General features: G+C 47.2%; 2 protein-coding genes and 2 long non-coding RNA genes across 5 annotated transcripts; 1 reads left to right on the plus strand and 3 right to left on the minus strand.

Moving 5' to 3' along the window:
• Positions 1 to 42,372: 42,372 nt before the first annotated feature.
• On the minus strand, positions 42,373 to 43,969 carry LOC109731588 (uncharacterized). Its single transcript, XM_020290764.4, has 3 exons — positions 43,575 to 43,969; positions 43,037 to 43,218; positions 42,373 to 42,820 (listed from the first exon to the last, which is right to left on the minus strand). The coding sequence occupies exons 1-3, from the start codon at positions 43,831 to 43,833 to the stop codon at positions 42,581 to 42,583; spliced, it is 681 nt and encodes a 226-aa protein (XP_020146353.1). The 5' UTR covers positions 43,834 to 43,969; the 3' UTR covers positions 42,373 to 42,580.
• Positions 43,970 to 45,532: 1,563 nt separating this feature from the next.
• LOC120963068 (uncharacterized) lies at positions 45,533 to 46,791 on the plus strand. The gene is made up of 2 exons (XR_005754809.3): positions 45,533 to 45,617; positions 46,562 to 46,791. It is a non-coding gene; the product is annotated as an uncharacterized lncRNA (long non-coding RNA).
• A 36,903-nt stretch (positions 46,792 to 83,694) lies between these two features.
• On the minus strand, positions 83,695 to 89,320 carry LOC109731590 (uncharacterized). 2 transcript variants are annotated; one of them, XR_002225149.4, is made up of 10 exons: positions 89,009 to 89,314; positions 88,768 to 88,918; positions 88,568 to 88,663; positions 88,149 to 88,479; positions 87,910 to 88,065; positions 87,050 to 87,155; positions 85,810 to 85,908; positions 85,606 to 85,652; positions 84,288 to 84,390; positions 83,695 to 83,976 (listed from the first exon to the last, which is right to left on the minus strand). It is a non-coding gene; the product is annotated as an uncharacterized lncRNA (long non-coding RNA). The 2 variants fall into 2 exon arrangements; XR_002225148.4 differs by lacking the exon at positions 83,695 to 83,976 and having other exon boundaries at positions 84,053 to 84,390; positions 89,009 to 89,320.
• Positions 89,321 to 126,411: 37,091 nt separating this feature from the next.
• LOC109731586 (heptahelical transmembrane protein 4-like) lies at positions 126,412 to 127,903 on the minus strand. Its single transcript, XM_020290761.3, has 2 exons — positions 127,534 to 127,903; positions 126,412 to 127,451 (listed from the first exon to the last, which is right to left on the minus strand). The coding sequence occupies exons 1-2, from the start codon at positions 127,833 to 127,835 to the stop codon at positions 126,581 to 126,583; spliced, it is 1,173 nt and encodes a 390-aa protein (XP_020146350.1). The 5' UTR covers positions 127,836 to 127,903; the 3' UTR covers positions 126,412 to 126,580.
• Between the last annotated feature and the right edge of the window lie 16,276 nt (positions 127,904 to 144,179).

Genomic DNA, 144,179 nt, shown 5'->3' on the forward strand with positions numbered 1-144,179 from the left:
CCGGCTGATCTAGCGAACAGCCGGCCAGCACAAGCTCTCGGCCCCTTGGGAAGGCCCCTTTGTCGTCAGCAAGGCACTCGGCAACGACTCCTACTACTTGATCGACGCGCAAAAACCAAGAGCACGCAAGAGAGATGACTCCGGCAAGGAGTCTGAGCGACCATGGAACGCAAACCTCCTGAGACGATTTTACAGTTGAAAGCAGTATGTATCATGCTTCCCTTTTGTATTAAGTACAAACCAACAGGCCCCCCGAACAGTACTCGGGGACTGCCTTTGTTTATCTATGAATGACGAGTGTCATATCCATGAATGTATCATTACATTTGATTTTTTGGTCCGGCACCGGGTTCGACTTGTCGGCCTGGGGACTGGCCGCCTTGAGCTATATTGAAAGTTTTCCCTAAAGTCAGAAAAGTAGTGCGCCGGCTCCCGAGTCCTCTCTTGTTGAAAGTCGCAGCTCAAAGAACTAACTGTCCGACTAGCAAGAGGCAAGACAGAAAGGACGCCCACACGAAAAATGGCTAAGGAACAACGAACCTATATAGCAAAGAGACGGCCTCTAAACATGCCTGCCGGCTGCCAGAACAGCCGGCTGGCCGGCTTCCTGAAAAACTTAGCTTTAGTCCAGCAGAGCTAGAGTACTTCCCCCCCCCCCAATCGGCCAGGCACTCCTCCGGCTACAGATTGCAGAGCAACTGTTCGACTGGGGAGGCGGCAACCAAGGGAGGGCGGCAAAGGAAACAGCAGAAGGACAAAAAGCAAAAGTACAAGGAAAGGCCAAATGCATAAGTTATATACACACATAAAGCCCCCAACAGGCTGGCAACAGACTTAAGTTCGAATACACCCAGTGGGTGGAATTGTGCAGACTTAACATTGTTCCAAAAGTAACTAGACAGGGAAACAAAAGACGGCAGACTAAGGCGCGCTGCGGAGGCCGAGCTGGTCGGTGAAGGCGGCCTCGCCGACTGAAGGAGTGGCCGACTAGCGGGTCCCGGCTTGACCACCACCTACGGCAGGAGACGCACTCGTGCGCGACGTAGTGCTGGAGGCGCGGTCAGGCTGAGGCTGGCCGGCCGCTCCACCAGCCGGCTCGGTGTCTTCACCCTCCTCCTCCTCCTCTTCGCCCTCGTCGCTGGAGTCGATCTCCTCCACCGAGTCTTCGCCATACTCCGGGTTCAGACCGAACCACTCCTCCGGCTGGGCGACACCATTGTCGTCCACCTCGGGGGCGAAGACGCTGGTGTCGGTCTAGTCGGTGATCGCCGAAGCCCGACGGATGATGGCCGGCCGCGCCGGCTCCAGCTCTGTGTCGGCTTGCTACCGCCAGGTAGCCAACTGATCCAGGCTCAGGCCGGGATACCAGGCCTTGACGAACTCCAGCGCCCGCCTGGCACCGGAGCGAGCCGCCGAGCCCTTCCAAGCTTCGAAGCGGCCGACTGCCACCTCCAGCCAGTCGGCAGTCCAACTGGGAGTGCGAGGAACCAATTGGCCGGGCCAGAGGGCGGGCAAGACCTGCGCCCCGGCTCGCTGAAGCCGGCGGAGCAGTCGGTGAGCCGGCTGGATGCGGGCCTGGATCGCCAGAAGCTGTTCCTCCAGCGAGCGGCCGGCAGTTGGCGAGATTTCAAAGCCAGCCTGCCTCCGCGCTTGACGACGGGCCTCGATGGTCTGGTTGGTGGCAGTAGAATAGCCAGGGAAATACTCTGCGCAAGAAAGAAGAAGAAAGGAAGAAAAGAACACCAAAATCAGAAAAGAGCCAAAGTGGCAGATGGCAAGAAAGGACGAAGAGGTAGGCGGCTTACCGTCAACCAGATCTTCGATCTGGCCATAGCCAGAGACCAGAGTCTGCCTGGCCTCAGCCCAGCCAGCCGCCTCCGTCTCGTACTCGGCCTGGAGGGCGGATTCGCGGTCCTGCACCACCTTCAGTGCCGCCTTGTGGCTTTCCTCCTGGTCGGCCAACTTCTTGGCCAGGCGGTCGCGCTCCTGCACCAAGGCGGCGAGCTCGGCATCCTTGGCACAAAGGGCAGTCTGAGACTCTCCCAGTTGTGCCCTCAGACTGGCGTTGGCTGCTGCAGAGACGGCAAGAAAAGAAGAACAATAAGAAATCATCAAGGAAGATCCGACCCGACTGCTCAGCAGTCGGCCCGAATCTCGGGGACTACACCCAGTGGGTGCGCTGATGCGCCCCCACATGAGATAAAGAACAAACCACGTACCTCGGCTCTCAGTAAGGTCGGCGGTCTTCTGAGTCAGCTCCCGAGCCTGGGAGTTGAAGGCGGCCGCTCGAAGGTTGTGGTAGTCCTGCAAGATGGACAGAAGATCAAAGTAAGAACAAAAGTAGCAAAGGCAAATCCACCAAGAAGTTCCAAGCCGCCTGCTCAGCAGCCGACTCGGAACTCGGGGACTACACCCAGTGGGTGCGCTGACGCGCCCCCACGGAAGAAATCAAGATCAAGAAGAAATCAAGATCAAGAAGAAATCAAGATCAAGAAGAAGCAAAGATGGGAATACTAACCCGGGGCCGCCCGCGTCGCGAGGAACTCGTCGGTGAACTTCCTCAGCGCCGCAGCTTGACCCTAGAGCCGGGTCCGGACGTCCTGTGCAGCCACGTTCACCACGGCCGACCCTCCGCCTGGCGTCCACCCCGAGGTAGCGCTGGCCGCCTCCGCATCCCGGGCCGACGAGCTAGAACCCACGGCCGGCTGCGGCTCCGACGCGGCCTTCTGTGGTTCCGACGCGGCCTTCCCCGCGCGCTGGTTCGACGGAATTCGGACCGCCGTCTCAGCCCTCACGGCCGGCTCGCCCCCCGCCGACTGTGCAGGCGGCGGATCAGGCCGGCCGCCTTGAGCCTCCCCAGTTGGCGGGGTCGGCACCGGCGCCCTCTCCAGGATGATGACGTCGTCGCTTCCCCCCAGCCCAGGCTGGTCGCCGCTGGCTCCCTCTGGCGAGGGCTCCATGTCCCCAGGCGCCATGACGCGCAGCGGGGTGACCATCAAAACCTCCCCTGCCGCCGCCGCGGCTGCAGCCTCCGCTTGGGCCCTGGCTACGGCATCGGAGAGTGCCTACGCCGCCTCCGCTTGGGCCCTGGCTACGGCATCGGCGAGTGCCTACGCCGCCTCCTCCTCCCGTGCCGCCTGGGCGGCGGCCGCCTTCCGTGCCTCCGCCTCTCGCTCCGCCCGCGCCTCCCGCGCGTTCCTTTCTGTCGCCTCCTGGAGGTCGGCACGAGGGTCCACGCGGCGGGTGGTGCTCCCAGAGCCCCTCGGAGACTCGATGACGGAGGTAGCAGCCGCCCGCTCCAGCGACAGCGGAGCCCTGATCATTGGAGAAGAAGACAAGAGCTCAAGAACCACCAAAGAAAAGAAAGAAAAAAGAGTATACGAAAGAAAGTAAACTTATGCCGACACGGTCTGCAGCTGCTTCACCGCCTTACGGAAGCGAGCCGCCTTCACGGCCGCCTCAACCCGCCTGGTGGCTGCCGCCCCGCCTCTGGGTTTCTTCGTCCGGCTGCCAAAAACCCTGGGCGGCGCGATGCTTTTGACCTCCGCCCCGAGCAGGCGGTGCAGCGGAGGAACCCGCGCCGCGTCCAGATGCCGGCTGGCGGCGCGGGACGACTTCGGCCTCATCGTCGTCCGGCCAGTCGTCGAAGGTGACTCCGAGCCCGGAGCCGCCTTCTTCGCCGCCGGCTTGGCCACCACCCGGCTCGACGTCGTCATCCATGCCGACCGCCGTCAGGTCGGGGTCCTCCTGATCGTGTTCGGTCCGGTCGGGGACGAATCGGCGCTCCGAGTCTGACCCGCCGGCCGGCCGAAGCAGAGGGCTCTGTCGAAAAGCAAACCGACTAAGTCAGAATCGGCTAAGAGGAACTCGGCCACAAAGTGAAGAGAGAGAGAAAGAGACAAGGAGAACATACCGTAGGCGGTGGATTGGCTCGGCTATATGGTTCCTTGCCGAACTGCCACTCTTCGGTGAGTTTGCAGTTCGCAAGGTAGTTCACCATGTAGGCGACCTCCTCGCGCGGCATCTCCTTGGTGCACATTCGGCTCGGATCGAGCTGGCCGCTCATCTGACAGATCAGATGAGGCCGGCTCTGGAGCGGAAGAACCCGACGCGTGACGAACGCGGCCAGAAGGTCGGGCCCCGTCAGGCCCTCCGACTGAACCATCACCCGCAGTCGGGCGATGGCGGCGTTTCCAGCCGGCGTCAGCGTCACAGCCCGGAAGGACCACTGGGGCAGCTTGCCCGCCGGTGGGCCGGCTACGTAAGCCGGCAGGTTGATGTAGTCGCCCCGTGGGGCGATGTTCCGCACGTAGAAGTACGACTTCTGCCACTTCTTCACCGATTGGATGAGCGTGATGACGGGGAAGGGGTTGTCGGCGACCGATCTCCGCGACGCGATGAAGGCGCCAGTCTGAGCCGGCACGCCCCGCATGCGCATGCCCAGCTTCGACTGGAAGAACTCCCCCCAGAGCTCAAGGGTGGGGAGGATGCCGAGATAGCCCTCGCACAGGGTGACGAAGGCCGACAGCAGCACCACCGCGTTTGGGGTGAGATGGTGCGGCTGGAGCTGATAGAATTCGAGCCAGGAGCGGAAGAAGGCGCTCACTGGAAGGCCGATGCCGCGCAAGAAGTGCGAGCGGAAGACCACCCGCTCGCCCTCCTGCGGCTCCGGCCTGATTTCCTTCACCGGCGCGAGGCGGACCTCCACCTTGTCCGCGCCGGGCAGCCGCCGCGTGTTACGGAGAAACTCGACGTGGTCGTCATGGACGTTGGAGCCGTCCCAATCCCCGCCATGCTGCTCCGTGGCGGGAGGCATGGCGAAAACAAGCGCGGCAGCGGAGGAATGCGCAGTTGAAGAGCGCGGCGGCGAGGCGCTGTCGCAAGAACGGGCGAGCGAAGAAGATGGTGGAAGTAGGAGGAGCGTGCGAGGGCCTGCCGCCCTCCACCTCCCCCTACTTATAGCCTCACGAGGCGAGGCCGAAGAGGCCGGACGTGGGGGGGAGACGTGGGATTAACTGCACCCATTCCCCCACGCCCCGCGATTATTACGCATAAATTCGAGCCGAAACTACCGCACGGGACGTGCGGGCGGTTTCGGGATGTAGACGATCCGTGCCTGGGCCGGGGCGCAAACGTGGCGGGCCCCCTCCCTGCGGTGACGTCCCGTCACGCGCGTGGGCTGGCAGGCTTTCCGACCCGCGGCCCGATGCACGCACTAGCGGGCTCCCGCCCTCCGACTCCGGAAGATTTCGACTCAGGTGGCGCGCCTGACCAAGGCCGGCTCCCAGCTGCCGACTTGCTAAGAAGGGAAGCTGATCGAGCTTCTCAACCCCTACTCCACCTCGAAGCCCAATCAGCTTCAGGGACTACTGTCGGAGTAAATGGCCACGGGTAGCCTAACCGACTGCCCCTAGTTCTTCTGAAAAAATTATCAGGCCTTCGGGCCTCCAAGCACTCCAAGCATTGGGCCGCCTTCCCTGGCCGGCTACCTCTGAAGCCGACTCCCGGAAGGCGACCCAGCCTCAGCAACCCCTCCCAGGACGACTACGGGGTGGCCGACTCCAAGAAGCCGGCCAAGAAGGACGCCGACTCCAAGAAGCCGGCCGAGACCACAACCACCCAAGCTACACCCACATAATGGTGACAAGACGGGGTGTGGCCATAGTGCGGCCCACTACCCCCGAAGCCCGAGGCAGGCATGGCCACAGGACGCCGTACGGGATGACCGTCTCCTATTCGGCTCGGCACTGTAGCCATGCCAGCCTCGACGTCATCCACGACCGACTCCTGTACGGCCCGCGGGCGGCGGGCCCCTTCCGCCAGAGAGAGGTGCGGAGGCGGCCCGGCCTTCCCCAGTCGGCCAAGGGTGTAGCCGGCCCCCAGAAGCCGGCTACCCCCTTCCTCGAAGCAGGAGCCCCATTAAGGAGACAAGACGAGGTAAGGCTACAGTGAGAGCCCCCGAGGCGACCCACTGTAGCCACGCTTACCTCGACAAAGCCCTCGTCATCAGAGGCGAGGCTACAGTAAGCAGCCGCCAACAAGACCCAAGGCGGTGGGGCCGGCCTGTCGACCAAGAAGCCGGCAGCCGGCGGGACCCACCAGTCGGCGGGACCCAGCAGCCGGCGGAGAAGCCGGCGAGCGTAGACACTGACGGCTGGGACCAGTGCCCAGCCGGATTACCATTGTACCCCCGGGGGGTAGGCCTATATAACCCCCCCGGAGCACCCATGCAAAGGGTTGGCTTCTAAGCATAGCACACACACCATAGATAGAGAGAAGCAAGAGCTAGCCTTGTTCTTCTTCTCCCTTGATCCCTACAGCTCTAGGAGCGATTGTAGCTACCCATTCTCGATCTAGTGATCATGCGGAGACCCCGCAGAGCAGGACTAGGGTGTTATCTCCTCGGAGAGCCCCGAACCTGGGTAGATCCGCCGGCGTGCATGTCTTCGCCTCATCCCGTTTCCAGGTACCGGCGATGTTTTATTGGCACCCACAATGATAAGCCATCCGTTGGCATATGTCGCACCAACCACCCGACAACCTCCGACTGAACACCATTTACCACTCTGTACCCTAGGTAATTAAAGTTCATCCATGGATGATATTTGTTGTGATCTCAATCATTTGGATGCATAAACATACTGAACATGTGTATATCTGAATCTTTTTGTGAATTGTCTATGAATATTGTCCTATGATCTATCAATCATTTGGATGCATAGACATGTTGAACTTGCGTATATATGAATCTTTTGAGTTGTTGATTGTGAATGTTGGCTATGAATATGAATGTGTCCTGTGAACCTGAGTTTGATACGAATGTTTACCTTTTTCTGTTGTACTTGTGTGTGAACTTGTTAGTATGCCTACTGTGGGATTTGTGACGTGTGGGTGTCAACGGCACACCTTCTTCCCAAGAAGAATTGCACCTGCTTTGTTAGGGTAGCAACGGCGCATCACCTCTTTTTAATCTTTTTGCTCTATTTTCCCCCCTCCCCCGCTCAACCCCTGCCGTAATGTTTTTGGCCTCAAAACAAACATAGTATTGCGTTGTTTTTGGGGCTTGATGACAAATCGAGTGCTATTTTCTGTAGGTTGGCCCGCCCAGCAAATGGGCTGCTGGTCCACCACGGACTGGGAGGCTAAAAATACAAGTTGTATGGTGCAGAGGCAAGTAAAAAATGACATCAAGAGCCATCCACTAAAGAAAAAAAAGTCGCTCCTGATGTGCTTCTTCAGTCGCGCCGCCGGCCCCCTCTTTAATCTAGTTCGCTCGGGGATCTAGCTGGTATAATTTTTTTCCAAACGGCGAACAAGTATCAGCTAGGCCTAGGTTTTGTTTTTTAACATGCGTAGCCCACGACATACGGAGACAGTGGTTTCAACTTTTTTTTGGAGGTCCATACCGGCGTATGGGCTTTTTCTTAAAGATCGGCAGCCCAATGTATTTTTCTTAGTAAAACACAGATCTCTGTTCTATTTATCTATATATAAGAATAATAATGTTTTCTCCAATTTATGTTTTCCCTTCTAACCACATTATATATATTTATATTATTACTATTATCCTATATTTTATAGAGGCTTATATATACATTATAAAAACATCCCACATGTTATTAACTTATAAAAGTAAATGTTTAACAGAAGTTGGGAAGGAAAATCCTGGTTGTTTTTTACTCACAGGCAAGGAAAATCCTGGTGATTGCGTACAAAAGCTTGCGAAGATTTTAAGGACCAGTGTAATAATAACGCACTCATTTTTATTTTGAGAAATAACTCGCTAATTTGTTAATTTTATATATAAAAAATGTGTTGCTCTGGTTTATTTTTGATATTAATTGCTCCTTCTAACCTAACAATATATATAGAACGAGCCCAGCTAAATCGTGTATTTCAAGAAAGTGCAAATGGGCTGGGATTTCTTAGAAAATATAAATGGGCCGCATTGACGCGAAATTATTTGTTCACCCAGCCCAGCAAATGGACAGAACATGGGTTAAACATATGCCACAATTTTGCAGGCTGACATGTGGGCCAATAGGTCGAAGCCTACGTAGGGCGTTGTCAACTTGGTCAACAAATGATTATGACATCCACAGCCATTAGATTTATATCCAACGGCCGGCATGCACCTTCAATCTCTCGTCTTCTTCCTCCAGCGTCGCCGGGACCGCCTGGTCTGGCCTTCGGCGGCTAGCGGCTCTGCTTAGCACGCATCGCTGCGAAGCGCTACCCCATCGCCGGCCAGGCAATCCCTCCACCCCTCCACACCTCCTATTATTCTCCACCGACTGCAGCCCCACGCCGCACCAGAACCAGTTATAACCCTTCTCCTCGTCTCAATCTGCGACTCCACTGCCGCGTCTTCCCATCTCTGGGTCGTTCCCGTCCGAGGCCTCGCCGTCGTCCACTGCCTCGCTGCGCTCGGTGCGGCGTGGTCAACAAAGAGGTCCATGGTCGCACGCAAGGAAAGTTCCTTCTTATTAAGCTGAAAAAATGTTTCCTCCCCTTGACAGCTGGGACCCGTCAGATTTGGTGGCTGACTTGTGGGCCTACTAAGCGGACGTGTACGCAGGGCTTTGTCAACTTAATCGACAAATGATTCTAGCAGCTGGACCGTTGGAAGTTAATCAATAGGCGTCCTCCTTCTTCAACCTCTGTTCTTGCTCCTGTCTCCCGTGGGTGGCACCGCGGTAGTGCTGCCGCGCACCCGAACCAGTCAGGTTTCCCACTCCTCTCCATCTGCGACTCCACTGTCGCGTCTTCCCCATCGCCGGGTCATTCCAGTCTAGGGCCTCGCCGTCGTCCACCTGCCTTGGTGTGCTCGGCACGGTGTGGTCAACGTGGTCAGCAACCGAGAGTCATCGGAAGATGACTGTACGTGAGAGGCTGACAGTGGGGACACACCACGCCCATGGACGCATGCATGCAACTGCATCCTTTTTACCCTGAAAAATAATGTTTTCTCTCCCTCACTGCTGGGACCCACCCGCTACATCTTCGCACGCAAGGAAGTGCGTCCATATTACAGGCAAAAAAATGATTCGCCCCTGGCTGCAGGGACCCACCAGCTACATCTTCGCACGCATGGAAGTGCCTGACAGTCGGGACCCACCTCGTCAAAGCGTACGTGGCGTTGTCATTCTGGTCGCGAACGTGTACGTACATATGATCGGTCTGTCTACAGGCTACAGCGATGAACCGTGGCCGTGCAAGGAAGGGCACGTGTCGTAGTAGAAGCGCGCACGTGTGGTAGTAGAGGTGCGCACGTAGCATGTACACGTATGTACAGCGGCCAGGGTGCAAGAAAGTAAATACGGCCACGTACGTACATACGGGCGGGGCCTCGAACACCTACTCGCGCATACGTACGGCCAAGGCTCGTGTACATGGCTGTGGCTGGGTCGGAACGGAGAAAATGTGTCGTCGTTGTGTTCATGGGGAGGCAACGGAATGTGTCATGTTCATCGGGAGGCAACAAAACGCGTGCTGTTCACCAGGAGCCAACCGGCTTGGACGGAACAGGCGATGGAAACGAGGCATGGCGTACCGCAGAATGGAGGAAACGGCCTTGTGTTCGACCGGCCACGATAGAAACGGGATCCTGTTCATCGGGAGGGGTCTGGCGTACCGCAAAACGGAGGAAACGGACTTCTGTTGGACCTCCTACGGTCGAAACGGGGTCATGTTGATCGGGAGGGGTGTGGCGTACCGCAAAACTGGACTCCATTGTTTATTGTTCATCTCCACCGTCGACCTCCTCCAGCCTCCACGGGCTCCTGTTCATCCACCGTCGACCTCCTCCAGCCTCCACCTGCGACTGTTCATCCACAGGCTCCTGTTTGTCCAGCCTCCACCGTGCGCTCCTCCACCGGCTACTGTTCAACCAGCCCTCTCCACGGGGGTCCTGTTCAACCACCCCTCCGCAGGCAACTGTTCATCCAGCCCTCCACCGGCTACTGTTCAACCAGCCCTCCATGGGGTCCTGTTCATCCACCGGCTCGATCGATCAGGGTACTATTCATCCAGCGACAACGGCCTCTACTACCACGGGGTCCTGTTCATCCAAGCCCCACAGGGAACTGGTCATCCAAACCCCCCAAAAACACTCACTGTTCATCCAGACGCAACATCGATCGGCTTCCGTTAGCAGCAGTAGCGAAGGAATCGCTCGATCGGGTTCAGTTAACAGCAAGGGATCGATCGATCACTCGGGTTCAGTAACGCGTAGCCTACAGTGCAATAGCTCGGGTTCAGTTAGAGCCCAACGCCTCCCTCGGGTTCAGTTAGAACCCAACGTCTCGCACACACGCGCATATGTACGAGAGAAACGCACATCGCTCGGCCCCCGACCAGCCACCGTAACCGGGAACTCCCCGATATTTTCCTCGCCCTTGCTTCTACCATGGTTTTTTCCGTCATGGACGGCCCAAAGAATGTCGTGCAGCTACGTCTCCGGCCCGCCCAAGACGAAAAGCCCATTTCCTGTCATGATTTTTTGTCATAGAAGTAGGAGCCCACCACATCTATGATGATACCGGGTTTTGTCACAATTATCATCATAGAAGTGTCATAAGTATGACAGAAAAAAATTCGTTCGACCCTAAATGTCACGGATGTGTCATTTTTTTGTAGTGAGAGGGGCGGTTCTAGGGGCTTCAATGTGTCCAGACAACACCAGCGGACCTCCAAGGAGTCGCCTGAGGAGTGGATCGAGCTCGAGGAGCAACAGAGTGAGGAGGAGGGGTGGTGGGGATCACCGGCGAGCTCGGGTCTGGGACGGCGGCCAGAGGCCTGTCCGGCCGGGCTGCGGCTATGCTACGGTCTTGTGGAGGTTAGGTGGTGGGTTTGGAGTGCTCGGAGCGGTGGGAGGAGCTCGAATTTATAGCCGGAGGGGGAGAGGGGTACTTGGCTCCGCCGAAGCTCTCTGGAAGTCGGCGAGCGACGACGAGTAGTGTCGGCGAGGGGTGGAGAGGCTCAGCATTCACGCGGGAGCTGTGCAGTGTGCGGACAAGCACAGGAGGCAGTGGAGGAAGAAGATAGAGGCACGTGGTGCACTTTGGCTTTGGCCGCATCGTTCCGATGCCCCCTGCGGCGTCTCCGGCGTCGGCGAGCGCCAGGGAGAGGTCAAGGGCGAAGAGACGGAGGTGGTGGCGCGGTGCGGCAGTCATCGGCGAGCTCTAGATCGATCACGCGCGATACAGAGACGAGGGCGCAGCATAGAGCACGTCGGGCGCGTTGCCAGAGTCGTGTCCACACGCGGTCACCACGCTGGCATGGTCAAGACGATGCCCACTCGTTGCCAAAACATGTCTGGGGTGTGGTTCGCGCAGTGTTAGGTCTAGGAAGGGTGATGGCACACTGCCAGGCCGACCGGATGAGACTTGAGCTTGTTGGCAAGTTTCTGGTCAGAAACTTGGTCGCCAAGTTTGGAGGGCTTCTAGAATGTGATTAGGGATGATTCTCTGGGCTTAAGGTTTAGCTTGGAGGGTAAACAAGCTCAAGAAAATTCAGCTTCATTAGAGCAAGGAAAAATACACTTGCTGTAGAAACTGCATTTTGAGGCCAGAACAGAAATGATTTTCTGTAGCAAAAATATTCCAAATAAGTATGAAATATTTTTGCACAGGGAGGTGGGCCAGGTTCAAAGAATATTTGAGAATTTTCTCAGATTTTTGGAAGCAAGAAAAATGAGGGTTGCTTTGAAGCACAAGTCTCTGAGTTGAATTTCAGACAAGAAATTGATTTTTTTCTTTTATGAAAAATATTCCTTGGGTTATTTTGGGATTTTTCAGAGAAATAAAGTTGAATGAGAGATGGATGGGTCACTTGGGTGAAAATCAAGGACATGCCCATGTGCTTAAGTCTATTTGAATTGATTCAAAAAACCCAAAAACGAGGCTGTCACACATTGACTTACTGGAAATAATACATACCGATGTATGCGATCCGATGAGTGTTCAGGCTCGCGGCGGGTATCGTTATTTTCTGACCTTCATAGATGATTTATGCAGATATGGGTATATCTACTTGATGAAACACAAGTCTGAAACATTTGAAAATTTCAAAGAATTTCAGAGTGAAAAGGAGAATCATCGTAACAAGAAAATAAAGTTTCTACGATCTGACCGCGGAGGCAAACATTTGATTTACGAGTTTGGCCTTCATTTAAAACAATGTGGAATAGTTTCACAACTCACGCCACCTGGAACACCACAACGTAATGGTGTGTCTGAATGTCGTAACCGTAGTTTACTAGATATGGTGCGATCTATGATGTCTCTTACCGATTTACCACTATCGTTTTGGGGTTATGCCTTAGAGACAACTGCATTCACGTTAAATAGGGCACCATCGAAATCCGTTGAGATGACACCGTATGGACTATGGTATGGCAAGAAACATAAGCTGTCGTTTCTTAAAGTTTGGGGTTGCGACACTTATGTCAAAAGGGTTCAGCCTGAAAAGCTCGAACCCAAATCAGAGAAGTGTGTCTTCATAGGATACCCTAAGGAAACAATTGGGTACACCTTCTACCACAGATCCGAAGGCAAGGTCTTTGTTGCCAAGAATGGAACCTTTCTAGAGAAGGAGTTTCTCTCGAAAGAAGTGAGTGGGAGGAAACTATAACTTGATGAGGTAATTGTACCTTCTCTCAATTTGGAAAGTAGCTCACCAGAGAAAACTTTCCCGTGATGTCAACACCAACTAGAGAGGAAGCTAATGATGATGATCATGAAGCTTCAGATCAAGTTACTACTAAACTTCGTAGGTCGACCAGAGAACGATCCGCACCAGAGTGGTACGGTAATCCTGTTCTGGAAGTCATGTTATTAGACCAAGGCGAACCTACGAGCTATGAAGAAGCTATGATGAGCCCAGATTCCGACATCTGGCTTGAGGCCATGAAATCTGAGATAGGATCCATGTATGAGAACAAAGTGCGGACTTTGGTGGACTTGCCCGATGATCGTAAGCCATTCAGAATAAATGGATCTTCAAGAGGAAGACAGACGCTGATGGTAGCGTTACTATCTACAAAGCTCGACTTGTTGCGGAAGGTTTTCGACAAGTTCAAGGAGTTGACTACGATGAGACATTATCGCCGTATCGATGCTTAAGTTTGTCCGAATCATGTTAGCAATTGCCGCATTTTATGAAATCTGGCAAATGGATATCAAAACTGCATTCCTTAATGGATTTATTAAAGAAGAGTTCTATATGATGCAACCAGAAGGTTTGGTCAATCCTAAAGGTGCTAACAAAATGTGCAAGCTCCAGCAATCCATGTATGGAGTGGTGCAAGCATCTCGGAGTTGGAATATGCGCTTTGATGAGTTGATCAAAGCGTATAGTTTTATACAGACTTGCAGTGAAGCTTGTATTTACAAGAAAGTGAGTGGGAGCACTACAGCCTTTCTGATAAGTATATGTGAATAACATATTGTTGATTGGAAATGATGTAGAATTTTCTGGAAAGCATAAAGGAGTGTTTGAAATTAGTTTTTCAAAGAAAGACCTCGGTGAAGCTGCTTACATATTGGGCATTAAGATCTATAGAGATAGATCAAGACGCTTGATAAGACTTTCGATGAGTACATACATTGATAAGATTTTGAAGGAGTTCAAAATGGATCAGTCAAAGAAAGAGTTCTTGCCTGAGTTGTAAGGTACAAAGTTGAGTAAGACTCAAAACCCGACCACAAGAGAAGATAGAGAGAGAATGAAAGTCATTCCCTATGCCTCGGCCATAGGTTCTATAAAGTATGCCATGATGTGTACCAGACCTATTGTGTACCTTGCCAAGAGTTTGACAAGGGGGTACAAAACAGATCTAGGAGTAGATCACTCGACAGCGGTCAAAATAATCCTTAGGTACCTAAGAGGACTAAGGAAATGTTTCTCGATTATGGAGGTGACAAAAAGTTTGCCGTAAAGGTTTATGTCGATGCAAGATTTGACACTGATCCGAATCTCAATCTGGATACATATTGAAAGTGGGAGCAATTATCTAGAGTAGCTCTGCGCAAAGCATTGTAGACATAGAAATTTGCAAAATACATATGGATCTGAATGTGGCAGAGCCGTTGACTAAACTTCTCTCACAAGAAAAACATGATCACACCTTAGTACTCTTTGGGTGTTAATCACATAGCGATGTGAACTAGATTATTGACTCTAGTAAACACATTGGGTGTTGGTCACATGGTGATGTGAACTAGATTATTGACTCTAGTGCAAGAGGGAGACTGAAGGACATATGCCCAAGAGGCAATAATAAAGTTTTTATTTTATATTTCCCTATATCATGACAAATGGTTATTATTCATGCTAGAATTTTATTAACCGGAAACTTGATACATGTGTGGATACATAGACAAAACACAGTGTCCCTAGTAAGCCTCTACTAGACTAGCTCATTAATCAAAGATGGTTAAGTTTCCTAACCATAGACATGTGTTGTCATTTGTTGAACGGGATCACATCATTAGGAGAATGATGTGATGGACATGACCCATCCGTTAGCTTAGCATATTGATCGTTCAGTTTTATTGCTATTGCTTTCTTCATGTCATATACATATTCCTTTGACTATGAGATTATGCAACTCCCGGATACCGGAGGAATGCCTTATGTGCTATCAAATGTCACAACATAACTGGGTGATTATAAAGATGCTCTACGGGTATCTCCGAAGGTGTTTGTTGGGTTGGCATAGATCGAGATTAGGATTTGTCACTTCGAGTATCGGAGAGGTATCTCTGGGCCCTCTCGAAAATGCACATCATGATAAGCCTTGCAAGCAATGTGACTAATGAGTTAGTTGCGGGATGATGCATTACGGAACGAGTAAAGAGACTTGCCGGTAACGAGATTGAACTAGGTATGAAGATACGGAAGATCGAATCATGGGCAAGTAACATACTGATGACCAAGGGAATAACGTATGTTGTCATTACGGTTTGATCGATAAAGATCTTCGTAAAATATGTAGGAACCAATATGAGCATCTAGGTTCCGCTGTTGGTTATTGACCGGAGAGGTGTCTCGGTCATGTCTACATAGTTCTCGAACCCGTAGGGTCCGCACGCTTAACGTTTGATGACGATTTTGTATTACATGAGTTATGTTATTTGGTGACCGAATGTTGTTCGGAGTCTCGGATGAGATCACGGACATGACGAGGAGTTTCGAAATGGTCGAGAGGTAAAGATTTGGACACCGGAAGTGTTCCGGGGGTACCGGGTACGTATCAGGTCACCGGAAGGGGTTTCGGGCAACCCCCGGCAAGCTATATGTGCTTAATGGGCCTAGGGAGGGACAAACCAGCCCATAGGGGCTAGTGCGCCCCTCCACCAGGCCAGCCAGCCCTAGGGAAGGCAAGGGAGGAGGGCTAGCCCCTCTTTCCTTCCCCTTCCACTACAAACAAAAGACACATCCGTGACATTTTGGGCCGACCAAATTTTTTTGGTCATGCTTATGACACTTCGATGATGATAACTGTGACAAAACCCGGTATCATCATAGATGTGGTGGGCTCCTACTTCTATGACAAAAAATCATGACAGAAAATAGGCTTTTCATCGTGGGCGGGCCGGAGACGCAGCTGCATGATATTCTTTGGGCCGTCCATGACAGAAAAAACCGTGGTAGAAGCGAGGGCGCGGAAAATATCGGGGAGTTACCGGTTACGGTGGGTGGTCGGGGGCCAAGCGATGCACGTTTCTCTCGTACACGTACGCGCGTGGGTGCGAGGCGATGGGATCTAACTGAACCCGAGCGAGCCGTTCGCCTACTGAACCCGAGGAATTGCACTGCAGGCTACGCGTTACTGAACCCGGGCGACCGATCGACGGCTGTTAACTGAACCCGATTGAGCGATTCCTTCGCTATTGCTGCTAACTGAAGCCGATCGAACCTGCTGCCTCTTGATGAACAGTGAGCGTTGTTGGGGGGTGGATGAACAGTTGCCGGTGGGGGGTTGGATGAACAGGAACCCGTGGTGTTGCCGCTGGATGAACAGGACCCCGATCGATCGAGCCGGTGGAGGGCTAGATGAACAGGACCCCGTGGAGGGCTGGATGAACAGGACCCCGTGGAGGGCTGGTTGAACAGTAGCCGGTGGAGGGCTGGATGAACAGTAGCCCGTGGAGGGGTGGTTGAACAGGACCCCGTGGAGAGGGCTGGTCGAACAGTAGCCGGTGGAGGAGCGGTGGGGGCTGGATGAACAGGAGCCCGTGGATGAACAGTCGCAGGTGGAGGCTGGAGGAGGTCGACGATGGATTAACGGTAGCTTAATACGTCTCCAATGTATCTATAATTTTTGATTGTTCCATGCTATTATATTATCTGTTTTGGATGTTTAATGGGCTTTAATATGCTCTTTTATATTATTTTTGGGACTAACCTATTAACTGGAGGCCCAGTGCCGGTTTCTGTTTTTTTTTGCCTATTTTAGTGTTTTGCAGAAAAGGAATACCAAACGGAATGAAACCTTCGCAATGATCTTTCTTGGAACAAAAGCAATCCAGAAGACTTGGAGTTGAACTCTGGAACTCCGTGGGGCGGCCACGAGGCAGGAGGGCGTGCCCAGGGGGAGGTGCGCCCCCCACCCTCGTGGGCCCCACAGAGCTCCACCGACGTACTTCTTTCGCCTATATATACCCTTATACCCTAAAAACATCAGGGGGAGCCACGAAACCACTTTTCCACCGCCGCAACCTTCTGTACCCGTTGGATCCCATCTTGGGGCCTTCACCGAGGGCTTCTACATCACCACCATAGCCTCTTCGATGAAGTGTGAGTAGTTTACCACAGACCTTCGGGTCCATAGCTATTAGCTAGATGGCTTCTTCTCTCTCTTTCATTCTCAATACAAAGTTCTCCTCGATGTTCTTGGAGATCTATTCGATGTAATACTCTTCTGCGGTGTGTTTACCGAGATCCGATGAATTGTGGATTTATGAACAAGTTTATCTATGAATATTATTTGGTTCTTCTCTGAATTCTTATATGCATGATTTGATATCTTTGCAAGTCTCTTTGAATTATCGCTTTAGTTTGGCCTACTAGATTGATCTTTCTTGCAATCGGAGAAGTGCTTAGCTTTGGGTTCAATCTTGTGGTGTCCTTTCCTAGTGATAGTAGGGGCAGCAAGGCACGTATTGTATTGTTGCCATCGAGGATAAAAAGATGGGGTTTATATCATATTTCTTGAGTTTATCCCTCTACATCATGTCATCTTGCCTAATGCGTTACTCTGTTCTTATGAACTTAATACTCTAGATGCATGCTGGATAGCGGTCGATGTGTGGAGTAATAGTAGTAGATGCAGAATCGTTTCAGTCTACTTGACACGGATGTGATGCCTATATTCATGATCATTGCCTTTGATAATTTCATAACTATGCGCTTTTCAATCAATTGCTCGGCAGTAATTTGTTCACCCACCGTAATACATTTTATCTTGAGAGAAGCCACTAGTGATACCTATGGCCCCCGGGTCTATTTTACATCATATAAGTTTCCGATCTACAATTCTAGTTTCCTATTTACTTAATTTTGCAATCTTTACTTTCCAATCTATACAACAAAAATACCAAAAATATTTACTTTACTATCTTTATTAGATCTCAATTCTGCGAGTGACCGTGAAGGGATTGACAACCCCTTTATCACGTTGGTTGCAAGGTTCTTGATTGTTTGTGCAAGTACTAGGTGACTTGTGCGTTGTCTCCTACTGGATTGATACCTTGGTTCTCAAAAACTGAGGGAAATACTTACGCTACCTTGCTGCATCACCCTTTCCTCTTCAAGGGAAAATCAACGCATGCTCAAGAGGTAGCAAGAAGGATTTCTGGCGCCGTTGCAGGGGAGATCTACGCCAAGTCAAGACATACCAAGTACCCATCATAAACTCTTCTCCCTCGCATTTACATTATTTTCCATTCACCTATCATTTTCCTCTCCCCCACTTCTAAAATGATTTTTCGAAAACCTTTGCCTTTTCTTCGCCCTTCTTCCGTTCGTCTTCTTCTCTTGCCTTTCTATCGCTATGGCCGAACCAAAAGGGGCTAAGGATTTTTTTTCCCGGGTTTTAATACTTTGGATAGTCCCTCTGTCCTTTCTAAGCTCATAAATAATGATGTTATGGAAAGACCTACCGGGGTTATCAATGAGAGTTTGAATAATTTTGATGAAGATGACCCCGGTATTTTTCGTTATTTGCTTGATGAAAACTTGAAAGATACTTGGGATAGGCTATTAAGGATCCGAGCCAGCTATGTGCCGCAATATCAAATTGAGATATACTTAAAAAGTTTCTATGTTGGCTTACCCTCTTCTTTCAAGCAAGTTTTGGATTCTATTTCTGAAGAAGGTTTTCTCGAGGGGGGTGCCATCGATACCTATGAAAAGATGAAAGCTATATTTGGACACCCCATGAGTGAAAAGGTTGAATCCACCTCTCTTTTGTGTTTTACCAGAATGAAATTATCAAAGAGATGAAGGCTAGCTTAGATGCAAATTTTCGTAGTGTGCTCAATCTTTCTTCTACCATTAATGGCCACGTACTTTCACAAAATAGAAAGATAAGTTCTTTAGATAAGAAATTCTCTCTTTATCACCAAAGGGGAGAAGATGAAAATACCTAGATCTATTCTTGTTTTTATGCCTAGCTAGGGGCGTTAAACAATAGCGCTTGTTGGGAGGCAACCCAATTTTATTTTTGTTCTTTACTTTTTGTTCCTGTTTAGTAATAAATAATTCATCTAGCCTCTGGTTAGATGTGGTTTTATGTTTTAATTAGTGTTTGTGCCAAGTAAAACCAATAGGATTTTCTTGGGTGTTAATTATTTGATCTTGCTGAAAAAGATAGAAACTTTGTGCTCACGAAAATATTTTTTAAATATCACCAGAATGTGATAAAATACAGATTCCAACTGCAGAAGATCAATAAACAAATTACCTAGGTCTTCCTCTTTTTTCAGAATTTTTGGAGTTACAGAAGTATGCATATGATCCAGATTGCTACAGACTGTTCTGTTTTGACAGATTCTGTTTTTCATGTGTTGTTTGCTTATTTTGATGAATCTATGAGTAGTATCGGGGGGTATGAACCATAGATAAGTTGGAATACAGTAGGTTTAACACCAATATAAATAAAGAATGAGTTCATTACAGTACCTTAAAGTGGTGGTTTGTTTTCTTATACTTACGGAGCTCACGAGTTTTCTGTTAAGTTTTGTGTTGTGAAGTTTTCAAGTTTTTGGGTAAAGATTTGAGCGATTTTGGGATAAGGAGTGGAAAGAGCCTAGGCTTAGGGATGCCCAAGGCACCCCAAGGTAAAATTCAAGGACAACCAAAAGCCTAAGCTTGGGGATGCCCCGGAAGGCATCCCCGCTTTCGTATTCGTCTATCGGTAACTTTACTTGAGGCAATATTTTTATTCACCACATGATATGTGTTTTGCTTGGAGCGTCTTGTATGATTTGAGTCTTTTCTTTTTAGTTTACCACAATCATCCTTGCTGTACACACCTTTTGGAGAGACACGCATGAATCGGTATTTATTAGAATACTCTATGTGCTTCACTTATATCTTTTGAGCTAGATAATTTTGCTCTAGTGCTTCACTTATATCTTTTTAGAGCACGGTGGTTGTTTTATTTTATAAAAATTATTGATCTCTCATGCTTCACTTATATTATTTTGAGAGTCTTTTAGAACAGCATGGTAATTTGCTTTGGCTATAAAACTAGTCCTAATATGATAGGCATCCAAGATGGGTATAATAAAAACTTTCATATAAAGTGCCATACTATGAGAAGTTTGATGCTTGATGATTGTTTTGAGATATGAAGATGGTGATATTAGAGTCATGCTAGTAGAGTAGTTGTGAATTTGAGAGATACTTGTGTTAACGTTTGTGATTCCCATAGCACGCACGTATGGTGAACCGTTATGTGATGAAGTCGGAGCATGATTTATTTATTGATTGTCTTATGAGTGGCGCTCGGGGACGAGCGATGGTCTTTTCCTACCAATCTATCCCCCTAGGAGCATGCGCGTAGTACTTCGTTTTGACAACTAATAGATTTTTGCAATAAGTATGTGAGTTCTTTATGACTAATGTTGTGTCCATGGATTATACGCACTCTCACCCTTCCACCATTGCTAGCCTCTCTAGTGCCGCGCAACTTTCGCCGGTATCATACACCCACCACATACCTTCCTCAAAACAGCCACCATATCTACCTATTGTGGCATTTCCATAGCCATTCCGAGATATATTGCCATGCAACTTACCACCGTTCCGTTTATTATGACACGCTCCATCATTGTCATATTGCTTTGCATGATCATGTAGTTGACACCGTATTTGTGGCAAAGCCACCTTTCATAATTCATTCATACATGTCACTCTTGATTCATTGCACATCCCGGGACACCGCCGGAGGCATTCATATAGTCATATTTTGTTCTAAGTATCCAGTTGTAAGTAAATAAAAGTGTGATGATCATCATTATTAGAGCATTGTCCCATGTGAGGAAAGGATGATGGAGACTATGATTCCACCACAAGTCGGGATGAGACTTCGGACAAAAATAAGAGGCCATAAAAAAGAGAAAAGACCCAAACAAAAAAATGATGATGAGAGAAAAAGAGAGAAGGGGCAATGCTACTATCCTTTTACCACACTTGTGCTGCAAAGTAGCACAATGATCTTCATGATAGAGAGTCTCCTATGATATCATTTTCATATACTAGTGGGAATTATTCATTATAGAACTTGGCGTGTATATTCCAATGATGGGCTTCCTCAAATTGCCCTAGGTCTTCATGAGCAAGCGAGTTGGATGCACACCCACTTAGTTTCTTTTGTTGAGCTTTCATACACTTATAGCTCTAGTGCATCCGTTGCATGGCAATCCCTACTCACTCACATTGATATCTATTGATGGGCATCTCCATAGCCCATTGATACGCCTAGTTGATGTGAGACTATCTTCTCCTTTTTGTCTTCTCCACAACCACCATATTCCATTCCACCTATAGTGCTATGTCCATGGCTCACGCTCATGTATTGCGTGAAAGTTGAAAAGGTTTGAGAACATCAAAAGTATGAAACAATTGCTTGGCTTGTCATCGGGGTTGTGCATGATTAAATACTTTGTGTGATGAAGATAGAGCATAACCGCCTCTCACCCGGATTCATACACGGTGGGCGCCAAAACACAGTGTGTCCTCGGCCGAAATCGACTCCCTCCCCGATTCATATTCATACACGGTGGGCGCCAAAAACAAACTCCCGTCGGCAAATATTCGGTGTATGCGAGATTACCGTCCTATCCCCAACCGACTAATGTTGCTGTGATGTAGTAGAAATTTGAAACGGGGGCTAAGTTTGTAAATTTCCTCGCATTTGAGACAAGCGCGCCCTGAATACATGGTTCCCCCCTTCCTCTCTACCTCCCTTTTCCCCATTCGTACTCCGTGGGCGCCAAAACACCCTCTCCACCCCACCCTCCTCCGTCCGCCGCCGTCCGCCACCCCATCCACCACCGTCCTCCTCCACCATGCCGGAGCTGATACCCCGACGGCGTCGTCCATTACAAGAGATCGACCTTCTCATCCACGGCTTCGGACTGGGATCCTTGCATCCCGTCCTCTCGCTTCATCCCCGTCGTCGTCCACCTTGCTGGCGCCGCTCCTACGACCGTCTCGTCCACCGCGCCCCGCCGCCACCGTCTACCCTCCTAGATCTGCTTCCACGCCGCCGACAGCCATCGCTACCGCAGCACCGTCAAATTCTCAGCAGATGCGTACACGGCGCCGCACCAGAGGCGGTACTCTTTCGTATCTGCTCAACTTATTTATCGCAGCAAGAAAATAGACCGCCACTGCTTTACTCTGATTTCTTGTCTTGGTTGCGAAGTTGCCTTTGTCTGGTTTGCACCTTCAGATCCGCCATGGCACGCTCAACACTATACTCCCAATGCTTATGGTTTTCCCCTTTTATATTCCACACTAGTTAAATCACAGTAGACTAAATTTCAAAATTGGGTCAGTCGATTTTTCAGAGCTTGCCGGAGTTCGCCGGTGCGATCGAAGGGGCTTGGGTGGTTGTGGGGCCTCGCCGAACGAAGAAAACTCGACGCGGGTGGGGGTTGGGGCGGGGGTGAGGGGTGGGGGTGGCGGAGGAACACATGCGGTGGGGGCCGGTGGTCCGGCCGGCGGCCCGTGCGGTGTTCTGTATGGGAAGAATCATAGACGAGGAAGAAGAAGGGTTAGGAGACGTAGGATCTTCATCCAACCGCCTGAAATGGTCGAGAGACAGCTGGGAGTTGCATTCTTAATGCGCTCTGGTTCATCATGTGTGGGCACTGCGCAACCAACATTTTATTATCCAAAATCTGCTTGCTCTTCTTTACCATGTTCCTCTTCCGTTCTTCTTTAATATGTACTCTCTCCGTTCCTAAATACAAGTCTTTGTATAGATTCCACCATGGACTACATATGGAGCAAAATGAGTGAATCTACACTCTAAAATGTATCTGGATACATCTGTATGTGATCCATAGTGGAAATCTCTACCAAGACTTATATTTTGGAACGGAGGGAGTATGATAGTAGTACAGTATGTTCCTTGTACTGAAGATGAGCAGGGACATTTGCAGTGTAGAGGTCTATACGGTCGGTTGTGATGGACAGTTTGAGCCTCTTTGATTCGGAGGATCTTGTAAACATAGGAATAGGATTTGTAGTGGCCTGCCCACTTGAATCCTATAAGAATAGCAAGGAAATGCGGGGAGCTGTGTCGCCTTTGAGAGTTACACTGATATTAACAGTACCGCACCTTCACTTGAAGAGAGCTGGTATCCGAAGCCTTTCTAGCCGTACCAGCAATACTAGCACATATATTCCAGCAAGTTCCACTTTGCTGATTTTACTCTGATGCTTAAGGTTTTCCCGTTATATCTACACTATGATCTGTGTAGCTGCTTTGTGTCGCACTAGCAACAGTCCACTCTTGAAGCTAAACACTACAATGACTTACAAAATTGGCACCAAGGCATTGAGTTCCATTCTGGATGCAATGAAACTCATACGCTCCCCACCTGTTGATTCTTGTTCAGAATATGATCCTAATGACTATTCTAACCTCGAGGAGTCAAAGGCAGATGACCTGTCCTGTTCACCCATCAAGGTGCCTGTTCTAATTTGGCAATGTTTTATTGATTGCGGGTATCTTGCATATGTTGTCTTGCATTTCTTCTACTTTGTTGCACCGCTATCTGCTTAGTTTACTCATCATATATGTCGAGATGCCATGCCCATCCATTATCAATACCTATTCCATCTGTCATCATACCATGTTTTTTCACTCAAATGCTATTCTTGTGCATCAGACATAAAAAAGGAAGAAGGTGATTACCGAACCTGAAGGAGCACCAGCAAAGTCCTTGAAAAATGTGGTGGTGCCGGAGAAATCAGACAGCACCCCACTTATATTGGCTGTACAACCAGTGACACAAAACGTAGGACCGACTCCAGCAGAGTGTACCCATACTTCACTGGCCACACCACTTGCCCCACCACACAGGACCTGCACTCCAGCAAAAGGTATACCGATTTCATTTGTCATAGCACCAGCTGTACCACAGAAAAATCCCACTCCAGCAAAAAGTACAGCAAGTCCACCGGCCGAAGACCTATCCCAACTGCAAAGACGGCCAATTCCTGCACATTGGAACCCCATTCCATTTATTCCCAGTTTAAAAGACAATGCTTTCAATGTTGTTAGGGACTACGTGCATATATTCCCATCATGGGAAGATTATTGTGAAGACAAACACCATTTTCACATCTTCCTGTCCAACTTACTTGTAAGTGCTATTATTCATGGTTATTATTTTCCTGTTTTCTGCTGATTGAACACATCAATTATTTACATTACATTGTTGTAACTAGGCGAGGGTCAATCTGGATAGTCATGACGAGCAAAGCTTGCTTGTGCTTTTCAAGGAAGCATTGCAGCAGTATCGGTGTTACCTGAGGAAATCACACTTTGATGGCAAGTCTATAAACGAATTTCCGGTGAAGTCTCCTGTGCTAAATTTAGAAGACATTGAATGGAAAAACCTTGTTATGCACTGGTCTCGTTCCCAGGATGAGGTACTGTCTATGAAATCACATGACAATTTGAACTTCTACTTTTCCGCATGTGCCTTACGGATCTTTTTTGCAGGAAATCTGCTCGAAGAAGAATTCCGGTTTGACAAGAACGATAGGATATCGCAAATATGCTGCCCGCTGCTTTGCTCTTTTAGTACCTGTTGTCCTGTATCACTGTACTTGCATACATACCTGGTTCATTATGTGACAGCAGTATGCATGATAGCTTGCTTATCAATTGTTCGCTCCAAATTATCTGATCTGTATGAATGGTTACATTAGTGTAGAATATATCCAATGCCAATTTTTTTTAGCTCTGCATTGTTCTTGTAAGTACATGCTTTCCTTTATCAGTGTACTTATAATGACAGGTAGTTGTTCATGTAGCATCACTCTGCAGCTTATTTTCCTTTGCCCTCCATTTTCTACACATCAGATCTATATTTACTCTTACCATAAGGTTGGTACTGAAGAAGTTTAGCTGTGCATTGCTCTTGGTTGTACCTTTTGCCTGTATTGCTGCACTTACATTTATAGCTACTTGGTTATGTAGCATCACTCTTCATCTTATCTTAAATATTCTCCATTTTTCATATATTATCACATCTATATTTACTCTTAACAAAATGTAGAATAAAGGCAATGCTTTTGAAGAAGATTCTGTAGTAAACTTCTTGAATTGCCCCCCCCATCAGCATGGACAAGGCCTTTATAGAGCCTGTCTTCACCAATAATGTAAGTTTGTCCATCTCAAGCCTTCAAACTTTGTTGTATATATTTGGTTAGGCATGACTGCAACAGCTGTTTATTTTTGGTGTTTGCATCAAATTGCTTGTTTAAAGTTTATTATGTAGTTCATAAACAAAAGTTTGTCCTTTCTCAATTTAAGTTTTCAGTTGTACAACCAAGTTCCTTCTTCATACCATGTAAATTAAACTATACAGAGCAAGTGTATGCTTCTGTTCTTCATCCGTAATCCAGTGGTGTGGTGAACCTACCCACTACAGCACAATGTCATATTCTGCAATGTCTTAACTATGAACAATGTCATATCATTCTACTATTATTTAAACCGTCCCTTTATTTGCCAATCTGAAATGGTATAAATTGACAGCACACTAATCATTGATACTTATGAGTTCTTGATCTGTAATCCAGTGGTGTCGTGAAGCTGCCAACTCCTTCACAATGTCATTTCCTGCCATGTCTTGACCTGAACAATACCATATTGTGTTAATGCAATTTTAAACTGTGTCACTTTATTCGTCAGTAAGAAATGTGATGAATTGTCAGCACGGATACTTTTATGTGCAAAACATGTCATCTGTCTGCTTGTTTATCTTTCAGAATGAGGAAGATATAAGTGTTGAACAAGCGCAGTCTCATCATCTTGCTCAGCTGCTTGCGCTGCAGCTCCCCAGCAGGGCTAACCTTTCTTAAACTCTATTGAAGTGCTGTCGGTTTTGTATATTATTTTGTCGGCGTGTTTATTTGCACTAGTGGCGATCTTTGATGCCCAGTGTATGTAATCTGCTGTCTGCTTGTGCTTTATTATCATAGTGGCGAACTTTGATGCCCAGTGGATGTAATATGCCGTAATTTCTTTATTGTATAGTCTAGGTTTTTTCTTATTCACGATGTTGCAGTTATTTTACTGTATATATATCATGTCTTCGCAGTAAACCGGCCAAACCGTAAAATTACGGTATATAATCGGGCCGTCATGCAATCACGATGTAGGTTGGGCCTGAAACGTGCCGAACAGCTCACGGGCCGGCAGCAGCCCGAAATGAACCCCGGCCCATGATTGTGCGAATCAAATCATGGGCTTTTAACAGGCCAAAATTGTCTCGGTCCTTGTTTGGCCCAATCAGATATCGGCTGCGAGCAGGCCAAATGCAAACTGGGTCGTAGTTAGGCCTAGCTATATGACGGGCTTTTAACAGGCCGAAATTAATATAGGGCCGAAATGTTAAACGGGCCCTTAACAGGCCAAAACTAATATCAGGCCGAATTACTAAGTGGGCCTTTAGCAAGTGGGCCCAAAAGCATAGTGTCCAGTTGACGGGCCGAAACTGATATGGGCCATAATTGAGCCCAAAGCCTCTTAAAGGGCCGGACCTGATCTGGGCCGTAATTTGGCCCAGAACGTGGTAGGCTATTAACGGGCCGGATCTCATATGGGCCACTATTAGGCCCGGAGCGTGGCAGGCCATTAATGGACCGGATCAAATATGGGCCGGCATTTGGCCCAAAACATGGCAGCCAGTTAATGGGCCGGCCTACTAGGGTCCTCAAAATCTTGTGGGCCTACAACTAGGCCGGCCCATTAATGTCGGCGAAATCTCGTGGGCCTTTAGCTGGGCCGGCCCATTATGATCCGCAAGAATCTTGTGGGCCTTTATCTGGGCCGGCCCATTATGGCAGACAAAAATCTTGTGGGCCTTTACCTGGGCCGGCCCATTATGGCCCGCAAAATCTTGTGGGCCTTTAGCTGGGCCAGCCCATTATGGTCCGCAAAATCTCGTGGGCCTTTAGCTAGGCCGGCCCATTATGGTCCGCAAAATCTTGTGGGCCTTCAGTTGGGCTGGCCCATTTACACTTGATGGGCCGGTCCACGTGTCAACATATCATAGGCGCGTCTCACCCATTGGATGAGTGACACCTGTGCCAACGCGGACCTGACACGTGTCTCCTCCGGCCAATGATGATTTTACACGTGGAAAATCCCCATTGGTCGGGGCTGTTAACGGGTTACCGGATCCAAAACCCAACCCGATAGCTTAACGGCGTTCCGTTACGGTGGATGCCACGTGTCGGTCACCCTTGACGAAAGCACTTCTGTGACGCGTGATTTATCGTCATGGAAGTGGACACTTCCGTGATGATAATTTTGGTAATGTCATGGAACACTTCTACGACAGCACAGGTATGACTATCTTGATTCTGTCATAAATTTGTCACGGATGTACATGCATGACAAAAAACGCGACCTACTGTGACAAACACGTATCATCACGGAAGTGTATTTTTTTGTAGTGCCACTTAGTTTGTTTTGTTGAGCTTTCATATACTTATAGCTCTAGTGCATCCGTTGCATGGCAATCCCTACTCACTCACATTGATATCTATTGATGGGCATCTCCGTAGCCCGTTGATACGCCTAGTTGATGTGAGACTATCTTCTCCCTTTTTGTCTTCTCCACAACCACCATTCTATTCACATATAGTGTTATGTCCATGGCTCACGCTCATGTATTGCGTGAAGATTGAAAAAGTTTGAGAACATCAAAAGTATGAAACAATTGCTTGGCTTGTCATCGGGGTTGTGCATGATTTAAATATTTTGTGTGATGAAGATAGAGCATAGCCATACTATATGATTTTGTAGGGATAACTTTCTTTGGCCATGTTATTTTGAGAAGACATAATTGCTTAGTTAGTATGCTTGCAGTATTATTATTTTTATGTCAATATTAAACTTTTGTCTTGAATCTTTCGTATCTGAACATTCATACCACAATTAAGAGAATTACATTGAAAATTATGCCAAGTAGCATTCCACATCAAAAATTCTGTTTTTATCATTTACCTACTCGAGAATGAGCAGGAATTAAGCTTGGGGATGCTTGATACGTCTCCAATGTATCTATAATTTTTTATTGTTCCATGCTATATTATATTCTGTTTTGGATGTTTAATGGGCTTTATTATACACTTTTATATTATTTTTGGGACTAACCTATTAACCGGAGGCCCAGCCCAAATTGTTGTTTTTTGCCTATTTCAGTGTTTCGCAGAAAAAGAATATCAAACGGAGTCCAAACGGAATGAAACCTTCGGGAACGTGATTTTCGGAACAAACATGATCGGGAGGACTTGGAGTCCACGTCAAGAAAGCAACGAGGAGAGCACGAGGCAGGGGGCGCGCCCTCCACCCTCGTGGGGCGCACGTTGCTCCACTGACGTACTTCTTCCTCCTATATATACCTACGTACCCCCAAACCATCAGAGGCATCCATGAAAACCTAATTCCACCGCCGCAACCTTCTGTACCCGTGAGATCCCATCTTGGGGCCTTTTCCGGCGTCCTGCCGGAGGGGGCACTGATCACAGAGGGCTTCTACATCAACACCATAGCCTCTCCGATGATGTGTGAGTAGTTTACAACAGACCTTCAGGTCCATAGTTATTAGCTAGATGGCTTCTTCTCTCTCTTTGGATCTCAATACAAAGTTCTCCACGATTCTCGTGGAGATCTATTCGATGTAATCTTCTTTTGCGGTGTGTTTGTCGGGTCCGATGAATTGTGGGTTTATGATCAAGTTTATCTATGAACAATATTTGAATCTTCTCTAAATTCTTTTATGTATGATTGGTTATCTTTGCAAGTCTCTTCGAATTATCAGTTTGGTTTGGCCTACTAGATTGATCTTTCTTGCAATGGGAGAAGTGCTTAGCTTTGGGTTCAATCTTGATGTGTCCTTTCCCAGTGACAGCAGGCGCAGCAAGGCACGTATTGTATTGTTGCCATCGAGGATAACAAGATGGGGTTTATATCATATTGCATGAGTTTATCCCTCTACATCATGTCATCTTGCTTAAAGCGTTACTCTGTTCTTATGAACTTAATACTCTAGGTGCATGCTCGATAGAGGTTGATGTGTGGAGTAATAGTAGTAGATGCAGGCAGGAGTCGGTCTACTTGTCACGGACGTGATGCCTATATACATGATCATACCTAGATATTCTCATAACTATGCTCAATTCTATCAATTTCTCGACAGTAATTTGTTCACCCACCGTAATACTTATGTTCTTGAGAGAAGCCACTAGTGAAACCTATGGCCCCCGGGTCTATTTCCCATCATATTAATCTTCCAACACTTAGCTATTTCTATTTCCTTTTATTTTACTTTGCATCTTTATTTCTCTTTATCATAAAAATACCAAAAATATTATCTTATCATATCTATCAGATCTCACTCTCGTAAGTGACCGTGAAGGGATTGACAACCCCGTTATTGCGTTGGTTGCGAGGTTCTTATTTGTTTGTGTAGGTGCGAGGGACTTGAGCGTGGTCTCCTACTGGATTGATACCTTGGTTCTCAAAAACTGAGGGAAATACTTATTCTACTTTACTGCATCACCCTTTCCTCTTCAAGGGAAAAACCAACGCAGTGCTCAAGAGGTAGCAATGAAACACAAGTCTGAAACATTTGAAAAGTTCAAAGAATTTCAGAGTGCAATAGAGAATCATCGTAACAAGAAAATAAAGTTTCTACGATCTGATCGCAGAGACAAATATTTGAGTTACGAGTTTGGCCTTCAATTAAAACAATGTGGAATAGTTTCACAAACTCATGCCACCTGGAACACCACAACATAATGGTGTGTTCGAACCTCATAACCGTACTTTATTGGATATAGTGCAATCTATGATGTCTCTTACCGATTTACCACTATCGTTTTGGGGTTATGCATTAGACACAGCTACATTCACGTTAAATAGGGCACCGTCTAAATCCGTTGAGACGACACCGTATGAACTATGGTTTGGCAAGAAACCTAAGCTGACGTTTCTTAAAGTTTGGGGTTGCGATGCTTATGTGAAAAAGTTTCAACCTAATAACCTCAAACCCAAAAATCGGAGAAGTGCGTCTTCATAGAATACCCAAAAGAAAATGTTGGGTACACCTTCTATCACAGATCTGAAGGCAAGATCTTTGTCGCTAAGAATGGATCATTTCTAGAGAAGGAGTTTCTCTCGAAAGAAGTGAGTGGGAGGAAAGTAGAACTTGATGAGGTAATTGTACCTTCTCCCGAATTGGAAAGTAGTTCATCACAGAATCAGTTCAAGTGATGCCTACACCAATTAGTGAGGAAGTTAATGATGATGATCATAAAACTTCAGATCAAGTTACTACCAAACCTGTAGGTCAACCAGAGTACGTTCCGCACCAGAGTGGTACGGTAATCCGGTTCTGGAAGTCATGTTACTAGACCATGAAGAACCTACGAACTATGAGGAAGCGATGATGAGCCCAGATTCCGCAAAATGGTTTAAGGCCATGAAATCTGAGATGGGATCCATGTATGAAAACAAAGTATGGACTTTGGTGGAATTGCCCTATGATCGGCAAGCCATTGAGAATAAATGGATCTTCAATAAGAAGACTGACGTTGTTGTAATGTTACTGTCTACAAAGCTCGACTTGTTGCAAAAGGTTTTCGACAAGTTTAAGGAGTTGACTACGATGAGACCTTCTCACCTGTAGCGATGCTTAAGTCCATCCGAATCATGTTAGCAATTGCCACATTTTATGAAATTTGGCAAATGGATGTCAAACCTGCATTCCTTAATAGATTTCTTAAAGAAGAGTTGTATATCATGCAACCAGAAGGTTTTGTCAATCCTAAAGGTGCTAACAAAGTGTGCAAGCTCCAATGATCCATCTATAGACTGGTGCAAGCATCTCGGAGTTGGAATATACGCTTTGATGAGTTGATCAAAGCATATAGTTTTATACAGACTTGCGATGAAGCATGTATTTACAAGAAAGTGAGTGGGAGCACTACAGCCTTTCTGATAAGTATATGTGAATGACATATTGTTGATCAAAAATAATGTAGAATTTTCTGGAAAGCATAAAGGAGTGTTTGAAAGGAGTTTTTCAAAGAAATACCTCGGTGAAGCTGCTTACATATTGAGCATCAAGATCTATAGAGATAGATCAAGACGCTTGATAACTTTTTTTCAATGAGTACATACCTTGACAAGATTTTGAAGTAGTTCAAAATGGAACAGTCAAAGAAGGATCTCTTGCCTATGTTGCAAGGTGTGAAGTTGAGTAAAGACTCAAAACCCGACCACGGCAGAAAATAGAAAGAGAATGAAAAGTCATTCCCTATGCCTCAGTCATAGGTTCTATAAAGCATGCTATGCTGTGTACCAGACCTATTGTGTACCTCACCATGAGTTTGGCAAGAGGGTACAATAGTGATCCAGGAGTGGATCACTGGACAGCGGTCAAAATTATCCTTAGTAGAATAAGGATATGTTTCTCAGTTATGTAGGTGACAAAGAGTTCGTCGTAAAGAGTTATGTCGATGCAAGCTTTGACACCGATCTGGATGACTCTAAGTCTTGATCTAGCTACATATTGAAAGTGGGAGCAATTAGCTAGAGTAGCACCGTGCAGAGTATTGTAGACATAGAAATTTACAAAATACATATGGATCTGAATGTTGCAGACCCGTAGACTAAACTTCTCTCACAAGCAAAACATGATCACACCTTAGTACTCTTTGGGTGTTAATCACATAGCGATGTGAACTAGATTATTGACTCTAGTAAAACCTTTTGGGTGTTGGTCACATGACGATGTGAACTATGAGTCTTAATTACATGGTGATGTGAACTATTAGTGTTAAATCACATGGCGACGTGAACTAGATTATTGGCTCTAGTGCAAGTGGGAGACTGAAGGAAATATGCCCTAGAGGCAATAATAAAGTTGTTATTTATATTTCCTTATATCATGATAAATGTTTATTATTCATGCTAGAATTGTATTAAACGGAAACTTAGTACATGTATGAATACATAGACAAACAGAGTGTCACTAGTATGTCTCTACTTGACTAGCTCGTTGAATCAAAGATGGTTAAGTTTCCTAGCCATAGACATGAGTTGTCATTTGATTAACGGTGTCACATCATTAGAGAATGATGTGATTGACTTGACCCATTCCATTAGCTTAGCACTTGATCGTTTAGTTTGTTGCTATTGCCTTCTTCATGACTTATACATGTTCCTATGACTATGAGATTATGCAACTCCCGAATACCGGAGGAACACTTAGTGTGCTATCAAACGTCACAACGTAACTGGGTGATTATAAAGATGCTCTACATGTGTCTCTGGTGGTGTTTGTTGGGTTGGCATAGATCGAGATTAGGATTTGTCACTTCGTGTTTCGGAGAGGTATCTCTGGGCCCTCCCGGTAATGCACATCAATATAAGCCTTGCAAGCAATGTGACTAATGAGTTAGTTGCGGGATGATGTATTACGGAACGAGTAAAGAGACTTGCCGGTAACGAGATTGAACTAGGTATTGAGATACCGACGATCGAATCTCGGGCAAGTAACATACCGATGACAAAGGGAACAACGTATGTTGTTATGCGGTTTGACCGATAAAGATCTTCGTAGAATATGTAGGAACCAATATGAGCATCCAGGTTCCGCTATTGGTTATTGACCGGAGATGAGTCTCGGTCATGTCTACATAGTTCTCGAACCCGTAGGGTCCGCACGCTTAACATTCGGTGACGATCGGTATTATGAGTTTATGTGTTTTGATGTACCGAAGGTTGTTCGGAGTCCCGGATGTGATCACAGACATGACGAGGAGTCTCGAAATGGTCGAGACATAAAGATTGATATATTGGATGACTATGTTTGGACTTCGGAATGGTTCCGGGTGAGTTCGGGCAATTACCGGAGTACCGGGGGGTTACTTGAACCCCCCGGGGAGTCTAATGGGCCATATGGGCCTTAGTGGAGAGAGAGAGAGAGAGAGAGAGAGAGAGAGAGAGAGGCGGCCAGGGCGGGCCGCGCGGCCCCTCTTCCTTGGGTCCGAATTGGACTAGGAAGGGGGGCGGCGCCCCCCTTTCCTTCTCCCTCTCTCCTCCTTCCTTCCTCTCCTACTCCAACTAGGGAAGGGGGAATCCTACTCCCGATGGGAGTAGGACTCCCCTTGGGGCGCGCCATGAGAGGGCCGGCCCTCCCCCTCCTCCACTCCTTTATATACGAGGGAAGGGGGCACCCCATAGACACACAAGTTGACAATTGTCTTAGCCGTGTGCGGTGCCCCCATCCACAGATTCCACCTCGGTCATATCGTTGTAGTGCTTAGGCGAAGCCCTGTGTCGGTAACTTCATCATCACCGTCATCATGCCGTCGTGCTGACGAAGCTCTCCCTCGACACTCAGCTGGATCAAGAGTTCGTGGGACGTCACCGAGCCGAACGTGTGCAGATCGCGGAGGTGCCGTACTTTCGGTACTAGGATCGGTCGGATCGTGAAGACTTACGACTACATCAACCGCGTTGTCATAACGCTTCCGCTTTCGGTCTACGAGGGTACGTGGACAACACTCTCCCCTCTCGTTGCTATGCATCACCTAGATGGATCTTGCGTGCGTAGGATATTTTTTTTGAAATTGCTGCGTTCCCCAACACTCTCCACCATATGAGATGGTTCATGCTCCAAGGTACTCTATTAGTGAGCTATTATTGGTCTATTACATAACCAAAAGAGCCACTCGAAGCACGGCTTTCCGGGTAGGGTTGAGGATGACATCGTCCCACTGCCTCATCTCCCCGGTACATGTTCATGGCCGGCAAAGCAATCTCCAAGACCGATGCCAACTAGAGATATCGAAATAATGGGTTGCTCTCCAAGGCTGGTAAGCCCTCAAGAGTAACACAACTAGGTGACAGCAACACAGTGAATTGTTGTTATGCTAAAAAATATTTTGTAATCCATTACGAAAAACATCTAGAAAAGCAAAGAAAAATAGTTAGGGAAACAGAAAATTAGATTTTGAAAAGTCAGATTATCATTATTCACCTCAGTGACAAACACAACCTTATTTATTGATATCTATGGGCATATTAGTTAGATGAGATAGCACTTTTCATCAGTGACTAAATATATTACTAAAACTACAACATACCCTCCTAACTAACTAACTTTCATGGTTTCATCAAACACGTGCACTCAACACAATTGTAATTATGTCGAGTAATCAATGCAAAACTCTTGGGTCTAAACGAATTAATGTTGACGTCCCACAACTATTATAACCAAGTCTTCCGTCAGTTTGTATCGTGATCCATGTTTTCTCTTAGAAGCATGCATCCATGAGACAACAGCAACAACATGCTGCAAGACTGGACATGAGAACATATAGCAGAAGTCAGGAATCAACTACCATAACAACAATATACTATAGCATCTGCAATGAACTGATGAACCAAAGTGCAAAAAAATGTTAATAAAAAAATCAAGAGGACGAATGTTCAAATTATTGTCTTAGCAAGTTTTATTGTCCGTGATATCCGATGTGTATGAAAAGGCATGAAACAAAAGGTAAATTAGAAGGTGTACATAAGGGAAAAGTTTAGTTGCTATGCAAACACATACAAGGACAAAAGGTGATGACATTGACCCACTAATTCTTGGTTTCATGATTGTTACAATAAAGTTTTGTAGCTCAAACCCTCCGCTAGTTCCACAATCTATTTTTCGGTGCTGCCTTTATAACAACGATGACTTCAAAGCTATATTTCACTTAAGTATGCATCGAAAAACTTTTTCCAAACACGTTTGTTAGCACGCAATAAGGTACTAGTTACTATTTTGTAACAACTTACCATATAGTCTTACTACTATGGTGGCAACTACTTCAAAACAAACTAATGAGTACAGCTTCAACATGATGTTCTAGGCAGGCTAGTATGCGCATCACCATCGCGGTGATACTACACCTGTTTACAAATTTGATCAATGTGTATGTTAATACATACAATAACATATTAAAGGAGTAGTTACCATGTCATTTCATCGCACCAACAAGGTGATAATTAAATACTAAAACACGATAATTACATTTCCAGCAAAGGGCATGGCAAATGTGTTGTTGTCATGGTAAATACACACAACATCAATGTTAGTACCATCTCTTGTAAGTGCATCACCATCGTGGTGATAACTAATACAACATCACCAGTGTCAACACTATGGTGGTGGGAATTTATTTCTACGAACGAGTGACTAGTTGATAGTGTTTGTATAGCACATCCTTATAACTTTGCACTTTCACTTTCACACTTGTGTTGAAGACTCGTGATCAGTGTCATAAACTAAGCAAGTAAGCTGAATTTCAATGCTTTAATATCAAAAAAGAGTGGCAACTTCATAAATCACCGGGTGGTAACTTTGTACGATGAACACAATATTATCAAAACATAGATATATTTTTTTCGAAAAGGAAAAAAACATAGATATATGATATCTAGTTTTGAATGTCTCATTGAAACAGAGCCAAATACATCACCGGTGCACAATTTATGAGTTGGATTTTTTTGAACTTAGAAACGGTATTTAATATTGTGATCTCACCAATTTTGCTTCTTATGTAAAGCATGTACATCAGTAGCAATAGAGGAAGCATTGCACCATATGACAATTGCACGCACGGTCGAGCAGTTAGTTGATCCTAAGATGCACAACAGTTATTCATACATCACCCCCCCCCCCTTCGTTTCACTTTTATTTCACATATGAGTTTTGTCTTTAACATTCATTTTTCTTGTTGCGGATATTGTCTTCAACCTTCTTGATACCATATCAATATTGTTACATCCATCATGGGGTATATTTTTATATTAGATGTTGATATTTTTAACATAAATTTGGTGGAATTTTATAATGTTTGACTCAACCCAAAACTAATATCCAGAGTAAAAAAAGAAGACCTACTCCCTCTACTCACAAATTACTAAACAGTAAAACGGAGCTACCTAGGAGCCTCCACAACGATTTAGGGCCCTTAACCGTCGGATCACACTCATGTACGCGCGGGATTGGCTGGGTCCTCAGTTGGTTTACGCTAATTAATTTTCCGTTTGTCCCGCTCATAGCATAGTTTTCTGGGCCGCTACTCCACAGAACGAGTTACAAGTTGTGTCAATAATCAGGCCGTAAGGCCCAAGAGGTCCAGGCAGCGGGAGCCTGGTTCCTATGGGCGTGTTTGGTTCCTGGGTAGTTTTAGGCTGCGGAGGATGCTGGGTGAGTGTGACTTGGTTGGATTGATGCAAGAATGAGCCGAGATAGTGTTTGGTGAACTTTGCATGATATGGATGTACGAGGTGAACTCGAGATGGCGCAGATAGCACTTGAAGAGGTTGTTGACGACACTTGGACAAGGCCACGGCGGCGCTTGACGAGCGCAGCCAAGAACGGCTACCCTTGAAGAGGCTGGCGGCAGAGCTTGGGCAAGGGCGGCACCGGCAATTGATGATGACGGCCAAGGACTGCGGCACTTTGACATGGCCGGCGCTGGCGCTTGGAGAGGGCGCGGTGGCGGCTCCAGATGGCGAGATCCGGCCTGCGGCGGTGGCTCCAGATGGCGAGATCCGGCTTGCGGCGACGCGAGGCATCAGGATCCGGCCTGCGGGGGCTTGTCGAGGGCGGCGGCGACGCTTGGTCGAGGATGGAGGCAGCGGAGCTTAGTCGAGGACGAGGGGACGAACGAGGACGGCGACGGACTTGGTGAAGGACGAACGGCGGCGGCGGCGGCGCTAGGTCTAGGCGGCAGCGCTGGATAGAAGATAGAAAAAGAAGGGAACGAGCGAGGCAGCGAGCATGCACGCGAGCTACGCTCGAAACTTACGGGTGTGTTTGGTAGCATGTATGGACCTAGCCTAGTTGTTCTCCTCTCATACATGCTGAGTGTAAACATGTTGAGTCCATTCAGTTGCTGTTGTTTGGCGGCGATGTATACGCTGAGACATGCTGAGATGAGACTTTGTTTGGCAGGCTGCATGTGTTTAGACATGCTAAACAATTTCAAATTCTAATTTTTTGAATGATGAACAAAATTGAAACAAAATGAAAACAAATTTAAACATTTTTTGAAAATTTTAAAAAAGTTGAAATTTCTAAACATTTTTTTCAAAATTAATTAAAATTTTAAATTCTAAACATATTTTGAAAATTTGAAAATATTTGAAATTCTAAACTTCTGAATATTTTATATGTTTTTTTGAAATTCTGGTTTTTTTCAAAATTCAAAAATATTTATTTTTCAAAATTCCGAACATTTTTTAAAATTTTAAAACATTTATTGAAAATTCAAACAAATTTTGAAATTCAGAACAATTTTTTGAAAATTTAAACAATTTTGAAATTTTAAACTTTTTTAAAAAATCGAAATTCTGAACTTTTTCAAAATTTGAACATTTTTTGAAATATAAACATATCTGAACGTGATCTGGTGGGTGGGGACAAGGGTCAGGGCCAGCATGGCTGCCTTCATGCACCCTGTTTGGGGTGCATGAGATGAGCATGGTTGAGGGCCCTTTTATGCATGAGATGGACATAGCTCAGGTGAGCCCATGCACCCTACCAAACAAGCAAAAGTGGGTCGGATTGGAAACTTTTGCCCTCATGCACCATCCATGCACCCTACCAAACACACCCTACGTTTCCCTCAGCCTGGCTGAGAGTCCTAATTTTGCATCCACCGGGCCAGGCTCAAAAGCCCATGCAGTGTACCAAACAACCAATTTTTGCATGATGAATGCGAGTCACATGCAGTGCAGCGAACCAAACACCGGCAAAAACGACAAATTTGACCTGTGGACAAAAAGAATTCACAAACTAAACTGTTGATGAAAAAATTTCACATAGCTGACCCTTTCATGTAGCGCCCGACAGCTAGGCGTCACACTACACTGTGCAGCGCCTAACTGACAGGCGCTACACACCTGACCAGCATCGCACACCGAACTGCCTGAAAATTGCTAAGTCAGTGTGCAATGCCTGAGAGCTAGGCGCTGCACTATATAGTGTAGCGCCTAGCGTTTAGGCGTTGCACTAGTGCATATGCGTTGGTGCCGCGCTATGCCTAGTCAAAGACACATGTGGGGTCAGGTGTGCAGTGCGAGTTAAAACTTCACGGATCTTTCGTGGCCAATTCGAGGTATTTCAACGGCACATGGATACAGAAGATCCAACTAGAGAAAAAGTTGATTCTTGACATGGACCTATCAGGAGTAGCCCATAGATAATAGCCAGAAACCCATGCATGCACTAGCTCGTAATAGTACTGCTTAATCTACTAGCCCATCACATATTCCGAGAATCAGAGCTACGATAACGCAACCCCTGCGCATATGCTTGATTGGCAACTAGTGCAGCGCCTAGGCACTAGGCGTTACACTGTGTAGTGTAGCGCCTAGCTCTCAGGCGTTGCACAGACTTAGCAATTTTCAGACAGTTTGGTATGCGATGCTGGTCAGGCGTGCACCGCGTGTCAGTTAGGCACTGCATAGTGTAGTGTGACGCCTTACTGTCGGGCGCTACACAAAAAAGTCAGCTATGTGAAATTTTTTCATCAACAGTTCAATTTGTGAATTCTTTTCGTCTACAGGTTAAATTTGTTGTTTTTGCCCCAAACACCCCTATGTATATATCCCGTTAACAGGCCTAAAAAATGTCGCCAACTCTATTCCCTGTTCCTCGGCGCCTCGCCACCGCGTCCTGGCAGCGAGCTTCTACTGCACGTGTGCCTTGGTGGTGCCCTCTCTCGCCCCCTACTCTTCCTTCGCTGGTTCTCTAGCCTAAAGCCTCAAGAGCGCTCAGATATATTCCCTGCTGGCTGCTGCAGCTGATTGTTGTGCTCTTTTCCATTCGCCTCTCATTAGGGCAATTTAGCTTCCTTGTTCATCTCTCAACTATGCTTCGGTGCAATAAAAACATCTGTTGTTGTTACTGGAAACATTGCAGGAGCAAATAGGCATCTCTAAGACACTGAATTTGGGACAGCTCCAAGGATCACTTCATATTCGGCTGTTGTGTCATTTCTTCTTCCCTTTCTCCATTGCTTACCTTACTTTAGCTAGCTTTCCCTCCTTTAGTCAGCCTTGCCATTCTTTGGCCTCATCGTTTTGTTTTTGTTTTGATTCAATTCAGTTCCTGATGCATTTTTATACTGTATGAGTGAGCACTTCTTAAACAAGTATATCTTCCTCTAAATAGATGTCGTCTTGTTTGTCACAACTCAACCTTTACCTTTTCTTATTACATGTTAATAATTAATTGAAAATGTAATGAAACCGAAGTATATTGGCTAGCAAATTCACTTGAAGAAGCCATGAAACTAGCAAAGTTTTAACATACAGGTTTTGGCTATCCTTTGGAGTTCAAGTGTGCTCTATCTCCACAATGCTTTGTCTAATTTACACAGTCATGCAATATTTTGAAATTGTTCATCTTGTAATTAATTTCTGGGGTGGGCAAATCATTATATTAGTACTGCCAAGTGCCAAGTATTTTTGGACTATTTATGATGCCACTATTTTACTACTATGGTTTTTTGGGTAATAATGCACCTTCAATTCATGTTTAACAAATATATGTGTTGTCAAGATTTTATTATATATATCTTTTGTTATTTTCTCAATATGAACGAGCGCGGCAACACGCGCCTTAATGATCTAGTATAAGATGTTTTAGCTTGTATCTTCCTAAACTGAATGTATATAGACACATTTTAATGTGTTTGTTCACTCATATCGTACGTTGTCTACATTGAAATATCCAAAACATCTTATGTTCATGAACGGAGTTAGTATTTGGCTAGTTTCTACTCCCTCTGTTCCCAAATACTCCCATCGTCCGAAAATACTTGTCATCAAAATGGATAAAAAGAGATGTATTTAGAACTAAAATACGTCTATATACATCCCCTTTTATTCATTTTGATGACAAGTATTTCCGGACGGAGGGAGTATTTATCTTTTTAGAGATTTCAACAAGTGACTACATATGAAGCAAATGAGTGAATCTATACTCTAAAATATGTCTACATGCATCTGTATGTTGTGTTTCTTTGAAATGTTTAGAAAGACAAATATTTAGGAACGGAGAGAGTAATTACTAATGTATGTTGATAAGGGGGCAGTGTTGGCTAATTAATGGCGTCCTAGTTGGTCATCTCGCATACACGTATGGTCTGCATATGCGTGACAGACCCAGACGTGTTCCCGTCTCGAAGGTAGCACATCGTGACCCCGTTTTCCCGGTACCTCGTGCCCATCCATTTACCATTTCTGTTCTGCCGTTTCCTGACAGTCGACACCATGCAATCACCATCTGAATTCTTAACTCTAGTCGCAGTTTTGAAGCTGTCAACCGATGACGATGTGAGTTGAGGTGAGGTTGCGGGTACGTACCATCCCTGGGCGAAGGACGGGCCCTCGTGCCGGTGCGGCGGGGGCGGTGGAGGCTGCGCGTACGGCGGGTACGGCTGCGGCGGCGGGTACCCGTAGGGCTGCGCGTACTGGTGCGCCGGGTAAGCCATCGGCGGCGGGTACGGCTGGACCGGCGGCGGCGGGTACGGTTGGCCAGCCGGCGACGGGTACGGCTGGCCGGGCGGCAGTGGCGCGTACTGCTCGCGGTTCTGCTGCTGCGGCGGCGACGGCGGGTACGGCTGGTTCGGCGGAGGAGGGTACGGCTGGTTCGGCGGCGACGGCGGGTACGGCTGGTTCGGCGCAGGAGGGTACGGCTGGTTCGGCGGCGACGGAGGGTACGGCTGGTTCTGCGGCGACGGCGGGTACGGCTGGCCCGGCGGCGTCGGGTACGGCTGGTGCTGGTGCTGGCTCTCCTCGACGCCGGTCTTGGCGTACGGGTCCATCGGGTACCCTGATCCGCGACCACGTTTACATGTGTTAATGTCAGTAAGAATAACAAGAATCATCACAGTTATAAAATGCAAAAAAAATCGGAATAGATAAATCCTGAACGTTCGGAATTTAAGCATGTCATCCCGAACGTTTTTTTTATGGAATAGATAAATTTCCGCAGAAAAACGTATAACCGATTTCGTCCAAACTGTCGGTCGGCGACAGTTCGTTCATCTTTGGAATTAACAATGCAATGTCAACGAGATTTAGTCCGCGTGATTTTGATAGAATAAAGAACAGATCGGAGCATGCACTCACGACGGACAGTTGAAACGGTTAAAATTTAACGGGCTCTGACGAACACAATTGAAAACTTGGATGACGATGAAGATTAGCACGTCTCACCTTGCGGGGGCGGGGCGCCGACAGGGGCATGCGGGTTGTAGTAGCTCATCGGTCCTCAGAACTAGTCGATCCTTCCCGGCCGCGGCGACGACGACGACGAAGAAGTATTGTTTTCTGAACAAGAAGTGAAGAAAACGGAAGGAAATTGTGGTGCTTGATCCGGAAGAGGGGAGGCTGCCGGTTGTTGAGGGAGACGAGCAGACGAGGCCGGTCTGGAGGGAGGAAGCTGCGCAAGTGATGTGCTGCTACTCGCCTATTCTAGGGAGCATGCATTTGCATCCGGCCAGTACATGCAGACGAAGAGCACCATTTACGGTTGTTGTTTTATTTGATTTTGTTATAATCCATCAACCAAATTATCTGTTCAGGGTCTCGATCAAATCCTTTCTGACGGGGTCATCTCTCTCCTGTCCGGTCTAGCGGCAATGCCGGGAGCATCATTAGTTTCAGACGAGCGACCGGAGAATGCATGCAGCCTTGCACTGACATGGTTACATGACACCACAATGCCCAGGGGAGAACAAAACGAAACGATTCCAGCCGCGGCTAGGCAGGCCATAGCACCAGTGCTAGTTCCGATCAGTCCATCAGGTTAACGAGGCCAACGAATCTTTCGGCGCCTCTCGTGCCCCTGTACGTACAGTATCATACGCCGCGCCAGGAATTTTGCTCTCCGGGAGCTATCTATGCAGGCACTTTTCGTGTCGACTTCTCTTGTCTCGGAAGCTAGGCTACCGAGCTACTACACGCCTGCTGCAGTGCAGCGTCGCCCAGATGGATAGGCAGATACAGATACCAGCTGCAGTGCATGGGCATGGGTATCACGTCGCCGGTCAAGTTCGATCAGGTCAGGTCAGTCAGGTCGGGTCAGTCCCCAACCCATCTCCCACACGCATCCATCTGTCCATCCATGCATCGCCTGAAACACTGCCGAATCCCTCCCTGGCTTTGTCATGGAGCCGAGCTGATCAGCCCAGAGACCAGGCAGAGGCAGGCAGAGGAAACCGGGGCTTTCCCCTGCGGAGCGAGGGGGATCAGACTATCAGAGATCACGGTGCACGTGTTCGATGATAGTCTCTGCTACACGTGCATGATGGGCGCTCAGCGCTTGGACCGGCCGCTGTTCAGATGCCCGAACCAGCCTCTGACTGGAGATCAATTGAGCATCCCGATCTTTCTCGCTCGATCAAAAGAGATTGAGCCTCCCGATGCGTAATAATGTGGGAGGGCTCGCCGCCCGGGACGCTCGACCCACGGCTCGAGCAGTTTGATCGCGTGGTCATTTTACTTCTCGGGGACCAGTCAAAAGAGCGTAATATCATCTGTCACGTTACACACTTTTACAACCAGTGACCCATACTTGCGCAGTTACTAGTACCACTACTACCACTAGGCATCTGGAGCCGCAGCTACGCAACACGCCCCCCAGCTGGTACAGCCTGAGTACATTTTACACATACATACACACAGAGAGAGACGGAGCCGTGCGTCTGATCCGCGGTCGTGTACTCCGCTTCAGTCTCGCCCTTCCGCGATGCTCTGCAGGGCCGGCCGCCACTGCGGGCCGAGCCGCCTGCCGAGGGCCAGGCCGGGAGGCAGCAGCGACTCCAGGTCGCAGTCGTCGTCGTCGTCGTCGTCGAGGCCGGGCTCGGACGCCGCGACGCCATTGTTGTCGTTTGCTCCTGGCTTCGGCACGCGGCCGGAGGTCGGTCCAGCCGTGGCCTCCTTCTCCTCCTCCACCGACTGGCGCATGATCTGGATTTTGAGAGAAAAGGTTCAGGGTTGGTGACACGGCCGTTTCGGGGCATTAACTAGTTTGGACAGCGATGACGAGGACCGGCAGTTCAATTCGATGAAGATATTGATCTCCATCGACGGCGACCGAACGGATCACAGAAGATTTGGGCCGAGCCGGTGGTTGCAATGCATGTGCGAGTGAACATTCCGAAACTGGGAGAGATGCTAGCGCACCTTTGCGAGCGACCGGTCGGATTCCTCGCGCACGACGCCGGCGTCGGCGCCGCCGCCGCCGTTGCTGCCACGCCGGCGCCTGGGCTTGGCCGGCTTCGTGGGCGCGGCCACCTCGTCCTTGGCCTTGACCATGACGCGGCTGAGCTTGACGTGCCGCTTCGTCGCGAACTCCTTCAGCACCTCTGCTTGATCGATCGTGGCACAACACCAATCAATGGAGAAGATCCCGTTAGTTACACCTCTGTGGGAATAGAATAGGAAAGAGGATACTAGCAAATAATGGAGTACGGTGACACCTAGAGCGCCAACTCGGCCCAGAAAGTTATTACGGGTAAAGCTCCACTTAATCCGCCGCTCTAGTAGTCAAAAAACGGCATTTAATCGGACGGCGAGAGGCAGGAATCGCCCGTCGCAATCGAAGGCACGTACGCACGTACACGCGCAACAAGTTAACGCCGGGAAACATTTTCGGCGCGGCGTCTCAACGCAAGCGATCGGAGGGGGCGGCGGGAGCTTGGAGGCGGTGGACGCGACGTACCTTCGAAGCTGACGAGGCGGTAGACGCGGCCGAGCAGGAGCGTGTCGTCGGGGCGGAGCAGCTTGAGGTGCTTCACGGGAGCGGCGCCACCGCCCTCGGAGGCGGTGTGCGGGGCGGTGATGACGGCGGCGACGTAGTGGCCCGGGTTGGCGGCCATGACCTCCCCGGCCGGGAGCGACCAGTAGGCCAGCTCCGTGCGGCCGCTGGCCGGGTGCTGGATCACCACCGCCGCCGCGTCGGCCGCCTGGCAGTTGCCCATGCCTGCGCACGCCGGCGTTTGTTCCCTTGTGCGTGTTGAGAGGCGAGGGGGAGAGGGGGGTCGGGGTGGGCGAGTGACCGTCGCAGGTGGCAGTGGCGACCGTTTTATAACAAGGCGGTTCTGCGCCCGGGTGGTGCCGTCGATGCCGATGGCTGCTGTAGCACGGTATGTACTTGGCCGCCTACTGCGGGAGAGAGATACGTGCGGCCGGCTAAGTGTGACCGAAGTTAATTATTAGGAGTATTTCTCTCCCACCCAGCGGGTCGACGCCTAACTCGACCGGGCCGGTGTGCCGAATTTAGCTACAATCCACGTTACTTGACCGTGCACGCATTAAGCGATGCAGGCCGGCGAATCCCCCGTTGCCTTTTTTTGGCTCTGGCGTGTGTGGGGTGGCCGGGTGCGGCTCGACCGGTCGAGGGGTGTGGTGGCACGAATGAGACAAACCGGGGAGAGTGACAAAACACTACGAAATAGTAGGGGGGGGGGGGGGGGGGGTGGGTTTGGTGGTCTACCAAAAATGGTAAGCGTACAAAAATGATGAAAAATTGTCCTAAGTTAATGTCAAGTTTGCGAGAACGATGAATCTATGACATGTATATGTATGTATAGATAGAAGGGGGACTGCTAGAAAAGTGTGGAATGGCGAACCAACATGTGGTTCGATGGTTAGAGAGACTGTGGTATCCGCAGCCCACCAGGGTTTAAATCCTGATGCTCGCATTTATTACTGAATTTATTTTAGAATTTCTGGCGATGCGCATTCAGTGGAGGAGACGTTTCCGTCGACGATGAGGCGCATGCGGTGGTAAATCTCAAGATGATATGTCGACTCAGTCTTTCGAATGTGCTCATAGGGATAGGGTGTGCGTGTGTGTGCCACGTGTAAATCTCACTAGGACATACTCCCTCCCTTCTGAATTAATTGTCTTAGATTTGTCTAGACATTGATGCACACATAATTTGGGACGAAGGTAATACTTTATCATGTGAGCTACGCACACAAATTTGTTGTTTGTAATAGCAAAAAATGTGTTTACTGTTTGCTATTTTCAAATCTACGTATTTGTCTTTTTGTATATGCACATATAGAAACATGTTTTAAATTAAAATGTATAGGTACCTCGATCATATCTTTATGTACATGTTTTTATTTTTCAAAAATTTGTGACGTTTCTCTCATCGCTATTCCATTGGCATGAATGTTGGAGTGTAATTGGACAGTTTTTAGTGATGCCATCAAAATAGTTATTCTCGGTCGCTTTAGAAAGAGCGAACTGGACAACCGAATATGCGTCTTGTTCGTATGAAATCATCTGTTTGTAATGTTTGCATACATCCTTGATTCTTCTAATATTGTAGAAGATAAAGGGCATGTATAGGTATGTTGTATTTATGAGAATAAATATATATTGTCTTTTGCCAGGTCGAATTTCTCTGAGATTTCCTAATGTCGAATTCGAAGCTATGAGTTGTGTGATGCCTCTGTGTTAAAACTCGTGGAGGGTTCGAGTGAGTAAAGATTTGATCCGATATCAAGCCACGGATATGTCAATTTGTTTATCAACAGAATAATGTGCAGCAACTTTCAGGATAGGAAATCTCATTTTTAGTATGCCGATAATTCTCTCTATATGATTCCGAAGTTGAGCATGACGAAGGTTGAACAATTCCTTGTAATTTTGTGGCCTTTGACGTACTTCTCCTTGTTCTTTTAGATGATACCTAGTACCACGGTATGGAGCAAGAAATTGGGGTGTGTTTGCATAACCAGCATCAACAAGGTAAAAGTTACCATGAGGTACATGAAAACCATGATTTAGTGCATCTTGTAGAACTCTTGCATCAGAAGCTGATCCTTCCCACCCAGCATGTACATGCACAAATTTTAAGTCGAAGTCACAAGCAACCATGACATTTTGTGAGAGCGTTTGCTTCCTGTTCCCGTATGGTTCTTGTTGGCCTGGTGATAGGAACATAGGAATATGGGTTCCGTGTATAGCACCAATGCAATTCTGCACAAACAAAATATGATATCTCTATGTTATTACCTTGCGCTGAATTAATTAAAAAATATTTGATCTAAATTGTACATACTCATACCTGAAAGAAAGGGTAAAATTGTGGTTTGCTCAAGATTGGATGTGGGTTGAGGGAAGGTGGACGTATATAGACATTTGTGAGCCGTGTGATCGCATCAAGCACTAATCCAAATCGCCGGCTTATTGTTTCTGCACTATGCTGAAACCAATCCTGTAGGGTTTCATTTGTTGCATTTTTGGATACTGCATACAAAAATATTGCCACTTGCTCTTCTACTGCTAGTACTTTTGAATCAGCAAGGAGTTTTTTCTCACGCAGCTTGTCAACAAGTGCTTGAAAAATGTCCACTTCCATGCGGAAAGTCCTTTTGCATAAGCTTTCATGCCCTGTTAAACTCTCTTGAACACGCCAAGCCCCCGAAAGTTTTGATGTATGCATTGGTTTCTTACTAGAAGAAGATTGTGATGCATCTTCTAAAGTAGGAAGTACAAAATGAATAAATTCATAGTCACTTTCTGATCTACGACGGTAGCTTGGATTCATGGTGTGCAGCAACAAATGAGCCAAATATGCTGAAAAGGAGTTGAATGAAACAGTAAAAAATTATGTGATTGTGATATATTGAATAGCATGGAAGTATGATTTTGCTATAGGAGATAAGCACTAACCTTGTTGGTTTCTTCAGCAAGGGGAAGATGAAAGCATAGAGCACAGGCAGCAAGGGGAAGATGAAAGAATAGAGCACAGGCAGCAAATGCTGTGAGCAGGGAAAAGAGCTATCCATTGTAGAGAGTAGCATCAGGTTATATAGGCACTTGCTGCTAACGGCTACTTCAGGCAGTTGACTGCACTAGCCGTTGGAAGTTTGAAAAACATCAGACTTACAAATAGAAATAAAAATACTTTATTGTAAAAGATTCCTGTACGTCTCCTATGATGCAGCCAAAGACACTTTGTTACCAGTTCCTCTGGATTTGCATTCCATAGGATTGGCTATGTCATGGCAGTCAAATCCTCCATTTTCCCTATTCCTTTGTTTTGCAAATCCCGTGATCCAAAGAAGCCTTTATATGGTGATACGATGCACCGGTCTATTCTAGACCACTAGATCACGTTCAGTGGGACAGGATGCATGCACATGAGTTGGCCAGCAACCCCACTTTCAAATATGCAAAAAACACCCCAAATTATGTTCTTAATTGAACGTGAGGCCTTTTCGTATACTAGTCTACCAGCTGCACTTCCGTTGATCGCTCGAAAAATGCCTTAGTTTCAATGTGCGAACAAACACACACACGCACGCACGCGCACACACGCACGCACACTCAAATCCAGAGTTCCTCTCAAGTCTTGTTATTGGGCCATCTCCTTGTTATGTTGTTATATTGATAAAAGTTAAACAAAATAAATTATATTATATTGTGCCATCTTCACATTTTGTTGTTATATTGTCCGACAAAGTAACCAAAAAATTCAGTTTATCAACATAAGAGAATTTATTTTGTTGCACTTTATCAATAATTGAAAAATAGTACTTTTATAGATTATCATAACTGAAAGTAATACAAAAAATCAAAAAATACAAGAGAATAAGTATGAAAATTGACAGACTGAACATACCAATCTAGTCTGTTATTGTTCATGGACATTTTTTTATTTTTATTATATTACTTTCAATGATGAAAATCTATAAAAGTACTAATTTTAATTTGTGTGGTTTTTTTAATTTGTGTTTTTTTTCATTTGTGTGGTTGGTCTTAAAAAATTCCATGTTTGTTCTAGTCCTTACAATTTTAAAAAACTGATGCAGCTAGACAAATGACCCATATATGTTTCTTTGGTTCCACTAAAGCTAATTGAGTTTTTTGGAGAACATGCGAACAAGCATTTGCATTATCTTTTTTTCTGCTGGTAACATTTGCATTTATCTTGAAGAGGAGCGGAATCTATTTGAGTGAATACTTTGTTTCAATAAAATGCACCATCTCATAGAGAGGGCCGTTTTGGCATTCGAAAGCATATGCTCCTGATTTTTAAAATGTGTTTTAAATGTATTTTGAAATATCAGAAAATTCGGATAAAATGTTTCGCACGCACATCTCGACATTCTACATTCTCGCAAAGTCGTTTCGCGAAAAACCGACTTTTGTGTCGCATGTGAAAATAAACAAAATTAAGTGTTTTAAAATGGCTTTTTCACAAGGCATCCTTTTGTATTTTTTACACAAGCCATAAAAATTGTCGGTTTTCCGTGAAACTTGGCATGTACACATAGAATATCGAGATGTACGGGTCAAATTTTCTGACATCTTTTTTTTGTTGGAAAAGCTTTTTCCCGTGGCAGGAACATATGCTCCAATGTGCCAAAGTGGATTCCGCATCTCAGATATGCTGTTAAATAAATAATGGACAAGTCCGAGGAAATCTAGACATCTTTTCTTCTTATTGCTTCAAGCCTCACACTCAGTTAAGAGAAAATCAAGGGTGTTGCTTGAATATTTCCCGATGGAGGAGTTGGGCATCACATGCACATTCATCCTGTCCCTCCGAGCATGATCTAATGGTGCATGATAGAGTGGAGCACCGCATCACCTGATACTTTCTCTGCCCACGGTCTAGTCTAGCTGATTTCCACAGTTCGAGCTCCGCTCTTAAAAGTGCAATGATGTTAGCCACGGTGGAGGCTGAGTGGTCGAAAACCCCGCTGTTCCGCTCTAGCTAGATGAAGCAAAGTGTTGCAGCAATGATTGTGTTAACTTCCATGCGGTTCGCCGAGCTGACGGACGAAGCGACGGATGGCCACCAATCCTGAAGACCTTGCAGTCCCGTCAGAGTGAAACAATGTAGGCGAAGTGGCAGGAGGGTGTGGTACCACACCTCTCGTGAGAACGAGCAGCCTAGAAACATGTGGGTGGAATCCTCGTCGACCTGGCAGCATAACTGGCACTGCGTGGTGTTTGGGAGTCCGCGATGCGACAGGCGATCGGCAGTCTATAGCCGGTTCATACCGCTAGCCAGGTGAAAATCTTCCCCTCGAGGGGAGCCCATGAATGCCAGATTTCCGTCGCGTAATGAGCGAACCCGCGCCCGAAAAAGAAGACCCGGTAAGTGTCACGTGAGGAGTAGGATCATCATGCTACCAACTTCCAAGCAAAGGTATCCGAGTTTGCAGAGAGGGGAAAATATCAGGTGCTACGGGAGCACCTAAGATTAGGTGCTCCAAGAGCTTCTCGGCCATTGGATCTGAAATCCAACGGTCACCTATAGATGCGCTAGACCCGATTTACAATACTAAATTTCTGGGGTTTTCTGAATAAAAGCGTGAGCTCTTTCCTCGGCCATCGGATCTCAGATCTAACGGTTGAAAAGCTCTTGGAGCACCTAATCTTAGGTGCTCCCGTAGCACCAGATATCCTCCCGCTTGCAGAGAGCTGGTAGTGGCCTAGCGCCTCCCAAAGGTCAAGGAACTCTGCAATGGCCGGGACAGAGGGCTGATAGACTGGAGCCAGGTGTGGCCTCGAAGCGTGTTGGCGACACACAGACCACGAGTCGCAGGTCAGACAAAGCCCATAAGGTTGGGGGCAAGCTGCTCGACGCTTTGTCCATTGATCCATCGATCCATTCAGAAATTTAGAGCATGATTGGTTTGATGCCAAAAGTTGGCATGCCAATATTTGGCAAATGCCAAATGTTGGCTAGTGATTGGTTGGCTACCAACTTTTCTTCTCAACCTCATAAAAAGTTGCCAACATTTGATAAATTTTGATTTTGCCAAATATTGGCAATGACAATTGTTGGCATCAAACCAATTATATTCTTAGCCTCTGTCCATCCCCAAGGGAGCAGTGCATGGCCGCGCGAGCAAGGTGTAGGGTTTCGGGGCGCACGACATAGGAAGACCGTGCCAAGGTTTCTCCAAGCCCATCTTCTCGAACCAGAGTCATCGCATGCGCAAGGATTAGTTACGTAGCCTGAGATTCAGCACGCCAAGGTCGCCGTAAGGCTTTGGAAGGCACAAAATGTGCCTAGCCACCAGGCAGCACCCACCCTTTGCGTCCTCGACTCCACTCCAAAAGAAGCCACGGTGCAACTTGTCCACGCACTTGAAGAACCAGGATGGGAGGTCTAGGGACATCGTGTGGAAGATAAGGCATCGCCGAGAGCTTGGAGTTCACGAGGACTAGGCGACCCGCACGCCGGAGGAGCGAGGCACGCCATCCACTTAAAAGTAGTGTTCTGGGGACCTATACCTGACATGGTACTCTGTTGGTGATAAACAGAACTTTGCGGGTGATAAAACAATACACCTCAGGACGTGTGTGCGAGAAAGATGGGTCATGACTTCTATCTTGAGATGAAAATGAACGGCATCTGTGTCTGGAATAGTTCTAACAAAAAAAATCCCGTATACATCGCTGGCACAACAAGCTATCCCATAATCAGCGTCATAGATGTGTGTAGATTAAAATATGATTAGTGAGAGGATTGTTGGTGTTACCTAGAGAAACTAGGGTGTATGAATGTGTTTACTGCAAACGTCTGCATGATTCTTTTATGCACTTCTACCTCCGTCTCTTAGTACCTCTTAAACATGCTGATATTTCTTGAGGATCCCACTTTATCATGCGCCGTGTTGGCGCACCCTCGACAATTTTGCCATGATGTATGTATAGGTGTCATGGAGTATATGCAATTACATGATATGATATAAACAATTTACCCTAGGAATAATTTTGTTTTATAGAAAAACTTAGCCAGGTGTGAAACCTAGTGCTTGTCATCTATATAAAACAAACAAAACAATAAAAAGTGAAACAAAACATATATGGGCACAATTTTTCCATGTTCGTGTATTATAGTGAAATATGTATTTTCTTCTTCTAATTTTCCATGTGGTGAGTTAAACTTTTTCCTACAAGTTATCGTGTGATGATTACAAAATTCCCAGCAACTTTGGCATGTTTTCCTTGATATATAAAACATTTCCCATCATAGCTGCCATGGACCATGACAAATTTTGAACTCTTCATGTTTTCTTGTACAATACCATGGACCTTTATCTTGCATATGTTTTTTTCTGCATTGCACCATGAAAAAATTATTTTAAATAGCATGACCAATTTATTGAGTATAGCATGGCAATTATTTGAATGCAGCATTGCATTTTTACATTTAGATGTAGGTGGATTTTTTCACTGTGTCATGGACATGGCAATTTTTCTATTTTATATAGGTGGCTTTTAATCATGATCACGACAAACTTAATTTTCTGTCATTTTTTATCCCAATATCCATGTGTACGAATTTTCTTTTCTTTTTCACAATTGTTTTGAGATGGCAATTTATGGGCATGGCAAATTTTATGTGTTTTGTCCTATCAAATTTATGTAGATCAACTATAGATAATTATTTTTGTTTGTTCTCATGGCAATTTTTGACCTTTTTGTTCCTCTCAACCATGCGAATTTTATTATTAAGAGCATGCAAATTTTATTAAGGGCATGACTTGGCATTTTATTATTAAGAGCAAAAAAAATTAACTTTATGGTATGGAAATTTTATTAAGAAAATATACAACATGGCCATTTTGTTATTAAAAAAATTATTTTAATGACATGAAAATTTTCTTAGTTCCATCATGGCAATTTTCTTTGTTTTCATAACATTTCAATTTTTGCATCATAATCATCGAAGAAACTAAAAAGTTGTTGCCATGGCAACTTAATTTTTGTTGTCATGGCAACTCAAATTATACAACCACGACAACTTAAAATATTTCTTTTTTGTATATCTTTTTAGTGCACCATGACAAACTGCATGCATTTTTTTAATCACTATGCAAATTTGCCATGTATGATTTTTATTTTTCTGTAGTGGACCATGACAATGTTTTTTATATATTTTTTGGATTTAATATGGCATATTTTCTCCGTGTAGGCATTTTTTGTGGTTGAGCATGACAATTTCTTGTATGTATTTTATTTTTTGTAGTTTATCATGGCAATTTCCTGTATCTATTTTATTTTTTGTAGTTTATCATGGCAATTGCCTGTATGTATTTTATATTTTTTTAGAAAAACCTGTAACTTTATTCACACTCTAGCACGTTCGTACGGGCCACACATTAGCACGTACTATCGCGAGCCTTCTATTCGTTCGCACGCGTCAGCCGTTGCGATTGATCGATTCGTTCGCTCCAAGCTGGCTCCCGATCTGGTGATTGGGCGTTATGTGCGTCCATAAAAATTTGGTTCTATATTTAGCACTATGTGTGGTATTTTATCACAAAAATCTAGTCTTATTTAAAGTAAGAAATAATTTCCAATAAGCAGTAGAGTCTCCGACCTTAGCTAATTGTTCATACAGTAGCTGGAAAAATAAGTTCTTCCGCCGGCAAGCTCCGTCCTGGAATCTGGACCCACCTTTTCCTTTGACCAACGGGTGGTGTCGAAATAAATGGTCACGGGTAGCCTAATCGACAGCCCCTGACTCTTCCAAAAAATTATCAGGCCTTTGGGCCTTCAAGCACTCCAAGCATTGGACCACCTTCCCTGGCCGGCTACCTCTGAAGCCGACTCACGGAAGGCGTCCCAGCCTCAGCAACCTCCCCCCCCAGGATAACCACGGGGTGGCCGAATCCAGGAAGCCGGCCGTAAAGGATGCCGACTTCCTCGAAGCCGGCCCCGAAGAACGCCGACTCCAAGAAGCCGGCCAAGACCGCAACCACCAAAGCTACGCCACATAACGGTGATAAGACGGGGTGTGGCCACAGTGCGGCCCACTACCCCCGAAGCCCGAGGCAGGCATGGCCACAGGACGCCGTACGGGACGGCCATCCCCCGTCCGGCTCGGCACTGTAGCCATGCTAGCCTCAGCGTCACCCACGGCAGACGCCGGTACGGCCCACGGGCGGCGGGCCCCTTCAGCCAGAGAGAGGCGCGGAGGCGGCCCGGCCTCCCCCAGTCGGCCAAGGGCGTAGCCGGCCCCCAGAAGTCGGCTACCCCCTCCCTCGAAGCATGTGCCACATTAAGGAGACAAGACGAGGTAAGGCTACAGTGAGAGCCCTCGAGGCGGCCCACTGTAGCCACGCTTACCTCAACGAAGCCCTCGTCATCAGGGGCGAGGCTACAGTAAGCAGCCGCCGACAAGATCCTAGGCGGTGGGGCCGGCCTGTCGACCAAGAGGCCGGCAGCCGGCGGGACCCACTAGTCGGCGGGCCCCAACAGCCGGCGAGCGTAGACACTGACGGCTGGGACCAGTGCCCAGCCGGATTACAATTGTACCCCCGGGGGTAGGCCTATATAAACCCCCCGGGGCACCCATGCAAAGTGTTGGCTTCTTAGCATTACACAGACACTATATAGAGAGGGAAGCAAGAGCTAGCCTTGTTCTTCTTCTCCCTTGAACCCAACAGCTCTAGGAGCGATTGTAGCTACTCTTTCCGATCTAGTGATCATGCGGAGACCCCGCAGAGCAGGACTAGGGGCGTTATCTCCTCGGAGAGCCCCGAACCTGGGTAAGATTCGCCGGCGTGCATGTCTTCGCCTCATCCCGTTTCCAGGCACCGGCGACGTCTTATTGGCACCCACAATGATAAGCCACCCGTTGGCATATGTCGCACCTACCACCCGACATTTGGCGCCCACCATGGGGCCAGGTGCACCGTCGTCCGGAGACCTGTTCTGGACGGGAACCCTCTTGCTCCCCCGCGAGCGCAGCCAGCCTGCTGCGCCCGATGGCGCTTGCCTCGACGCGCTGCAAAGCGTCGATGACGCTTGCGCAGCGAGCCGCCTCGCCGAAAAGCTCGCATCTCCGACGAGCCTGCGTCCGACGCAGGCACGGACTACCCCGAGAGCCGCCTCGTCAGCCTCCTCGACCAGCTTCACGTCTCCAGCGAGCCTGCTGCGGATGTGGAGTCGGTCGGCTCCACCGACCCGATGCTCGTCGACTCCGACACGGCATCGCTCGACGCTTACCCCTCCGACGTGGTGGTCTTCGACGATCCTCTCCCTCGAGCTGACAGCGGCAGCAGCGCTGTCACCGAGGTGTTAGTCATCAGCCATGTCGCCAACCCGCGCGAGAACGCCCACGACGCCCTGCAAGCGGCGATGCACGACCTCTTCGTCCCCATCCCGGCCGATGCCGACGCCGAGACCCTGGAGGCACGCCGCCTCGCCCTTATCGCGGAAGGCCAGAAGATAGCCTCCATGAGACGCCTCACCGAGGCCCACCAGCGCGAAGTCGACCGCGCCGCCTTCGGTACGCCGCCACCCAGCGGTCCGAGCCGAGCCGGCTTCGTCCAGAAGCGCGGCGCGGCCGTCGCCAGCATGCTGGGGGCAGATCACCCCGTCTACGCCACCCCGCTCGAGAATCTGCGAGCCGCTCAGGCAGCTGCAGAAGAGCTCAATGGGTTGGGAGCCGATGAGCTCCCCTACATGACAAGACGGATCCAGCAGCTGATCGACGCGGCTGCGGAACGGCACGAAGCCGGCGCCCGTGCTGATAGTCATCCCCCGCGCCGGGAGCACGCCGCGACGTCCCGCTCGCCGACTGCGAGCGGCGCACGCCAGAAGAAAGACAAGGAGCCGGCTGCCAGCCGCAGCCGGACTCGCATCACCATCGAGCGCGACGTGGAAGGCCGCCCTCGAGCGGTGGAACGCCAAGGAGATTTGCCTCCCCCCGCCTCGAAGAGAAAGACGTCTCACTCCGCCGCCTATCACGCACCCGACTCTTGGCGACCGACTCGGCCGCCGAGAAGGAGTCGGCGAGAACGACGCCTGCCACCGGATCGACCACCTTGCTCGATCCTTGGCGTTAGAAGAAGAGGACGATGTCGGCCCGCCATGCTTTGGTCCCCGCATCCGCGACGAGCCCTTCCCCAAAGGGTTCTCGCTCCCCAGAGACACGCCCAAGTACAACGGCTCAGTAAAGCCGAAAGATTGGCTCATCGACTACTCCACGGCTGTCAGCATAGCCAACGGCAATCGGCGCGTCGCCGTGAAGTACGTCCCCCTCATGCCGCAAGGCACGGCACGCACATGGCTCAACAGCCTCAAGCCCTACAGCATCAACAGTTGGCTGGACTTCACGGAAGTCTTCATCCGCAACTTCACCAGCACCTACAAGCGGCCTCCCAAGCCTCGCCAGCTCTCCCTCTGCGTCCAAGGGCCCAACGAGTCGACCCGCGACTACCTCACGCGGTGGGCCGAGCTCCGCAACTCCTGCGAGGGGGTGCACGAGGTTTAGGCCATCGAGTACTTCACCGCCGGGTGCCAAGAGGGCACCCTCCTCAAGCACCGACTCCTCTGCGACGAGCCGGCTACCCTCGACGAGTTGCTGGTCATCGCGGACAAGTACGCCACGGCCGACTCCTCGATGAAGACCGAGCTTCGAGTAGACGCCTCGGGGAAGGTGATTGCCCCGGCTCCCAAGACGCCGGCTGGCGACCCCAATCGGCGCCCCTACCAGAATGATCACAAGCGCAAGGCCCCCATGCCGACTTCCACCAGTCGGCAGGTGGCCACAGTTGAAGATGAGCTGCCCGAAGAACGGCCCGTTCCCAAGAAGAAGGGCGGCAGGCCGGCTTGGCAGCCGGCTTTCTCTTACGAGCAGGCTCTTGACGCCCCCTGCAAGTTCCACAGCGGCGCGAAGCCGTCCAACCACACGACCCGAAAATGCCACTGGCTCACGCGAATCACCAAGGGCGAGGGGTTGTTGCCGCCTCCGCCTCCCGGTCCGCCGCCCCAGCCCCCCAGCAGCCGGCGGCTCGGCCGGCGGTCGGCGCCATCCAAGACGAATTCCCTGAAGAGCACGCCGCCTACGTCGTCTTCACCAGTCAAGCCGACGACAGCGTAGTCGGCGCCGACAGCATCAAGAAGTTAATGCAGTCGCCTCTAGCGCCCCCGAGTTCATGCACTGGTCAGAGAAGCCAATCAGCTGGAGCCAGGCCGACCACCCAGAGGTGATGCCCTCTCCTGGCTCCTATGCAATGGTCTTGGATGTCACCCTCGCGGCGGAGAGGCGAGCTGCCCGATTCTCCCGCGCCCTGATAGATGGCGGAAGCAGTATAAACATACTGTACCGCGATACCATGGAGAAGCTGAACATCAAGGCGAAACAGCTTATGCCGAGCCGGACCGTGTTCCATGGCATCGTCCCCGGCTTGTCTTGCTCCCCAATCGGCAAGATTAAAATGGATGTTCTCTTCGGAGATAAAAATCATTTCCGCTGGGAAGCGATCTGGTTCGAGGTAGTGGATTTGGAGAGCCCCTATCATGCTCTGCTTGGCCGACCTGCTCTGGCCAAATTTATGGCTGTGCCCCACTACGCCTACCTGAAGATGAAGATGCCGAGCTCAAAGGGATCATCACGGTAGCCGACGATTACAAGAAGTCCATCGAGTGTGCCATGGCCAGTAGCCGGCTGGCCGAGTCCCTCGTGGTGGCAGAAGAGAAGAAGATGCTGGAGCGGGTTGTGGCCATGGCCGGCAAGCAGCCGGCCCTGTCCCCCAACCCCAAAGATTGTGATGCGCAGGGCTCCTTCCAGCCTGCCAAAGAAACGAAGAAGATACCTCTGGACCTGGAGAACCCGGAAAGGTTCACTGTCATTGGGGCGAACTTGGACAGTAAATAGGAAGGCGAGCTCGTCGACTTCCTCCGTGAGAATCAAGACATTTTTGCATGGTCCCCAAAGGACATGCCGGGTGTCCCGAAGGATTTCGCCGAGCACAAATTACATGTCCGCGCCGACGCGAAGCCGGTCAAGCAACCCCTCCGCCGACTGTCAGAAGAGAAGCGAAGAATCGTGGGAGAAGAGATAGCCCGGCTCCTTGTCGCTGGCTTTATCATGGAAGTGTTCTTTCCAGAGTGGCTTGCCAACCCAGTTCTGGTTCTGAAGAAGAATAACAAGTGGCGTATGTGTATAGACTACACCAGCCTGAACAAGGCCCGCCCAAAGGATCCGTTTGCTCTGCCACGGATTGACCAAGTGATAGACTCCACAGCCGGATGCGAGCTGTTGAGTTTTTTGGACGCCTATTCAGGGTACCATCAGATCAAGTTGGACCCAGCAGACCGCCTGAAGACTGCCTTCATCACATCATTTGGAGCTTTCTGCTACCTGACTATGACGTTCGGCTTGAGAAATGCCGGCGCCACTTTTCAGCGTTGCATGCAGAAATGCCTCTTAAAACAACTCGGCAGAAATGCCCACGTCTATGTAGACGACATTGTGGTGAAGACAGAGAAGCGCGGTACCCTGCTGGAAGATCTCAAAGAAACATTCGCCAACTTGCGCCGATTCCAAATCAAGCTCAACCCCGAGAAGTGCGTGTTCGGAGTACCAGCCGGCCAGCTGCTAGGCTTCCTGGTCTCCGAACGCGGCATCGAGTGCAACCCCGTCAAGATCAAGGCTATCGAGAGGATGGAGATTCCCACCAAATTGCGAGATGTGCAGAAGTTCACCGGCTGCTTGGCGTCCCTGAATCGTTTTATCAACCGACTAGGAGAGAAGGCTCTCCCCCTGTACCGACTCATGAAGAAGTCCACTCACTTCGAGTGGAATGACCAAGCCGACCAAGCCTTCCATGAGTTAAAGAAAATGCTGACCACTCCGCCTGTCCTGGCAGCGCCGACTGAAAAGGAGCCCATGCTCCTCTACATCGCTGCGACTAGCCGAGTAGTCAGTACTGTTGTTGTGGTCCAGCGCCCGGAAGAAGGCCGAGCCCAGCTAGTCCAGAGGCCGGTGTACTACCTAAGCGAAGTGCTATCCAGCTCAAAGCAGAACTACCCGCACTACCAGAAGATGTGCTATGGGGTATACTTCGCCGCCAAGAAACTGAAGCCCTACTTCCAAGAACACCCCATCACGGTCGTGTGCACCGCCCCGCTCGCCGAGATCATAGGCAGCCGGGATGCATCCGGCTGGGTGGCTAAATGGGCTATTGCACTGGCGCCCTACACGATCTTCTACCAACCCCGCACCGCCATCAAGTCCCAAGCGTTGGCCGACTTCCTCGTCGACTGGGCTGAGACCCAGTACCTACCGCCGGCTCCCGACTCTACCCATTGGCGGATGCACTTTGACGGGTCCAAGATGCGCACCGGCTTGGGAGCCGGCATCGTCCTCACCTCTCTGAAAGGCGACAGGCTCAAGTACACACTGCAGATCCACTTCCCCGCCTTCAACAACGTGGCCGAGTACGAGGCACTCGTACATGGGCTCCGGCTAGCCAAAGAGCTCGGCATACGCCGGATCCTGTGTTACGGCGACTCAGACTGGTGGTCCAGCAGTCGTTTGGTGACTGGGACGCCAAGGACGCGAACATGGCGAGCCATCGATTCCTCGTCGAGCAGATCAGCGGATACTTCGAAGGGTGCGAGTTCCTTCACGTGCCAAGGGCCGACAACGACCAAGCAGATGCCCTAGCACGGATCGGCTCCACCCGACAAGCCATACCGACTGGCATCTCCCTCCAGCGCCTCCTCAAGCCGTCCATCAAACCGTCTTCAGAGTCGGACTCCATCTTCGTACCGCCTGCGCCAGATGCAGCCGGATCCGACTGGAGGAACCCCGCAGGCGGCACGGAGACTTCGACAACTGGCCCGGGGACTACCGTAGTCGCACCCGGCCCGGGGACTTCAGAACCCGGCCCGGGGATTGCAGCAGTCGGCCCGGGGACTGCAACGACACAAGAAGCGGTGGCCGACTCCAATTCCACGCCACCCAACCCACCCACCCGAGTCATGGTGGCTACACTAACAGAAGAAGAAGTCACAGCTCCATCATGGGCCCAGCCCATCCTCAAGTTCCTAGTCAGCAGAGAGCTGCCGGCTGATGAGATCTCAGCAAGACTAGTGCAACGACGAGCCGCAGCATATGCAATAATCAACAGAAAGCTTGTGAAGCGCAGCGTCACTGGAGTCTTCCAGCATTGTGTCGAGCCAGAAAAAGGAGTGGCAATCCTTAGGGATATCCACCAAGGCGAATGGGGCCACCACGCAGCCTCAAGATCACTGGTGGCCAAGGCTTTCCGCCATGGTTTCTTCTGGCCGACTGCCTTGGAGGATGCTAAAGAAATAGTCAAGAGCTGCAGAGGATGCCAAGTTTTTAGTTCCAGGCAACACCTGCCGGCTTCTGCACTCAAGACCATTCCCCTCACCTGGCCTTTTGCCATCTGGGGACTGGACATGGTGGGCCCCTTCAAGACAGCCCGCGGCGGCTTGACGCATCTACTTGTCACTGTGGACAAGTTCACAAAGTGGATCGAAGCAAAGCCGATCAAGAAGCTGAACGGGCCGACTGCCGTGACATTCATCACTGACATCACTACTCGGTACGGCGTGCCACATAGCATCATCACTGACAACGGCACGAACTTCGCCACAGGAGAACTGGCACGTTTCTGCGCGACGCAGGGCATCCGACTGGACTTAGCGTCCGTTGCCCACCCGCAGTCAAACGGCCAGGTCGAGCGAGCAAATGGACTCATCCTCTCCGGCATCAAGCCCCGACTGGTTGTACCACTGGAGCGATCGGCCGGCTGCTGGCTCGATGAGCTGCCGGCTGTCCTCTGGAGGCTGCGCACTACACCCAACAAGTCAACCGGCTTTACTCCATTCTTCCTTGTATATGGTGCCGAGGCTGTCATCCCAACAGACATCGAGTTCGACTCGCCTCGAATCACCATGTACACGGAGGCAGAGGCCAAGGAAGCAAGAGAAGACGGCGTCGACCTACTGGAAGAAGGTCGGCTGTTAGCACTCAGCCGGTCCGCCATCTACCAGCAAGGGCTGCGCCGCTACCACAACCATAAGGTCAAGCCAAGATCCTTCCAAGAGGGCGACCTTGTGCTCCGGCTGATCCAGCGAACAGCCGGCCAGCACAAGCTCTCGGCCCCTTGGGAAGGCCCCTTCGTCATCAGCAAGGCACTAGGCAACGACTCCTACTACCTGATCGACGCGCAAAAACCAAGAGCACGCAAGAGAGACGACTCCGGCAAGGAGTCGGAGCGACCATGGAACGCAAACCTCCTGAGAAGATTTTACAGTTAAAAGCAGTATGTATCATGCTACCCTTTTGTATTAAGTACGAACCAACAGGCCCCCCGAACAGTACTCGGGGACTGCCTTTGTTTATCCATGAATGACGAGTGTCATACCCATGAATGTATTATTACATTTGATTTCTTGTTGGGCACCGGGTTCGACTAGTCGGCCCGGGAATGGCCGCCTTGAGCCATATTAAAAGTTCTACCTGGAGTCAGACAAGTAGTGTGCCGGCTCCCGAGTCCCCTCTTGTTAAAAGTCGCAGCTCAAAGAAACGACTGTCCGACTAGCAAGAGCCAAGGCAGAAAGGATGCCCACACAAAAACGGCTAAGGACCAACAAACTTATATAGCAAAAAGACGGCCTCCAACCACGCTTGCCGGCTGTCAGAACAGCCGTCTGGCCGGCTTCCTAAACACTTAGCTCTAGTCCAGCAAAGCTAGAGTACTTCCCCCCCTCCCAATTGGCCAAGCACTCTCCAGCTACAGATTGCAGAGCAACTGTTTGACTGGGGAGGCGGCAACCAAGGAAGGGCGGCAAAGGAAACAGCAGAAGGATGAAAAGCAAAGTACTAGGAAAAGCCAAATGCATGCATAAGTTATATATACATATAAAGCCCCCAACAGGCTGGCTACGGACATAAGTTCGAATACACCCCCAGTGGGTGGAATTGTGCAGACTTAACAGAATATTGTGCCAAAAGTGACAAGACAGGAAAACAAAAGATGGCAGACTAGACTAGGGCGCGGTGCGGGAGCCAGGCTGGTCGGTGGAGACGGCGTCGCCGGCTGAAGGAGTGGCCGCCTAGCGGGTCTCGGCCTGGTCACCACCAATGGCAGGCGATGCACTCGCGCGCGACGTGGTGCTGGAGGCGCGGTCAGGCTGAGGCTGGTCGGCTGCTCAACAGCCGGCTCGGCGTCTTCACCCTCCTCCTCCTCCTCTTCGCCCTCGTCGCTGGAGTCGATCTCCTCCGCCGAGTCTTCACCGTCTGCCGGGTTCAGCCCGAACCACTCCTCCGGCTGGGCGACACCGTTGTCATCTACCTCGGGGGCGAATACGCTGGTGTCGGTGTAGTCGGCGATCGCCGAAGCCCGCCGGATGATAGCCGGCCACGCCGGCTCCAGCTCCGTGTCGGCTTGCTGCCGCCAGGTAGCCAGCTGATCCAGGCTCAGGCCGGGATACCAGGCCTTGACGAACTCCAGCGCCCGCCTGGCGCCGGACCGAGCCGCCGAGGCCTTCCAGGCTTCGAAGCGGCCGACTGCCACCTCCAGCCAGTCGGCAGTTCGACTGGGGGTGCGAGGAACCACTTGGCCGGGCCAGAGGGCGGCCAATACTTGCGCCCCGGCACGCTGAAGCCGGCGGAGCAGTCGGTGAGCCGGCTGGATGCGGGCCTGGATCGCCAAGAGCTGCTCCTCCAGCGAACGGCCGGCGGTTGGCGAAATCTCGAAGCCAGCCAGCCTTCGCGCTTGGCGGCGGGCCTCGATGATCTGGTTGGCGGCGGTAGAATAGCCAGGGAAATACTCTGTGCAAGAAAGAAGAAGAAAAGAAGAGAAGAACACCAAGTCAGAAAACGAGCCAAAAGCGGCAGACGGCAAGGACGAAGAAGTAGGCGGCTTACCGTCAACCAGATCTTCGATCTGACCATAGCCAGAGATCAGAGTTTGCCTTGCTTCAGCCCAGCCAGCCGCCTCCATCTCGTACTCGGCCTGGAGGGCGGCTTCGCGGTCCTGCACCGCCTTCAGAGCCGCCTTGTGGCCGTCCTCCTGGTCGGCCAACTTCTTGGCCAGGTGGTCGCGTTGCTGCACCAAGGCGGCGAGCTCGGCATCCTTGGCACGAAGGGCAGTCTGAGACTCTCCCAGCTGTGCCCTCAGACCGGCGTTGGCCGCTGCAGAGACGGCAGAAAAAGAAAGAACAGTAAGAGGAAGTCGTCATGGAAGATCTGACCCGACTGCTCAGCAGTCGGCCCGAATCTCGGGGACTACACCTAGTGGGTGCGCTGACGCGCCACCATGTGAGATAAAGAACAAAGCACGTACCCCGGCTCTCAGTAAGGTCGGCGGTCTTCTGGGTCACCTCCCGAGCCTGGGAGTTGAAGGCGGCCGCATGAAGATTGTGGTAGTCCTGCAAAATAGACAGAAGATCGAAGTAAGAACAAGAATAGCAAAGCCAAATCCACTAAGAAGTTCCAAGCCGCCTGCTCAGCAGCCGACTCGGAACTCGGGGACTACACCCAGTGGGTGCGCTGACGCGCCCCCACGGAACAAATCAAGACCAAGAAGAAGCAAGATAAGAAGACTAACCCGGATGGCCGCCCGCGTCGCAAGGAACTCGTCGGTGTACTGCCTCAGTGCTGTAGCCTGAGCCTGGAGCCGGGTCCGGACGTCCTGCGCGGCCACGTTCATCACGGCCGTCCTTCCACCCGGCGTCCACCCCGAGGTAGCACTGGCCACCTCCACATCCTGGGCCGACGAGCTGGAGCCCGTGGCCGGCTGCGGCTCCGACGCGGCTTTCTGTGGCTCTGACGCAGCCTTCCCCGCGCGCCGGCTCGGCGGCATCCGGACCGCCAGCTCAGTCCTCGCGGCCGGCTCGCCCCCCGCCGACTGCGCAGGCGGCAGATCACGGCCGCCTTGAGCCGCCCCAGTCGGCGGGGTCGGCACTGGCGCCCTCTCCAGGATGACGACGTCGTCGTCCCTCTCCAGCCCTGGCTGGTCGCCGCCGGCTCCTTCTGGCGAGGGCTCCGGGGCCCCAGGCGCTGCGACGCGCAGTGGGGTGACCAACAAGGCCCCCTTCGCCGTCGCCGCAGCTGCAGCCTCCGCTTGGGCCTTGGCCGCGGCGTCGGCGCGCGCCTTCGCCGCCTCCTCCTCCTGCGCTGCTTGGGCGGCCGCCGCCTTCCGTGCCTCCGCCTCCCGCGCCTCCCGCTCCTCCCGCGCCTCCCGCACGTTCCGTTGTATCGCCTCCTGAAGGTCGGCACGGGGGTCCACGCGGCGAGTGGTGCTCCCAGACCCCCTCGGCGACTCGTCGACGGAGGCGGCAGCCGCCCGCTCAAGCGACAATGGAGCTCTGATTGTTTGGAGAAAAAGACAAGGATTCAGGAACCACTAGAGAAAAGAAAGAAAAAAAGTATACAAAAGAGTTCGAACTTACGCCGACACCGTCTGTGGTTGCTTCACCGTCTTGCGGAAGCGAGCCGCCTTCGCGGCCGCCTCCTCTCGCCTGGTCGCCGCCGCCCCGCCCCTGGGCTTCTTCGTCTGACTGCCGAACAAACCCTGGGCGGCGCGGCGCTTTTGCCCGCCGCCCCGAGCAGGCGGTGCAGCGGAGGAACCCGCGCCGCGTCCAGAGGCCGGCCGGCAGCGCGGGACGACTTCGGCCTCATCGTCGTCCGGCCAATCGTCGAAGGTGACTCCATGCCCGGAGCCGCCTGCTTCGCCGCCGGCTTGGCCACCACCCGGCTCGGTGTTGTCGTCCATAGCAGCCGCCCCCAAGTCAGGGTCCTCCAGGTCGTGCTGCGTACGGTCGGGGACGAATCGGCGCTCCGCATCCGACCCGCTGGCAGGCCAAAGGAGAGGACTCTGTCGAAGACAAGCCGACTAGTCAGAGTCGTCCAAAAGAACTCGGCGACAAAGCTAAGAGAAAAAAGAAGAGACAAGGAGAACATACCGTGGGCGGCGGATTGGCTCGGCTATATGGCTCCTTGCCGAACTGCCACTCTTCGGAGAGTTTGCAGTTCGCGAGGTAGTTCACCATATAGGCAACCTCCGTGTGCGGCATGTCCTTGGTGCACATCCGGCTCAGATCAAGCTGGCTGCTCATCTAACAGATCAGATGAGGGTGGCCCTGGAGCGGAAGTACCCGGCGCGTGATGAAGGCGGCCAGCAGGTCGGGCCCCGTCAAGCCCTCCGACTGGGTCATCGCTCGCACTCGGGCGACGGCTGCAGATCCAGCCGGCGTCAGAGTCACGGCCCGGTAGGACCACTGGGGCCGCCTGCCCTCCGGTGGGCCGGCTACGTAAGCCGGCAGGTTGACGTAGTCGCCCTGCGGGGCGATGCTCCTGACGTAGAAATACGACTTTTGCCATAGCTTCACCGACTGGATCAGCGTGATGATGGGGAAGGGGTTGTCGGCAGCCACCCTCCGCCCCGCGATGAAGGCGCCAGTCTGAGCCGGCACGCCCCGCGAGCGTGTGCCCAGCTTGGACTGGAAGAACTCCCCCCAGAGCTCGAGGGTGGGGAGGACGCTGAGGTAGCCTTCGCACAGGGTGACGAAGGCAGACAGCAGCACCACAACATTCGGGGTGAGGTGGTGCGGCTGGAGCTGGTAGAACTCGAGCCAAGAGCGGAAGAAGGCGCTCACGGGCAGGCCGATTCCGCGCAAGAAATGCGAGCGGAAGACCACCCGCTCGCCCTCCCGTGGCTCCGGCGTAAGCTCCTTCGCCGGCGCGAGACGGACCTCCACCTTGTCCGCGCTGGGCAGCCGCCGCGTCTTGCGGAGGAATTCGACATGATCTTCGTGGACGTTGGAGCCGTCCCAATCCCCGCCATATTGCTCCGTGGCGGGAGGCATGGTGAAAACGAACGCGGCGGCGGAGGAACGAGTAGTGGAAGAGCGCGGCGGCGAGGCGCTGTTGCAAGAAACGGCAAGAGAAAGAAGATGGTGGAAGGGGGAGGAGCGTGCGAGAGCCTGCCGCTCTCCCTCTCCCCCTACTTATAGCCTCGCGAGGTGAAGCCGGGGAGGCCGGACGTGGGGTGGGACGTGGGATTAACTGCACCCACTCCCCCCACGCCTCGCGATTATTACGCCCTAAAGGCCTGCCGAAACTGCCGCAAGGAGACGTGTGGGCGGTTTCGAGCTGCAGAGAATCCGCGCCTGGGCCCGGGCGTGGACGTGGCGGGCCCCCGCCCTGCGGCGACGTCCCGTCGCGCGCGTGGGCTGGCAGGCTTTCTGGCCGAGAGAGGCCACGTGGTTCGCAGACGGCAAGTGGCCGGCCCGCGGCCCGATGCACGCACTGGCGAGATCCCGCCCTCCGACTCCGGAGTTTTTGACCAAGGCGGCGCGCCTAACCAAAGCCGGCTCCCAGCTGCCGACTTGTCAAGATAGGAAGCTGACCGAGCTTCTCAACTCCTACCCTACCTCGAAGCCCAATCAGCTTCGGGGACTACTGTCGGAGTAAATGGCCACGGGTAGTCTAATCGACAGCCCCTGGCTCTTCCAAAAAATTATCAGGCCTTTGGGCCTTCAAGCACTCCAAGCATTGGACCACCTTCCCTGGCCGGCTACCTCTGAAGCCGACTCACGGAAGGCGGCCCAGCCTCAGCAACCTTCCCCCCCCCCCCCCCCAGGATAACCACGGGGTGGCCGACTCTAGGAAGCCGGCCGTAAAGGATGCCGACTTCCTCGAAGCCGGCCCCGAAGAACGCCGACTCCAAGAAGCTGGCCAAGACCGCAACCACCAAAGCTACGCCACATAACGGTGATAAGACGGGGTGTGGCCACGGTGCGGCCCACTACCCCCGAAGCCCGAGGCAGGCATGGCCACAGGACGCCGTACGGGACGGCCATCCCCCGTCCGGCTCGGCACTGTAGCCATGCTAGCCTCGGCGTCACCCACGGCAGACGCCGGTACGGCCCACGGGCGGCGGGCCCCTTCAGCCAGAGAGAGGCGCGGAGGCGGCCCGGCCTCCCCCAGTCGGCCAAGGGCATAGCCGGCCCCCAGAAGTCGGCTACCCCCTCCCTCGAAGCATGTGCCACATTAAGGAGACAAGACGAGGTAAGGCTACAGTGAGAGCCCTCGAGGCGGCCCACTGTAGCCACGCTTACCTCAACGAAGCCCTCGTCATCAGGGGCGAGGCTACAGTAAGCAGCCGCCGACAAGATCCTAGGCGGTGGGGCCGGCCTGTCGACCAAGAGGCCGGCAGCCGGCGGGACCCACTAGTCGGGGGGCCCCAACAGCCGGCGGAGAAGCCGGCGAGCGTAGACACTGACGGCTGGGACCAGTGCCCAGCCGGATTACAATTGTACCCCCGGGGGTAGGCCTATATAAACCCCCCGGGGCACCCATGCAAAGGGTTGGCAAGCAAGAGCTAGCCTTGTTCTTCTTCTCCCTTGAACCCAACAGCTCTAGGAGCGATTGTAGCTACTCTTTCCGATCTAGTGATCATGCGGAGACCCCGCAGAGCAGGACTAGGGGCGTTATCTCCTCGGAGAGCCCCGAACCTGGGTAAGATTCGCCGGCGTGCATGTCTTCGCCTCATCCCGTTTCCAGGCACCGGCGACGTCTTATTGGCACCCACAATGATAAGCCATCCGTTGGCATATGTCGCACCTACCACCCGACAGGTGGCGAAATCGGTAGACGTTACGGACTTGATTATATGTCACTTCTCTATATATGTTTAGCCAGCAACAAAACCTACAACTTTTGTCACCACAAACGAACGGTCCCGAGGAACGATTTTTTGGGGAGTGTCACTTCACCGTTCTAGGTCAAATCTCTTTGCTTGATCATTCTAGTGTGTGATTAAAAGAACACAAGTGTGTGCACGTGTTGCACGCGTGCAAGCTCATGTGTACCTTGTTCCATGGAATCACAGAAAATGTGTAAACCATTAATTATTACAAAAGGGATCAGCTATGTTTGGGTAGATTTGGATTGGCGTACTTGTTTTAGTCGGCATTCATAGCGGTTTAAGGACTTCTCGTCCCTTTGTGCTTGCTTCAATTTTAATCATCCCATCGAATGATTTTAGCGTCGAAATAGTAACTCATCGGTGGTATGAGAAACAGCAAAAGCGACTACTATAGTACTATACAGTAGTATAAAGTATACAGAGACATTTTCTTGTACTTTGGAGAAACTCCACTCCAATTCTGGGGATCTGTACCGGATATGGTACTTTGCTGGTGATAGACAGTACTTTGCGGGTGATGAAACAACACTTCATGACATATGCGCGAGAAATATGGGTCATGGCTTCTATCGTGAGATGAAAATGAACCATATCTGCGTCTAGAATAATTCTAGCAAAAAAATCCCGTAAAATTACATCGCTGGCACAACAAGCTATCCCACAACTACAATCAGCGTCATGGCTGCGTGTAGATTAATTAAGACATGATTAGTCAAGAGGACTGTTAGTAGTGTTATCTAGCCAAACAAGGGTGTAATGTGATGGCGCATGCAATGTGTTTACTGCGGCCGTCTCCATGATTCTTTTCTCTGCCTCCACCTGCGTCTGTTTGTACTCCCTCCGTTCCAAAATAGATAACCCAACTTTGTATTAATTTTAGTATAAAGTTGGATCATCTATTTTGGAACGGAGGGTGTAGCTCTTAAACGGCCTGATATTTCGCATGCAATGTGTTGACGCACCCTCTCGCCGCCTAGATCCAGATCGGTCGCACCTCCTCGCGGGATGAGGTAGGCCCCACCTCCTTGATCGCTAGTAGGGAGGCGATCCCCCCACCACCACCGCCGGCCACCAGGCTTAGCCCAGTGGTATCCTACGGCGGGGACGGAGGGAGGAGCCCGGCGGCTAGGTTTTGGGGGCACCCGAGTCGCCCGGGGTGGGGGCGACGCGGGGTCTCGATCATTCTAGTGTGTGATTAAAAGAACACAAGTGTGTGCACGTGTTGCACGCATGCAAGCTCATGTGTACCTTGTTCCATGCAATCACAGAAAAAGGTTAAACCATTAATTATTACAAAAGGAACAAGCTATTTTTGGGTAGATTTGGATTGGCGTACGTCCCTTTGTGCTTGCTTCAATTTTAATCATCCCACCGAGTGATTTTAGCGTCGAAATAGTAACTCATCGGTCGTACGAGAAATAGCAAAAGCGACTAGTATACAGTAGTGTAAAGTATATAGAGACATTTTCTTGAGAACGGACGTTTGGCTCTCGGCCTTCATGGAGGCCTTCTTTTTGAAAATTTCAAAATTCAACCTTTTTGGTTTCAAAAAAATCTGAAAAAAACTGTGCAAGTAAACAAGGATGTTATGTGTATGTATGTAAAATTTCAGGATGAAATACGTTGAAATGTGACTTGTACAAAAAAGACAAATTCATGGCCTGGGGGATGAATAGTATCAGGTGTTAAAAAGCCTTAGAATTTTCCTTTTTGCGCAGCCCTCATTTCAACGTATTTTGCCCAGAAAATTTATACACATGTGTGTTATGCCTGCATATATATCTGTATCCCTTTTCAGAATTTTTTAGAACACAGAAAATATGAAATTCGATGAATTTTGAATTTTTCAAAACCGAGCTCCATGAAGCTCGGCCTCCAAAGGCAATATCCGCATTTTCTTGTACTTTGGAGAAACTCCACTCCACTTCTGGGGATCTGTACCGGATATGGTACGCTGCTGGTGATAGACAGTACTGTTGGGAATCGTAGCATAATTTAAAAAAAAAAATCCTACGCTCACCAAGATGCATCTATGGAGTATACTAGCAACGAGGGGAAAGGAGTGCATCTACATACCCTTGTAGATCGCGAGCGGAAGCGTTCCAATGAACGTGGATGACGGAGTCATACTCGCCGTGATTCAAATCACCGATGACCGAGTGCCGAACGGACGGCACCTCCGCGTTCAACACACGTACGGTGCAGCGATGTCTCCTCCTTCTTGATCCAGCAAGGGGGAAGGAGAGGTTGATGGAGATCCAGCAGCACGACGGCGTGGTGGTTGATGTAGCGGGATGCCGGCAGGGCTTCGCCGAGTTTCTACGAGAGAGAGAGAGAGAGGTGTAGCAGGGGAGGAGGGAGGCGCCCAAGGCTGTAATACTACTGCCCTCCCTCCCCCCCCTTTATATAGGCCCCCTGGAAGGGGGGGCGGCGGCCAAACCCCATCTAGATGGGGGGGCGGCGGCCAAGGGGGTGCCTTGCCCCCCAAGGCAAGTGGGGCGCCCCCCCACCTTAGGGTTTCCAACCCTAGGCGCAGGGGGGAGGCCCATGGGGGGCGCCCAGCCCACTAGGGGCTGGTTCCCTTCCCACTTCAGCCCACGGGGCCCTCCGGGATAGGTGGCCCCACCCGGTGGACCCCCGGGACCCTTCCGGTGGTCCCGGTACAATATCGGTAACCCCCGAAACTTTCCCGGTGGCCGAAACTTGACTTCCTATATATAATTCTTTACCTCCGGACCATTCCGGAACTCCTCGTGACGTCCGGGATCTCATCCGGGACTCCGAACAACTTTCGGGTTTCCGCATACACATATCTCTACAACCCTAGCGTCACCGAACCTTAAGTGTGTAGACCCTACGGGTTCGGGAAACATGCAGACATGACCGAGACGCCTCTCCGGTCAATAACCAATAGCGGGATCTGGATACCCATGTTGGCTCCCACATGTTCCACGATGATCTCATCGGATGAACCACGATGTCGAGGATTCAATCAATCCCGTATACAATTCCCTTTGTCAATCGGTATGTTACTTGCCCGAGATTCGATCGTCGGTATCCCAATACCTTGTTCAATCTCGTTACCGGCAAGTCTCTTTACTCGTACCGCAATGCATGATCCCATGACTAACGCCTTAGTCACATTGAGCTCATTATGATGATGTATTACCGAGTGGGCCCAGAGATACCTCTCCGTCACACGGAGTGACAAATCCCAGTCTCGATACGTGCCAACCCAACAGACACTTTCGGAGATACCCGTAGTGCACCTTTATAGTCACCCAGTTACGTTGTGACACCCAAAGCACTCCTACGGTATCCGGGAGTTGCACGATCTCATGGTTTAAGGAAAAGATACTTGACATTGGAAAAGCTCTAGCAAACGAAACTACACGATCTTTTATGCTATGCTTAGGATTGGGTCCTGTCCATCACATCATTCTCCTAATGATGTGATCCCGTTATCAATGACATCCAATGTCCATAGTCAGGAAACCATGACTATCTGTTGATCAACGAGCTAGTCAACAAGAGGCTTACTAGGGACACGTTGTGGCCTATGTATTCACACAAGTATTACGATTTCCGGACAATACAATTATAGCATGAACAATAGACAATTACCATGAACAAAGAAATATAATAATAACCATTTATTATTGCCTCTAGGGCATATTTCCAACAGTCTCCCACTTGCACTAGAGTCAATAATCTAGTTACATTGTGATGAATCGAACACCCATTGCGTCCTGGTGTTGATCATGTTTTGCTCTAGGGAGAGGTTTAGTCAACGGATCTGCTACATTCAGGTCCGTATGTACTTTACAAATATCTATGTCTCCATTTTGAACACTTTCACGAATGGAGTTGAAGCGACGCTTGATATGCCTGGTCTTCCTGTGAAACCTGGGCTCCTTCGCAAGAGCAATAGCTCTAGTGTTGTCACAGAAGAGAGTCATCGGGCCCGATGCATTGGGAATCACCCCTAGGTCGGTAATGAACTCCTTCATCCAGACTGCTTCCTGCGCTGCCTCCGAGGCTGCCATGTACTCCGCTTCACATGTAGATCCCGCCACGACGCTTTGCTTGCAACTGCACCAGCTTACTGCTCCTCCATTCAAAATATACACGTATCCAGTTTGTGACTTCGAGTCATCCAGATCTGTGTCGAAGCTAGCGTCGACGTAACCCTTTACGACGACCTCTTCGTCACCTCCATAAACGAGAAACATATCCTTAGTCCATTTCAGGTACTTTAGGATATTCTTGACCACTGTCCAGTGTTCCATGCCGGGATTACTTTGGTACCTCCCTACAAAACTTACGGCAAGGTTTACATCAGGTCTGGTACACAGCATGGCATACATAATAAACCCTATGGCCGAGGCATAGGGGATGACACTCATCTTTTCTATATCTTCTGCCGTGGTCGGGCATTGAGCCGTGCTCAATTGCACACCTTGCAATACAGGCAAGAACCCCTTCTTGGATTGATCCATATTGAACTTCTTCAATATCTTGTCAAGGTATGTACTCTGTGAAAGACCAATGAGGCGTCTTGATCTATCTCTATAGATCTTGATGCCTAATATATAAGCAGCTTCTCCAAGGTCCTTCATTGAAAAACACTTATTCAAATAGGCCTTTATACTTTCCAAGAATTCTATATCATTTCCCATCAATAGTATGTCATCCACATATAATAAGAGAAATGCTACAGAGCTCCCACTCACTTTCTTGTAAACACAGGCTTCTCCATAAGTCTGTGTAAACCCAAACGCTTTGATCATCTCATCAAAGCGAATGTTCCAACTCCGAGATGCTTGCACCAGCCCATAGATTGAGCGCTGGAGCTTGCATACTTTGTTAGCATTCTTAGGATCGACAAAACCTTCCGGCTGCATCATATACAACTCTTCCTTAAGGAAGCCGTTAAGGAATGCCGTTCTGACGTCCATCTGCCATATCTCATAATCATAGTATGCGGAAATTGCTAACATGATTCGGACGGACTTCAGCTTCGCTACGGGTGAGAAGGTTTCATCGTAGTCAACCCCTTGAACTTGTCGATAACCCTTAGCGACAAGTCGAGCCTTATAGATGGTCACGTTACCATCCGCGTCCGTCTTCTTCTTAAAGATCCATTTGTTTTCTATGGCTCGCCGACCATCGGGCAAGTCAGTCAAAGTCCATACTTCGTTTTCATACATGGATCCTATCTCGGATTTCATGGCTTCAAGCCATTTGTCGGAATCCGGGCCCGCCATCGCTTCTTCATAGTTCGAAGGTTCACCGTTGTCTAACAACATGATTTCCAGGACAGGGTTGCCGTACCACTCTGGTGCGGAACGTGTCCTTGTGGACCTACGAAGTTCAGTAGTAACTTGATCCGAAGCGTCATGATCATCATCATTAACTTCCTCCCCAGTCGGTGTAGGCACCACAGGAACATCTTCCCGCTGCGCTACTTTCTGGTTCGGAAGGGGTGACTATCACCTCATCAAGTTCCACTTTCCTCCCACTCAATTCTTTCGAGAGAAACTCCTTCTCCAGAAAGGACCCGTTCTTTGCAACGAAGATCTTGCCTTCGGATCTGAGGTAGAAGGTATACCCAATAGTTTCCTTAGGGTATCCTATGAAGACGCATTTTTCCGACTTGGGTTCGAGCTTTTCAGGTTGAAGTTTCTTGACATAAGCATCGCATCCCCAAACTTTTAGAAACGACAGCTTAGGTTTCTTCCCAAACCATAATTCATACGGTGTCGTCTCAACGGATTTCGACGGAGCCCTATTTAAAGTGAATGCGGCAGTCTCTAAAGCATAGCCCCAAAATGAGAGCGGTAAATCGGTAAGAGACATCATAGATCGCACCATATCCAATAGAGTGTGATTACGACGTTCGGACACACCATTTCTCTGAGGTGTTCCAGGCGGCGTGAGTTGTGAAACTATTCCACATTTCCTTAAGTGTGCACCAAACTCGTGACTTAAATATTCTCCACCACGATCTGATCGTAAGAATTTTATTTTCCTGTCACGTTGATTCTCAACCTCACTCTGAAATTCCTTGAACTTTTCAAAGGTTTCAGACTTGTGTTTCATTAGGTAGACATACCCATATCTACTTAAGACATCAGTGAGAGTGAGAACATAACGATATTCTACGCGAGCTTCAACACTCATTGGACCGCACACATCGGTATGTATGATTTCCAATAAGTTGGTTGCTCGCTCCATTGTTCCGGAGAACGGAGTCTTGGTCATCTTACCCATGAGGCATGGTTCGCACGTGTCAAATGATTCGTAATCAAGAGACTCCAAAAGTCCATCTGCATGGAGCTTCTTCATGCGCTTGACACCAATGTGACCAAGGCGGCAGTGCCACAAGTATGTGGGACTATCGTTATCAATTTTACATCTTTTGGTATTCACACTATGAATATGTGTAACATCACGTTCGAGATTCATCAAAAATAAACCATTGACCAGCGGGGCATGACCATAAAACATATCTCTCAAATAAATAGAACAACCATTATTCTCGGATTTAAATGAGTAGCCATCTCGAATTAAACGAGATCCAGATACAATGTTCATGCTCAAAGCTGGCACTAAATAACAATTATTGAGGTTTAAAACTAATCCCGTGGGTAGATGCAGAGGTAGCGTGCCGACGGCGATCACATCGACCTTGGAACCATTCCCGACGCGCATTGTCACCTCGTCCTTCGCCAGTCTCCGTTTATTCCGTAGTTCCTGTTTTGAGTTACAAATATGAGCAACCGCACCGGTATCAAATACCCAGGAGCTACTACGAGTACTGGTAAGGTACACATCAATTACATGTATATCACATATACCTTTGGTGTTGCTGGCCTTCTTTTCCGCTAAGTATTTGGGGCAGTTCCGCTTCCAGTGACCACTTCCCTTGCAATAAAAGCACTCAGTTTCAGGCTTGGGTCCATTTTTTGACTTCTTCCCGGCAACTGGCTTACCGGGCGCGGCAACTCCCTTGCCGTCCTTCTTGAAGTTCTTCTTACCCTTGCCCTTCTTGAACTTAGTGGTTTTATTCACCATCAACACTTGATGTTCTTTTCTGATCTCCACCTCCGCTGATTTCAGCATTGAATATATCTCAGGAATGGTCTTTTCCATCCCCTGCATATTGAAGTTCATCACAAAGCTCTTGTAGCTTGGTGGAAGCGACTGAAGGATTCTGTCAATGACCGCGTCATCTGGGAGATTAACTCCCAGCTGAGTCAAGCGGTTGTGCAACCCAGACATTCTGAGTATGTGCTCACTAACAGAACTATTCTCCTCCATTTTACAGCTGAAGAACTTGTCGGAGACTTCATATCTCTCGACCCGGGCATGAGCTTGGAAAACCAATTTCAGCTCCTCGAACATCTCATATGCCCCATGTTTCTCAAAACGCTTTTGGAGACCCGGTTCTAAGCTGTAAAGCATGCCGCACTGAACGAGGGAGTAATCATCAGCACGCTGCTGCCAAGCGTTCATAACGTCTTGGTTTTCTGGGATTGGTGCTTCACCTAGCGGCGCTTCTAGGACATAATCTTTCTTGGCTACTATGAGGATGATCCTCAGGTTCCGGACCCAGTCCGTATAGTTGTTGCCATCATCTTTCAGCTTGGTTTTCTCTAGGAACGCGTTGAAATTGAGGACAACGTTGGCCATTTGATCTACAAGACATAGTGTAAAGATTTTAGACTAAGTTCATGATAATTAAGTTCATATAATCAAATTATTCAATGAACTCCCACTCAGATAGACATCCCTCTAGTCATCTAAGTGAAACATGATCCGAGTTAACTAGGCCGTGTCCGATCATCACGTGAGACGGACTAGTCAAGATCGGTGAATATCTCCATGTTGATCGTATCTTCTATACGACTCATGCTCGACCTTTCGGTCCTCCGTGTTCCGAGGCCATGTCTGTACATGCTAGGCTCGTCAAGTCAACCTAAGTGTATTGCGTGTGTTTCGAGGCCATGTCTGTACATGCTAGGCTCATCAACACCCGTTGTATTCGAACGATAGAATCTATCACACCCGATCATCACGTGGTGCTTCGAAACAACGAACCTTCGCAACGGTGCACACTTAGGGGGAACACTTTTCTTGAAATTATCATAAGGGATCATCTTACTTACTACCGTCGTTCTAAGCAAATAAGATGCAAAAACATGATAAACATCACATGCAATCAAATAGTGACATGATATGGCCAATATCATCATGCTCCTTTGATCTCCATCTTCGGGGCACCATGATCATCTTCGTCACCGGCATGACACCATGATCTCCATCATCATGATCTCCATCATTGTGTCTTCATGAAGTCGTCACGCCAACGATTACTTCTACTTCTATGGCTAACGCGTTTAGCAACAAAGTAAAGTAATTTACATGGCGTTATTCAATGACACGCAGGTCATGCAAAATAATAAAGACAACTCCTATGGCTCCTGCCGGTTGTCATACTCATCGACATGCAAATTGTGATTCCTATTACAAGAATATGATCAATCTCATACATCACATATATCATTCATCACATCTTCTGGCCATATCACATCACATAACACATGCTGCAAAAACAAGTTAGACGTCCTCTAATTGTTGTTGCAAGTTTTTACGTGGTTTGTAGGTTTCTAGCAAGAACGTTTCTTACCTACGTATGACCACAACGTGATTTGCCAATTTCTATTTACCCTTCATAAGGACCCTTTTCATCGAATCCGTTCCGACTAAAGTAGGAGAGACAGACACCCGCTAGCCACCTTATGCAACTAGTGCATGTCAGTCGGTGGAACCTGTCTCACGTAAGCGTACGTGTAAGGTCGGTCCGGGCCGCTTCATCCTACAATGCCGCCGAAACAAGAAACGACTAGTAGCGGCAAGAAGAATTGGCAACGTCAACGCCCACAACTTCTTTGTGTTCTACTCGTGCATAGTAACTACGCATAGGCCTGGCTCATGATGCCACTGTTGGGAATCGTAGCATAATTTAAAAAAAAATCCTACGCTCACCAAGATGCATCTATGGAGTATACTAGCAACGAGGGGAAAGGAGTGCATCTACATACCCTTGTAGATCGCGAGCGGAAGCGTTTCAATGAACGTGGATGACGGAGTCGTACTCGCCGTGATTCAAATCACCGATGACCGAGTGCCGAACGGACGGCACCTCCGCGTTCAACACACGTATGGTGCAGTGACGTCTCCTCCTTGTTGATCCAGCAAGGGGGAAGGAGAGGTTGATGGAGATCCAGCAGCACGACGGCGTGGTGGTGGATGTAGCGGGATGCCGGCAGGGCTTCGCCGAGCTTCTACGAGAGAGAGAGAGGTGTAGCAGGGGAGGAGGGAGGCGGCCAAGGCTGTAATACTACTGCCCTCCCTCCCCCCCCTTTATATAGGCCCCCTGGGAGGGGGGCGCCGGCCAAACCCCATCTAGATGGGGCGGCGGCGGCCAAGGGGGTGCCTTGCCCCCCAAGGCAAGTGGGGCGCCCCCCCACCCTAGGGTTTCCAACCCTAGGCGCAGGGGGAGGCCCATGGGGGGGCGCCCAGCCCACTAGGGGCTGGTTCCCTTCCCACTTCAGCCCACGGGGCCCTCCGGGATAGGTGGCCCCACCCGGTGGACCCCCGGGACCCTTCCGGTGGTCCCGGTACAATACCGGTAACCCCCGAAACTTTCCCAGTGGCCGAAACTTGACTTCCTATATATAATTCTTTACCTCCGGACCATTCCGGAACTCCTCGTGACGTCCGGGATCTCATCCGGGACTCCGAACAACTTTCGGGTTTCCGCATACACATATCTCTACAACCCTAGCGTCACCGAACCTTAAGTGTGTAGACCCTACGGGTTCGGGAAACATGCAGACATGACCGAGACGCCTCTCCGGTCAATAACCAACAGCGGGATCTGGATACCCATGTTGGCTCCCACATGTTCCACGATGATCTCATCGGATGAACCACGATGTCGAGGATTCAATCAATCCCGTATACAATTCCCTTTGTCAATCGGTATGTTACTTGCCCGAGATTCGATCGTCGGTATCCCAATACCTTGTTCAATATCGTTACCGGCAAGTCTCTTTACTCGTACCGCAATGCATGATCCCGTGACTAACGCCTTAGTCACATTGAGCTCATTATGATGATGCATTACCGAGTGGGCCCAGAGATACCTCTCCGTCACACGGAGTGACAAATCCCAGTCTCGATCCGTGCCAACCCAACAGACACTTTCGGAGATACCCGTAGTGCACCTTTATAGTCACCCAGTTACGTTGTGACACCCAAAGCACTCCTACGGTATCTGGGAGTTGCACGATCTCATGGTTTAAGGAAAAGATACTTGACATTGGAAAAGCTCTAGCAAACGAAACTACACGATCTTTTACGCTATGCTTAGGATTGGGTCCTGTCCATCACATCATTCTCCTAATGATGTGATCCCGTTATCAATGACATCCAATGTCCATAGTCAGGAAACCATGACTATCTGTTGATCAACGAGCTAGTCAACTAGAGGCTTACTAGGGACACGTTGTGGTCTATGTATTCACACAAGTATTACGATTTCCGGACAATACAATTATAGCATGAACAATAGACAATTACCATGAACAAAGAAATATAATAATAACCATTTATTATTGCCTCTAGGGCATATTTCCAACAAGTACTTTGCGGGTGATGAAACAACACTTCATGACATATGCGCGAGAAATATGGGTCATGGCTTCTATCTTGAGACGAAAATGAACCATATCTGGGTTGAGTATATTGTTTATTAGGAAAGACGAGATAGACTAGGATTTGTTCTGGCTTATCTTGTACTCCAAGTAGATCATTGTACTCCTATATATATGCCCACGAGGCTCAAACAATACAACAACAATTTCACCAATCCTCTCTCTCCCTTCTAACATGGTATCAGTTTCCGGGTTCTAAACCCTAGCCGCCGCCGCTTCCGCACCCACGCGCCGCCCCTGGGGCGGTCGGCCTTGATGACCACCGCCGGGGGCCGCGCCGCCCGTACCTAGGGTTCGTCCGTCGGTCCTGTTGGCCGGCTGCCCTAGAGAGTCTTTTCCCTGAGCCCTTGCTCCGGGATTTTCTCTCTCCCGCCGGTCATCTTGATCGTCGGTTTCTTTTTGGTTTTCCGATCTAATCTTGATTGGTTTGCGTCACCCACCGTCGCCGTCGACCCCGTGCGCCTCTACTCCAACCCCGGCGCGATCGGCCGGCTTCTTCACCGACCCGGCGGCCTCGCGCGTCGTCCGCGCGTCTGCCCGTCGGTCGCCACAACCCAGCGGCTTCGCGTCATGCGGCGGCCCTTCACCGCCGCCGTTCGCGCGTCGGCCCGCCCGTCGATCTACGCCGGCCGTCACCGCCCTGCTCCGACCGGGACTGCTGCATCACCCGACCCGGCGGCCTCGCGCCATGCGGTGGCCAATCATAGCCGCCCTGCCGCCCGCCGTCGCCGGCTTCATCTCGGACTCCGCCGCCACCCCGTCTCCACCGAGCGGCGTCCCCGACCTCGCGCGCGATCGGATTGATCACCCGCCCGCCGCCGCGATCCGCCTCATCTATGCCGTGCGACCGACCTAGCCCGTCGGTTGCGCGCGCCTCCGCAGGTCCCGTGAAGATCGTCCCCGAGTTCAGCGCGCCCTCCATCGATCGAGCAATGGGCTCCCGCTGCGTCGCCCCGTCGGGCCGCAGCGCCGCCGCCCCGTGGTTCTTCTCCCGGCTGCACCGACCCACGTCACCGCTGCGTCGCCCCTTCGGGCCGTAGTGCCGCGGCCCGCGGTCCACCACCGCCCCGAGGTCGTCCGCTCCAGGTCGTCCCCGTGGCCACACCGACCCTCACGCCGCCGCTGCGCCGCCCCGTCGGGCCGTAGGGAGCGTGGCACGCGGTCCACGCCGCCGTCCCGAGGCCGTCCCCGCGGTTGCACCGACCCGCGCTCCTCCGCCGCGCCGCCCCTTCGGGCTGTCGCGCCGCGGCCCGCGGTCTCCGCCGCCGCCACGAGGTCTTCCCGCCGTCGCCCGGACCTGCCCGCCGCCGCTGCGTCGCCCCTTCGGGCCGTAGCGCCGCGGCCCGCGGTCCACTCCATCGTCACCGCGCGTCGACCTCCCGTGGTATGCGCCGCGCCGTTCTCCCTTGGCGCGGGAACGCCACCATCCGCGCCGGTCGTCGTCACGTTGTCAGAGTTTTCCGCCTACTTCGAGCACCGCCGCCGCGCTCCTAACCAAGTCGCCGCCGCCGCTTTTCTTTGGCCGCCGCCCGTCCACTTCCTTCGTCTTCGTCCAGCACCAGCCCATCGTCAGTGTCACCGTCATCTACCCCGACTTCTCCAACATGGCGTACAGCTCGTGCAGGTCCTAGTCTCCGCATGCCCGGTGCTGGCAACACCGCGGCGTGCCTTCGTCCACGACGTGTCCCCGGGCCTGGCAAGCCTGGTGCGGCGCTTCGTCAACTTCGTCTTCGTCCGTCTACGCATGCCCGGTGCTGGCAACACCGGTGTGTGCCTTCGTCTACGATGTGTCCCCGGGCTCGGCAAACCCGCCGCGGCGCGTCGTCAACATCATCTTCTTCCCGGCGCACCACTACTTTGACACTTCTGCGCCTGTGACTAACTCGGCGCCTCCTTGCACCCGCGGCTCCACGGCGACTTCCTCGACACCGGCCACCCCGACTCGACATCGACCACGGCATTCTTCGCACGGCTACCTCGACCATGGCTCCACCACCCACGCTCTCGGCTACATCGACAAACGGCACAAAAGGGCTACCGCCTGCTTGAGCAACCTCGTCGGTTTCTACTCCAGCCACGACTCCGCGATGAATCGACCGTTACGACTGTGGGGGGTGTCCGTCGGCTTGCCTTCGGATTCTTCTCCAGTCTCACCGTCTACGTCGCTACCGTTGTGACTGCGGGGGATGTTGAGTATATTGTTTATTAGGAAAGACGAGATAGACTAGGATTTGTTCTGGCTTGTCTTGTACTCCAAGTAGATCATTGTACTCCTATATATATGCCCACGAGGATCAAGCAATACAACAACAATTTCACCGATCCTCTCTCTCCCTTCTAACACAAGAAGCCATCCCACAACTACAATCAGCGTCATGGCTGCGTGTAGATTAATCAATACTTGATTAGTCAAGAGGACTGTTAGTAGTGTTATCTAGCCAAACAAGGGTGTAATGTGACGGCGCATGCAATGTGTTTACTGCGGCCGTCTCCATGATTCTTTTCTCTGCCTCCACGTCCGTCTATTTGAAGCTCTAAAACGGGCTGATATACTTCTTGATGAAGCCACACCATCATGCACCACGTTGACGAGCACTCATATCATATATCGCCTTATGAAACCTGGTCGATCGTGTATGCAAGAACGGACGACCGGGCGACTGTTTGGCCCCGAGACAGTGAAAGTTGGTGGTGTGTCTGGAAACTGCGGTTCCTTCTGGGCCAAGAAGCACTACACGGTCCGTTTGTTAGCTCCATTTATTAATTCTGAGCCGGTTTGGCACCGCTGAGCGCTCTACTATTTCTGGACAGCTACCATATTTCTATTAATAGATCCGGGAGACCGTTGGATCGAAGAAGAAAAGCCCCCAGGACAGCTGATCAACCTCGGCTCTCGCCAATCCACGATTTCAGTTCGGCAATCAAGCCAACTTGGCCGTGCGTGTGGTACTAGTATGGGCGTACTCCACTAGCTAGCTCCGAGGGTTTTGGTTAAGAAAGCGAAGAGGCAACTTAATCGCATAGCTAGCTCATAAACAAAGTACTTAAGAAAGCGAAGAGGCAACAAAATCACATAGTACTAGAGTAGTTAGCTCGTAATTAATTCGATGAACCTGCGAAACCGAACGCACAAAATATTGCTCTTGCCTGTCTTGTCTGTCTTCTGCTGAGCAGACAGTTGGGCAGCATTGTACACTATTAACTCACTCCACCTCTCTAATTGACGAATTATGTTTTCCCGATAGAGTAAAAAATGGTACTGACTACATGCATGCACCGAACGCTGCTCCAACGGGAACCCGTAGCAAGCAACCAACCCGGACGATCCGATCTCCATCTCCCGGCCGGCCGCCTCCACGCACGGCGCGCGTACACCGCTAGCTACTAGTATTTCTTATCGGTGGTGGTTACCTCATTGCTTTCACCTCCGGAAGAGGCAGTTGGCTTTTCCGTGCTAAAGCGGCGTCCGCTAGGGACGCCAAGTCGATCGATCGATCGCCCCCCTGGAAAAGTGAAAGCGTCGGAGAGAACACCCCAAAGAAGTAATTTTCCGGGCGCGCGTCCGGGGAATCGGCCGATCCGTGGGTTGAGATGGCCGTGTCAACCATCAACCGGCGGCCACCTTGCGCTTGTCCCGTTGCCGCGCCCGCACACACCAACGGCGACGCATCGGGTGCATTGGCGCGCAAGCAACGGTGCCCGTCTCGGTTGCGTCTCCCGGCGAGCAGCAGCCTCCGTCGTCCATGGTAGCAGCAAGGGGACAAGGGAAAGGGTTCGCGGATGCACTTTCTTGTGCGTGAAGGGTGACGCGCACGCGGTGAAGGGCACAACACGTGGGGCGGGCAGATGAGAAAAGGCGCGCGTAGATAGGGATCAGAGTAAGAATTTGCGAGCCGAAGCAAGCAAGCAAGGCAAAGGGAGAGTGCGTCCGGGCAACAACTCGACTCGATCCATCGCCGTGGAGGTTGGAGCGCGCATGCATGGTCCCGGCCGGTCCGGTCCGTCCACGGTCGGCAACAGCACGATCTTTGTGCGTTTAGTGTGGCGGACGTGCCCGCGCGTTATTAGATGTCCGTTGTTTCCCGGCGTTTGTTAGTGGATTAATGCCCAAGTTAATACTCGCTTTTCCGGTTGGGGTTTCGGCCATGTGGCGCGCGTGTCACTTGCTGCTTTGCCTCGTCACTTGCTTCGGTTGCGGGTTCTGTTGGTACGACGATAAGCTCTGATCAGCCGAAGCATTGTGGGTGGAAAAAAAATTGCAACGAAAAACTTATGATTTATTCATCAACTGTCAAGGTAGTACAAAAACATCAGAAATAAAATATACATCGTTGTCCGTAGACCATGTGGCGACAACTACAAGTATTAGAGTGAGCTGAAGGCGCGCCGCCGTCTTCGTCCCTCCCTCATCGAAGCCGGACAAATCTTGTTGTTGTGATAGATAGTCAGGAAGTCGTCGTGCTAAGGCCCCATAGAAGTAGCGCACCAGAACAATAACCGCCACCGATAAAGAAAAGTGTAGATCGGAAGGTTCCAACCTATAGACACACGAACACAAACGAACGAAAACAGGATCCACCAAAGACAAACGCCGACCGAATCCCGCGAGATCCATTGGAGACAAACCTCCACACGCAATCCGACAATGCTAGAAACACCACCGGAACTGAGACTAGGCGGGGAGAACCTTATTCCATTTTCAGGGAGTCGACGCCGCTTCGCCATTTTCACGGGATCAAAGCAGACCTTATTCCATCTTCACCAATCACGTGTAAGTGACCGGACATATGAGAAGAAAAATAAGAAGTGTGGCTGCGCAGCCACACTTCTTATTTTTCTTCTCATATGTCCGGTCACTTACACGTGATTGGTGAAGATGAAAAGAGAGAAATAAAAGAATGAATAAAGAAAGAGAAAAGATGGTCCGGGGTGGGATCGCGTGCTATGTGGCGGAATGCCCGGGCGCGCCCGGATACGTCCGTGAGCCCTCATATCCTCCCCATATTTGAGATGGACATGAGTGTTCGCGGATAGCCTGAGCATATAGGGATGATATGTGGAATCCGGTTGAGTCACGTTCTTTCTTCTCTCTCCGGTTCGGTCACAAACCGGCGCATCCGTAGGCGTATGAGGGATGATTTGAGGTGTCCGATTGTAGATGCTCTAAGCATGCAGTTTCAAATATGCGAGTGCAGGTTGCCGCGTGCTACCACTATTACAAAATCAACCTTTAAAGGCGGGTTCTCGGACATGGACCAACGGTGATTTCTAGTTCCGCCTCATCATCTTTTGTATCCGCTTAATGATATATAATAAGTATTAGTAGATCTTTTATCAAAAAATTATAAAAATATATTTAGGAGTATTATTTTTTGTTTTCTTCTTCATAAATTTGAAATTTTATAAAAATATTCAAATTCTTCAGCAATTGTTCAGAATTTCAGAAATCATGTGGAATTTTCAAAATTTTGGTGTTTCAAAAAATGTTCATGTTTCTCAAATAAGATTTTCAAAATCGTTCTCATCTTAATAAGATCTTCTTTTTCAAAAGCTGTTCGGAAGTTCAAAACACTTTGATGGTTTTCATGAAATGTTCAGAAATTTGAAAAATATTCTCGTTTTTATAAAAAAATTCAAAATTTCAAAAAATATTTAAGTTTCGCGAACTATTTCTGGAATTTTCAAAAAACCGAACTTTTAAAAACATGGTTTTTCCGTGTTTTTCGGAAAATCGAATGAAAAAATACTATAAAAAGCAGCTGCCACCATAGCCCTTTTTTAGCATGCCTGGCTTGCCACAGTACGCTCGCGGCTACGGCATATGCGGTAGGTCGAGGTTTTTTTTATATAATTAATCTCTTCCTTTATTCAATCAAAATGATTGTATCACTTACAAGAAGGAGATCTTGTCACAAGAAATGTCTATAAGGACCTCCCGTTTTGCTTGTCTAGTTGTTATCTTAGGAGGGCCAGAAGCTTCTTCAAAGTTCACTAACTGGGCTGACCAGGCCGCATACAGAAATTTCTCCGTCCTTAAATTACACAGGCCATATAGGCTGGCCCAAAGTAGAAGTACTTTATGCGGGCATTCGTTATTTCGTTCTCTACTCAGTGTCTCGTGGTGGACGCAAAAAAAAAAGGCAGTGTTTCATGGAGCCACACACTGTGCACGCCAAGCTCTGAAACAACAGCGAACAGTGTGCACGTAATCATCACAGAGCCGGTGCTGCTCTTCGAATTCGCTCGGCACTTAGAACGTTCCCATTTCAGTTCACTGTAATAAACAGGCATGCAGTGCAGGAGACCAAATTGACTCGATCCAGAGGAACCCAAATTGACATTTCGATGACGCCACCGCGGATGCAACGCGCTGCTTTGCGATCGCCGGCCGCGCAACCCGCACCACACCACACGCCACGCTCGCTTGGTGCACGTTGGCGCACCGGCTGACCTCTTATAGTACTAGATGGAAAGTGCGGCTCGCCGCACCCGGGGGTGCGGTCATATCCAACCTGGTAATAAAGCTATCAGATCAAATGTGTAAGAACAACATCAGGATTCAACAATCCAATGGGCAACAACTCGGAGCAGCCCAACCATATGTCTGACAATTTTATTAGCTATTAAGCAACCAAACATTGTATCCGTAACTGCAATGAAGGTGGTACAAAAAGAGATAAGAGGTAGAGTGACGACAAACAGATACAAAAGGAAACACTGAGACCACTGATCAAGCATTAGGATTTCTCAAAGACACATGAGGAAGGCAACACCTATTAATAGTAACCCGGTAGGAACTGCCTTGGTGCATGATGACTGTCTTCAGGCAATGATCCAGCGTCTGTTGTTTCTCAACGAAGCATTAGTCTGGTACAAAGAATCAAAATCCATTACAAACTTAAATACGGTTCAGTAGAAAAACAAATTTAGTACAAAGAGCATATGGTCAAGTACAATGCTGATGGATATTTCACTCACACAAAAGGTGACATACATATATATTTTTTTACAAAGGGAGATTGCCTAACCCATACTAAAATAGCTATGTGCATGACTTGGGGAAATATGCAAGAGAAGGTAAGTATTAGCAACGGTATGAAGCGAGCGCATCGACTATCCATCCATAAACATATGCAAAAGGATCACACGACAAACCGATACATCTTATAGACTATTACATTCGTTCACTCTGTTCTATCAGTAATCTTCAGTCAAGGAGAATATGCACAATCAAGCTATACTGAAATGCCGCCTATTTGACCTCTGTGTCGCCTCAAGCTTCTGCATAAAGAACACACTCAGATTTTCCCAGCAGATAATCATACAAATACTCAAGTAAATTGCATTTGTTAGAAAGGACATTCCTGGTAGAAAAAAACCCATCAACACCTCTGGTATTAAAAGAAATTCAGGTCCATTGAAGGTACTAACTACCGCAGTCAAGAAAATAATAGATTTGCAATTAAAATGCGACTATATATACACAATCACACATAAGCTTAAAGTACCATGTTACCGAACCACAAAAGGCATATATTCCATGTTATCACCTAAACAATCTGGTACCATAGCAAACAATCTAATAATTACTTGCAGCAGAAAAAACTATGTGATGCATTATTTACAAACCAATATTTTTGTATAGGGTCATAGAGATATTTCAGCATCCAAACCAATAAGACTGAAATAATCTAAGAGTAATATCAGCAACAATTACTGAACTTGTCGTCAGTCAAAAGTAACAATATGTTCAGGTAAAAGGCCTAAGCATTAAGTAAATTTAAAACCCCAAGCTATATGAATAATACCCAAGATTCTGTTGCATAGTCAGTCAATCACACTACACAAATATTAATATTAACTAACAAGAGAGAGGTAGCACAACATTCTTTTCGGGAGTATTTCCAGTCCTAGTGGAATACTACCAATTTAAACTATCACAGGACATGCATAATATCATGTATATCGTATTATCAAGCCATAGTCCTATTGCAGAAAGTTATAGACCAAAAACATGTGCACTTTTATAAGATCACACAAATGCACAATCCAATCACCCATCAAGCATAATACGAATTTGAGTTAATTCATTTAAATGCAAAATCAGGATAAACCAAATCAAGCAGACCAACAACATACTTGTATAAGTACTTACATAGATCCATCCCGACTACCATGCCAATGACTCAGTACTCGACTTTTAGACCTCTATATTTAACAAAAGAATAAAAACCTCTTTTGCAAAGAGCAAGGACAGGGGTTGATACCAAATTCGTCTCCCGATCGATAGTGGAAAAGAGCAGCATACCAAATAAAGCAAGGAAGGGAACAAAAACACTCCTTTTGCAGGGACCAAGGACACGCCTAGAATCTATATCTATCCATCCCCTTGACTGTAAGAAAGCAATAGCGGGATACACTATCAACCAAGACAGAGCACATGAAATATATTCTCTAGGAACGACCGAGTAAACAGACGAACATAAGAGAGCTCACCTTGTACAAACGCGAACGGCAGTCGTGGGAACAACAACCGCAAGGACCTGTAAATCAGTAGAAGACAACATCACAAGAATGCATCTTAGTAAATAAAAGAGAAATTCCAAAGCAGAAACACCAAGCTTTCTATGATATTTGTCACTCCAGGCATCAAATTTTAATGTAAAAGATATAAAGGTCCAATGTCCAATAACAACTCACCTTTTTCTTCAGAATTCTTTGATACACACTATAAGTTGCCGACCAAAATCTTTGAGCATGCACATCTGGCATAAACAATTATGCCTTGTTCTAATCGACCTGCATGATGATACCAGTCAAATCTAAGATCACACATGACAAGAACGATGGCTTGCAGACTATCACCAATATGATACTCCCTCCATAAACTAATATAAGAGGGTCTAGATTACTACTTTAGTGATCTAAATGCTCTTATATTAGTTTACAGAGGGAGTACCTTCTATAACATCACAGTAGGTTACTAAATGCAAGTACAAAATGCAACACACACTGGACCAATAAGTTGTTGGCTCAGTATGTCAGTATTTAGTGCTGGAGGTAGCTGATTGGTTTTATTGTTTGTCCATCAACCACCTTTAACCAGAAAGTACAGACCCAAAAGTATTGCACTGAAACTGGAGGAACCAAAGACAAAACTCAACACGAATAGTAAAACATGTTGTCGCCCGACTTGGTCATGCCGTATATATGCTCAACTTGCATATTGTTTGCGTAGATAAAAATAACAGTGAGGAAAGGGTAAAAAACCAGAGGAGGGTTCTATTTATTTAAGCTACTAAATACGGCAAGAAGATAATTGGATGACAATATAACTATATTACACATTTTTAGAGACAGCAAGATCTCAGCAGTATAAAGAGAATGTCAAAAGAATTGCCAAGTATTGTGCATTCATGACAGAAAATAAAGCCTGTGCGTATACGATTAGACCAAGTACTCAACCTGGAGTAATCAAACTTTCTCCCAGTTATTCTCTGTTTGCATGTGTACATAACAGTTGTTAAAAGACAGATTGAAGTGGGGGCATGCAGAATAGATTATCGGCCGGTATACTTTTGAGCACACCAAATAAGCATCACATTGCATATAATTTCCCAGAGTTCAAATAAAGTTAAGATAAGACATGAAAAGTCACGTGTGTATTTCCTGTATTAAATTTTATTCGCATCCACGGCACCATGGAAACCTCAAGCGATTGTATTTGCTTCATCACATTCATATTAAAGCAGAAAATAGCGTAGATTAGGAGATTCATCTCACCATAATGCCGATATGTTTAATTATGATCAAAATCTATGTTAAAAGTCTATCATCTTCAACTAAAAACTTGACTAACCACGTAAATAATTTGTCAAACATCTAGAGTGCATTGCCCCAAGAAAAAAGGAGGTAGTCGAGGATGGGTCCAAGATTCGACCTGGGTAGATAAAAGGTAAGCATGCATAACTTGTTGTGGTCAGGACAGAGAAGCACGGAGCTGGAGCGTCGATCTCCTCCTCGTTGAAGTCTTTGACGGTGAGATCCTACATTGACCACTTGTAAGGAGAGTGCATATCGTGTGTTTCTTCAGTGCAGACTATACATAGAAAAATGATAGCAGCATGCTGATTGATGCATACAACCTCATAAAAATGATATAACTGATGTAAGTATGTTTTAGTGCCAACTGGAACAAACATAAAAATTCCAATAACAAATATGTAGGTTTGGAGTGAATATAACTTATTTTGTTCATGCCTAATATAATTATGACACAACTCTGTTTGTTCCCCACAAAAAAACAAAGAGGAAAGCAATCACATTAATAATTTGATAGGAAAAGGATGAAAAAAACTCACTTCTAGTATTCATAGTTAGAGTTGTAGGTAACCAACGTATGGAAGTACTCTTATATATTTGAACATCGTCAGTCAATCGGGAGCTCTGTTGGCATACATCATGGGAACTGTGTAATTATGAAACCTATGCAACTAATGTACCCCATGTCGCTAACTGTACGACCATGGCCAAACGTTCTTTTTAAATCTGACTATCTGAACTACCAGCAATACAATATACACTATAGGTTCCATGGCCTATGAGCTGGCTGTTCAGCAAACAGATTCCCAAGAGGCAGCCCTGCTATAGGGATTAGCTGAATCCGGTGCAGCTGGAGGCAATGCAGATCATCTCAACTCATTTGCCTCCTCTCCCTATAGAACATAATTAATAAAGTGCAGAGCAGAGCTCATCTTAAAAATAGAATAACATCAATGCTCGTAGATACACATAACTGACCTTTCCTGATAAAACTTTAGGCTGAAGCCGCTTCGGTCATTCAGTGGTGAATTGAACAGCTAGATATAGAGAGTCTACTGTAGTTACTCCAGTTGGCAACGTCACCCATGACAGCGCCAACCCGATCAGCTTGAAATTGCCGTCAATACACCCCCGCTGCATCAAGCATCAACCATGGTGAGAAAAAAAATCCTTAGTTCAACTGAAAATAGATGCCTAGATTACTATGCGGTCAAAACCTGAAATCTGTGATGAATCAACAACGCCAAAATAGACCATTGATGCCATAATATATACAGATCCACACCTAAGATGGAGATCCTTCAACAAACAACATGAACACATAATGCCAAAATAAACATATCACTGAAGAAACAAGCATGAACACACATGATGCCAAAACAGTAGAAGCCAGATAGGATGTAATCCCAAAATAGTAGAAGCCGAAAAAGACAAGCACATGTGCAACGAAGCAACGAGGTCGACCAATCCTCGAGAGCAACAACCTATTCACTGCAGGCAGAAGAGCACTACCAACCAGCAATCACGAGAACAAACCCTAATGCATCTCTGTGAAACAGGGCAAAATAGACCTAGTTAAGCATCAGATCTTGGCAGAGTTAAATAGAGGGCCAAGCAAGGGACCAGAAAAAAATACCTCCTTCGGCAGCACGCCGGCGGCCAAGACGACGTCAATCTCATGACACCACAGATGGTTCGACACTTTCATCCGAATGTGCAGCCCATGCTCTCTCTGCAAAGGCCAAGAGGTGATTTAGGCAGGAGGAAATGCATCACAAGAACAAGCTCGGAGAGGGAAAGAAGAATGGGGGAGGAGAGGGCATGGGGATGAGTTACTTCCTCATCTTGGCTTCTTCTCCTGTTGTGCAGCCCTCGCCGCTCGATAGTCGAGCCGGCGGCATCTGCCTCCGTTGCTATGTCTTCGTATACAGACGGCGTGCAGGGGAGGGGGCGGGGCTCGAGATGGCTGGGCCTCGTCCTCCTCACTCTACATCGAGTCAAGTTGCTGCGTGCGTGAGGCAGGCAAGGAGAGAATGGAAGAAGAAGAAATCCAAGAGGAGAGGAGAAGGGGGCTGACCTTGATGGCGTCGGAGGAGCCTTGATGGCGACGGAGCCACGGGGAGGGTCGCCGGTGCTGGAGGAGACGCGGAGGCCGAAACCCTAGACACGGGGGAGCGATGCCCTGGCACTCCTCCCGGGGATGGCGATGGCGACGGTGAGCAGTGGCAGTGGCGAGGCCGGCAACGAAAGAGGAACGGAGGTCCTGGCTCAGACAACGGGGAGAAGGAGACGGCGCCGTCGGCAAGTGGGGTTGAGAGTGCGAGAGGGCGGCGGCTAGGGTTCCTGCGAGGGAGGAATGGGAGCAGGGAGCAGGCCGTCACTCTCCCTCACCAGCAGCCAAGTCATGTTGACCTAAGATGTGAAAAGACCAAAATGCCCATGGGGGGCACCGAAATAACAGGCGGTGGCACACCAGAGGACCGCACTAGCAGTGTCGAGCCTCGATCCAACGACCCATATCGTTTCGTTTGAGATCCAACGGCCCAGATCGTTTCATCTACAGATCCGACGGACAGGATCGTTTTGGAAACGCTATCCGACGGTCCAGAATCCAAACGCACGGGGAGGCTTCATTTTGGTCCAGACTCTAACAATGGTATGATTCTTGGATGTGTCCACGCCGCCGCGGCGTAGGTTAATCCGCCCGCCAAGGCCAAGCACAGGCCAAGTAGGCGACTGGGTGTCATGTCTGCACGCCCGCCCAATTAACTAGCATACTGCACTAGGAACCTAGGATGGGGCCGACACGTTCTCCAGGTATGCTGCCAATGACTGCACGGCCAAATTTTGGCTCCATTGTCTTATTGAAAAGGATTTCTCTATCTTGCATATTCGCTAAAAATTTAGCTTGGGAAAGCTAATTGCGCAAAATCACATGTTCTATGGTTAATTTTTCCCCTTTAAACACCGGTTCTTATTTGTGTAGTGGAGGTGCCTTTTTTTGAAAAAATACAAAACTTTATTCATTTGAAATAATCATTACATCATTTATGAGAATTGGTACAATTTCATCTAAAGGCTCCTCAAGCCAATCAGGAAAAAAAATCTATCCAATCTAGCAAGTTTTTGTGTAGTAGAAGTGCCTAATTAAGAGTCTACACTACACAAATAAGAATTGGTACTTAACCAAAAACCAGTTTGTTTTCTAAGAACTTAACGTTGTATATTGCCTAAGCGGCTTTCAAGACTTGAGCTCTAACGTTGGAGCCGCCTCGACGTGCATTCAGCAGCCAGGCTTCTTCTCCGCCAATCCGGCACGAATCCAGCAGTAGCGTCATGGTTGGCAAAAGCTCGCAATGCGTCGCCGCCCTGACATTGGGTGTTTGTCTCCATGACGTCCGCCTCGGAGTCCGAGGCCAACGACAACAACCATGGCTGCAGATGTGAAGGATGTGATACCAAGGCTACTCCGAGGTCCAAGAAAGGCGAGAAATGCCTGGTGCCTCCTCCTACACATACGGCTACAAAAACGAGAAGATCAACCTCGACTCCTATGCGACACTTGAGCGCTACTTCTGCGACAACGACGACAAAGGCAAGGGTAAGGGTGGTCGTCGGTGAACTTCTCCTTAGTCCTAGTTTAGTTTATGCTATCGAACTATATAGTCTTAGTTGAATGTTGCCATCAAACTATCTAGTCTCAGGGTCTGATCGGCAACTGCCCAGCGCCAAGAAATCCTCAAATCTAGCTCCTCGATCTCGCTTCCAACTTCCCAACGAAGTCATGGGTCATAAGAATAGTTCGGCAAGAGAACTCCCAGATACCCAGTTGCTAGTCTTTGGTTGGTAGCCGCTTAGCCCATTAAGCTCGATTCTGGCCTGGCGGTAGGGAGGGAAGGTATTTGCTTCGTTCTTTTCTTCCCTGGTACAAATCGTTTTCTTTCACTTCGCGGTGACAGTTCTCCGTAAATAACGTGAACTCCTCGTTTTGCAATAGATGGGATCGCCAAAACACCAGCTCCTCGTTTTTGCACTTCGCGGTTCGAGATGTTTTTACTCCACGAATCATTGCGGTGTTGTGACCCTAGACGGATCCACACAAAATGTTTGTGTTAGCTGGATAGGGGGAGAGTTGGGTAATAAGAAGGATGGACTTGACATGTGGGTGTTGGGCCATGTTAATATAAGAGCGACTCTATGCGAACCCTCAAATGGGAAGGGCCACCACGAAGCCACGTTTGATCGAGAACGGAACTGCGCATCCACCTTGAGTTCCCCGTGTCGCCTCCGGAGCTCCTCCCAGGATGTCTGCTACCTCTTGAGCACTGCGTTGGTTTTCCCTTGAAGAGGAAAGGGTGATGCAGCAAAGTAGCATAAGTATTTCCCTCAGTTTTTGATAACCAAGGTATCCAATCCAGTAGGAGACCACACTCAAGTCCCTCACACCTACACAAACAAATAAGAACCTTGCAACCAACGAGATAAAGGGGTTGCCAATCCCTTCACGGCCACTTGCAAAAGTGAGATCTGATAGAGATGATAAGATAATATTTTTGGTATTTTTATGATAAAGATTAAAAAGTAAAGATTGCAAAATAAACGGTCAGAAAAATAGCTTGTTGATGGAAGATTAATATGATGGAAAATAGACCCAGGGGCCATAGGTTTCACTAGTGGCTTCTCTCAAGATAGCATAAGTATTACGGTGGGTGAACAAATTACTGTCGAGCAATTGATAGAATTGAGCATAGTTATGAGAATATCTAGGTATGATCATGTATATAGGCATCACGTCCGTGACAAGTAGACCGACTCCTGCCTGCATCTACTACTATTACTCCACACATCGACCACTATCCAGCATGCATCTAGAGTATTAAGTTCATAAGAACGGAGCAACGCTTTAAGCAAGATGACATGATGTAGCGGGATAAACTCATGCAATATGATATAAACCCCATCTTTTTATCCTCGATGGCAACAATACAATATGTGTCGTTTCCCCTACTGTCACTGGGATCGAGCACCGCAAGATTGAACCCAAAGCTAAGCACTTCTCCCATTGCAAGAAAGATCAATCTAGTAGGCCAAACCAAACCGATAGTTCGAAGAGACTTGCAAAGATAACCAATCATACATAAAAGAATTCAGAGAAGATTCAAATATTGTTCATAGATAATCTTGATCATAAACCCACAATTCATCGGATCTCGACAAACACATCGCAAAAAGAGTTACATCGAATAGATCTCCAAGAAGATCGGGGAGAACTTTGTATTGAGATCCAAAGAGAGAGAAGAAGCCATCTAGCTAATAACTATGGACCCGAAGGTCTGAGGTAAACTACTCACACATCATCGGAGAGGCTATGGTGTTGATGTGGAAGCCCTCCGTGATCAATGCCCCCTCCGGCGGAGCGCCGGAAAAGGCCCCAAGATGGGATCTCACGGGTACAGAAGGTTGCGGCGGTGGAAATAGGGTTTTGGCTCCTCCGCTGATGGTTTGGGGGTACGTAGGTATATATAGGAGGAAGAAGTAGGTCGGTGGAGCCACGAGAGGCCCACGAGGGTGGAGGGCGCGCCCAGGGGGTAGGCGCGCCCCCCTGCCTCGTGGCTTCCTCGTTGGTTGCTTGACGTCCACTCCAAGTCCTCTGGATCACGTTTGTTCCGAAAATCACGTCCCCAAAGGTTTCATTCCGTTTGGACTCCGTTTGATATTCTTTTTCTGCGAAACACTGAAATAGGCAAAAAAACAACAATTTGGGCTGGGCCTCCGGTTAATAGGTTAGTCCAAAAAATAATATAAAAGTGTATAATAAAGCCATTAAACATCCAAAATAGAATATATACTAGCATGGAACAATCAAAAATTATAGATACGTTGGAGACGTATCAAGCATCCCCAATCTTAATTCCTGCTCGTCCTCGAGTAGGTAAATGATAAACAGAATTTTTGATGTGGAATGCTACCTAGCATATTTCTCAATGTAATTTTCCTTATTGTGGCATGAATGTTCAGATCCGAAAGATTCAAGATAAAAGTTTCATATTGACATAAAAATAATAATACTTCAAGCATACTAATCAAGCAATTATGTCTTCTCAAAATAACATAGCCAAAGAAAGCTCATCTCTACAAAATCATATAGTTTGGTCATGCTTCATTTTCGTCACACGAGATGCTCTCATCTTGCACAACCCCGATGACAAGCCAAGCAATTGTTTCATACTTTAGTAATCTCAAACTTTTTCAACTTTCACGCAATACATGAGCGTGAGCCATGGACATAACACTATGGGTGGAATAAAATATAATGATGGGGGTTGTGTGGCGAAGACAAAAAAGTAGAAAGTCTCACATTGACGCGGCTAATCAACGGGCTAGGGAGATGCCCATCAATTGATGTCAATGCAAGGAGTAGGGATTGCCATGCAACGGATGCACTAGAGCTATAAATGTATGAAAGCTCAACAAAAGAAACTAAGTGGGTGTGCATCCAACTTGCTTGCTCATGAAGACCTAGGGCATTTGAGGAAGCCCATTGTGGAATATACAAGCCAAGTTCTATAATGAAAAATTCCCACTAGTATATGAAAGTGACAAAACAAGAGACTCTCTATCATAAAGATCATGGTGCTACTTTGAAGCACAAGTGTGGAAAAGGATAGTAGCATTGTCCCTTTTTATTTCTTCTTTTTTTGGGGCCTTCTTTTTTTATTTGGCCTTTCTCTTTTTTTTGGAACAATGCTCTATTAATGATGATCATCACACTTCTATTTATTTACAACTCAATGATTACAACTCGATACTAGAACAAAATATGACTCTATATGAATGCCTCCGGCGGTGTACCGGGATGGGCAATGAATCAAGAGTGACATGTATGAAATAATATGCATGGTGGCTTTGCCACAAATACGATGTCAAGTACATGATCATGCAAGGCAATATGACAATGATGAAGCGTGTCATAATAAACGGAACGGTGGAAAGTTGCATGACAATATATCTCGGAATGGCTATGGAAATGCCATAATAGGTAGGTATAGTGGCTGTTTTGAGGAAGATATAAGGAGGTTTATGTGTGATAGAGCGTATCGTATCACGGGGTTTGGATGCATCGGCGAAGTTTGCACCAACTCTCAAGGTGAGAAAGGGCAATGCACGGTACTGGAGAGGCTAGCAATGATGGAAGGTTGAGAGTGCGTACAATCCATGGACTCAACATTAGTCATAAAGAACTCACATACTTATTGCAAAAATCTACAAGTCATCAAAATCCAAGCACTACGCGCATGCTCCTAGGGGGATAGATTGGTAGGAAAAGACCATCGCTCGTCCCCGACCGCCACTCATAAGGATGACAATCAAAGAACACCTCATGTTTCAAATTTGTTACACAACGTTTACCATACGTGCATGCTACGGGACTTGCAAACTTCAACACAAGTATTTCACAATTACTCAACTAGCACAACTTTAATATTACTATCTCCATATCTCAAAACAATCATCAAGTATCAAACTTCTCTTAGTATTCAACGCACTCAATATGGAAGTTTTTATTATATCCATCTTGGATCCCTATCATATTAGGACTAATTTCATAATTAAAGCAAATTACCATGCTGTTCTAAAGGACTCTCAAAATAATATAAGTGAAGCATGAGAGATCAATAATTTCTATAAAATAAAACCACCACCGTGCTCTAAAAGATATAAGTGAAGCACTAGAGCAAAAACTATATAGTTCAAAAATATAAGTGAAGCACATAGAGTATTCTAATAAATTCCGAATCATGTGTGTCTCTATCAAAAGGTGTGTACAACAAGGATGATTGTGGTAAACTAAAAAGCAAAGACTCAAATCATACAAGACGCTCCAGGCAAAACACATATCATGTGGTGAATAAAAATATAGCTCCAAGTAAAGTTACCGATAGACGAAGACAAAAGAGGGGATGCCTTCTGGGGCATCCCCAAGCTTAGGCTTTTGGTTGTCCTTGAATTTTACCTTGGGGTGCCTTGGGAATCCCCAAGCTTAGGCTCTTGCCAATCCTTGTTCCATAATCCATCAAATCTTTACCCAAAACTTGAAAACTTCACAACACAAAACTCAACAGAAAATCTCGTGAGCTCCGTTAGCGAAAGAAAGCAAAACACCACTTCAAGGTACTGTAATGAACTCATTCTTTATTTATATTGGTCTTAAACCTACTTTATTCCAACTTCACTATGGTTTATAAACTCTTTTACTAGCCATGGATTCATCAAAATAAGCAAACAACACGCGAAAAACAGAATCTGTCAAAAACAGAACAGTCTGTAGTAATCTGTAACTAACGCAAACTTTTGGAACTCCAAAAATTTACCAAAATAGGAAGACCTAGATAATTTGTTTATTGATCTACTGCAATTGGAATCAGTATTTTATCATGTTCCGGTGATTTTTAACAATTGTTTTCGTGAACAGAAAGTTTCTGGAATTTTCAGCAAGATCAAATAACTATCATCCAAGAAGATCCTATAGGTTCAACTTGGCACAAACACTAATTAAAACACAAAACCACATCTAACCAGAAGCTAGATGTATTAATTATTACTAAACAGAACCAAAAAGCAAGAAAATAAAATAAAATTGGGTTGCCTCCCAACAAGCGCTATCGTTTAACGCCCCTAGCTAGGCATAAAAAGCAAGGATAGATCTAGGTATTGCCATCTTTGGTAGGCAATTCTTCAATAAGACACCTATAACCCCTAGGAGTTTCTTTCTTTTTATTAATTATCAAACTCCTAGGCACGAAATCGAAAAAAATATTTGTAGCAAAAGGTTCCTTAAGGATAGCGAGAAAGTTGGGGTGAACACTTATGGATTTGAGGTCCGCATTTCCCTTACTAGAAGTTTCACCCTTATTTTTAGGAACATACATCAATTTGGCAATCTTAGCATTAGGAGGAGTGTTTTTCACGGAAGAAAAGGCAGACCCTAGGTTGGTAATAATATCCTCAGTTTTATCAATTCTAGTGGAATCTTGATCTATCTTTTCATTAACCATAGGTTCCTTTTCTTTAAAAAAAATTAAGAGCAACTCCTACCTTAGATCCGTATTGGTTAATTTGGTTATGGATCTTCTTATCCAAATTTGCAATCAACTCTATGGTAGTCACTTTATTTTCAATAATTTCAAGCCGTTGCATCACATGTTCCAAAGTTAAAATAGTTCCATTAACCAAAAGAGGTGGTGAGCCAAATAAATCTACCATAGCATTATAAGAATCAAAAGTATGGCTACCCAAGAAATTCCCTCCAGTAATAGTATCAAGAATATATCTATACCAAGGAGTAACACCTACATAAAAGTTGCGAAGAAGAACGAAAGTAGATTGCTTCCTTGTAGATCTATTTTGAGCATTGCAAATTCTATACCAAGCATCTTTTAGATTTTCTCCCTCCCTTTATTTAAAATTAAGAATTTCATTCTCGGGAGACAAAGGAGCAGATAAAGGACTAGCCATGACGGCACACGGGGACACAAAAGGCAAGCGAAAAAGAAGCGAACGGAAAGAGAGGGCGAATAAAACGGCAAGGGTGAAGTGGGGGAGAGGAAAACGAGAGGCAAATGGCAAATAATGTAATGCAAGCGATAAGAGTTTGTGATGGGTACTTGGTATGTCTTGACTTGTGCGTAGACTCCCCGGCAACGGCGCCAGAAATCCTTCTTGCTACCTCTTGAGCACTGCGTTGGTTTTCCCTTGAAGAGGAAAGGGTGATGCAGCAAAGTAGCGTAAGTATTTCCCTTAGTTTTTGAGAACCAAGGTATCAATCCAGTAGGAGACCACGCTCAAGTCCCTCACACGTACACAAACAAATAAGAACCTTGCAACCAACGCGATAAAGGGGTTGTCAATCCCTTCATGGCCACTTGCAAAAATGAGATCTGATAGAGATGATAAGATAATTTTTTTTGGTATTTTTATGATAAAGATTAAAAAGTAAAGATTGCAAAATAAACGGTAAGAAAAACAGCTTGTTGACGGAAGATTAATATGATGGAAAATAGATCCGGGGGCCATAGGTTTCACTAGTGGCTTCTCTCAAGATAGTATAAGTATTACGGTGGGTGAACAAATTACTGTCGAGCAATTGATAGAATTGAGCATAGCTATGAGAATATCTAGGTATGATCATGTATATAGGCATCACGTCCGTGACAAGTAGACCGACTCCTGCCTGCATCTACTACTATTACTCCACACATCGACCGCTATCCAGCATGCATCTAGAGTATTAAGTTCATAAGAACGGAGTAACGCTTTAAGCAAGATGACATGATGTAGAGGGATAAACTCATGCAATATGATATAAACCCCATCTTTTTATCCTCGATGGGAACAATACAATACGTGTCGTTTCCCCTACTGTCACTGGGATAGAGCACCGCAAGATTGAACCCAAAGCTAAGCACTTCTCCCATTGCAAGAAAGATCAATCTAGTAGGCCAAACCAAACTGATAGTTCGAAGAGACTTGCAAAGATAACCAATCATACATAAAAGAATTCAGAGAAGATTCAAATATTGTTCATAGATAATCTTGATCATAAACCCACAATTCATCGGATCTCGACAAACACACCACAAAAAGAGTTACATCAAATAGATCTCCAAGAAGATCGGGGAGAACTTTGTATTGAGATCCAAAGAGAGAGAAGAAGCCATCTAGCTAATAAATATGGACCCGAAGAGGCTATGGTGTTGATGTAGAAGCCCTCCGTGATCAATGCCCCCTCCGGTGGAGCGCCGGAAAAGGCCCCAAGATGGGATCTCACGGGTACAGAAGGTTGCGGCGGTGGAAATAGGGTTTTGGCTCCTCTGCTGATGGTTTGGGGGTACGTAGGTATATATAGGAGGAAGAAGTAGGTCGGTGGAGCCACGAGGGGCCCATGAGGGTGGAGGGTGCGCCCCCTGCCTCGTGGCTTCCTCGTTGGTTGCTTGACGTCCACTCCAAGTCCTATGGATCACGTTTGTTCAGAAAATCACGTTCCGGAAGGTTTCATCCCGTTTGGACTCCGTTTGATATTCTTTTTCTACGAAACACTGAAATAGGCAAAAAAACAGCAATTTGGGCTGGGCCTCTGGTTAATAGGTTAGTCCCAAAAATAATATAAAAGTGTATAATAAAGCCCATTAAACATCCAAAACAGAATATATAGTAGCATGGAACAATAAAAAATTATAGATATGTTGGAGATGTATCAATGTCCTCCTCATCTCGGCGTTCACCTCTCACCACTCTTCCAAGTGCCGACACATCCTCATCAGCCACTCGACCAGGAACAACCATCACCCAACAACTCAATGGCTGCCCTCTATCGCTCATGAAATGCGACGACTGTTGGCGACCCGTGCTACGCCGGGTCTTCACGGCGAAGAAACATCCCAGATGGGTCTTCTATAAGTGTGAAAAGGACAAAGTAAGTGCAATATTGTGTGGGTGTTTTTTTTCGATTTCAAGCAATCTGAGCTCAATGTTTGCTTGAATATTGTGCAGAAAAGTTTAAACTTTTGGTATTGGGAAGAAGGACACATTTATTGATTCCGAGAGGTCTATTGGATGTTGGTGCACGTTACTAGAGATGAGATCATAGAGGACTAGATCGGGATCGCGCCTTGGTGCAAGGGTGCCTGTCCCAACGATATGGTCAAGTAGGTAATGATCAGTTAGAAGGAAGCATGGTTTAGGTGCCACAGCCCTGCCAGGTGAATCATATCCAACCTGGTAACAAAGCATATGATATGTAGCATAGAGCACCAAAAGTTTCAAGGTTTAGAACAACACCATAATAATAAGTTTGTTGGCAACCTGTTGAGAATTAATTGAAATATACAAGACACTTTGACACTGCCATTTACTTACAAAAGATACCAAATTTCACAAGTTCTTAAATATTTTGAATAATAAAAATAGAAGTTTCCAGAAAAGGATGGGCATAGAATCCCACACGACAATGACAAAAATGAACTGATCCTTGGCATTGTCCAGCACAACGATCACGTCGCCGATCTGATCGTCATGCCATGGTGCATGAGGTCGCCGCCCATTCACTCATTGCCGCTCGCATTGACAGGGGCGTTTTGCCTGGTTCCTGGATGCTGAAGGGGGCGATAGCTACGACGCCATCGGGCTCTTGCCATCCTTTTGCTGCTTAGTTCACAACTTTGTCATCCTGCATCTATCAGTTCACACGGCAGAGAGAAAAAGTAGAGGTTCAGAATTATTCTCGGACTAACTGGATGTGGCTAGTAGCTGAATTCTGGTTGAGGTATAAGATGCTGAGTGAACCTGAGATATACAATACCACTTTATTGGAAAATTCAGCATTTTAGACCTTAGCTTCGTCCCCGAGCTGCTCCTGCACAGCTATCTATCATGACACATGAGTAACCTTGGCCTCTCTCTCTACTTGCGGCGCTGCTCTAAGCCAAGAAATAATCGAACCTGACAAGATACAAAACATGAAGAATACCTGTTGCATGATAAGGGAAGCTAATGATGCATGTGAGACTGCAGATTATCACACTCACCTACAATAAACTCCATTCAAATCCTTTGAAGCATCCAATTTCTGCATAGACCAAGAGGAAAATTGCCAAATTGGCTCACCCGCTCACCAAAAATAAGATATAATATAATATCTTTGTTGCTGAAATTTCAAGCAAAACAAATAAAAGCTAAGGGAGGCTATTATCACTTGAACAGATGACAACATTTTTCATTATTATTTGAACAGGGCATATACCCTGCTCCAGTTTACTTAATTAAAACCGAGGCAATACAAGGCGACGTCACACACCACATCTAGTAGCATTATATGGCTAATGATCATCTAACACAGAGCAGCAACTAGCAATAGAAACAGGAAACTCTTTGATGCCGAATGCCCCGGGAGCTTGTCTAAGCGGATTTCTGTAAATGTCTCGTTCAATTATAAGACCACTGTAAGTAGTGTGTAATTAGTTAATCAATATTTTAACTAAGTTACATAGTAAAAAAATCCAAGTTACATAAACTTATTTTAACTTCACTGCAATAGATGTACACATTTGATTTCTGGTGATTGGTGAACCTTGTTCAAAAAGGTAAAATTCATGCTTCTGTTTAACATTTTATCTAAAATTAGAAGATTCCACTTGATCCTCAAAGGTAAATCTGGGTAGAATAAACAACTTACCATTGGGTTTTTGGAAAATCTCCGTCGTGCTTTCAGTTTGAGGTAGTCATTTTGACTGATCTGCAATAACTGAAAGTATGTGCCACTTCAATACAAACTTTGTCAAAACAGAACTGCAATATACTAAGATTCATTTACATGTTTTGCTATTGGAGGAATGACTAAATAATTGATCATGATTTTGATATATCATGACAACTCAATGGCAACCTCTTTCTTATTTACATTACCACACAAGAGTATGATATATTCACAACTTGAGTGGAAAAAGGAAACCAAAATCATATTCTATCGAGATAGAAGGAGTTGGTAATATGAAACCGTGTCACCGTTTTGGTCCGAGAGTAGGAAGGCAGTGAAGCAACCGAGGAAGGGCAAGTACCGGTGTGAAGGGCGGGCCATTAGAGGTGGAGCAGCGATTCGCAGCACCAGTCCATGTCGTCGGCGGCCACAGGTCCGGCAGGGTCATATCAAAGGGCATTGCCTTGCGACGGCCTCATTGGTTGCGCCTCCAGAGAAGTCGTCCTTGTTGTACCTATGACAGCCCTCCTCTACGGCCGAGGCACCCACCATAGCACCAATGCAGAAAAGGACGCCGACGCCAGACTCAATCATGATGTTGGGGTTAGAGGTGGCCACCGCCACCTCGGTCGTGCCCTCCACATTGCTGTCGCGATCTGTTAAACGAACAAGTCAGGTTAGTGCAAGAGCAGCAAAGTAAATTTTCGAGAAGAATAGAAGTTAATACAGGTATGCACAAGCTGCAATGCAAGGCTAGCATGGAATTTTCCTACCATATCTTGCTCTGAACTGAAATCGAGATTAACCTCCATGCCAGAATAGTGAAGTCTTAATCAAAGTTGTTTAGTGAACACAAGTAACGAGCAAACAAAGTCAGGAACGAGCAGCAGTCTCCTCATCCAAGGACCGCCATGAGAGAGAGGGAGAGAGAAGGGGGAGGGTAGTAGTACCGGTAGTGGGCTGCTGCTGGGTGTCGTCGGGGACGAAGGCGCTATCGTGGAGGACGGGGTCAGCGTCATCGATTTTCCGCCGCTGCTTCTCCCGCTGATTAGCAGCAGCGTCAACACCTCATGCTTCTCCCGCTGGGCACCAAGGAGGAGAGGGAGGCTAGCTTGGGAGCGGAGAAGGCAACGACGGCAGATCCAGAAAAGAGAGAAGATGACAAAGTGAGGACCGCGAAGAGTACGAAGGTGCCAGTCCCAACGTTTTGGTAAGCAAGTAGTCAAGCAGGTAATGCCAAGCCAGTAGTAATTCACCCTCGCGCCAAAACGTTAGTACCAGGTTCGTTAAACTGGCAGTTGCTGGACTGAAACCAAACCACATCATCTTTGTTTGCTTTTCTATAGGGAAGTTCTTGTTCACTCTCTAAGAACCCTAAATAGATGGCACATGTATATAATAGTTTCTTTGATGTGTTAATTTTGAAACAATTAAAACTCAAAAGCTTCACTGAACTTATTTTAGCCTAGTTAACATTAACTCGCTAGGTTTGGATCACTAAATTCTTCTCTGAATGCTCCCATGATCTGTTTTAGCATTTGTTTCTTTTTGTAAAGAACAATGAATGTATATGTGCTAGTAATTAACCTATAAAATCGTGTACTACATCGGCAATAAGCTAATGATCCAACCTAACACTTACATATGTAGCGCACACACACACACACACACACACACAGAGAGAGAGACTTGTAGCCGTCCGGTGGAGGAGGGTGGTGCATCAAGCGAGGTCGAGAAAGCACGTATCCATGGCGAGCACCAATGGGTTTGTTTGCACATATATTTTGTAGATGATAGGACCAAAGTGACTTAAGGTGCCTAGAAAAGCAGAGTGAGCATTACATATATTATTAACAGTTAAAGAAACGATAAATATAGTAGTAATGCTACTTAGAGTTAGTGTCATAGCAGTTAACTCAATCAGATCCATCTAAATATCTAACAATCATTTGTGACTTGTCAGTATTACAGCAACACGACAACCTTTTACAAAATATCAAACTCTAAACAGCCCCGAGTTCTCAGGTCTGAAATAACTTTAGACAAACAAACACTGATTCAGAGAAATGCTGCAGAAAAGTGCCCCACCTATCCACTTCTTACCAGATTACTCATTTACTTGTTGCAGGATTTGTTCATGAAACTGCAGTGTCTACGAGTGAAAACTTAATTTTGTTTTTTCAAACTTCAGCCTTACTACGGAGATTGAAAGTATATTTGTTCCAGGTTAATCAAGGAGCAGTGTTTTCTTTCAGATCAACTTTAATACTGTTAATCAGTCAGCATATATTATATTGTAGTAAAACTTGTATCAATTGAATTGAAGAACGTAATATAAGTTGCAAGATATACAATGCCCAGAGACACATACAACAAAAATTATCTCTACGTTATAACTTTTTCTATGCACTACTATCTCTGATGCCTAGCTGCTGGCTGTAGTACAGATAACACAAAGCAAGTATGGAACACACATGGTACTGATCTACGGATAACTACAAGAAAGTAAATTGAGTGGCTTGCCTGTCGGTGACTTGCAACATTTTCCCTAGTCAGTTTCTCAACATTCATGAGCTCGAGTATCCTTTTTGGCACAACTTCTGCATCAATGTGAGGAGATATTTGAAGGAAATATGCCCTAGAGGCAATAATAAAGTTATTATTTATTTCCTCATATCATGATAAATGTTTATTATTCATGCTAGAATTGTATTAACCAGAAACATAATACATGTGTGAATACATAGACAAACATAGTGTCACTAGTATGCCTCTACTTGACTAGCTCGCTAATCAAAGATGGTTAAGTTTCCTAACCATAGACATGAGTTGTCATTTGATTAACAGGATCACATCATTAGGAGAATGATGTGATTGACTTGACCCATTCCGTTAGCTTAGCACTTGATCGTTTAGTATGTTGCTATTGCTTTCTTCATGACTTATACATGTTCCTATGACTATGAGATTATGCAACTCCCGTTTACCGGAGGAACACTTCGTGTGCTACCAAACGTCACAACGTAACTGGGTTATTATAAAGGTGCTCTACAGGTGTCTCTGAAGGTACTTGTTGAGTTGGCGTATTTCGAGATTAGGATTTGTCACTCCGATTGTCGGAGAGGTATCTCTCGGCCCTCTCGGTAATGCACATCACTATAAGCCTTGCAAGCAATGTGACTAATGAGTTAGTTGCGGGATGATGCATTACGTAACGAGTAAAGAGACTTGCCGGTAACGAGATTGAGCTAGGTATTGAGATAACGACGATCAAATCTCGGGCAAGTAACATACCGATGACAAAGGGAACAACGTATGTTGTTATGCGGTTTGACCGATAAAGATCTTTGTAGAATATGTGGGAGCCAATATGAGCATCCAGGTTCCGCTATTGGTTATTGACCGAAGACGTGTCTCGGTCATGTCTACATAGTTCTCAAACCCGTAGGGTCCGCACGCTTAAAGTTCGGTGACGATCGGTATTATGAGTTTTTGTGTTTTGATGTACCGAAGGTAGTTCGGAGTCCCGGATATGATCATGTACATGACGAGGAGTCTCGAAATGGTCGAGACATAAAAATCGATATATTGGACGACTATATTCGGACACCGGAAGTGTTTCAGGAGGTTTGAGACACTTACCGGAGTACCGGGGGGTTACCGGAACCCCCCGGGGAGTATATTGGGCCTAATGGGCCTTAGTGGGAGAAGAGGAGGGGCGTCCAGGGCAGCCGCGCGCCCCCTCGCCCTCTAGTCCGAATTGGACAAGGAGGAGGGGTGGCGCCCCCTTTTTCCTTCTCCTCCTCTCTCCCTTCCTTCCCTTCTCCTACTCCAACAAGGAAAGGAGGAGTCCTACTCCCGGTGGGAGTAGGACTTCCCCCTTGGCGCGCCCTCCTTGGCCGGCCGCCTCTCCCCCCTTGCTCCTTTATATACGGGGGCAGGGGGCACCTCTAGACACACAAGTTGATTTGTTGATCTCTACCAGCCGTGTGCGGTGCCCCCCTCCACCATATTCCACCTCGGTCATATCGTAGCGGTGCTTAGGCGAAGCCCTGCGTCAGTAGCAACATCATCACTGTCATCACGCCATCGTGCTGACGGAACTCTCCCGTGAAGCTCTGCTAGATCGGAGTTCACGGGACGTCATCGAGCTGAACGTGTGCTGAACTCAGAGGTGCCGTACCTTCGGTACTTGGATCAGTCGGATCGTGAAGACGTACGACTACATCAACCGCGTTGTGCTAATGCTTCCACTTTTGGTCTACGAGGGTACGTGGACAACACCCTCGCCTCTCGTTGCTATGCATCACCATGTTTTTGCGTGTGCGTAGGATTTTTTTTAAATTACTATGTTCCCCAACAGTGGTATCAGAGCCAGGTTTATGCGTAGATGTTATATGCACGAGTAGAACACAAGTGAGTTGTGGGCGATACAAGTCATATTGCTTACCAGCATGTCATACTTTGGTACGGTGGTATTGTTGAATGAAGCTGCCCGGACCGACATTACGCGTACGCTTATGTGAGACTGGTTCTACCGACGTGCTTTGCACACAGGTGGCTGGCGGGTGTCAGTTTCTCCAACTTTAGTTGAACCGAGTGTGACTACGCCCGGTCCTTGAGAAGGTTAGAACAACACTAACTTGACGAACTATCGTTGTGGTTTTGATGCGTAGGTAAGAACGGTTCTTGCTCAGCCCGTAGCAGCCACATAAAACTTGCAACAACAAAGTAGAGGACGTCTAACTTGTTTTTGCAGGGCATGTTGTGATGTGATATGGGCAAGGCATGATGCTATATTTTATTGTATGAGATGATCATGTTTTGTTATCGGCAACTGGCAGGAGCCATATGGTTGTCGCTTTATTGTATGCAATGCAATCGCCCTGTAATTGCTTTACTTTATCACTAAGCGATAGCGATAGTCGTAGAAGAAATAGTTGGCGAGACGACAACGATGCTACGATGGAGATCAAGGTGTCGCGCCGGTGACGATGGTGATCATGACGGTGCTTCGGAGATGGAGATCACAAGCACAAGATGATGATGGCCATATCATATCACTTATATTGATTGCATGTGATGTTTATCCTTTATGCATCTTATTTTGCTTTGATTGACGGTAGCATTATAAGATGATCTCTCACTAAATTTCAAGGTAAAAGTGTTCTCCCTGAGTATGCACCGTTGCCAAAGTTCGTCGTGCCGAGACACCACGTGATGATCGGGTGTGACAAGCTCAACGTTCATCTACAACGGGTGCAAGCCAGTTTTGCACGCGCAAAATACTCGGGTTAAACTTGACGAGCCTAGCATATGCAGATATGGCCTCGGAACACTGAGACCGGAAGGTCGAGCGTGAATCATATAGTAGATATGATCAACATAGTGATGTTCACCATTGAAAACTACTCCATTTCACGTGATGATCGGTTATGGTTTAGTTGATTTGGATCACGTGATCACTTAGATGATTAGAGAGATGTCTATCTAAGTGGGAGTTCTTAAGTAATATGATTAATTGAACTTAAATTTATCACGAACTTAGTAGCTGATAGTATTTTGCTTGTCTATGTTGTTGTAGATAGATGGCCCGTGTTGTTGTTCTGTTAAAATTTAATGCATTCCTTGAGAAAGCAAAGTTGAAAGATGATGGTAGCAATTACACGGACTGGGTCCGTAACTTGAGGATTATCCTCATTGCTGCACAGAAGAATTACGTCCTAGAAGCACCGCTGGGTGCCAGGCCTGCTGCAGATGCAACTGACGACGTTAAGAACGTTTGGCAGAGCAAAGCTGATGACTACTCGATAGTTCAATGTGCCATGCTTTACGGCTTAGAACCGGGACTTCAACGACGTTTTGAACGTCATGGAGCATATGAGATGTTCCAGGAGTTGAAGTTAATATTTCAAGCAAATGCCCGGATTGAGAGATATGAAGTCTCCAATAAGTTCTACAGCTGTAAGATGGAGGAGAATAGTTATGCCAGTGAACATATACTCAAAATGTCTGGGTATAACAATCACTTGATTCAACTGGGAGTTAATCTTCCGGATGATAGTGTCATTGACAGAATTCTTCAATCACTACCACCAAGCTACAAGAGCTTTGTGATGAACTATAATATGCAAGGGATGGATAAGACAATTCCCGAGCTCTTCGCAATGCTAAAGGCTACGAAGGTAGAAATCAAGAAGGAGCATCAAGTGTTGATGGTCAACAAGACCACTAGTTTCAAGAAAAAGGGTAAAGGGAAGAAGAAGAGGAACTTCAAGAAAAACAACAAACAAGTTGCTGCTCAGGAGAAGAAACCCAAGTCTGGACCTAAGCCTGAGACTGAGTGCTTCTAGTGCAAATAGACTGGTCACTGGAAGCGGAACTGCCCCAAGTATTGGCGGATAAGAAGGATGGCAAGGTGAACAAAGGTATATGTGATATACATGTTATTGATGTGTACCTTACTAGAGCTCGCAGTAGCACCTGGGTATTTGATACTGGTTCTGTTGCTAATATTTGCAACTCGAAACAGGGACTACGGATTAAGCGAAGACTGGCTAAGGACGAGGTGACGATGCGCGTGGGAAATGGTTCCAAAGTCGATGTGATCACCATCGGCACACTACCTCTACATCTACCTTCGGGATTAGTTTTAGACCTGAATAATTGTTATTTGGTGCCAGCGTTGAGCATGAACATTATATCTGGATCTTGTTTGATGCGAGACGGTTATTCATTTAAATCTGAGAATAATGGTTGTTCTATTTATATGAGTAATATCTTTTATGGTCACACACCCTTGAAGAGTGGTCTATTTGTGTTAAATCTCGATAGTAGTGACACACATATTCATAATGTTGAAGCCAAAATATGCAGAGTTGATAATGATAGTGCAACTTATTTGTGGCACTGCCGTTTGGGTCATATTGGTGTAAAGCGCATGAAGAAACTCCATACTGATGGACTTTTGGAATCACTTGATTATGAATCACTTTGTACTTGCGAACCATGCCTCATGTGCAAGATGACTAAAACGCCGTTCTCCGGAATATGGAGCGAGCAACAGATTTATTGGAAATCATACATACTGATGTATGTGGTCTGATGAATATTGAGGTTCGCGGCGGGTATCGTTATTTTCTCACCTTCACAGATGATTTTAGCAGATATGGGTATATCTACTTAATGAAACATAAGTCTGAAACATTTGAAAAGTTCAAAGAATTTCAGAGTGAAGTGGAAAATCATCGTAACAAGAAAATAAAGTTTCTACGATCTGATCGTGGAGGAGAATATTTGAGTTACGAGTTTGGTCTACATTTGAAACAATGCGGAATAGTTTCGCAACTCACGCCACCTGGAACACCATAGCGTAATGGTGTGTCCGAATGTCGTAATCGTACTTTACTAGATATGGTACGATCTATGATGTTTCTTACTGATTTACCGCTATCGTTTTGGGGTTATGCTTTAGAGACGACTGCATTCACGTTAATAGGGCACCATCGAAATCCGTTGAGACGACGCCTTATGAACTGTGGTTTGGTAAGAAACCAAAGTTGTCGTTTCTTAAAGTTTGGGGCTGCTATGCTTATGTGAAAAAGCTTCAACCTGATAAGCTCGAACCCAAATCGGAGAATGTGTCTTCATAGGATACCCAAAGGAAACTGTTGGGTACACCTTCTATCACAGATCTGAAGGCAAGACATTCGTTGCTAAGAATGGATCCTTCTAGAGGAGGAGTTTCTCTCGAAAGAAGTGAGTGGGAGGAAAGCAGAACTTGATGAGGTAACTGTACCTGCTCCCTTATTGGAAAGTAGTTCATCACAGGAACCGGTTCCTGTGACACCTACACCAATTAGTGAGGAAGCTAATGATGTTGATCATGAAACTTCAGATCAAGTTACTATCGAACCTCGTAGGTCAACCAGAGTAAGATCCGCACCAGAGTGGTACGGTAATCCTATTCTGGAGGTCATGTTACTTGACCAAGGCAAACCTACGAACTATGAAGAAGCGATGGTGAGCCCAGATTCCGCAAAATGACTTGAGGCCATGAAATCTGAGATGGGATCCATGTATGAGAACAAAGTGTGGACTTTGGTTGACTTGTCCGATGATCGGCAAGCCATAGAGAATAAATGGATCTTCAAGAACAAGACTGACGCTGACGGTAATGTTACTGTCTACAAAGCTCACCCGTAGCGATGCTTAAGTCTGTCAATTGCCGCATTTTATGATTATGAAATTTGGCAAATGGATGTCAAAACTGCATTCCTGAATGGATTTCTGGATGAAGAGTTGTATATGATGCAACCGGAAGGTTTTATCGATCCAAAGGGAGCTAACAAAGTGTGCAAGCTCCAGCGATCCATTTATGGACTGGTGCAAGCCTCTCGGAGTTGGAATAAACGTTTTGATAGTGTGATCAAAGCATATGGATTTATATAGACTTTTGGAGAAGCCTGTATTTACAAGAAAGTGAGTGGGAGCTCTGTAGCATTTCTGATATTATATGTGGATGACATATTGCTGATTGGAAATTATATAGAATTTCTGGATAGCATAAAAGGATACTTGAATAAGAGTTTTTCAATGAAAGACCTCGGTGTAGCTGCTTACATATTGGCATCAAGATCTAAAGAGATAGATCAAGACGCTTGATAGGACTTTCACAAAGCACATACCTTGACAAAGTTTTGAAGAAGTTCAAAATGGATCAAGCAAAGAAAGGGTTCTTGCCTGTGTTACAAGGTGTGAAGTTGAGTCAGACTCAATGCCCGACCACTGCAGAAGATAGAGAGAAAATGAAAGATGTTCCCTATGCTTCAGCCATAGGCTCTATCATGTATGCAATGCTGTGTACCAGACCTGATGTGTGTCTTGCTATTAGCCTAGCAGGGAGGTACCAAAGTAATCCAGGAGTGGATCACTGGACAGCGGTCAAGAACATCCTGAAATACCTGAAAAGGACTAAGGATATGTTTCTCGTTTATGGAGGTGATAAAGAGCTAGTCGTAAATGGTTACGTCGATGCAAGCTTTGACACTGATCCGGACGATTCTAAATCGCAAACCGGATACGTGTTTACATTGAACGGTGGAGCTGTCAGTTGGTGCAGTTCTAAACAAAGCGTCGTGGCGGGATCTACGTGTGAAGCGGAGTACATAGCTGCTTCGGAAGCAGCAAATGAAGGAGTCTGGATAAGGAGTTCATATCCGATCTAGGTGTCATACCTAATGCATCGGGACCAATGAAAATCTTTTGTGACAATACTGGTGCAATTGCCTTGGCAAAGGAATCCAGATTTCACAAGAGAACCAAGCACATCAAGAGACGCTTAAATTCCATCCGGGATCAAGTCCAGGTGGGAGACATAGAGATTTGCAAGATACATACGGATCTGAATGTTGCAGACCCGTTGACTAAGCCTCTTCCACGAGCAAAACATGATCAACACCAAGGCTCCATGGGTGTTAGAATCATTACTGTGTAATCTAGATTATTGACTCTAGTGCAAGTGGGAGACTGAAGGAAATATGCCCTAGAGGCAATAATAAAGTTATTATTTATTTCCTCATATCATGATAAATGTTTATTATTCATGTGTGACGCCCCCGATTTGACCGTACACTAATCATGCACGCAAATGTGTACGACCAAGATCAGGGACTCACGGGAAGATATCACAACACAACTCTACAACATAAATAAGTCATACAAGCATCATAATACAAGCCAGGGGCCTCGAGGGCTCGAATACAAGTGCTCGATCACAGACGAGTTAGCGGAAGCAACAATATCTGAGAACAGACATAAGTTAAACAAGTTTGCCTTAAGAAGGCTAGCACAAAAGTAGCAACGATCGAAAAGGCAAGGCCTCCTGCCTGGGACCTCCTAACTACTCCTCGAAGCCGAACTCCATGTAGAATCATCCTCGGGATCTCTAGCTCCTGGACTCCAGCATCTGGTTGCGACAATCCGGTATAGAAAAAGGGAAAAGAGGGAGAAAAGCAACCGTGAGTACTCATCCAAAGTACTCGCAAGCAAGGAGCTACACTACATATGCATGGGTATATGTGTAAAGGGCCATATCAGTGGACTGAACTGCAGAATGCCAGAATAACAGGGGGATAGCTAGTCCTGTCGAAGACTACGCTTCAGGCCACCTCCATCTTGCAAGCATGTAGAAGAGAGTAGATTGTAGTCCTCCAAGTAGCATCGCATAGCATAATCCTACCCGGCGATTCCCTCCTCGTCGCCCTGCTAGAGAGCGATCACCGGGTTGTATCTGGCACTTGGAAGGGTGTATTTTATTCAGTATCCAGTTCTAGTTGGCATAAGGTCAAGGTACAACTCCGGGTCGTCCTTTTACCGAGGGACACGGCTATTCGAATAGATAAACTTCCCTGCAGGGGTGCACCACATAACCCAACACGCTCGATCCCATTTGGCCGGACACACTTTTCTGGGTCATGCCCGGCCTCGTAAGATCAACACGTCGCAACCCCACCTAGGCTCAACAGAGAGGTCAGCACGCCGGTCTAATCCTATGCGCGCAGGGGTCTGGGCCCATCGCCCTATGCACACCTGCACGTTGCGTACGCGGCCGGAAGCAGACCTGGCCCCCTTAATACAAGCGCGAGCTTACGGTCCAATGCGGCACGCGCCACTCAGTCGCTGACGTCAAAAGAGCTTCGGCTGATACCACGACGTCGGGATACCCATAACTACTCCCGCGTAGATGGTTAGTGCGTATAGACCAAATGGCCAGACTCAGATCAAATACCAAGAACTCGTTAAGCGTGTTATGTATCCACGAACGCCGACCAGGGCCAGGCCCACCTGTCTCCTAGGTGGTCTCAACCTGCCCTGTCGCTCCGCCACAAAGTAACAGTCGGGGGCCGTCAGGAACCCAGGCCCACCTCTACCGGGGTGGAGCCACCTGTCCTTTCAGCCCCCTCATCAGAACCACTTGCGGGTACTCCTCGAGCCGACCCGACTTTAGTCACCACATGTGTCATGTATATAATGTATATAGTATATACCCGTGATCACCGCCCAGGTGATCACGGCCCGATAGTATAGCACAGCAGACGGACAAGAATGTAGGGCCACTGATGGAAAACTAGCATCCTATACTAAGCAGTAGGATAGCAGGTAAGGGGAACAACTGTAGCAACAATGACAGGCTATGCAACAGAATAGGATTAATCGAAAGCATTAACATGCTACACTACTCTAATGCAAGTAGTAGAGAGTAGAGTAGGCGATATCTGGTGATCAAGGGGGGGCTTGCCTGGTTGCTCAGACAAGTAGGAGGGGTCGTCAACTCCGTAGTCGAACTGGGCAGCAGCAGTGTCGGTCTCGTAGTCTACCGGAGAGAAGAGGGGGGAAGAAACAGTAAATACAATGCAAACATAAGCATGACGATGCGTGTTATGACAATGAACAGTGCGAGGTGTGTCCTAACGCGACAGTAGGTGGTACCGGCGAAGGGGGGGAACATCCGGGAAAGTATTCCCGATGTTTCGCGTTTTCGGACAGACGGACCGGAGGGGAAAGTTGCGAGTTCGATAGGTTAGGGAGGTGTGGTGGACGAACGGACTACGTATTCGGATTCGTCTCGTCGTTCTGAGCAACTTTCACGTTGAAAATATTTTAATCCGAGTTACGGATTAAAAGATATGATTTTCTAAAGATTTTATTAATTTCTGGAATTTAATTAATTATTTAATTTAATTCAAAGTTTGGATTTATGACATCAGCATGATGTCATGCTGACATCAGCAGTCAACAGGGGTTGACTAAGTCAAACTGACATGTGGGTCCATTGGGACCCACCTGTCATTCACTGTTTAGCTTAATTAGGGTTTAGCTAATTAATTACGGTTTAATTAAATTAAACAGGATTAATTAACTTAGTTAATTAATAATTAAAATTAATTTTTATTTTTATTTTCTTTATTATTTTTATTAATTAATTTATTCTTCTTCTTATTATTATTAATTTATTTATTATTATTATTAATTTATTTTATTTATTATTTTATTTATTATTTTATTTATTATTTTATTTATTATTATTATTATTATTATTATTATTATTTTTAAAAAACAAGTTTCCAGGGGGGGCCACTGTTAGTGGCCCTAGGGCCAAACGGGGCGGTTCGGGCGCTGGTGCCCGACGGGGCGCCCTGGGGGGGGCGCTGGCAAGGCCGTGGTGGTGCGCGGGCGGAGGCGCGGCCGGCCGCGGCGCTGGGCGCGAGCCAGCAGCGCGGCAGATGAGCGGGGCGAGCCCCGGGGCGCCGGGCCCTGGATGCGTGGGGACGGGGCGTGCGTGCATCGGGCGCGGTCGGGGCGTGGCGACCGCGGGACGCGGCGCGGGGAGAGTGGCGTCGGGCGCACGAGCAGCGGCAGGTGGCCGCGGTGACCGAACGGGGAAGGAAAGGGAAGAGGAAGAGAGGCCGGGGGCCTCACCGCGGGGCCGTAGGGACAGGGCAGCGGTGCTCGGGGAGGACGACGGGGACGGTTCGACGCCGGGGAGGAGTCCGGCGAGGAGGCGTGGTCGAGGCGGAGGACGAAGACGGGCGGCGGGGTCCAGCAGCGTCAAGGTGGGGCGTCGGGGTGGCGCCGGGGATGAGCGCCGGCGCCAGGGGCGCGGGGCGGCACCGGGCGGCGTCAGGCTCGGCGAGGCGGCGCCGAGCGTCGGCGATGACGACGGGATCGGGGGCGGCGCGTCCAGATCGGGGAGAGGGGGGGCGCCGGCAGGGCGCAAGGCGAGGCGCGGGGCGAGGCGGGGAGGCGAGGTCGTCCGGTGAGGACCGGCGGCGACGCGGGTGCAAGGCATCGGGGGCGGCGCTTGCCACCGACGGGATCCGCGCGGGGGAGGGTGAGAGAGGTGGGTGAGATCGAGGGGAGTGGGGGGGAGCGAGTGGTGGAAGTGGGGGGTTAGGGTTTCGGGGTAGTGGGGTTAGGTAGGTAGGGGGGTGGGCCGGCCCATTCGGGCGGCTGAGGCCAGCTGGGCCACTTGGCCCAGCGCAGGGGGGTGTCTTTTCCTTTTTCTTTTTTTTGATTGTCTTCTGTTTTTTTTGTTTGTGTTTTCTTTTATTTATTTTCCTTTACTTTTTTATTTTAGTTACACTTTATTCTTAGTTTAGTAAAATATGACAATAGCTCCAAATTAGTGTTCCAAAACAACCCACTACCCTAAAAAGTTTTTACCTCAAGATAAAATAGTTTATGATTTTATAAAATATCAAAGGCATTTATTTAATAGTTTTACCTACTGTTTTAATCGTTTAAGTGCATTTAAACTTTTTATAAAAATGTTGTTTCTTCACCATAACTACCTACGCAATATTTGTCACGATCCGAACATTTTAGTTTTAACATCTGAAAACTTTTGTTGTTTGCTTTTATTTAAATTTTGAATTTGTTTCGGTTCTGAACCATCGAGAGTTTATCAACAGTAACGGGGTGACGTGGCATCGTTAACGAGGGATTACTGTAGCTTAATTATCCGGGCGTCACAATTCTCCTCCACTACAAGAAATCTCGTCCCGAGATTTAGGAGGTGGGGTAAGGGGGAAAGTTCTGGTTACGAAATTATAACGGATCTTCTCGAAGAAGTTAATCCCTTTCATTGATGTCTTCAATTCTTTATTCCTATGCATCATGATGATGTTGTCGTCCTTTCTTCGGGGAACTCCATCGTACTTACGAATAGGTAAGGGGCGGCTCTTCAACGATAGGATGTTATAAGGGAAAATCATCTGGGGGGTATCCCAAGAATGAACATATGAGTATCTCTCGAGTTGAACAAATGAAACACATCGAGAGCAGAGTAGGACAGTGTAATAAGAAGTTTCGAGCGGATAGGCAATCGTTCATTGCCTGAAACAGAGTGAAAAGGGGTTCAGAGCAACGGGAATAAGTATTGTGTCCGATACCAGAATTGATCACTTGGGACGGTGGCCCGTGAATTACATACATGGCCACGCGCGATGAATAAATTTGGGAACAGGGGGTGCACAGGAGAGTCAGGTTTCGATCCTGTGGAACTGTGGGTTATGGGCCCACCATGTGGGTTAAAAGTAGGAAGGGCGGTGATATCTTGCACGATCATGATAGCAAGGCATGGCAGAGGGTAGCCTGTCAGTTATATGTCAGCAACATCGTCGGTACCAAGGGCGAGGGACGAAGAGAACCATTTTCCTGCTCGTTGAACGAGGCGGACCAATAGGCAAAGTTCTCATCCATCGGTGGTTACCGGAATGCTATCAACAAATGCAACAGGGTCTTACTGATACGGTCGTACATCAAGGTGTTTAGATAAGCAGAAAAATATTACTGCTTAGATCATATAGATCACAAGAAACGTTAAACCAACCAATGGAAAGGAAAATATGATTATCAGATTAAACAGAAGAATGGAAAGGAAAATGTGTTAAAACACATATTTCAAGGGTATATTCTTCCCAAGGGTAAGCAGAGCATGATATCCATGACGGGATATAACGTAGAAAACTCTTTAGGTAAGGGGAAGGAAATTTCATGACATTACCCATACAACGGTGTTTGGATAATTGTGCAGGAAGCAATTAGCTTTGGGCTTCAAATGTTCCTGTTGAAAATCAGAGTAACATAGACATGCTTCGAGGTAGCATTGACATGGTCAATAGGTAAGATCAGGCTATGGATACACAAAGGATCCATCAGGAACAACTTATAGAGTAAGTCTTACAATTTCCTCATGGAAGAACAGCTAACCTTGCTAAAAGGGAAAACTTATAACAATAGGTCCTCCCGCCAGGTGTGCTGGGTATCATCACCTTACCGGGTCATAAATAGGCCAATGTTATAACTCTTGGAAATATGTTCCAACCATCATATCTGACCGAGTTCAGATCTGATTGGTGTCAGTATACCTCAGACTCAGGATGTCTGAGAAGAAAAGTGCAACACAAATTGTCGAAACGACATCGAAGATTCTCGGGAGATGAACTATGGAAGCGAGTTCCGAACAAGGGTTCATCATTACATCAAGGAGAGGTGAGGAGGTGACTGATTGACTCAGCGACAATCCATTGAGATTTCCAAAAGATGGATTTCCACAACTATGCGAACAAGGAGATAACATTTGTCAGATCAAATGGTATAATGATGTATGCTCGAGGAAAACATACACAATTAAACATTGGTTGAAAGGTGCACCCGAATATGGGCTTAGGTAGCATGATCAAGGTTAGAATGGTGATTCGATAACCAATAAACAAGGAATGAACTATCGTTCATTAACTTACAAGCAATAGGGTTGCTGGAAGTTTTGAATTTTACACATCACAGTTCATTTGTGGGTACTTCGGTTAAAATCAACATGGGGACCAAGAACTGAATGTAGACGGCAAGATGTATTACTATATCAAGAATTCTAAAGAGGTGGTGAAATTCTCACGACATTCTTGATATAAAATTTGGTAATACTCCAAAGTAAAGAGGAACAAATGCTGGATAGCAAGGATCTCAAGGTATAACACATAACACGAACAAGTTTGTGTTGGAGGGAAGGCAATAAAGTGGCCGATGATAACACAAATCATCAAGGGAAAGGATGGTCTTTCTCATCATGAATTCAATCGATATTCTGGAAGGACTCAGAATGCTCATGATGATCACGACACATTTGTCGAGAGATTCCATGAAGATGCAATCACTCGGCGATGACATCAAGTCAAAGGAATGATGAAGCGAAAGGTTATTGGAACCCTGGTTACGACAAACTCGGAATCAAGCTTGTTGTTCAAGGCGAAATGATATGACGGGGAAAGTCGGCGTAAGCTTAGCTCATCGTCGAAAATCGTGCTTCGGAAGGAAGGACCAGATAGCACAGTTAAGAAGTTGCATGATAATGATATAGCCGATCGGGCTAGGAATGACTTGAAGGGTTATTAAATCATAAGCAACGAAAATTACTTAGAGTTATTGAATCGGAGTGCGGAACCGATTCACTTAACAGTGTTCTCGAGTGACTAATAATTTAGAACCCGAGGGAAATTGGAATTGGCGAGGATAATAGTTGACGAAGAACTCATAAGAAGTTATGTAGTTCCGTGGTATTCTTGAGATACCAGAGTGTAATGCTCGACGGTAGATCAAAGTAGAGGTAGGACTGGGGTATTACTCTGCAGAAGACAAGTGCTTAAACTTGCACGGGAAATGGTATTTAAAAGAGAACATGGTCGGAACCACGTCCACGGATACCAGATGAACTTATTACAAGGGGGTAATTATTATAAGAGAAGCTTCCATGATAGGATCTACATCGTGTCCATGGGCATGAACACAAAGGTTCAAGGTCGACTCCCACTTCTTCAATGCATAACCTTCCATTCGCCTCTTGTATTTTGATAATGACATTAATTGTCGAAAGTTTTACCTGGTGCAATACCAGATAAGTATGTCCCGCGAAATCTTTCGGGTTCACACAGATTAAGGAAGGCATAGGTTCAACCCATCGGGGCATCGTAGAAAGATATACTACAAACTTCATGAGTAAATAACACAAGCTCAAAAGTAGAGCATGGTTGACAAAGCAGAGGATACAATTTACCAAAGGCATTATGTATCCGAGGAAAAGCTCACCAGCTTATTTAATATGGAGGACATTGTCGGATAAAATCCGACAAAAGGGTCTGGTGGTCCACAAGGGATCTGATGTGAGCCTCAGTACTCTACCAGAGGAAGAAGAATGCAAGGAGATCAGACTATAGAAACAACTGACTAACTCACAAGTTCAAACGCAAAGGAATTATGAATTCCAAGACAGGGGGTCAGAAGCAACGCTCTGATCAAGGATGGATAAGTTGAGTAGGCTTAGGGGTACAATTGATGGCAACTTGATAGGTCGAGATCCAGCTCATGTTTAAAATGAGGTCGGAGCTGGAAGGATGAATTCTAGGATCTGATTGAGGATTGCGAGCATTCGCAACATATTGAATCAATGGGCTCAAAAAGATAATGACAAGGGGTGCCAATAAGATTTCGAGACTTATGGGATTAATCATAATGCTAGTAAACAAGAATTTCAAGAGCAATAGGCTCCTGAGGATTTTCGGAAGATCGAATGGTATTCTGAACACTTTTGTGATATACTTGAATCCACTGGGGATGAGCGGATACTCCGTAAGTGCGAGAATTATCCGTAGGGGTATTCAGGTGACAAAGAACAGCAAGGCAGTAAGCTCAATGATTCTCGGAACAACTGAGATAATTTCGGGGTATCTTGTAATAACAAGATCAACTGGGAAACATTGTATGAATGGCGAGTATACGCGGTTATCCATAGGAGTTTATCGAGGAAAGGGAATTGCAAAAGCGATGAACACAAGTTCTCGGGTTATCAGCGGAGAGTATCTTCAGGGTCTTCACGTGCAGCAGACGATCATCAGTAATAAGGGGCTCTCCGGGTGAAAGCGATAACGAGATCCTAATGTTAGATTTAGCAAAATTCACTTAACCCGAATAGGAGAGAGTTCAGAGTCCCAGAGTATAGACAAGGAGTAAAAGATCCTAATACCACCCAATGGCGACGTGGGCCCGTAAGCCACACAGTCATGTTAGTAAAACAGTTTTCACTGACTAGACTCAACTTCGGCCAAGGAGTTGGAAGGGGGGATTCCTACAGGCAGTCGGCTCTGATACCAACTTGTGACGCCCCCGATTTGACCGTACACTAATCATGCACGCAAATGTGTACGATCAAGATCAGGGACTCACGGGAAGATATCACAACACAACTCTACAACATAAATAAGTCATACAAGCATCATAATACAAGCCAGGGGCCTCGAGGGCTCGAATACAAGTGCTCGATCACAGACGAGTCAGCGGAAGCAACAATATCTGAGAACAGACATAAGTTAAACAAATTTGCCTTAAGAAGGCTAGCACAAAAGTAGCAACGATCGAAAAGGCAAGGCCTCCTGCCTGGGACCTCCTAACTACTCCTCGAAGCCGAACTCCATGTAGAATCATCCTCGGGATCTCTAGCTCCTGGACTCCAGCATCTGGTTGCGACAATCCGGTATAGAAAAAGGGAAAAGAGGGAGAAAAGCAACCGTGAGTACTCATCCAAAGTACTCGCAAGCAAGGAGCTACACTACATATGCATGGGTATATGTGTAAAGGGCCATATCAGTGGACTGAACTGCAGAATGCCAGAATAATAGGGGGATAGCTAGTCCTGTCGAAGACTACGCTTCAGGCCACCTCCATCTTGCAGCATGTAGAAGAGAGTAGATTGTAGTCCTCCAAGTAGCATCGCATAGCATAATCCTACCCGGCGATCCCCTCCTCGTCGCCCTGTTAGAGAGCGATCACCGGGTTGTATCTGGCACTTGGAAGGGTGTATTTTATTCAGTATCCAGTTCTAGTTGTCATAAGGTCAAGGTACAACTCCGGGTCGTCCTTTTACCGAGGGACACGGCTATTCGAATAGATAAACTTCCCTGCAGGGGTGCACCACATAACCCAACACGCTCGATCCCATTTGGCTGGACACACTTTTCTGGGTCATGCCCGGCCTCGTAAGATCAACACGTCGCAGCCCGACCTAGGCTCAACAGAGAGGTCAGCACGTCGGTCTAATCCTATGCGCTCAGGGGTCTGGGCCCATCGCCCTATGCACACCTGCACGTTGCGTACGCGGCCGGAAGCAGACCTAGCCCCCTTAATACAAGCGCGAGCTTACGGTCCAATGCGACACGCGCCACTCAGTCGCTGACGTCAAAAGAGCTTCGGCTGATACCACGACGTCGGGATACCCATAACTACTCCCGCGTAGATGGTTAGTGCGTATAGACCAAATGGCCAGACTCAGATCAAATACCAAGAACTCGTTAAGCGTGTTATGTATCCACGAACGCCGACCAGGGCCAGGCCCACCTGTCTCCTAGGTGGTCTCAACCTGCCCTGTCGCTCCGCCACAAAGTAACAGTCGGGGGCCGTCAGGAACCCAGGCCCACCTCTACCGGGGTGGAGCCACCTGTCCTTTCAGCCCCCTCATCAGAACCACTTGCGGGTACTCCTCGAGCCGACCCGACTTTGGTCACCACATGTGTCATGTATATAATGTATATAGTATATACCCGTGATCACCGCCCAGGTGATCACGGCCCGATAGTATAGCACAGCAGACGGACAAGAATGTAGGGCCACTGATGGAAAACTAGCATCCTATACTAAGCAGTAGGATAGCAGGTAAGGGGAACAACTGTAGCAACAATGACAGGCTATGCAATAGAATAGGATTAATCAAAAGCATTAACATGCTACACTACTCTAATGCAAGTAGTAGAGAGTAGAGTAGGCGATATCTGGTGATCAAGGGGGGGGGGCTTGCCTGGTTGCTCAGACAAGTAGGAGGGGTCGTCAACTCCGTAGTCGAACTGGGCAGCAGCAGTGTCGGTCTCGTAGTCTACCGGAGAGAAGAGGGGGGAAGAAACAGTAAATACAATGCAAACATAAGCATGACGATGCGTGACATGACAATGAACAGTGCGAGGTGTGTCCTAACGCGACAGTAGGTGGTACCGGCGAAGGGGGGGGACATCCGGGAAAGTATTCCCGATGTTTCGCGTTTTCGGACAGACGGACCGGAGGGGGAAAGTTGCGAGTTCGATAGGTTAGGGAGGTGTGGTGGACGAACGGACTGCGTATTCGGATTCGTCTCGTCGTTCTGAGCAACTTTCACGTTGAAAATATTTTAATCCGAGTTACGGATTAAAAGATATGATTTTCTAAAGATTTTATTAATTTCTGGAATTTAATTAATTATTTAATTTAATTCGAAGTTTGGATTTATGACATCAGCATGATGTCATGCTGACATCAGCAGTCAACAGGGGTTGACTAAGTCAAACTGACATGTGGGTCCAGTGGGACCCACCTGTCATTCACTGTTTAGGTTAATTAGGGTTTAGCTAATTAATTATGGTTTAATTAAATTAAACAGGATTAATTAACTTAATTAATTAATTAATTAAAATTATTTTTTATTTTTATTTTCTTTATTAGTTAATTTATTATTATTATTATTAATAATAATTTATTTATTATTATTATTATTATTAATTTATTTTATTTTATTTTATTTATTATTTTTATTTTAAAAAAAACAAGTTTCCAGGGGGGCCACTGTTAGTGGCCCTAGGGCCAAACGGGGCGGTTCGGGCGCTGGTGCCCGACAGGGCGCCCGGGGGGGGGGGGGCGCTGGCGAGGCCGTGGTGGTGCGCCGGCGGAGGCGCGGCCGGCCGCGGCGCTGGGCGCGAGCCAGCAGCGCGACAGATGAGCGGGGCGAGCCCCGGGGCGCCGGGCCCTGGATGCGTGGGGGCGGGGCGTGCGTGCATCGGGCGCGGTCGGGGCGTGGCGACCGCGGGACGCGACGCGGGGAGAGTGGCGTCGGGCGCACGAGCGGCGGCAGGTGGCCGCGGTGACCGAACGGGGAAGGACAGGGAAGAGGAAGAGAGGCCGGGGGCCTCACCGCGGGGCCGTAGGGACAGGGCAGCGGTGCTCGGGGAGGACGACGGGGACGGTTCAACGCCGGGGAGTCCGGCGAGGAGGCGTGGTCGAGGCGGAGGACGAAGACGGGCGGCGGGGTCTAGCAGCGTCGAGGTGGCGCCGGGGACGAGCGCCGGCGCCAGGGGCGCGGGGCGGACCGGGCGGCGTCAGGCTCGGCGAGGCGGCGCCGGGCGTCGGCGATGACGACGGGATCGGGGGCGGCCCGTCCAGATCGGGGAGAGGGGGGCGCCGGCAGGGCGCAAGGCGAGGCGCGGGGCGACGTCGGGGCGAGGCGGGGAGGCGAGGTCGTCCGGTGAGGACCGGCGGCGGCGCGGGTGCAAGGCATCGGGGGCGGCGCTTGCCACCGACGGGATCCGCGCCGGGGAGGGAGAGAGAGGTGGGTGAGATCGAGGGGAGTGGGGGGGAGCGAGTGGTGGAAGTGGGGGGGTTAGGGTTTCGGGGTAGTGGGGTTAGGTAGGTAGGGGGGTGGGCCGGCCCATTCGGGCGGCTGAGGCCAGCTGGGCCACTTGGCCCAGCGCGGGGGGGGGTGTCTTTTCCTTTTTCTTTTTCTTTTGATTGTCTTCTGTTTTTTTTTGTGTTTTCTTTTATTTATTTTCCTTTACTGTTTTATTTTAGTTACACTTTATTCTTAGTTTAGTAAAATATGACAATAGCTCCAAATTAGTGTTCCAAAACAACCCACTACCCTAAAAAGTTTTTACCTCAAGATAAAATAGTTTATGATTTTATAAAATATCAAAGGCATTTATTTAATAGTTTTACCTACTGTTTTAATCGTTTAAGTGCATTTAAACTTTTTTATAAAAATGTTGTTTCTTCACCATAACTACCTACGCAATATTTGTCACGATCCGAACATTTTAGTTTTAACATCTGAAAACTTTTGTTGTTTGCTTTTATTTAAATTTTGAATTTGTTTCGGTTCTGAACCATCGAGAGTTTATCAACAGTAATGGGGTGACGTGGCATCGTTAATGAGGGATTACTGTAGGTTAATTATCCGGGCGTCACTGGACAGCGGTCAAGAACATCCTGAAATACCTGAAAAGGACTAAGGATATATTTCTCGTTTATGGAGGTGACAAAGAGCTAGTCGTAAATGGTTACGTCGATGCAAGCTTTGACACTGATCCGGACGATTCTAAATCGCAAACCGGATACGTGTTTACATTGAACGGTGGAGCTGTCAGTTGGTGCAGTTCTAAACAAAGCGTCGTGGCGGGATCTACGTGTGAAGCGGAGTACATAGCTGCTTCGGAAGCAGCAAATGAAGGAGTCTGGATAAGGAGTTCATATCCGATCTAGGTGTCATACCTAATGCATCGGGACCAATGAAAATCTTTTGTGACAATACTGGTGCAATTGCCTTGGCAAAGGAATCCAGATTTCACAAGAGAACCAAGCACATCAAGAGACGCTTAAATTCCATCCGGGATCAAGTCCAGGTGGGAGACATAGAGATTTGCAAGATACATACGGATCTGAATGTTGCAGACCCGTTGACTAAGCCTCTTCCACGAGCAAAACATGATCAACACCAAGGCTCCATGGGTGTTAGAATCATTACTGTGTAATCTAGATTATTGACTCTAGTGCAAGTGGGAGACTGAAGGAAATATGCCCTAGAGGCAATAATAAAGTTATTATTTATTTCCTCATATCATGATAAATGTTTATTATTCATGCTAGAATTGTATTAACCGGAAACATAATACATGTGTGAATACATAGACAAACATAGTGTCACTAGTATGCCTCTACTTGACTAGCTCGTTAATCAAAGATGGTTAAGTTTCCTAACCATAGACATGAGTTGTCATTTGATTAACGGGATCACATCATTAGGAGAATGATGTGATTGACTTGACCCATTCCGTTAGCTTAGCACTTGATCGTTTAGTATGTTGCTATTGCTTTCTTCATGACTTATACATGTTCCTATGACTATGAGATTATGCAACTCCCGTTTACCGGAGGAACACTTTGTGTGCTACCAAACGTCACAACGTAACTGGGTGATTATAAAGGTGCTCTACAGGTGTCTCCGAAGGTACTTGTTGAGTTGGCGTATTTCGAGACTAGGATTTGTCACTCCGATTGTCGGAGAGGTATCTCTGGGCCCTCTCGGTAATGCACATCACTATAAGCCTTGCAAGCAATGTGACTAATGAGTTAGTTGCAGGATGATGCATTACGTAACGAGTAAAGAGACTTGCCGGTAACGAGATTGAGCTAGGTATTGAGATAGCGACGATCGAATCTCGGGCAAGTAACATACCGATGACAAAGGGAACAACGTATGTTGTTATGCGGTTTGACCGATAAAGATCTTTGTAGAATATGTGGGAGCCAATATGAGCATCCAGGTTCCGCTGTTGGTTATTGACCGGAGACGTGTCTCGGTCATGTCTACATAGTTCTCGAACCCGTAGGGTCCGCACGCTTAAAGTTCGGTGACGATCGGTATTATGAGTTTTTGTGTTTTGATGTACCGAAGGTAGTTCGGAGTCCCGGATATGATCACGGACATGATGAGGAGTCTCGAAATGGTCGAGACGTAAAAATCGATATATTGGACGACTATGTTCGGACACCGGAAGTGTTTCGGACATTTACCAGAGTACCGGGGGGTTACCGGAACCCCCCGGGGAGTATATTGGGCCTAATGGGCCTTAGTGGGAGAAGAGGAGGGGCGGCCAGGGCAGCCGCGCGCCCCCTCCCCCTCTAGTCCGAATTTGACAAGGAGGGGGGGGCGGCGCCCCCTTTTCCTTCTCCTCCTCTCTCCCTTCCTTCCCTTCTCCTACTCTAACAAGGAAAGAAAGAGTCCTACTCCCGGTGGGAGTAGGACTTCCCCCTTGGCGCACCCTCCTTGGTCGGCCGCCTCTCCCTCCTTGCTCCTTTATATACGGGGGCAGGGGGGCACCTCTAGACACACAAGTTGATCTGTTGATCTCTCCCAGCCGTGTGCGGTGCCCCCCTCCACCATATTCCACCGCGGTCATATCGTAGCGGTGCTTAGGCGAAGCCCTGCGTCGGTAGCAACATCATCACCGTCATCACGCCGTTGTGCTGACGGAACTCTCCCGTGAAGCTCTGCTGGATCGGAGTTCGCGGGACGTCATCGAGCTGAACGTGTGCTGAACTCGGAGGTGCCGTACGTTCGGTACTTGGATCGGTCGGATCGTGAAGACATACGACTACATCAACCGCGTTGTGCTAACGCTTCCACTTTTGGTCTACGAGGGTACGTGGACAACACTCTCCCTTCTCATTGCTATGCATCACCATGATCTTGCGTGTGCGTTGGATTTTTTTGAAATTCCTACGTTCCCCAACAATATTCTAGCAAAGCAAAGAGAGACAATATAGCTATAATTAGTGTTTTGAAGCATGTATTCTGAAGCATTCGGAAAAGATCATTTTTATTCCCATTTACCTTCTACATTATAGCAATAATTAGTATTCTGAAGCATGTATCACTAAAAGGCAAGCAAGCTCTATTCTGTTAGTTCAGAACCAATTCAAATAGTGATTTTGATAATGAGCTCATCATGCAACAGATATCCTCCGATCCTCCCATAAAATATTGTGGTAATTACGACAGACTTATGAGAAAGGATCTTGACATGTAGCCGCAAATAATTCTTTAGGTTTCTTTGACAGCAATACAAGTTTCTAAACACGTCAGGTCCAAAACCGATCTTGAGGTTCAATATATCCCTTAGCTTTCTCATTGATAAGAATTTCTTAGAAATGTTTCTTATACGCTAGTTTCTGATTAAAGAGAAACATCAAGCATCTAGCACAATTTTACGATTAATGAGAAACATCACGTATCTAGCCCAATGGGGCATCTAATTTTTTTTAAGAATGGATCATTGGCTATCCTTGATTGGCAAGGCAAAGATAATGAATACATGAATGGATTTAATTAGCATTCCTTATCTGAAAAAGGACAGAATTAGCTTCCTTTATATCTCAAAAAGGACTGAATTAGCTTCCTTTCCTAAATTAGACAACTACATCAAGGTGATACAAATACAATTGAACCACCACCAGTTAATTTAGTAATCAGTCCTATCAACCTAAGCTATGCTTGCCTGACAAACACTAACCTTCACAGCACTTCACACTAACCTTCACAGCACTCGGAACCTCCTAAGGTAGATGTGCAGGGGGTAGGAAGAGGGGGTGGAGCTCACCACGAGATTAACTTCGAAATGCGGTATGAAATAAACACATGGGCAGAAGCTCTAGCAAGGCATTGTAATTGATGAAGCTAATGCACATCATGCCAAGGAGATACAGAAATATGTTAACGAATGTGAATGCAGAAATATGTTGGAAGGCTCATTTGTCATTGATATTGGATAGAACCAGGGGTTCAAATACCAGCAGCCAACACCGCTAATTTTCTCTTAAACCAACATGCCCTTCTTTCAAAATGTTTAAAAATATCATCATTCGTGCTTTCGTCTGACAGTAATCTCCAGTACAGTGTATTAACTTGAAAAAGAGACGAACTAAATCAAGCTAGGCAATAGAAGAGCAAGAGGAGCTTACCCATCTTCTTCTTCCCGCGCTTCTCCAGATGAACGCCAGCGGCTCGGCTCGCGACAGCGTTTTGGGGCAGGCGCGCGGGTAGCGCCGTTGTGGCTCACACAAGCGGTGCCACGGCCGTTTCGTGGCACCAACAGACATGGCCCTACAGATCAACAATTATTATAATTAAGAATATGAACAAACATGATCAAGTGCAGTTCAACGATCAGATAGGATGAGAATAACGAACATGCTATACACAATAATCGTAATAAAAGAATAATAATTGAGGCCTCATCCTTAACATGTAACAGAAAATTAAGCCTGCACTTGATCCTGATTTTTGCTAGTAATTAGTGAGTCCCTATTATTTTTGCTAATAATAATCGAGGTCATCGGCCACGGCCACGGCGAGCGGGACGGGCGGGGCGGGGAGGAGAGAGGTCCACCGCGGCGTGGTCTGAGGGGCGTCGGCGGCAGCGATGTGAGCGGGGCGGCAAGGTCTGAGGGTGGGAGAGGGAGGGGAGAGGGCGGGGCGAGCAGGGGCTGGGACGCGGGAGGACAGCGGGGAGAGGAGGCTAGGGTTCATCACGGGAGTGGCCCCCTTTTATACCCCCTACGCGAAATGACCGAAATGCCCTGGTGGGGGCACCGTATTTACATTCTGTTGCCATTGGAATTTTATCCGACGGCTCACAGCGATCTGGTAAATATCCGACGCCTCACGTGAGCCGAGCCCGAGATCCAACGGCTGGAATCGCATCAGGAAAACGATCGGACGGCCGAGAAGCTCTAATCGCTGAGGAGCGCCCGGTGGAACCTGAGTTCTTGTTTCTGGATGCAATGTTCAAATTTTCTGCATTAGGATTAAGAGAATAAACAAGTGTACAGTGTAAAGAAGTCAACAGAGAAGGGCAAAAGTGTTAATGGTGAACATAAGGAGATGAACAACAAGAACACAACAGAGAAGGGCTAAATTTGAAGTTTCGGCTCGAGATGCTTACTAAGTTACTCCAATTATTGCCAGAGGTATACCATTTATTCATAGTAATTTGGTATGAATCGATATACTTATGTCTAAAAATATTGTCGGCAAAGTATGAGCATTGAACTAGTTATATGTCAAGTCTATCTACACACAAAAAGTGTGAAATTTGATGCTCTTTTGTACGGTTCTGGCATAAGTTTGTGTAGCTCAATAACACCACAATTCTTGTAGTACTAGAACTTCTTTCGTCAAAATTCTTTGTCTTGGCAGACCGTGCACGACAGTAGTCAGCACTTGTCCATGTCCCTCCAGCTCAAGTAAACCAGGCCGGCATTGTAGTGCGCGTAAGCGCCGGCGATGACAAGCGCGTGGAACAGCTGGTGGCTGTGCCCGACGAGGTCAAACCTGCCCGGCATCCACCTCTCCGGCACCCTCGTCGCGTACACCAGCACGCCGGCCAGGTAGAACACCCCCATGGCCACCTCGTATCCCGTGGTGACCACCGCCTCGGGCCTTGCGCCGAACACGAGCATCTTGTGCACGATGGGCACGAGGCCGGACGCGCCCATGCACACGAACAGCGCCGCGCGCGCCCACCTCAGCTCGGGCGCCTCGAAGACCGGCAGCAGCGACACGGCCACCGCGGCGGCGCCGAACACGGTGATGGAGCCGAGGTAGAGCGTCCGGGAGAAGGGGTCGCAGAGGAAGGTGTAGTAGACGAGCGGGTAGAAGGAGGTGACGATGAGGCCGGTGATCCCGGCGTAGTCGAGGCGGAGCAGCACGTAGCTGGCGTGCTCCGAGTGGCACGCCAGCAGGTGGCACCCGCTGCTCATCAGCAGGCAGAACATGGCGCCGCACAGGTACGTGTAGAACGGCCACCGCTCGACCGGACCGTGCTCTCCTGACAACAGCGACAACGCCGCCGCTGCCGCGAGGTCCGTCTCGCCGGAGACGGACACGTTGCGGCGCAGCAGCGCCTGCATTGCCACGGCCGCTCCGCTGGTGCCGTAGGAGGTCATGAGCACCCTGTGGTCGCCGTTGCCGGTGCAGTTGGCCAGGCCCGTGGATCTCACCGAGTGGGACACGCTGGTTTCCATGGGGACCATCGTGGCGGCGCACACGGTGAGCGCGAGGAACACGAAGAAGCCGATCAAATGCCTGCGAGAAAACACGCGTCAGCTTCTAAAGCGCATGCGCGACGTGTCACGGACGTAGTACGTGCTCGGGCAGAGAGGCTTACGTCCAGACGTTGATGGTCTCGTTGTGGAGGGCGAAGGCACTGAGGAGCGCCTCCTTGAGGGGCCACTCGCTGCGGTAGTAGTGGAGGATGAACTCGTTGTGCTGCAGGAATGCCGGGAGCGCGTCGTAGCCGACGAGCTCGCACTTGCGCCCGCAGCACCGCTTCGCCACGCCGCCGCCGCCTTTGCTTCCCTCCAGCAAAAGCGACTTCATCGTCGTCGCCGCTGGTGACGACGCCACGGCGGCGACGTCGCTCATCCGTATGGCGGCCGTCTTCCTCAGCAGCGTCACCGTGGAAGCCATTCCCCGAGTCCTGCTCGGTAGCCGGCTATGGAAAATTAACCTCGATCTCGTGTGGTCGACCGAGGACTCGACTCGAGGGAGAAGTAGAGGGGTGTGGTTCGGTGTGACTGGGCTTCTCCGGGTATATATATAAAGCTCTAGTGTTGACTTGTTGTGACCGAGTTTAGGTGGGAAATGGGTGCCCTGAAACGGTCCGATTAGAGCAACTGCGCACGCCAGGACGCTTAAAAAACGATGGATCGTGTTGCAGGTCCAGCAATTAGCGCCGGCACAAGTTAATACTAATAGGCAGACCACGAGTGTTCTTATGCTATGTATAGCCTGTCGTTGTTCCCGGTGGCTACTTTGAGTGCGGTGTCCTGCAACACCAATCAATGGCAGACGGCGTAAAGTCACAGTACAGTGTGAATTTAGAGTAAATAGCATAAAACTACCACAATTCGCGTTTCAAAAACCCCAAATCGCCGACTGATTTACACTTTATCGCGATTATGACAGGCTGGGCCCGCACCTAAACAAACCGTTTGTTTGACCGTTAACTGACATGTGGGGCTCACATGTCAGTGTCTCTTACACTCCAATAAAAATATCTCAAAATATATGGCCTAATTGTTTTACAGAATAGTCCCTGTAAGTTTTTTGAAAAAGCAATCGGGTCCCTATAAGTTAAAAAAAAGCAATCGGGTCCCTGAGAGAAGCCGCATCGCCATGAGGAATGGCGCCGGCGGCTTTGTGGCTTCCAGGTCGCGGTGGAGCAGCTTAAGGCGCCGGCGGCTCGGCGGTGGCAGGTCGCGGGAAGCAACGTGGCCCGCGGTGGAGCAGCTCGACGCGTCGGCGGCCAGGTCGTGGGCAGCTGCGTGGTAGGCGGTGGAGAAGCTCGACAGGCCGGTCGATGGTGGCGCCGGCTCGAGGTGGTGGCGGTGTGGCCGGCCTCGGCAGGGAGACGGGGCTCGTCGGGCCCGTGCACCTCTTCATGGTGGCGGTGTGGCCGACCTCGGCGCCGGCTCGAGGTGGTGGTCCATGGAGGCGCCGGCTCAAGGTGGTGGCGCCGGCGTCGGCGCGGAGGCGGGGCTCCTCCAGGTGGGCGACGGGCTCGGTCCAGGTGGAGTCCTTGCCGGCCGCGCCTGCTGCTCCTTGCCGGCTGGCAGAGAGAGAGAGAGAGAGATAAGGGAGAGAAGGAGGAGGAGGAGGAGGAAGAGATAACTGACATGTGGGCCCCACATGTCAGTTAACGGTCAAACAAACGGTTTGTTTAGGTGCGGGCCCGACTTGTCATAAACTGGTTTAATTTCTTAGCCACGGGCGTTTTGGGTTTTTTGAAACAGTCGACGCCGACTCTGGTAGTTATCAGTCACAAACAAAATTATGGTAGTTTTTTGGAACCTAACGCGAATTGTGGTAGTTTTATGCTATTTACTCGTGAATTTACGAACACCTCGACGACCATACGGTGTAACTCATGTTAGTTAGGCTTAATGTCAGCTGCCGGTTCAGGATTGATCGTGGAAAACAGGAGTGCTTTGGTCACGGACTCGTAGCCCTCTCTGCAAGCCTACCGGGGACACGCAAGACTGCTGGACGCGTGCAGTACGGCAAGCATCCTCGGTTCAACTTTGGCGGCTTAATTAATACTCTCCTCGGAAGAAAACGATGGTGATCATAGAACACTTCGTCAGAGAAATGTTGCTGCCACTGGGGAAGTAGCATCCCGTGTGTTCATGTTCTCAACAAACTTATTCGGTAGCAGGTTTCGTAGGTCAAGATCATCTGCCACGCTCAACATTTTTTTTCTTTGAAACGGAGGCGAAAACTTTGCCTCGTCTATTAACCCGAAATCATCGGACGTCTACGGCTATGTCAGATTAGTATCAGTGTCAAACATTGGTGCAGGTGGAGCCTCGATCCCACTAGACGCTCAACTCTTGAACCTGTCTCCATGTTTCTCGACGTATGACCATATTTCTCCCTTGCCTTGTTAACATACTCCGTCAACGACAAGTTTTATGCCTGCGCACCAATCCAATTTTGTTTTGGCTTTGGGGGTAGTGGTAAACCCCGATCACTGCCACTTGTTGTCTTGTCTATGCACACGCCGCTATTCGCTTGGATCTTTGCTGGAACAAAGTGTTCCAAGTCCTTGAGATAGCGTTCCCCAAGAAACTGGGTTTGTTGTTGTCTACGCGCTTCCTTTGGATCTTCGCCCGACTCCAAATTTCAGGCCGACTCTATTGTTGTGAAAAGCACCGGTGTACTTTTGTAAAGTGAGTGGGCGAGTATTTATATTTGAAAGCAATACCCGTAATAATCTGAAGCTAGCATAGTACTCGAAACTTTGTAGACCAAATACTACTTGAAACTTTTTCTTTGACAGATTTTCCACTCGTCTACGCAGCCAAATAATACTTGAAACTTTGTAGTACCAAAACATATCACACATATACGCATATACACTATATATCAAAAGTCAAAAAGAGTTGTAAAGTGAGTACATCTTATTTATTTTATATGAAATCTAATAAGACATAGAGAATTGGACTGAATCAATTTGAAGAATCTGACACCAAATCTCCTTACCGCGTATGCACAACGAGAAATTTTAACCTTGCTGCCCAAAGAGGCTGAAAGGAATCTACGTTGGAGCTTAGTCTAATCTGTCCGGATTGATGAATTTGAGGACAATCGGAGCCCAAAAGACTGACTCGAAAAAGAAGCAACACCCTTGCGAAGACTAAAATCCTAACCTATCTACTAGCCGGAGCTGAGGCACCAAGATTCCCTTCTCCACCACCAACCGCCCGAGCGGCGGACAGAGGGGAGGCGAATCCACGGGCTTGTTGGGGGAGATCGAGGGGAGAAAGGCTTTGCCCTAGTGGACTTGCAAGAGGGGAACGAAAGACATCGGGGAAAAGGCGACGACTGCATCTCTGGGGTGCTAGTCCTTAACTAGGGGCAAGTGCACGAAGACTTCCTGACTTCTAGTATGGGAGCCCCAACAAAGGCGCATCGGTGGTTCGTTCTGGTGACGGTAGTGGTCATTCAGTGGTTCAGGGACCTTAGTGTGATTTTTTATGTTGGGGTGCTTTGTTTTTCTGATAAACTTATAGAATAAATTTGAGTCCTTTTTGCAAAAAAACACATGATGGTACACATTCTTGAAATAAAATCTTTTCTAGATAATGAAATAATCAACCCTCTGCCTTTGCACCAACTGAGGACGCACGTAACAAAACTGTTTAAACTCCATGAAAAACATGGCAACATACCGAAGCCGAAAGACAACATTGCACAACAATAACAAAGTAAAAGACTTTTGTCATCATCCAATGCTTTCAATGAGAAATACGAATGAATCATACCATAGTCATCAAATTCAACAAATCAAGGTTTCCATTCCCACACATCGAGTCCAATTACTACACAACAACACACTTACAAAGACGATACTGTAGGTGGTAGTGCTCATCGACTCTCAAATGTGGAAGCTAGACCTAGGATTTTTCACCTGCATAGAAAGGTACATAAGCTTTTTTTTTTGCGGGGAAGAAAGGTGCATAGAAAGGTACATAAGCTATCATCCCAACCTCCAATACTCCACTATTGGGTTCAGTCAACGAGTAGACCGTGACCTCAAATCTTAAGCTACCACTACATTGGCTAGATATTGTCAGTCACAGTACTCATCCGCGTCGCAGATCGCCCCAATAGTAATATTGTTGTTGTGGATAGGATAAAATATAGAACCTAGATTTTCTGACGGCTCTGCTACCTAGCGGAGCAGCACAATCATATTTATTTATGCTTTGAGATTTCTACGTGTGTTAAGCATTTCAATGCATTTTAGGGACCATAGCAAATACTCCCTCCGTTTCTAAATATTTATCTTTTTAGAGATTTCAAATGAACTACCATATACGGATGTATATAGACATATTTTAGAGTGTAGATTCACTCATTTTACTCTGTATGTAGTCACTTGTTGAAATCTCTACAAAGACAAATATTTAGGAACGGAGTGAGTACAAACCTAAGTATCTCCCACGTTAGCTTTGCGCCATGTTAGCTTCCCACAATTTTATTGTTTTCTTCAGTTTTTAGGTAGGTTTCTTTCTTTTTCCTTTTGGTTTTCTTCTTCGTTTCTTACCTCTATGATCATCCCCCCCTTTAGTCATTTTCTTATTTTCCATTCCTGAAAGTTTTTTCAAAAAAAAAAACTATAATTAATGAAAAAAAAATCAAATTTGAGAACACTTTGGAATTCGTAATTTTTAAAAATTGAATTTTTTTCTAAATTCTTGAACTTATTAAAATTCAGTTATTTTTTAAAATTCGCATATATTAATAAAAGTTGTGCATGTAAAAAAGTGAGGGGATAAGAATAAGGAATGAGAAGGTAAGGAAAACTGAGGACAGAAAGAAAGGAAAGAATCTCTACTCCTAATGGAGCAGTTGGTGAATAGTCTTCACGGTTTATTTTCGCTGGTTTTTTTCGTCTCTCCTCCCACCACCCCCTCTTACCCTGGTTCATCGGTTTATTTTTTCTCTCCACTCTTTATTACAACCAGAACTTTCCTAACGTATAACAAATCACGGATTTTACTTTCTTAAGTTATGCAAATCAATCGATCCCTTTTATTGATGCAATTTGTTTTAGGAAAGAAATAACAGATTTTCAGGATCCTCTCGGTCCCGTCCCTATGAATCGAAGTCCCAGCTTCGTTGCCGCCGCCTACGTACGAAGTCCTTCGTTGCCGCGATCTCGTTCGATCTCCCTGCCGCCGACCCTTCGTTGTCGCGGCCCACGTACTATCCCCTGCGATCCCACGTCCGGGATCGCCACCACTGATGTAAGGGATCATCGCCGTCGATCTCCCAGAGGAAACGCCGCTGCCGCCGACCGACGCCGTCGCCGCCTGCGCTAAACCCGAGGCGCACGATGATGCAGGCGCGACCGTCGGGCATGGCGGCGCCCGATGTGGCGCAGCGTTGAGGAGCTACGAGGGGTGCGGCAGATCCGCCTGGAGTTGTGCACGTGGTCTGGTGATGGTGGCCTCCGCCTCGGACCAGAATCCGCCACCGCGACCTCTCATCTATGCGTCGAGCTCCTCTTCCCGTCTCTCTGATATCCGTTGGCGCAGCTGCTGCCATGGCCACAAGCCCGCAATGAGGACCTCCGCCGCAGCCATAGCCATGTTGAGGTCAGTATTCTTCTGCTAGCTCCACGCATGGCAAGCAGGTTGGTTGGCGCCTTCCTTGAACAAGCACGAACCATTCCCATTAGCAGAACAGAGTTTGTTGGCTTCAGCATTCGGGTCGGTTAACCTATTTATGTTTAGGCAATTCGTTCTCCCATGTAACCATTGATACAATTTGTATGTCTTACAACTCATGCAGGGTACGGTGAGTCACCAAGAGGAAAAGAAAACATCCGATTCAGATGCTAACCTATGTTTATTGCTGATTTCACCTACCACCTATGTTCAGGCAAAGATGTAGCCAACCTTCTCCAATTTGTTCTTGGAAACCATGAACGGCCACTGATGGTGTTGAAAAAATAAAGAACGGAAGCAGGTAACTGGACCTATCTTCACCATTGTTACTCTGAATCTGACCGCAGCCAAACGGTCCTGATATTTGCACCAGTCTGTGTGTCGTCTCAGGGGACTGCAAGTACGAGGAGGGTGTCAAGGCCCGGTGCGGCACCATCAACAACAACACCTCCCAGCTCCTCACTTACGGATCATCATTGCCATCTTCTAAATCTTCCTCTTCCTGCCAATGTACTGCTCAGTTAGATTATACAAACTTAGCAAATCTCTTTTGGTATACTGACGCGCTGAACAAGAACATAACGGTGCTGAATAGTTCTCAAGAATTTTTTCGTATGATATGTACTAGTATAAGGTACGTATGCACGTGGTGTTAATTGCTGGAGTTTAAAATTGTTTATCAGGTCTTTTATCGTCTTGTAACCACGTATATACGTTTGGTTTTGAGTGTTTTGACATGTACAAACTGCTCATTGATAGTGACTTGAAAGGAATTTTTCTCTCAACAGCACCAGGCCGCTGGGTGCAGGCGTGCCGCACCGTGATGAGTGTAGAAGGATCCAGCTGGGAGCGTTTTGGCGCGCGTCCGTACATGGCGAATCCAAGAAACATCAGCCGTTGGATCATTTGAGCTTTGTATTGATGAAGAATGGAGATTCACCCTGTGTAACAAATCAACGGCTAACAGTTTGCTTCTACAGTGTTCTGGATGCCTAGCCCAAGTTCAAAAATTGCAGTACTATAGCAGTAGAGATAGAGATATACAGTAGCTGGTTCATCACGTGGTGAACTGCTTTGTAATTTTGTGATATTTGTATTAACTGGCGCTGATTGATTGAGAGATTGCAGGGGGTGTGGTCAGACAAAGTGCAGGAATGGGAGGAGTACGCCAAGAATGAGACGGCGTGCCCTGACATGTACGTTTGCTTGTTTTTTTTTTAGTTTTTCAAAGGAAAAGGAAAAAAATGTTCACTATTTATTCGGTTGTGCATAATTAGGAGCGCTTATTACCTCAAAAAAATAGGAGCGTGTAACTGTTTATTTATGGTACAAATTATCATTGCCGTTCTATATTGCCACAAAAGTTTCTTGAAAATCACAAAAAGAGGGCCAGTGATGCTTATGGGAAGAAGGAAATAAAAGCACTTAATGTGAGCTACCATTTTGTTCATATTCTTTGTATTCTTTGAAGTAACTGCCTTTCGGAACTCGAGCGAATGTGCCTGGAAACGCATCCACCCTGCCCAAAGGTCGAAGTCCAGCCCCGGCTGGTGTACGATGGGAACAACAGGCTATTTCATCACAGACCCATGGTAACATACTGACTCTTCCTCTTTTAATCAACAGTTTTCTGTTCAACGAATTTACGAGAAGGAGCTATTTGCATTCCTAATTATTGTGTGTGCGAGAAGTAATTGAAGAACAATACATCAGCTAATCTTAGTGAATTGCATAATGCATGATGACAAATGCAGCAATTTTTAGATAACAAGATGCATGTTGTTGCGGAACACAAAATTGAGAACTAATCCTACTTAAGAGAAGAAAATTACAAGATAGCAAGACATGAACTACTTGATGTATATCTGGACAGTATTATAGGATGGACAATTCAAATCCATTGCTGGACTTTTGGACCAAGCGATATACGATGTCCAATAAAAAGCTTGACTGAAATAAACTTTTGGCTCGGTGGTGTTTTGAGACCTAACTTACAAATTGTATAACTTTTGGCTCACTGAACTTGGTGTTTCTTTTTTGCAGCATGATGATTTCAGAAGTACAGTTGAAACATTCGTCTATATGTTACCCTCTGCTATGAGACTGTACTGTTGAAACTGAGCAGCAAAACTTCAAGTTGATAATGCATTGATATATCTTATTAGGATTATCGTGTCTCATGTGTTAGCTTATTAGGTATGATAGTGGAAAATGGTCCACTTATTTAACCAACCATCACACACCCATTATTCTTGTGTGTCCATATGCATTTCTTTTTTCTTTAGGCTTGGAACTTTATACATGAAAATTGATGTTGGCCAGAGTTAGGGTTGCTCTACTAGGCACATCTTATTTCAATGAGTATCTATAGTTTCAGCTCATTAGCTTGTGATTTTCTCTAAAATAAAGTATGGTACCATGTCATGTAATGAATGTAATATTGGTTGTTTTTTGTTGTTCCTTTCCTTACACGTCTTTCCTCTTTCGTGATTTACTGCAAAAGTATTATTGATCTCCTATGTCGAGTGTCGACAAATAAGCAATTTCAATGCCTTTCCAGTGATGAATCTCAATGAAGTGGAAAGAGAGAACATAATCTCGGTAAAGATATTGTACAATTTTTTTTGTAGAGCAATAGCAGATTTTATTGCTTAGTTTTTATATTCTCTTTCCAATGTATTTTTACGCATTATTGACTTGGAATAGACGACATCTCACAATCAAGTTTGAAGTAACTCTACAAAAATCATAACATGGTTGCCTGTTGTTGTCCAGTACATTATGTTCCATTTTCTCCATAATTATGCTCCCTTTATGTGTGGTTCTATTCTGTTTACCATTTTTTTAATTCATTCATCCAACATTTATTCTCGGGTCATTGTCTATTCTATGAGCAATAGGACTATAAGCCCTCCATGGATCTAATCGTGGGTACTACTTTTTATTGTTACCCAACTGACAATATCCTAACGAGCTGTACATGGTGGCTATTATATTCAAGCTCCCCGAGTTTTCCATTTGACCTTTAACTGTGTGTTATTTGTGGTAGATGTATCATTCAAAAGAGTATTGGTCAAGATCGTACATTGCACATGCAAACTTACTAGGCAAAAACATTTAGCTATCTATACTTGCACTTAATTTTTGGGTTAATTGTAAAAATTGGGGGGGGGGGGGGAGGAGGGGTAGCGGGCATGGTTCACCTATAAAGAGGTAGCGTTTCAGACTCTCGCATGATGACATACGGAAAATTGTATAGCTTTGTTGCAAGTCAGTTAAATTTCAGGTTTCTTCTAGCGCTTCCGATAAACATGAGGAAGGACTCCCCGTAAAAAAATTGAGGAAGGATTACTATTGTTGTTCATGGGAAATTATCTTCCTTCGACATACACAGGCACTCGTGCAGCCATGAAATTATCTCTCTGACAAAGCACATATGTCAGCACGAGAAGTATCTTTCTTAGGTGTGCATTCGAAGTCTCTACTTAATAATGCTTTTTTATGTCTCAACATGAATGACGAGAGTCCGCAAGTGAATTTTATAATAATCCATTTTATATTCTACTTACAAGTTCAAACAATAACCCTAATTTATCATGTAGTAAATTAGTTGTACTACATGTACTCCATTTTTCTTATGTACCTAGCTTGCTCAATTTAAATAAGGACAACATTTTGTTAATTTTCTTGAGCTTTGAAATCTAGATTTATTTGATGGAATATGTTGCAAATAAGATAGGAATGTGGAGGGAATGGAGTGAGTGCAATAGGGGACAAGATTGATGGCGGGGAGAGGAGGTGCCGCCCGATGCTATGGAGGGGAGAGGATCAAGGAAGTGAGGCTGTAGGGACAGGAGCGGATGGGCTCCGCCAGTGGCGTGGAGAGGAGGAGTGTTGCTGCCGTGGAGGGGGGAGGAGCTTGCGGTGAAGTTGTCGAGGGAAGGGAGGCGACAAATTTGATGAATCATCTCATGTTCGTTTTGCAGTAATTTGTATATATTTAAGTTGAAGGGCCACCATCTTACTAACACAGGTCAAAAGGATTTTGTTTGCCCACATCTAGGTTGTGCTAAGGTAGGGATTCACTAAGTTTCCATTTGTATATATTTAAGTTGAAGGGCCACCATCTTACTAACACAGGTCAAAAGGATTTTGTTTGCCCACATCCAGGTTGTGCTAAGGTAGGGATCACTAAGTTTCCATTGCATGAAAACATTTTTGCTCCTAATTCTCACCATACATCTTGAGTTTATAGCTGCAGTGTTCTTCTATCTAATGACGCTATCAATTGTACCCTGCCTAATATGTTTCATTGATTTGATTAGATGAACTAGCATGCCAATTCTATCTAACTGAAGATGTTTCACTGATTTGATTACATAAACTTTCCTCTGACGGGTGATGGTGATTCCCAACTCCTCCTGGACCGGTTTATTGATGGTTGTTTTTAAAGAATCATGATGTGATATTTTCATTTGTTTCATGTATCTTTATTGCAGCGGTTCAAGAACCTCGAAGATGGCTACCTCTCCGTCCTCAAGATCGTGGCTGCCGTAGTCATCGCTAGAACAAGCGGATCAAAGTTCAAGATGCATCAGCCACTTCATATGGCGAGGGGGCTGGAGAAGAAGTGACCAATACAACACGATGGGGGGCTTGTCGATGATGGACGAGATGGTCTTGATTCGGAGAAAGACGAGGATGACAGCACAACAACGCAGGGGTTAAAGAGAGTAAGAGAAAAATGAGGGCAGGGGGACTTGATGTTCCCGATGGTTTGCGTGCTTGCTGTTGTGTGTTTGTGCTTGATGTGTTTGCAAAGGCACCTGATTTTGTATTGGCACATCTAAAAGTTTTTAAATTTTGTTTAGTAAATTGGCCACACACTCGCATCTTTTCTAACAATTCTTAACCACCTCAATACTGTTGCTGATAAAATTATAAGTATTTGCTGAAACACCATTTTTTACTAATAGAAATCACTTTCTAAACTCAAAAGGCTTGCTTACGTTTTACTAAAATAATATTGGTTCACTTGCTTATAATTGTTAGGACACTAGGACTTAAATATTATCCAAAAATGTAATCAAGGGGAATGCCATCCATGCAGCAGCAAATGGTAGGGTGGGTGGGATGGGTAGGGCGAACCTAAGAGTCAGTGGTGTTAATATTCTGGTGGCCGCAACACTCGGAGAAGGTGGTGACGCTATGGTGAGTAGAAAGTTGCTTTGCCATGACGACCACCCTCAGCACGACGATGTGCACTCCATGGTACTGGGAATTAGCCTGGGATGTCCTTGTCAGGAGATTGATGGCACGACAACGCGACTATGCTTGGCGAGGCGAAGCTCGGGTAGAAGACCGAGGCCGACGATGAGGGCGACGCCCCACCTTCTTGCCATGCCACACGGTTGTTCCCGTGGTTGTCCAACCCACATACAAACAGGTCAACTACGTGGCTCGAACTAATGGGGAGCTGTGAGCCCTTCCCCCCCCCCCCCCGACTGGTGGGTGCGCTGGCTCAGTACCGAGGTTGCAAAACACTGGCTCAATGACGAGAGGGCGAACCAAGAGGTTGGCGGGGAGAGAAGGAGGCGGGCCACATTATTGTGGGGACAGCCGGCAACACCGTGGATGGGGGGGAAGGCGTTGGGAAGAGGAATGGCGTGCTTCGACATGATGTGGATAGGAGGTGCCAAGGAGAGATGGCGACGTTCGGTGCATGGCGAGGAGATGAGATGCGGCGACACTCGGTGGCTGGCTAGCTCTACAAGGTGGCCGTGTGGTGAGTTATAGTGAGGGTGGCATTTTTCCTTCAAGAAAGGGAGAAAGGAGTAGCTGCTATGTAGTGACATAATGTCACATAGCCTAACAAGTGATTTTTAGAGAAAATACCATCCATGTGATATATAGGTAGCCAACAATTCATAGCTCATTAAAATCGGGATGCAACTCACATTGTACCATGCAAATATACCTCACCATGGGAAACTCTGCCCGGTCGACCCGGCCCGGTCTTGCCCACGGGTTGGGCCGGAGCCTAGGTTTTGAGCTTGAATGACACGATGGGCCAGGCCTGGGCTTGCCATATTTTTGTTTTAGGGAAGAGGCCCGGCCCGATGCACGGGGCCCAGCGGGCTTTTTCACTGACGTGCCAGGCTTGGGCTTAAAATATAGGCCCGGCAGCCGGGCTAGGCCTGGGCCTAGGTTTGCTGCATCGGGCTTTGTTAGGACGGGCCGGCCATCCATGGATGGCCACGTATACATGCAAATGAAGTTGGACATATTTTAAACCCATCAATTAGACCTAAGTTTGTGACAAACAATTAGTTGAATTATGGCTCTCTATATACACAACTTTCTATTAGATTTCTTATCAATTACATTGTAAGTGAAATGGGTTTCAATTACTTTTGGATTGTTAAGGGCAATCATTTCTATAGATACAAAATTTTGCATACATCATATTTATATATGCAACTAGCAAATCAAATTTCCATGACCCGTAGCAACGCACGGGCATTCTACTAGTCACTCTAAGGGTGCGATGACTGGGACAAACCATTAACGCCATCCACTGTCCGTTGGCCTGCCATTCCGTCGCACATAGTGATGGACAGCATGTCTTGTTATCAAGTGCCAACTCTAAGGGAATTTCCTATCAGCTGCTCACTGCATGCAATAGTGTTGTTTCGGTCCCGATTTTGCGAACCTTCTAAAGGTTGCAAAAATGATTTTCTTATGTTTTGTTTCTTAGGGTTTCTTGGTTTATTTTTACTTTTATTCCCTACTCCCGCCGTAAACTAATATAAGAGTGTTTAGATCACTAACACTCTTATGTTAGTTTACAGAGGGATTATTTAGTTTTTAAGTTTTTTTTATTTATTTATTTATTGCGTATTTCAAACAAAATCCATTACATTACAATTATGTTTGGAATTCCAAAATACATTCACTTATTCAAAAAATATTTGGATATTCATAAAATATTCGTGCTACCCACACAATGATTGAGATTTCTAGACAAAAAAACAAATTTTGTTTAAAAAAAATCACATTCACTAAATATATTCAGAATTTAAAAAATGTTCACATTTTACAAAAGATTTTCTAATTTAAGGAAAAATCTCATCTTTAAATAAAAAATCGAGATTTTAAAGATTAAAAATAGTTTGCTTTTCTCAAAATTAGATTTCAATTTAAAAAATGTTCGTGTTTTTAGAAATATTTAAATTTAAAAAAAATGTGTTTGCAAGTTTTTTAGCTGCACCTTACAGTAAAACCGCGATGGTGAAACTAGAGTAGGTGATGACCAACTATAACAGTATCGTGCATTACAGTGCAAAAATTGCCGGCCCAGTAGGACTACACTGTGCGTCGTGCTCAATTTGCCGTGGCGACCCTATGTCCCGCATATAGGGAGGTCCTCCGCGGAGAACGTATCTGGTGCACCGGAGCTTCTTGTGTTACCAGTGCACCAGACTCGCTTAGCAAATTTTTAAATGTTTGGAAAATATGAAAAATAATTAGCACATTAACATAACATTAATGTATGTTGTCACAAAATTTTAAATCAAAATTCAAAACATAGCTCAAGATACAAAAATGATAAATATGACATTGAATAGTACATAACACAAGTTGGGCTTTTGATTTGGCCCATTATCACATTGATGCCATATTTGTCATTTTTATACCCCGAGCAATGTTTTAAATTTAAATTTAAATTTTTGTGACAACATAGATTGATCTTCTGTCAATACACTAACTTTTTCTTGGATTTTTTTGAACATTTTTATATCTCCGGTGCACCGGTAGCGCAAGAAGCCCAGGTGCACCAGATACGTCCTCCTCCTCCTCGGCACCCATACCCGACGACTCAAGGGTCGGCCGAACAAAAGATTCGATAACAACTTCGTGTAGCTGCTGGTTTTCCTGGTTTCTGGTCGCCATTGACTGAGTTGGTTCACCATCGACCATTGATCATTGGTTTTACCTAAAAAAAACATATACAAAAAAAGGAAATTGGAAAAATTATTTTTTTGCTGATTTCGAAGAAAGTTCATGATTTTATCAAGAAGGTCACGAAGTTTAACAAACAAAATCGCCGATTTGGAACAAGTTTATGGATATTAAGAAAAGTTCAAGGATTTTGAAAAAAAGTTGTCGATTTGAAAAATGTTCATGGATTATTTTCGAAAAAAGACCATCCACTATGGGAAAAAAGTTCACAAAGTTTGAAAAAAGTTCCGTATTTGAAAAAAATTCATAAACTTTGGAAATAAATTCTTAAATTTGAACTTAAAGATTTGGTTTTAAAATCATGAATTTGAAATTTTTTCACTGATTTTGAAAGAAATTTCATGAATTAGAAAAAAGTTTATGGTTTTGCAATACATTCAAGATTTTTTTAAATACGTGCTGATTTTTTTTCCATGAATTTGGAAACGAATTTGTAAAAAGGTCACACATATAAAAAAGAGAAAAGAAAAATAAAATAAAATAAAAATGAAAATAAAAAGCCAAAATAAAACAAAACGAAAACCAGTCCAAAAAAACCTAGTCTGGAAGCTTCTCGAAACCAGCCCGGGATGCTTCTAGAAGCTTCATTAAACTGGGGAAGCAAACTACCCTCTCAAACTAGAGCACTTCAATGGGATGGCCTATTAAAGCGCTCTCCGCTGGTTTGCGCGGCAGCTTATATTGGGACCCTGGTCTGCAGGGTGACGCACCGCGCTGCTTGGAAATCGGTTAACGGCGCGTTCATGCAAAGTATGTTACGCACATTCTACTTAACGCAAAAAGAGCTGGTTTTCCAATGGTTTTTTTTCTTTTGTTCTTCTTTTTCATCACAGATTTTGTCATTCTTTTCTTTTTCTTCTCACTTTTTTCTTCGGGATTTTTTCCTTTTTTTTGTTTTGTCCCGTTTCTTTCCTTTTTTCTGTTTTTATTTTATTCTTTATCATTCATTTTTGCAGTTTGTTTTTATTTATTATGTTCGTTGTTTTCGCATTATTCTATTTTTTGTTTCCTTTTCTTATTTTTTCTTCTCCATTTTTTGTTTGGTTATTCTTCTTCTCCAATTTCGATGTTTGTCTTCATTTTCACTCTACATTTCGTATATGTCAAAAATATTTTTTAATAAGTGATCAACATTTTTAGTATACATGTTCAACATTTTTGTCCGTACGCTTATTCAACATTTTTCAAATATTTGCTCAACAATTTAATACTTATTCAAAAAATATCAAATACTCCTTCAACATTTTTCAAATACTCGTTCCACATTTTTTAATACATATTAAACAATTTCCAAATACTTGCTCAATATTTTAAGTACTTGTTCAACATTTTATTAATTCTTGTTCAACATTTTTTAAATACTTGTTCAACATTTTTCCGAATGCTTGATTACAATTTTTCAAATACTTGTTTAATATTTTTCAAATACATGTTCAACATGTTTTGAATGCTTGGGTAACACTTTCCAAATATTCGTTCAACATTTTTGAATGCTTGTTCAACATTGTTTGAATGCTTGATTAACATTTTTCAAATACTTGTTCAACATTTTTCAAATACTTATTCAACATTTTCCGAAAGTTTTTCCTAGAGTGTTTTTTGTATTATATATTTATAGTATTTTAAAGTATAAAAAAAATCCAAATACCAGAAAACCAGGCTGCGGCCTCGCGCGTGCGCGGGCCGGTCCATGTTGGCTCGCCTCCTTTAAACGAGGATGCCCTCGCTCACGCAGAATGCGAGATATATGGGTTGCCCCGACTAAGCGCCTGCTCGCTTATCGTACAACATTAGATAAGTCCGCTCAGGTTCGCTGGAGGCCACAACCTCGTTTTTTCTCTCTTTTTTAATGTCTTTCTTGGATTTTTGATTTGTTTTTTACTGTCGTTTACACTTCAAAAAATTATAAACATTTACTAGAAAATTATACTTATGTAATATTCTTAAGAAATATTAATTATTCATTTAAAACAAAAATGTATAAAAAATATACGGTGTGTGCGAAAAAGTTGATCATGCTTGAAAAATGACTAAAGCATTTAAAAGATATACTAAACAAGTATTTAAAAATTGTTGATTGTGTATTGAAATAATGTTGACCATGTATTGCAAAAATCTTAATCTTGCATTTCAATAAAAAAATCTATAATTTGAAAAATGTTGACACTTACTTAAAATTTTTTATCTTGTACTCGAAAATGTTACTAAAGCATTTGAAAAAAGTTTAGATATGTATAGAAAAGATGTTGACTGTGTATTAAAAAATGTCAATCTTGTATTTGAAAAATGTTTAAAATGTGTAAAGATAACATGTTGAACATATATTCAAAAAATGTTAAACTTGTATTTGAACAATGGTAAACGTGTATAAGAGAAATGTATTAGATATATACCAAAATTGAACAATGTTTACGGAAAAAAGTAGTCATAAAAAATACAAAAATTAAAAATGGTTATCATTCATTAAAAATGTTAAACATGTATATAAAAATATTTTTGATGTATAAAAAATGTTGATGCACAGATAAAACCAATAAAACAAAAAAAAGGAACAAGGAAACAAGAAAACAAGAAAACCGAGAAAGAAACAAGAAAAGGAAAAGAAAAGAACCAGTGAAAACGCCAAAAAACCCCGACGAAAATCAACAATAAAACAAGGAAAACACAAAAATCATAGAAACCCGTGAAAAACAAAGAAACCAGTAAGGACTGTGAAAAAAATGAAGAAAAAGGATGAAAAAACAATAAAACTGGTAAAGATATGAAGAAACCATTGAAAAACAAAAGGAAAAATGAAAAAACAAAGAAAACCGACAAAGAACATAGAAATAAAAAAGAAACAAAAAATAAATGAAAAAACAAAGAAACTACGGAGCGAAAAAGAGTGAAGTGACCACGACCCAAACGTTCAAACTAGCAAATCGTTTGCTCGTGAAAAAACCCAGAAAAATGGGTCGGCCCAGTCTCACTTGAGAGAGCTTTTCCCTTCATCGAAAATAGCTTCCATCTTGCATAAAGGAAGATATAACTCTCATGCCTACGCCAAGGGGGTTTC

The sequence above is a fragment of the Aegilops tauschii genome, chromosome 4, assembly GCF_002575655.3.
Source record: "Aegilops tauschii subsp. strangulata cultivar AL8/78 chromosome 4, Aet v6.0, whole genome shotgun sequence".
Classification (NCBI taxonomy): domain Eukaryota; kingdom Viridiplantae; phylum Streptophyta; class Magnoliopsida; order Poales; family Poaceae; genus Aegilops; species Aegilops tauschii.

Coding starts and splice junctions, on each gene's coding strand:
- LOC109731588 (XM_020290764.4), bottom strand. CDS start 43,833: ATGGGCAACTGCCAGGCGGCCGACGCGGCGGCGGTGGTGATCCAGCAC. Junction 43,219..43,574: donor CCGCCTCGTCAGCTTCGAAG/GTACGTCGCGTC, acceptor TCGATCAAGCAG/AGGTGCTGAAGGAGTTCGCG. Junction 42,821..43,036: donor CCGACCGGTCGCTCGCAAAG/GTGCGCTAGCAT, acceptor CTCAAAATCCAG/ATCATGCGCCAGTCGGTGGA.
- LOC109731586 (XM_020290761.3), bottom strand. CDS start 127,835: ATGGCTTCCACGGTGACGCTGCTGAGGAAGACGGCCGCCATACGGATG. Junction 127,452..127,533: donor GAGACCATCAACGTCTGGAC/GTAAGCCTCTCT, acceptor GTTTTCTCGCAG/GCATTTGATCGGCTTCTTCG.